Source organism: Terrapene carolina, unplaced genomic scaffold, assembly GCF_002925995.2.
Source record: "Terrapene carolina triunguis isolate 2854851 unplaced genomic scaffold, T_m_triunguis-2.0 Scaffold141, whole genome shotgun sequence".
Classification (NCBI taxonomy): domain Eukaryota; kingdom Metazoa; phylum Chordata; order Testudines; family Emydidae; genus Terrapene; species Terrapene triunguis.
In genome coordinates this window covers 1549474-1675055 of record NW_020664492.1, presented here as the reverse complement: position 1 = coordinate 1675055, position 125582 = coordinate 1549474, and the positions used below count along the sequence as shown (strand labels likewise).

The 125582-nt window shown below is 42.6% G+C and overlaps 1 protein-coding gene across 1 annotated transcript; it reads left to right on the top strand.

Moving 5' to 3' along the window:
- The first annotated feature begins 20031 nt into the window (after positions 1-20031).
- On the top strand, positions 20032-124944 carry LOC112112901 (sacsin). The gene is made up of 9 exons (XM_026653536.2): positions 20032-20457; positions 44415-44565; positions 56097-56184; positions 71102-71187; positions 75952-76063; positions 84383-84529; positions 85884-87366; positions 95317-95408; positions 111802-124944. The coding sequence occupies exons 1-9, from the start codon at positions 20435-20437 to the stop codon at positions 123360-123362; spliced, it is 13743 nt and encodes a 4580-aa protein (XP_026509321.1). The 5' UTR covers positions 20032-20434; the 3' UTR covers positions 123363-124944.
- Positions 124945-125582: the final 638 nt, after the last annotated feature.

Sequence of the window (125582 nt, the reverse complement as noted above, 5' to 3'; positions counted from 1 at the left end):
TCCCGATATTTCATCCCTGTGATCTCGTCACCCTACACAGCGCACTGAGGCACCGGGGGATGGGGGAAGGCAAAGGCAGAGGCGGGGTGGAGCCTCCAACATTCTCATGGGGGATCCTGCGGGGCCTGGGGCAAATTGCCCCACTTGCCCCCCCCCCCGGGCGGCCCTGCGTGTGTGTGTGTGTGTTGCACCTGCCCTGCCCCGACTGCTGCCCCCTTCCCTGGTCCAGGGACCTTACCCCTCCCTGGACCCTATCACATTGCTCCCCACCCCCCTGGACTCCCTGCGGCCCCTGTGTGTGTGTGTTGGACAGTCACATCCAATCCCTTCACACTGCTCCCCTTTCCTCTCCCTGGCTTAGTTCATAGCCCCAGAAAATCCCTTCAAACTGTGCCCATTTTCCCCTCCCCTTATTTCATGGGGGGATGACGAACTGAGAGGGTGGGTGGGCAGGTAGTGGCGGCGAGGCTTTATACTTGGGGGGAGGTGAGGAGGCGAGCGGCGAGTCGGTGGCTGGAAGGAGGCATCCATTTTCAGTATTTTAATTTTTGGTACTGCTGTGTGCAGTAATATAGTGACCCCTGAGGATTAAAGAGGGATGTAATGGTGGGGCTGAGCAGGGAGGGGGCGGGTCCTATTCTACTGCTGTGATCTGGTTACCCTATGCGCGCCGTTTCTTTCCCCCTCTACAGGCTTCCACACACTGTCAGTGCCTTGCTAGTGTGCCACACGCCGTGAGAGATCTCTTCTCTTTGTGTGTGACTGAGTGTTTTCCTTGTGTGTGAATTTATTCAACAAAATCTTGAGCTTCATAATGGCTACCATGAGTGAAAAGAAAAAGAGAAAAATAGAATCAGAGCACAGAGTTTTCAACACTGAATGGACAAATAAATACTTATGTACTGTTTCCAAAGACAAAATACTGTGCCTTGTGTGTCGCGAAACGTTAGCCGTTCCGAAAGAATACAACCTTCGGCGGCACTTTGAAACTAAACATCCCAATCTCGCCAAATTGAACCCAAATGAAAAAATAATTAAAGCAGCCAGTTTAGTGAAAAACCTTAGTGGAAAACAGCAAATTTTCAAGAAAGTGAGCACTGAGAATGATACAGTTACTAAAGTAAGCTTTCAAATTTCTAAGGAAATTGCTGCTGCTGGGAAATGCTTCACAGAAGGCAAGTTTTTAAAAAAGTGTATGTTGATTGCTGTATCTGAGTTATGTCCAGAAAAGAGGGGAATATTTGAGAATGTCAGTCTATCACGCATGACTGTACAGAGAAGAATAGCTGACATTTCTACTAATCTAAGTGATCAGTTAAAGCAGAGAGTCAGTGAATTCTGCTTTTACTCCCTAGCTATGGATGAAAGCACCGATTTAAAAGACACCGCCCAACTTCTTATTTTTATTAGAGGTATTGATAAAAACTTTGAAATTACTGAAGAACTTGTTGGCATGTGCTCCATGATGGGTCGCACAACTGGAAAAGATATCTCCAGTGAAGTGATAAAGTGCATGAATGATAAGTTGGGAGTAGATTTCACAAACTTGGTGGCCATTTGTACTGATGGTGCTCCAGCTATGTGTGGAAAAAATGTTGGAGCAGTTACTCTTCTTGAAGAATTTATCGGGAGACAAATAACCAAACATCACTGCATTATACATCAGCAGGTTTTGTGTAGCAAAGTCTTAAAATTTGAGCATGTAATGTCAGTGGTAGTTTCCATTGTAAACCTCATCCGTTCTAGAGGACTAAAACATAGGACATTTCGAGCCTTTCTTGAAGGGGAAGACGCCGAGTGCAGCGACTTAATCTACCATACGGAAGTGAGGTGGTTGAGTCGAGGAAGAGTGCTCCAGCGTTTCGTTGCTTTGAAAGAGGAGATAGCACAATTCCTAGAAAATGGGCCAATAAAATTCCCGGAGCTTGAAAATGAGTCCTGGAATCAAGATCTCTTTTTCTTTTGTGACATTACAGCACACCTGAATGATCTCAACATTCAACTTCAGGGAAAAAATCAACTTATATTTCAAATGTGTGCAGCAGTGAAAGCTTTCAAAATGAAATTGAAACTTTTCAGAAGTCAGCTGTCAAAAGGTGAAATGTGTCACTTTCCCACTTGTGCACAGAATATCCCTCAGAACAAACACGCCGAGTTAGGAGAAAAATACGCAAAGCACATCAATCTTTTGATTGAAGAATTTGACAGAAGACTTACTTTGTCTAAAGATGATGACATCCAGTTGAAGCTGATTGAAGATCCCTTTTCTGTGGATCCAGAGGAAGTGACACAAGATTTGCAGTTGGAGGTTATTGAACTTCAATGTTCGGCAGTTTACCGAAATAAGCACAGAGAAAGCAGCCTGTGGGACTTCTACAAAAGTCTGGACGATGAAAAATACAAGAATCTTATTGAAGTTGCACTGAAAACGTTCAGCATTTTTGGAAGCACTTACATATGTGAACAAACATTTTCCATCATGAACATGAATAAAAACAAGCAACGTTCTTCTCTGACTGACGACCATTTGGAAGACATTATGAAAATATCCACTTCAAATATGACCCCCGAATATGACAAGCTTGTTGCCGAAAAGAGATGTAATATCTCTCATTAAATTTGCAAGATAATTATGAAAAGTACAAATGTTTTCTTTCAATGGAACAGGTGTTTTTCATTTTTCCATGATTCATAAAAAAAATTAAAATAATTTAAAAAATTGTTTGCTTTAATTGAAAAATTCTTAATAAAGTATCACACCCTCTCCCCCCCCCCCCCAAAAAAAACCCCTTCCTTTTCGGCCCACAGCTGTTTCGGCGGGGCGGCACGGGGAAGGAGGGTTTGTTTCCGCAGTGCGGGCAGCGCTGGGGTGGGGGATGTGTTTCGGGGGGTGTAGCAGGGTGGTTACCCCGCTCCTGCCCTGAAGGGCTTAAAACAGCCTTGGGGGAGGGCTGTGGCAGGGGAAAAGCTGAGCTGATTGGGGAAGCCGCTTCAGCTGGGCCATGCCACAATCAGGCCCCAGCTGGCCTGTATAAAAAGGCTGTGAGCCAGAGGCCCAGAGGAAGTCTCTCACTGCTTGTAGAGAGAGAAGGGTCTGGCTGCTAGGGAGTTGAGCAGGGTACTGGGAGTGGAGCAGGGCTGGGGAAGGCTAGAGGAGCTGGGGAACTCCAGCCTGGAAAACCCCCAAGCTGCGGACCTAGCTAAGGGCCTAAGACCAGTACCAGGGCTGCAGAGGGACAGCCCAGCTATAGAGGGAGGCAGCAGGTCCAAACCCAACCTTGCCTGTGATGAGTGGCTGATATACCCCAGGGCGCGGGGGCTAGTTAGTGACTGGCAGTAGCCTTATACTGAGGTGAGGTGGGGATTAGAGGATTGGGGGTTCCCCAGTGAGAGGAGACCAAGAGCCAGAGTGTGGGGGTATTGCCAGGGGGCAGCACCCCAGATCAAAGGGCACCAGGGTCCAGGAGGGACACATAGCCAGCGGCAGTGGGACACCGGCCTGCAGAGGTCGCTCCAACGGCTGGATGAGCTAATTCCCGAGAAGACCAGCAGGAGGCGCCGCCGGGGTGAGTCCTGCTTGCTTACACGGGGGCTGGGCGGCGCTGGGGGGGGGATGGGGTTCGGCGGGGCTGGGTGGCGCTGGGGGGGGGGCGTGTTTCAGTACGGCCGGGGGGTTTCGGCCCTCGGCTATTTTCTTTGGAGTAATATGGCCCTCGCCGCTTTACGAGTTGTGCAGGCCTGCTCTAGAGCACCCATCCTTACCCCATTCCTAAGGCTCAGGATGTCACCTTCAGGGGGCTTATGGGACCTATTACCAGTGAAAGAGCCTTAAACAGTAATATCCTTTACCTCTATTTATTAACAGTTACCAAACCAGAATGCACACGCTAAGCATACAATGCTCACCACTCCCAATAAGGCAGACAAACTTTTTCTGGCATTGACCACTGTCGGAAGACAGGATACTGGGCTAGATGGACCTTTGGTCTGACCCAGTATGGTTGTTCTTATGTTCTTGTGGCCATTCAGGATCAGGTCATCCAGGGACTCCAGCTTCTGCTCAATATAGTTGGCAGCGTGTTGAGGTCTGGCAGCTCTGATTGGGCTGTGTCCTGGAGTTGGTTGCCAGTTTATATCGTGAAACTTGTCGTGCTTAACTATACCTTAATCAATCACTTTACTAAAGTATTACAAAATAATTCTTTGACCAATCCTAACATTGTAAAACAATTCTTTAACCAATCATACCCCACCTTAGCTGATTTAAATCTTGCAAAATTAGTTATGCAACAGACAGAAACAATCAAAGAAACAGACAGAAACCATACAGATAAACAATAGAGATGTAGAGACCATAAGGGTAAAACAATAAAGAAGTATAGATTTCACAATCACAAAGTGAATAAAGTGATAAGTGATTCCTTGCCAGACAGAATGCTATCAAACAAAGTTTTCTTGAAACTTCTTAAGATTTCTTTATCTGGTGATGGTGGGTACTATTAGGACAGGAGCAACTTCTTAACAGCCCTATATTATATTAATTTGATTAATTTAGAGGGAATGTGAGGATGTGACATTCTGCTTCTTGGCATATAGTTGCTTGGCTGCTGTCCTAATGTGGCTGCAGAAAAAGGCCTCGGACCTTACAAAGTTGCCTTACCAAACAGCCTAATAATCTTTATTTATGTATTTATTTTTAAAAGGCAAGCAGCTCTAGCCACTGTCATTGGAGAGAGGACAAGTGTCAAGAGATGCCTTCTTGACCACAGGTCTGATTATCAGCACCTCTTAAAGGAGTGAGAACTTCCCCTCTGTAAAGGAAGCATTGGTGATGTCTTATGCTAACACATCTGGTTTCCTTATTAGTCTCCTTACCAGTTGACAATTCTAGATTGTAGGTTGTAGCCTAAAGTTCTCAGAGCATATCCATAAACTTAGTGAGTGGCCAAAACTCAAATATAGAAGAAATTGTATTTGTTTCTTTCAGACATCAGTTTAGCTACCAATATAGTCTGCATCCAAGTTATCATGTAGGCAAAGCAGTTGGGAAAACTCCATGCTATGAGAAACACTCAACTTAGTATCTGAGAAAAGACCATGTGGAAAAGTTCTGTTGTTTGGGACTTTACAGATGCTGAGGTGGAGGGAAAAACCTCTTTGATGCTATCATAGCCACAGCCTAATAATTTTTTAAAAATGAGCTGTCTTTATGACACACACAGCTTAATTTAGAGCACAATTTCTGCCAGCAGCACCTTAATCTCCCTCCTTCTGCGGACCTGTGAGAGATAACATCTGTGTACTGAGGTGATCTATGAGGAAGATGCAATGGCAGGAGTATTTCAGGGTCACCATTTTGATAGTGGAGCGTATAAAGTGTTAGAGAATTGTATTGTCATTCTTTCTCAGATACCTGGAACCCATCCTCTTTCACTAATCCATCAGGTGGACCATTAAAATTGCTCCTGTACTCTAACAGGAGCAAAGGTGAGCCTTGATTCAAAAAGAAGGAAATAATGGCCTCTCCATGACACATGAGAACTTCATTCCCTCTGCTCCTTCTAATCCCAATCCAAAAAAAGATCCACAGTGTGAACAGGTACATACATTGAACCAGAAACCTTCCTGAGGAGGTCCGTACAGAAGAAGGCACACTGAAGAACAGTTAAAACAAAACAAAAAATTAAAATAAAATTTTGAAGGGAAATTCAAGGGTTTTTTCGAACTGGGGAGAGGGACTAAAATGGATATTAAAGGGGAACAAGTTCTACACTGTGGGGCCCACCAGTGCATATTAATGAATACTAATACTGATGACTATAATGTTAATCACTGTAATCTAATCTCATGCTTCAGGACTTCAGCTGGTCACCTGCAGAGGTCAGGAAGGAATTCTCCCTCCCCCTCTCCCCCCGATGCACAATTGTAATCTATTTATTTATTTCCCTTTCTTACTCTGAAGCATCAGAGATCTTCCACAGCTGGAGATAGGATACCAGCTATGGTGGGCTGGTGTTCTGAGGTGTTACAGAAAATTCTCTATCTTAGATGCCTGGCTGGTGTGTCTTTCTCACATGCTCGGGGTCTAACTGATCACCAGATTTGGGGTTGGGAAGGAATTTCTCCCCAGGTCAGATTGGCAGGGATGTTGGGGGTTTTTGCCCTCTTCTGCTGTGTGGAGCCTGCATCACCTGCTGGGATCACCTGGGCATATTTTACCTAATAATTTCCAGCCACCACAGGGGCCTTTGGCATTGCTGAAACCTCAGTCTCTCCTGTCCTCTACCTTTTGGCACAAAAAAAGTTTCCTGAGAACTAAAATGCTTTAATTCAACTAGAGCAGCGGCTCTCAACCTTTCCAGACTACTGTACCCCTTTCAGGAGTCTGATTTGTCTTGTATACTCTCAAGTTTCACCTCACTTAAAAACTTATAAATTCATACATAAAAATTCAAACATGTCACAGCACACTATTACTGAAAAATTGCTTACTTTCTCATTTTTACCATATAATTATAAAATAAATCAATTGGAATATAAATACTGTACTTACATTTCAGTGTATACTATACAGAGCAGTATAAATAAATCATTGTCTATGAAATGTTAGTTTGTACTGACTTTGCTAGTGCTTTTTATGTAGCCTGTTATAAAACTAGGCAAATATCTAGATGAGTTGATGTACCCCCTGGAAGACCTCTGAGTACCCCCAGGGGTACACATACCCCTAGTTGAGAACCACTAAACTAGAGTAATCAGGCTCAGTATATGAGTATTTGGATTAAATTTATGGTCTGTGATATGCAGGAGGTCAGACTACAGAATCTAATGGTCCCTTCTATCCTTAAACTCTATGAAACTATATTATTACTTTATCCCCCATTTTAAAGATGAGGAAACAAAGTCACAGAGATATTAAGTGATTTGCATAAGGTGACAGTGCAAGTCTGTGTCAAAGTAGGAAAAGAACCAAGATATTCCAACAGCACAACATTACCGTGCCTCATTTCTTTTAAGGAAGTCAGTTCTTGAAGGACTTGAAAGGCATATGAGTTCACATATTCTACCAGGATGTGGCTAAGTAGGAGGTCTTGACTATAGCTAGGGCCTGCGCTTGAAATGGAAAAACTAAATAATTGTAAAAGTATTGTCTGCAATAACAATAGAATAAACATAAAGGATGCCTTTATTATTATTTATTTATTATTTTATATATTATTATTGGGAAATGGATCACCTTGATAGGTAAGCAATTTCCCTAATAGAAGTATCTTTTCTACTTTAGGAAATATGTCTGCATACTCATCTGGACCATGTCACCATTGTATCTGAGAGCCTGAAACAAGTAACAAAATGTTTTGTAAATTTGTTCTGACTGTCGTGGGGTAGGTACCCCTGTCAGAGGGGTGCTGGGTTGTGGGGAAATTAAAATAGGGGTTTGGCGGCCCAAGTGGCCTAATCTCCAGCGTCACCATAGCGGCCCTGGCTCCTTGGGCAGCATGGCCAGTGGCCGCCCCAGCCTACAGAGTGTGGATAACCTCTGCTGAACCAGTGTGGGGTAGGTACACCCCAGCACACAGACAATTTTACTTCAGTATATTCAGGACTAAATTCTTTGTTAGTATGTTACAAACTGTAGGAGGTAAAACAGGACTCTAAAGTCAGGTACCATTAAGGATCATTTCTTCAGATTTTATAGTAGCATAGTAGACCAAGGTAAGAAAATATACATTTTAAATGATATATTTAAAATAAATTGTATCTTAAATTTTACGGTAATTTTCTGCTCAATGCAACTCAGGCACTTTTTTAGATGAAATGGCTTTACATAAAAAGATTTTGGTTTCACACATATGGAATTAATTCTGGATATTACCATTTATATGTGTTCTTTTGTATAATACCTTGAAAAGTTCCATTATGTAAAATATTCTTATTGGAACTTCAACCAAAGGTAATATATGAAACAACCCATGTCTGAGGTTTCTGGTTTACCTTTTTAGAAAAGTTCTCACGGGAGTCAATTTTGATAGTTAAAAGTACTAATTTCTTTTTAATCTAATTAAACAAAATCTAATTAAAACAAAACAAAACCCCAAACAAAACAAAACAAAAAAAGACCAAGATGGCATTTATAAAAGCATTCATTTACTCATTCATCTTGGGAAGTCAGGTTTTGATAGCACTTGATCAGTAACGCTTTTCCCACCAGCCTCGCTTCATTTCGAGGTTATTAATAAAACCTGATGGTGGTGCTGTTGTGCAGAATTTTTTCTGTCAAACCATTTCTGGCTCCATTCTCCCTTCCATTCTAAAGCTAGGATATAGGTTCTTAGTGCAGTCTATTTAACACCACATTCAAATAGTTGCATGTAGCAACATTCTCCTTTCCCTTTCCTTAGCTTTCTGGCAATTTGCAGAAGAGCTAAGGGAAAAACTTGGCAAGAAAAAAGACAGGCTAGCTAGATGATAGTACAGTGGTAAACCTCAAGCAAAGAAAGCACAGCTCTGTCCAGAAAAGATTGAATGTTTATTACAATATATTATAACAAAAGAATGATGTACTAGCCTGAGCATGCTGTGCTCTACTTTTGGCAAGCTCAGGCTGCCTTTCACCTGTTCCCAACTCTCAGAAAGATTGAACTTCAATGTCTTTCCCCTACAAGCTAACTGCTTTCTAACTGCATGGTTATCAATTAAAGCCTTTCTTTGGGTTTTCCCTTTAAATGAGCCTTTTCCAGCACACCTTCCTGGTAGTTGGCCTGGCTCCAGCAACAGCCGGAGCTCCAGTGTTGTTCTTTTACCTCCGACGGTAGCAGGTTGTTAATATCTTCCTTTTCACTAGTAAGTATTTTGGCCCAGATCCACAAAGATATTTAGGCTCTTAACTGTTAGGAGCTTAAATATATTTGTGGATCTGGGCCTATGTTCCTTTTTCTATTGTCTGCCTTGGGGTGGCTTCTGCAGTAATGTTTTCTCTCATATCCTGGAAAGTGATACATGCTTATATATTATCAAGTGGATGATCTCGGATAATGACAGAGCAAACAAAAATAGAAAACTCATTCACTCAGAAATCTAGGTGCTCTTTATTCCCTTTTTCTTCTTCTCTCTTGCCACGCCCCTATTTGGCGTCGGCGACTTTTATAGCCTTCTTCCAAAACTCATGATTGTATGCCTGACTGTTGTGCAAATTGGTCTCTCTAAGGTCCACTGATATCCTATCCAGGTACCAAGTCTTTGGTCTCCTCCTGTAGTCGTCTTCCATCCAAGATCATGGGAAGGGGCATCTTATAAATATAACTCTTGGGTCTCTGCTGGACATGTCCATATCAATGTAGCCTAGCCTCCCTCAATTTAGCTTCAATTGGGGCAATTTGCATTAGGCTCCTCACAATTTCATGTTGTTTCCTATCATGGAGCGTCCAACCATTTGACCATCTCAGCAGCTACATCTCCGTGGTGGAGAACATTCTGATTTATTTTCTTGTGGTTGGCTAAGTCTCTGTTCCATACATTAAGATGAGTCAAATTACAGTTTTATACAACGTGCTTTTTAACTTTTATTGGCCTCTTTTTGTCATAGAAAACTGAAGTCAGCTCCTGTCGTTTGCACCAAGAAGCTTTAATACAATGCTGGACATCACACAGGAGGGCACCATTATCCTCAACAATTGATCCTAGGTATGTAAATTCTTACACTCTACTTAGCTCTTTGCTGGTAATATCCTTTATGGTGGGTCCCCCCCCTCTGTTATCATAGCCTCAGTTTTACCAATGTTCACTCTAAGTCTCACCTGCTCAAAACTGTGTTGCCACTGTTCAAGGTTGGTTTGCAGGGTCTCACAATCTTATTCACATATCACTAAGTAATCGGCGGACAGCATATTCCAAGGCGGTTCCCTTTGTATATTTTCACTTATGTGTATGATGGAATTGCTGATTTTATGAGCATAAATTTGATCTAGTTGGGATTACTGAAACTTGGTGGGATGATTCACATTAGTGGAATGTTAAAATCAATCATTATAACCTATTTAGGAAGGATCAAGTGGGAAAAAGGGGTGGGAGGTGGCACTCTATGTCAAAAGTGGCATTACCTGTTTCTGAGTCACTGATAACTTGGAAGAAAGATGCTTATAGATCAATATCCTAACACAGAAATCACAAGATGCAGCACTAGCTGGTTTCTGCTACATGCCACCAAATCATACTAGGAAACCGGATGACCAACTCATTATGCACCTATCTATAATATGTAGGATAAAAAGCTGTGTGATCATGAGGAATTTCTATTTGAGTTACATGCTGGAGGTCTCATGCTGCCAGCACTAAAACATCCTTGGAATTTCTAAACATTATCACTGACAATTTTCTAACTCAAAAAGTATTGCAGCTAACACAGGGGAATTGTTTTTTAGACCTTATCCTAACCGATAAAGAGGAACTGATCACAGAACTAAAAATTAATGGTAGCTTAGGTACAAGTGATCATGACTTGATTACATTTACAATGAGCAAGCAGAATAAAGTCCAGACCAGTTATATATATATATATATATATATATATATATATAATATACACACACACACACACTCTCTTTGTGCTTTAATAGGGCAATTTCACAAAGCTGAAAATAATTATGAGCCAAATCAGCTGGGAGGCAGAATTTAATCAGAAAAATGTGAATGATAATTGGGAATAATTTAGGAACACTTTACTAGATGCCCAAAAAACCACAATCCCACTATTGAAGAAGAAGAATGTACTGGTTAAAAAACTGACCTGGTTTGAGGGGAAGCAAAGAAAGCTGTAAAAAATAAAATATATAACAAATGGAAGAGAGAGGAAGTTGATAGTAAAGAAGTTAGGAATTGTAAAAAATTAATATGGGAAGCCAAGAAACATACAGAGAAATCTATGACCAGCAGAGTTAAGGACAATAAGGAGTTTTAAAAATATCTTTGGAACAAAATGAATTCTGACAATAGCATTGGTCCATTACTAAATGGAAATGGTAGAATTATCAATAATAATGCATAAAATGCAGAAGTGTTCAATAAATATTTCTGTTCTATATTTGGGAAAAAAACAGATGATATGGTCTCATTGTATGCTGATAACATTCTTTCCATTCCACTAGTACCTGTGGAGAATATTAAATAGAAGCTACTAAAGTTAGACATTTTAAAATCAGCAGGTCCAGATAAGTTGCATCCTAGAGTTTTAAAGAGCTGGCTGAGGAGCTTGCTAGACAGTTCATGTAGCTTTTCAATAAGTCTTGGGGCACTAGGGAATTTCCAGAAGACTGAAAGAAAGCTAATGTTGTGCCAATTTTTAAAAAGGGTAAGCGGGATGACTCGGGTAATTATAGGCCTTTCAGCATGACATTCATCCCAGGCAAAATAATGGAGTAGCTGATATGGGACTTAGTTAATAAAGAATTAAATTCATGCAAATCGACATGTGTTTTTGGAAAGTAGGTTCCATCAAACTAACTTGATTTTTTTTAACGAGAATACAAGTTTGATTGATAAAGGTAATAGTGTTGACATAATATACTTAGACTTCTGTAAAGCATTTGACTTGGTACCACATAACATTTTGATTAAAAACAATAGAATGATATAAAATTAACATGGCACACAGTAAATGCATTAAAGGTTGTCTAACTGATAGGTCTCAAAATATAACTGTAACTAGGGAATCATCACTGAGTGTGTGTGTTTGCAGCTGGATCCTGTAGGGATTGGTTCTTGGCCGTATGCTATTAAAAAATTTATCAATGACCTGAAAAATAACATAAAATCAACACTGACAAATTTGCAGATGACACAAAAATTGGGGGAATGTTAAATAATGAAGAAAACAGGTAACTGATTTCAGAGCAATCTGTATTGCTTGGTAAGCTGAGTACAAGCAAACAATATCCATTTTAATACAGGTAAACGCATACATATACGAATAAAGAATGTAGGTCAGACTTACAGATTGGGAACTTTATGCTGGGAAGAAGTGCTTCTGAAAAAGATGTGGGGTTTCTGGTGAATATGAGCTCCCAGTGTGATGCTGTGTGTCCTGGGATGCATAAACAGGGGAATCTGAAGTAAGAGAAGAGAGGTTATTTTACCTCTGTATTTGACTAATGTGACCACTGCTGGTATACTGTGACCAGTTCTGTTGCCCACAATTTGAAGAAGGATGTTGATAAATTGGAGGGGGGTTCAGAGAAGAGCCACAAGAATGATTAAAGGATTAGAAAACATGCCTTATAATGATCAAATAAAGGAGCTCAAACTATTTAGTTTAACAAAGAGAAGATTAAGGGGTGACTTGGTTACAGTCTATAAGTATTGGCACAGGGAACAAATATTTAATAATGGACTCTTCAGTCTAGCAGAGAAAGGTATAACTTGATCCAATGGCTGGAAGATGAAGCTAGACAAATTCAAACTGGAAATAAGGCATGCATTTTTAACAGTGAGTGTAATTAACTATTGGAACAATTTACCAAAGTTCATGGTGGAGTCTCCATGACTGATAGTTTTAAAATGAAGCTTGGATGTTTTTCTAAAAGATATGCTCTAGGAATTATTTTGGGGAAGTTCTATGGTGTTAAGACAGACATGTCCTTCTGGCACGCCTCTCCGTCGCAAGCTCCAGAAAACCAATTCTCTTGTTATACAATTGTACACCTTCTCCAAGTCCACAAAGACCATGTAATTCTGTCTCTTTTCTCTTAACTTCTCCATGAGGATTTGTAGAGCAGTTTTCCTCCTTCCCATCATAAACCCATATTGACTCCTCTAAATTTCAGCTGTGCCACTTAGATGCCTTTCAGTCATCTTCTTCCATGCTTTCATAGCATGTGATGTCAGCTTAACTGGGTGATAATTAGTGCACAGTTTAATATCTCCTTTATGTGCCTTCACTCCCTATAAATTGTAAATTAGCAACCTCTTTAGGAAGTGGTTTCAGAGTAGCCACATCCTTGAGCATGATCACACCCTCTTAAGAAATACTTCCCTTTTTCTCCCTAACTGAAATATTGCAAATCCCTCGTGTCAGAATCATCTACTCCTCTTCAAGGTTTGCACTCTCATAAACTCTCTGGAAATATAAAATAAAATTGATAAGGAAACTTTTGCTTGACTTAACCCAAACCTACATTTCCTAAGAGTAAATACCGTACTCTGTTCTTGATCCAAACATCTTCTGTTAGAGGAGTAGTTTTGATCTGGTGTTTGGTCTCAGAAACATTTCTGTGAAGTACAGACTTAGAGCAGGTTTGAAATTAAAGTCCTGCAGTGTTAGTGTGCAATACATTTCTGTTCATCATATTCTGTTTATATAGAACTGTGGGGTTATTCTTAGCTTCTTCTATCAGGAATACAGATTGTCCCAATGGCTGAGGTTTAGCCCCCTTCTCCTTCTGGTCCTGGTCTTCTCAATGTGGCTCCTATTTAGTCATGTTTATTTATTTTAGTTGTATTCTTCCATGGAGCAATGATAGGACAACAAATTCCACAACATTTCCACAGCCTCTGTAACCTTTGATGATAACATTATTCTTTCCTGATTGCTACTGGGGCTTGCCATCTTTGTTGCAGTAATAATGAAAAGTATTTCACTGGGAATAATTAGAGTAATCCTGAAGTCAGTTAATTTAACACCTTTGAGGGAGAGGAAAGAGCAGGACTTTCACTTGTGGTATCCTCTGGTGGTGAAGCATAAAAAGGAATACAGAAAAGTCTGGAAAAAAGTTACCCAAGATGAAAACATTGTTTCCTTGTGCTCACCTGCCTGTATTCACTCGTCTCGTCTTATACTTACATTATAAAATTTTTGGCACAGGAACTGTCTTTTTGTTAGCACAATGGGGTCCTAGTCTGTGACTGGGGTTGCTAGGTGCTACGCCAATACAAATAATAAAATCCACTAGTAAAACTTTGCCTACAGCCTCAGTGTTCTCCCTAAAATTTATTTTGGACCTGATCCTGCACTCTTTACTCAGGAGAAGAAAGTCAATGGGGCAAATTTTCTCACTCCACAATGGGTGCAGAAGTCCTGGGAAGCAGCGGTATTGGGAGTGAGAGCTCCAAACCTTGTTTTTCCTGAGAATATGCTTCCATCCTCACTAGCTGAGGGGAGGTTTGATGAATTTGTGACTATATGGCCCAATGGCTGAACTTCCATGGAAATCACAGAGGTTGTTGCAGCCCTGAGACTGTAGTTGTCATATAATAATTTTACTGCTGTTTTGTGACCTAAGAGAAATTAATTCCAGTCTTACTCCCATACCAATCCTGCTTGCTTACAAAAGATCAGCATTGGGGACAATAGGACTATAAGATCAGACCTTTACCTTGTCAGAAATTTCTGTGATAAATACTGGCATTTTTGCCTGCATTTTTCATATTTCATCAAAAGGCAGCAACTCCCGCTACACTGAATGCACTAAACAAAGTTTTTGCACTCTGGAAAAAAATGCTAATTTGGGGTAGAAAAATGTTCAACTGGTCTCAGATGGGAAAATGAACAAGACTATAGTTTGGCTATAATTTTTTTTTAATTCTTGGGTAATTTATTATTTAAATATTATAATTTTTGAAATTATCATGACAGATTGTGAAATAATATTTTCTTTATGAATAGCTATACAATATACAGTCATGTCCTCAACTAGCAACACTGATTTGCAGCAGCTGAGGATCTGGCCCACAAATTTCATTTGATTTTGCTGCCCTAAATTTCCCCGACAATAAGCATATTAAGACTGTGACAATTCCCATTCCAGCACATTTTGCTTACTGGCATCTTATTGTATTACACCCTGTCAGACCTGTTTCAAGTTTCTGCCTGTGATTTATAGGACAATTATCTATGAAAAGCAAAATTCTGTACATTTGTACAATAGCTGCAGTAACCTTGACTGTGAATTCTCTTTGAAGCTAGCTGGCATGCTTTTTACAGTAAATCTTTAAATTGTACATCTTTCTACAAGTACTTTGATACCTGGGTATTCCATTTTGTAGTTAAATTTCTTTGTTTCTAATACAAAAGATTCACAGGTTGTATTTTTATAGTGTCATTCTTTATCCCATTTGTTTTGAAGAAGGATGTACATTTTAAAGTTAAATATGTTTTGGTATATAGCTAGTATTCGGATATCGGCCAGAGTCAGACACTTTGTAGGCAGTTACTATGCAAGCTTCTACACCCTGTTGTGCCTGAAACACAGTTGCTGTTTCTGTAACTGAGCTGAAGATTCTCAGTCTTTCTTTCTTTCTTTCTTTCTTTCTTTCTTTCTTTCATGAAGGCAATGGAGCTTCTCCATATTTATACTGGAGTAAATGAGATAACATGGCCCAGACAGTTTAAATAAGTTGCCAAAGGCCACACAAATTGATGTCAGAATAGAGACTAAAACTCTCTTGGCTTCTAGTCCTATGCTCTATCTGCTAGACCATGCTGCTTCTGTCATCTCATTGTTCAGTACTTATGTTTGCTAATCTTTACCTGTATTTTCTCTTTCAAAGATCTATTTCCCCCACACTCTCAGGCTCAATATCATGGTTAAGTACATGTTTTTAGCATGTGTCACAGTGGACACCATTTTTGCAGGTAAAACCTTCACACCACAATATGAAATCACTCTGGCTCAAATATGAGTTGCACAGTATCATTCAATGTACAATTTGCTGTTCAACCCTTTTTTGCTTTTGGGGAAATGTTATTAAATAAAACAATTGTGCTTTTCTCCCCTCCATACTGTGGTCCAGATCCTTCCCCATTGGTGCTGCATGGAGATGTAGCTGGTCCTGGGTTATTGACCATGCCATAACTTGGAGTTTCCACTTTTTTTGATGACAGATGCAGTTGCAGCCAAGGTTCCACATGAACTTACCTAATGGAGGCTGCTCAGTGGATGCTCTGAATATGCACATCCATCCGCCACCCTAGTCAAGCGGCTGACCTGGCTAGCACAACTCATCCTTTTAGCTGTACTGCCCCTTATTGCTATTCTATTTGAGGACACACCACTGTGGACTTTTTCCACTGGGATCCTCATGGCCTAGTTCATACCAGAAGAAGTCAACATAAATCAGTCGTGATTCTGTGATCAGTTGTACTTATAAACTGTATAAATCATACATTGTATTAGTACCATGTTCCCTTTGTTCACAAATTCCCACCTCCTCTAGACTTTGGACTGTGTTCAGCAATTTTATGGGCTCTGCTATGTATGCTCCCCAGGCTCCAAGTTGAGGTTTTAAAGATTTTGATTTAGCTATTTTAAGAGTTACTTTGAAGTGAATTACAACATCTAGCACGTATTGGGGGTAGCTGTGTTAGTCTGTATCCACAAAAACAACAAGGAGTCCGGTGGCAGCTTAAAGACTAACAGATTTATTTGGGCATAAGCTTTCATGGGTAAAAAACCTCACTTCTTCAGATGCATCTAGCATGTATATTACATATAGTGATTCCAATTTTTAGAGGCATGAAGGGGGCGGCGGGAGGTTATCAAATGAGCCTCCAGTATCGGGCATAGTGAATTGTGGGCACAACTACTAAAATTTCAATGTCTACGCAGGCAAAATTAAGTAATTTAACATCTAAACATTAGCATCTATGCCTGTAACTTCACATCCACAATTAATTGCAGGCATCTGCAAAATTGAAGACTTTTTAAAAGTAAAGCCCTAAATTTTGGGGATTATCTTTTCTTTAATTAAATTTGTGTGATGCACTGGAAGGAGGTTTAGGGCCTATCTGTATCAGTTAAACAACTTACATGGCAGAGACTGGGGTGTAGACAGCAATCCTTCCATGACTATTTTGTCCAGGCCAGCACTTAGGAAGACCTTATATGGTCATATTAAGCAGTCAGAGAGCTAGAGAACCAGGGAACGCTACAGGATCTGTCTGTGTCTAGTAGCTGACAACCAAGTTCTGTCTCTCTTCTCTATTATGGGAAACACTACTAGAATCATATCGTTATGTTCATCAGGGTTGTAATTTGATCCAGTAACATGGTTACACCACCACTTGATCCCATCTACACAAGCAAAACCAAATGGATTTGGGATTATCATGTAAATTTGACTGTGTAGATCTGCCTTTACTGGCCAGGGTTTAACTTCCTCTTTAGCTAAATTGGCTTCTGAGTGAATCAATTATATCTAAACAGCATTTAGGCACATTGTAGTGTCTCATTTCCTTGATTAGCTACAGTTGTCAAGAATACTAGTCCGTACTTTTGTTTTCCATGGGAACTTCAACACTAATAGGAGTAACACATGAATTCCCTGGCACATCTGGCTTTTCATTTATCCTAGGGGGTATAGATTGCTCACAGCTATTAATACATTATCAGGACAATGGGGTTTAGTTTGAGTATTGTAAAGCATACCTCTTTTTCAGCATTCAGGTCATGTACAGTGTTGGGCACAAAATCAAAAATGAAGTCAAACAATTTCCCCAGTTCAACATAATAAAGGAAAACCCATGTTAAACTGAGCATAGGAATGGAGAATAGCTTCTGGGAAAGTGTGTTACCCATTAATTATGGAGAGATGGTCTTTCAATAGTTAAGGTTGTGATTAGCTTTCTATTCTAAGCCTGTTTTTTGACATTCCCACTAGCCAAGATGGTCAAAACTAAATTAATCATCCTGAAATTTCTCATAAATTATTTTCTTCTGCAGATTTTTTGGGGAAAGTATATACCTTGGCCCTGCCCTTCCGCTGGCTCTCCCTTGTCTTGACTTCCAAGTGCTCCTGCACCACAGTGCACAGGGAACCCCTGAATTGTTGAGCTTTCCACTGCAAAGAAGGTGCACAACCTCTGTGTGACCTCCCTAGACCCTGTCTCCCTCTGCAGTAGAATTGCACCAGTTTCACATTCTGTGGAGTTCTCCACATCCATGAAGGTTGGGGCAAGATTTTCCTTGATTTGCATAAATGGTTGTAACTAATTAAGTAGCACCTAAGATTGTGTTACTTTTCTGTTGGACTCTATGCTATACAAATATTGAAACATTTGTACAGACAGAAAAACAAGCTGAATCCACTTATTGAAAGGCCTGGAAAAGTATATGTGCCAGATTTTATTTGCAAAGACATTACACTGGGAATGCCATTTCCAAAATCACCAGAGGTGCAAGCAGAATTAGTTTCTTACCGGTACACTGCATTCATGGGAGGGACACAAAGGGGGGCATGTGACCTCCGTATGTGACCTCCCACATGACTCCTCACCGCCCCCAGCCCAGGGCCCCCATGCTCTCCCGTCCCCTCCCCATGATCCATCCCACATTACCTGTGGGGGCTCTGTCCTCCTCCCTCTGCGCTGGAGACTTCTGAACCACAGGACTCTCCAGAACTGCAGCAGCAAAAGGAGCAGAACATGGGGCTGCTGGGTGGCCCCACACCAGCAGCTCCTCTGGCATGGCTGTACTGCCCCAGCCCTATCCTCTGGCGGGGATGCTGTACAGACCCCAGACAGGAGACACAGCTGCATGGAAGGGCTGGAGAGGCAGGGCTGGAGGCGGTACAGCCACACTGGAGGAGCTGCTGGTGTGGGGCCGCCCGGTGGCCCCACGTTCTGCCCCTCCTGTGTCTTTCCAATACAGCATACCGGCTACAAATATCTTACTGGTACGGCATACTGGACCGGACCGCCCTACTCGCACCACTGAAAATTCCTCTCAGTTTTACATTCCCTTGTTTTTCATGTACAAATTAACTGAATAGATTCCTAAATAATGCAAAACCTCAAGCCAAAACAAAAAAACCCAGATTATTTGTATTTTAATCTGATAATTTCACAATGCTCATATTTATATATTACAGCACAGCCTCGATTATTTTCTGGTTAGATTTGTGACTAATGGGTCCCCAAGATGCTAGCTGGAGACAAACATGTTTGACTATACATTTAAGAAAAGACCTAGTAGCTGAGAGCCCAGTCAGAGACACAGAAAAGAATTTACATTTGCACAGAGACAGAACAGTGAAATGCTGTCAATAGTTTAAGAAGGAGTTTCTACAAACATTGTCCACTTGGCTTATGATGAACCCCACTTATCAGGGATGTGTGTGTTTGCAATGGGGGAGTCGGTAGAGTGAAAGATTGGGGAATCTATTCACTTATTCTCCCCCTTAAACCAAAATGCATTTTTACAAACCAAGAGGGAGAAAAAAAATCACTGGGCAAACAAATGTAGGAAGCTGGAAAGGGCTAAAAATGGCTTTATACTGCATAATTCATTTATATATGCATAGTGAATGAATCAGTTAAGCAATTTGGCAGTAGATGTGTTGCATCAAGTAGGCACTATTCAGGTTGCTAATGGCAGTAAATTCTGTGTATCAGTTTGAAGGAATGTGTACATTGTTCCTGAAAACTATACTGAGTGTTTGGACAGCATAACCTAGAGGAAGACCTATATAAGTGGAAGTGGGGATTGGAGGTGAAGACTTTGTATCCTCCCCTGTAAACCTAGCTGCAGTCTAGCTAATCGCCTCCTCTGTCTGCAGTCTAGTTTATTCCAAGGGCAAAACAACTCTTCAAAAGTATTCTGCCCAAAATCCTTCATGGGGCTCTTAGGTTCTCCAAGAGCCTTTTCCAGCACATAATGAGGCAGAGGGAGAAAGTGAAAACCTGTCTCTTAGTCAGTATACTTACAGTAGTGTGTGTGGGGAGAAAAAGGCATAGCTCTGTTTCTGCCCTCCACGTGCTTGCAAGTACTGTAATGCACAGGGTCATTTATAATTAGAAACATGACTCACTAGGAACTGCAGCTATGTCCTCAGAGGAAACGACTTTTTCATGCCCTTCAGTTTAATTCCTCTCCATATTAATGTCACTCTCCTCTCTCATTTCTTTTTCTTCTTTCAGGACTCGAGAGCTGATGTTAAGAGGTGGCTGCTAGCAGACCAGAGAGCTAAGACAGGGCAGACTTTGGTTCCAACATTGTCTCGGCTTCCTGTAAAAAGAAGGAAAACGAAAACGGAAACAACATCTTTCACATTCTCACTCTCTCTCCACAAAATGGACAAAAATCAGTTACAGAAGAAAATGGTGTGAATTCGGTTAAAGTTGCAGAAAGAAACCAAGATCTCTGTGCTTGCCAAGTACCATTGTTGCTGAAAATGAGACAAGCAAGCATGCTGAACAACTGAGAGCAGGAGGTTTGACAAGGAATCTGGATAAAGAGCAGTCAGTCAGAAGCACAGCCACATTTCGGAGATAAGGGATGGAGTGAACAGTGAGTGGGGTTTCATAAGATTGGGCTTTCTGGAGTGCATTTAAAGAGAAAGAGACGACGACACTCAAGCAGAGAAGATAAAAAAATAATTTGTTTAATTTATAAATTCAATGTCTGCTTCATGTTCTTAGCAGGAAAAGATCACATGAAAAAAGAGGATGGAGACCAAGGATAAGATCAGGTAAATGAGTTAACCATTGTGAAATACTTTGATTAGAATAAGGTGGCTATCAAAGCTCCTGATGTTGCTCATATTCTCATTGGCTTCAAGTGCGAGCAAGATTGCCTGAAATGGACTTGGAGTTTGTCAAAAAGTGCAGTTCATAAAGGTAAAATGAAGTGCTTAAAAATTACACAATAATGTTGAAGGGTCATATTGTGATCCCTTTATTCATGTTAGTTAGTAGTTACTCATGTGAGTACTTCCACTGAAATCAATGGCATACCTTATGTGAGTAGCTGCTCACCACTATGAGTAATAGAATCACAATCTGACCTTAAGTTCTCAAGTTACTTACAGAATCCACATTTAGCTTAAGCATTTAGACAAATATATTTGAAAATAAAGAAGATGAAAATAATTTTGCTGCGTCACTTACTGCACCTAGCAAGGCCTGAATTCAATGTTCTGTTTTCCTGGCTACCAGCTAAAGCAGGGGTGGGCAAACTTTTTGGCCCGAGGGCCACATCTAGGAATAGAAATTGTATGGCTGGCCATGAATGCTCAGAAAATTGGGGTTGGGGTGCGGAAGGGGGTCAGGGCTCTGGTTGGGGGTGTGGGCTCCAGGGTGGGGCCAGAAATGAGGAGTTCAGGGTGCGGGAGGGGGCTCTGGGCTGGGGCAAGGGAGTAGGGTGCGGAGAGGGGGTGAGGGCTCCGGCTGGGGGTGCGGGCTCTGGGGTGGGGCTGGGGATGAGGGGTTGGGGTGCAGGAGGGTGCTCCAGGCTGGGATTGAGGGGTTTGGAGGGTGGGAGGGGGATCAGGGCTGAGGCAGGGGGGTTGGGGCGTGGGGAGAGGCTCAGGGGTTCAGGCTCCAGGTGGGGCTTACCTCAAGCGGTTCCTGGAAGCAGCAGCCATGTCCCCACTCTGGCTCCTACGTGGAGCCGCAGCTAGGCGGCTCTGCGCGCTGCCCCGTCCGCAGGCGCCACCCCTGCAGCTCCCATTGGCTGCAGTTCCCAGCCAATGGGAGCTGCGGGGGCGGTGCTTTGGGCGGGGGCAGCGTGCAGAGCGGAACCCCCTGGCTGCCCATACACATATGAGCTGGAGCGGGGCCATGGCTGCTGCTTCCGGGAGCAACGTGGAATGGCCCCCGACCCTGCTCCCCGGCTGGAGCGGCAGAGTGGGGCTATGCCGCTGCTTTTGGGAGATGCGTGGAGCGGTCCCCGACCCTGCTACCCAGCTGGAGCGCCAGAGCGGGACAAGCCCCAGACCCCGCTCCCCAGCGGGAGCTTGAGGGCCAGCTGAAAATGGCTGATGGGCCGGATCCAGCCCGCAGGCCATAGTTTGCCCACCCCTGAGCTAAAGAGTAACTTCCATATGGATAGAGCATCTAAATGAGGCCTTTGAGACCACAGCAGTTAATTTAATATTTACTTGCCCTGTGAGATGTTATTTGAAATGTTCTTGTTGTCCGTGGGTGGAATTCACCCCTTGATGGTAGGCCCATGCAAGGCCTTTCTTCCCTCTGCTCTGTGGAATCCCCTTGATCTACCTGTGCAGTGCGATTCAGGCAGATGGATGTGCAGGATCTACAGAGCAGCCACTGCACATTCTGTCCACTTGAGTGGTGAACTCTGCACTGACAAGGAATATGCCATTGCAGAGGAAAAGTGAAAGTTGGTCAGGGTCCCCTGCATGGGAGTGTAGATGAGGCTGGGTCATTATTTGAGTCCACAGGCTGAAATGGTGGCCCTGGAGGGGCTGAGCTGAAGCCTTGTAGCCTACCCTGGGGTTGTGTGGGTTGATGTCCTCTCCAAACTCCACACAGGCAGACCACACAGACTTGATTATGTTGGCTTTATGCATGACTTGAGAATTCTACCCTAAAAACAAGTTATTTGATTTCTCAATTAATGGTGGATCAGAAAGGAGTGAGAAATGTTTCTTATTAATGTTGTGGTTAGTCTGATTTTACTTTGTTCCTAGTTTTATATTTTGGTTTTAATTTTTTTATACTTTATTTTTTGTTTGGGTATTTATTTTTTCACAGTTAATTATGATTATTTGTTGTTTCCTTTTGAACTCTGTAAAACTTTAGTGGAAATGATATATTCTTCAGTATTAAGTGATTAAGTCAAAATCAAAAACTGTCTATCCCTCATTAATCTGATCCGCAAGAAATAGAGAACAAAGCCTTTCAAATACAAAGCTTGTACAGCTAGAAATATCCCCAGCCTTCTAAACTGACACCAAGGACTGAAACAGAGCCACATCTCCCAGGCCCTACAATTCCCTGTCCTGAACAGCATCCCTAGGGCAGGAGTTTATCCCTCCATATGACCTTAAGAGAGGGAGAGATATACAAGTTTTGGCCATCCGTAGGTAGTTTTAAAAATCAGATAAGAGGTGCTTTCTCCATCCTAGATCCTAGAAAGCATGGTGGTGTGGGGACCTTTTTTCCTTGGTTGCTGCAGTGTGGTGAAGCTCTCTAAACTTTCTCCTCCCTCCAGTTACTGTTATATGTAGAGTCTCAGGTAAAATGAAGGAAAGAAAATGGATATCAGTGTTCAAACATTTGTGAATCCAAAAAAAAAAAAAAAAAAAAAAAAAGAAAGAGGAAAGTTATCTTTTATCTTTGACATTTAAGACTAAAAAATTGATGTCAGAGGTCACTGGGTTGTCTGAACAATGTTGCGAATTCTGTGGTTTGGCTGTGGAGCAGGGGTTACTTTTGCACATGCAGGCTGGTTACGCAGAGAAAAGGATATCTGAGACAGTACAGCAGGGGTGGGCAAACTACGGCCCACGGGCCGGATCTGGCCCACCAGCCATTTAAACCGGCTCTCGAGCTCCCGCTGGGGAGCTGGGTCTGGGGCTTGCCCCGCTCCGGCGCTCCAGCTGGGAAGCAGGGTCGGGGATCGCTCCATGCATCTCCCAGAAGCAGCGGCATGGCCCCGCTCCAGCCAGGGAGCAGGGTTGGGGGCTGCTCCACACTGCTTCTGGAAGCAGTGACATGGTCTTGCTCCGGCTCCTACGTGCAGAGGCAGCCAGGGGTCTCCACTCTGCATGCTGTCCCCGCCCCAAGCGCCGCCCCCGCAGTACCGATTGGCCGGGAACTGTGGCCAATGGGAGCTGCATGGGCGGCATCTGCGGACAGGGCAGCGCGCAGAGCCGCCTGGCCTCAGCTCCGCGTAGGAGCCGGAGCGAGGCCATGTCATTGCTTCCAGAAGCAGCGTGGAGCAGCCCCCAACCCTGTTCCCCGGCTGGAGTGGGGCCATGCCGCTTCAGGTAAGAGCTGCCTGGAGCCTGCATCCCTGAGCCTCTCCCCGCCCACCAACCCTCTGCCCCAGTACTGATCCCCCTCCCGCCCTCCCAACCCCTTGGTCCCAGCCCAGAGCACCCTCCTACACCCCAAACTCCTCATCCCCAGCCCCACCCTAGATCCCTCACCCCCCACCCCCGCACTCTACTCCCCCGCCCCAGCTTGGAGCACCCTCCCACACCCTGAACTCCTCATTTCTGGCCTTACCCTGGAGCCTGCACCCCCAGCCAGAGCCCTCACCATCTCCCGCACCCCGACCCCAATTTGCTGAGCATTCATGGCCCGCCCCTGCACTACAGACATTCTGGGCCACAGCATAAGCACTTATTTTGATTCAGTGTCAAAAGGTATTGATTTTAGTCTCCTTTCTCTAGTTCACGGTGGTTAATTGGCTTGGTGCCTCTACAGTGAAAAGAGGTCACCTCTTCATTTTTCAGAGAGGATTTAATTTCCCTTGGATAAGTCTTTTTTACATGATGAGTGTGTGACCTAGCTGCAGTGTCTCCCAGGTTTCCTTTGGCTTGAGGAGTAGGTTTCATACTCATTAGTGCTTGTTTTTCAGTCTGAAAGATTACTTTTTTCATGCTAAAGACAGGGCACGTGCTTCACTTTTGCATGCAGAGTAAATGACTCAATCTGTATTGCTTGAGAGCAGATTTTTGCATCACATATTATCATGTTGTCAATAATTTTTAATTCTGTACCTCAGCCTGAAGTACACAATGGACACTAATAAATTATTAAATTGGGGACCTTGTACCACTGAGATGATAAATAACCAGTAATATCAATTATATAATGAATGCCATTCTTCCTGCTCCTTGCAGGTTCTGTGCAGTTTATGCTTTTATGTACATTTATGTTTAAAAGAGCTTCCATTAGACTATTTTTGCATTTTTCAGGATTCCCACTGGAGTCTCTTTCCTTTTTTTATTCTACTTTTAAGCAATTTTAATTGCTGCAAAAAATAAAAAAAGTCAATCTTAAAGATTTTGGTACAGTATTTTACCAGATCTTCCACTTTGATAAAGTATGGATTTATCAGGCAGCAACTGAAACAATATCTATATGTTCATAATTACAATTATGTGTCAGCTATTCAAACCTGTGTATTTAAAGTTAGGCATATAATGTCCCAATCCTGCACTGCTCAGGACAGATATACACCCCCCCCCATCCCCGCACCCACATGGAACCCCTCTGATGACCTTGGGACTTTGCATGGACATAGGGATTTTCCAGTGTGGAACACTTTGAAGGATCAAATATATATCTATATTTAAATGTCTGAACCAGCACTTAGGCACCTACAAGTTTTAGATGTACTTGGTGGAAAGAAGGGATGGTTTCATGGTTAAGGCACTGGAGTGGGACTCAGGAAAATTGGGTTAAATTTCTGGCTCTGTTACAGACTTCCTGTGTGCCTTCCCAATCTTGTCCTATCTTGAATGTAATCGCTTTAGGGCTTGGCCTATCTTTGACTCTGTATTTGTACAGTGCCTAAAACAATGAAGCTCTAGTGTCAATTGGGGTCTCTAGGACAGAGGTGGGCAAACTACGGCCCGTGGGACCGTCCTGCCAGGCCCCCGAGCTCCTGGCCCGGGGGCCCCTCCCCCGCTGTCCCTCCTCCCCCTTCCCCGCAGCCTCAGCTCACTTGATCCGCCGCTGGTGCAATGCTCTGGGTGGCGGGGCCGTGAGCTCCTGGGGCAGTGCAGCTGCAGAGCCCGGCCTGACCTGGTGCTCTGAGCTGCATGGTGGCGGCGGCGGCGTGGCCTGGCTCCAGCTGGGTGGCGCGGCTGTAGCGCCGCCAGCCACCGGTGCTCCAGGCAGTGCGGTAAGGGGGCAGGGAGGATTGGATAGAGGGCAGAGGAGTTCAGGATGGTGGTCAGGGGGCGGGGGTGTGGATATGGGGCGGGGCGGTCGGAGGGGAACAGGGGGTTGAATGGGGGCAGGGGTCCCGGGGGAGGCAGTCAGGAAGGAGGGGGGGTTGGATGGGGCGGCAGGGGGCAGTCAGGGGCAGGGGTTCCGGGGGCAGTCAGAGGACAGGGAGAAGGGGTGGTTGGATGGGGCAGGGGTCCCCAGGGGGCCGTCAGGAATTAGAGGAGGGGATGGATGGGGCGGCGGGGGTCCGGGGTCAGTCAGGGGACAGGGAGCGGGGGTGTGTGGCTGGGGCAGGGGTCCCGGGGGGGCCGTCAGGGAAGAGGGGGGGTTGGATGAGGCAGGATTCCCGGGGTGGACAGATAGGAGGTGGGGGCCGGGCCATGACCCCCTCCCCTAACCAGCCCTCCATACAATTTACGAAACCCGATGTGGCCCTCAGGCCAAAAAGTTTGCCCGCCCCTGCTCTAGGAGATACTGCGATACATATAATAATAATAAGTAGAGATTTCAAGACTAATTTTAGGCTTTCAACTCTTAAAGCTGTCCCTACATTGTATATATTTGGTACTATCAAGTTATATTTAGTGTGGTGGGGTCCCAGTTCCAAACGCCCCTTCACAAACCATCAGAGGCTCCTCTACTTAAATAAAAGAATCAAATAAAAGAAACTTCCTTCTCAGAAAGGCCTCATTTATTAGTCTTAGGGCTTGTCTTTACTGCAGTGTTAGCTTGAGGTATAGTTCAAGCATTGCCTCTAACCTGACTCCCATCCGCATACAAAAATCTCTAGCTCGAGTTATGTGGTGCCTAAACTCGAGCTAGCTGGCCTATAAGGGGTGTGGTTTGAAGCTTGAGTGCTGCTGTCACTCGAGCTAGTAATACAGTGAGGATGCTGCTACAGGATACGTAAAACTCTTCAGAAGTCTTATCTTCACTGCTAAAAAAGGTGTATTTTTTACATTGGGGTAATTGACACACATGAGCTGTCCTGAGGTAAAAACTTAATAAAGGCCAGGGCCTTTAGTTTTACCATGAGGTAAACAGCTCTTTGCTCCTGGTGTTGACCTTGGTGAGTCTGAGGGGCCACACTGGAGAGCTGCACATACCCCATACTCAATAAACTAGTGCTGCAGGCACATGTGTTTAGCACTAGGATTTCTGGAGCTATATCCCAGGGTTCTTTGCACCTCACCAACTGGAGATGCTCTACGTATTGGTGTGTGGTGTGTTATGGGAGAACTTGTCTGTCCTTGCTGGATAGCAAGTGATTTTAGCCCACCACATTTAGCGGAGGCTTTTCTGGCTCTGCACATTCCTCACAGCCCATTCCAGCTAGGGAACAAGCCATGGATTTGTTGGATGAGCTGATCCATGGGTGAACTTTTTATGCAATGGAATAGATGTTCAGTGAGACTCTGGGTGGCATTTCAGGAGGAGTTTCTGAAACGCAGAAGGTGGCGGAACTTGTAGGGCGATTCATTCATGGCAGACTGGACAGACATGGTACTTGCTGCAGTTGCCATACATTCTGCTTCTGGTGCAGGAGAAGATCGAACTCGCACAGTGTGGTGGGAACCACATTGTCATAGAGATATGGGATGACCAGCAGTGGCTCTAGAACTTCCACATGAGGAAGGAGACCTTCAGGGAGTTGTGTGAGGAGCTTGCCCTGACTCTCTAATGCCACAACGCTCAACTTAGGGAGGCCTTACTAGTACAGAAGCAAGTTACAATTGCCCTCTGGAGGCCGTTGCAAACCAATTTATTGTTGGGAAGTTAACTATCAGGCTTGTGGTAGTGGAGGTCTGTGAGGTGATTAATCCTGTGAAATAATAGCTGGCTTTAAAAGAATGGGGTTCCCCTACTGAGCTGAGGCTATTTTGATGGCACAGGTGCCCATAATTTTCCCACCAGAAGGAGCAAGCAAATATGTGTATAGCAAAGGGTTTGAATCCCTGCTTCTTCAGGCCTGGGTTGACCGCTGAAGCAAATTCATGAACACCAAGGCCTGATCTACACTAGGAGGTTATGTCGAATTTAGCAGCGTTAAATCGAATTAACCCTGCACCCGTCCACACAACAAAGCTATTTAGTTCAACATAGAGGTCTCTTAAATTCGATTTCTGTACTCCTCCCTGACGAGGGGAGTAGCGCTAAATTTGACATGGCCATGTCGAATTAGGGTAGGTGTGGATGGAAATCGACGCTAATAGCTCCGGGAGCTATCCCACAGTGCACCACTCTGTTGACGCTCTGGACAGCAGTCCGAGCTCGGATGCTCTGACCAGCCACACAGGAAAAGCCCCGGGAAAATTTGAATTCCTTTTCCTGTCTGGGCAGTTTGAATCTCATTTCCTGTTTGGACATCGTGGCGAGCTCAGCAGCACTGGCAACGATGCAGAGCTCTCCAGCAGAGGTGACCATGCAATCTCAGAATAGAAAGAGGTCCCCAGCATGGACTGATCGGGAAGTCTTGGATCTGATTGCTGTGTGGGGCGATGAGTCCGTGCTTTCGTGCGATTGAAAAGACGGAATGCAAAGATCTACGAGAAGATCTCAAAAGCCATGACAGAGAGAGGATACAGCTGGGATGCAACGCAGTGCCGCGTGAAAATCAAGGAGCTGAGACAAGGGTACCAGAAGACCAAAGAGTCAAACGGACGCTCCGGATCCCAGCCTCAGACATGCTGTTTCTATGAGGCACTGCATTCCATTCTAGGTGTGGCCGCCACCACTACCCCACCACTGACCGTGGACTCTGAGGATGGGATATTGTCGACGGCCGCTTCCTCGGAGATGTTAGAGGACAGGGAAGATGAGGAAGGAGATGAGGAGGACGAGGCAGTCAACAGCGCTTACAACGCTGATTTCCCCGACAGCCAGGATCTCTTCATCACCCTCACAGAGATCCCCTACCAACCGTCCCCAGGCGTTAACACGGACCCTGAATCAGGGGAAGGATCAGTCGGTAAGTGTTTTAAACATGTAAACATTTATTTTGAACAGAACAGGAATATTAACAATGGGTTTTTCATGATTAGTTTGCCCTAGGCGCTTAAGGTTTAAGTCCTTGGCAGTGCAACTACTGCAAAAGAATCTAACAATGTCCTGTTTATCATGATTAGTTTGCCCTAGGTGCTCTACTTTTTAGTCCTTGCCAGTGCAGCTACTGGAAAATAAGGTCTATATGTCCAGGGATAGAGCTGAAATCCTCATGGGACATCTCCACGAAGCTCTCCTGGAGGTAATTGGAAAGCCTTTGCATGAGGTTCCTGGGGAGAGCGGCCTTATTGTGTCCTCCGTGGTAGGAAACTTTTCTATGCCAGGCTATCATCAAGTACTCTGGGATCATTGCCTTGCAGAGCATGGCGGCATACGGCTCTGTTTTTTGCTGGCTTTCATGCAGCATGCATTCTTTCTCTGTCTCAGAAATCCTCAGCAGAGTGATGTCGCTCATGGTGACCTGCTTAGAATTAGGGGAATGTTACTATTGGGACTGCTTGCCTGATCCTTTACAGAACTGTAACTGGCGGTTTACAGCCACGCGGTGGAGGCTGGAGAGGGGCAGCATACAGGGATCTTTCCCGGGGACAGCCGCGAGGGGGTGGGACAGGGGCAGAGTTCATGCTTGCCGGATTGCCGGCAGCAGGAACTGGCCAACGCTAGGAGCATTGCTTTGAACGTGAAAGGAGGGCACTGCTATAATTTAAGTTTTAAGCAGCCAAAAATCTACGGCTTACCATGTCAGCCTGCTACCCGAATTCTGCTGTCCTGCCCTGCTTGTCTGATCTGCACTGCAAGACCCCAGGCACTGAATGCGAAGGCCGAAAATTCGACCTTGTCCTGAGTGCGCATGTGATAGGTGCTGTGCATGGTCTTGTTCACAGAGAAAGACTATGTTCATTGTTCACAAAAAATTATCTTTTTGAGGAATTCACTCCCTTTTTCCCATCCCACAGCTGCGACTGTCTCCCGACTTACCCTGGCATCCCCCTCCCAGAGGCTGGCGCAGATTAGGCGGAGAAAGAAAAGGACACGGGACGACATGTTCTCAGAACTTATGGGCTGCTCCCGAGCCGAGGCGGCCCAGCAGACCCAGTGGAGGGAGAACATGTCGCAATACCATCGATCACACATTGAACGGGAGGAGAGGTGGCGGCAGGAAGACCAGCAGGCGACTCAAACGCTGCTTGGACTAATGAGGGAGCAAACGGACACGCTCCGGTGCCTTGTGGATGTTCTGCAGGACCGGAGGCAGGAGGACAGAGCCCCGCTGCAGTCTATCTCTAACCGCCCTCCCCCGCCACAAAGTCCCATACCCCCCTCACCCAAAGTCCCAAGAAGGAGGGGCGGCAGGGGCCGTGAAAACTGTCACTCCACCCCTGCAGACTGCTCAAGTACCAGAAGGCTCTCATTCCCAAAAATTTGATAAGTCCTTTCCTTCCCGCCTCACCCAAGCCCCTGTCCCAGTTTCATCCCCTAACTGTGTAGTTGCTAATAAAAATTACGTTTCTGTTAATTACTGTTTCCATCATGTTCTTTTAGAGGAGAGTGTGTTTGAAGGGTGGAAGGGGGTTGGTAATTGGAGAGGACAGTCACCTTTACCAGGGTACAGACTCGGGGGCAGGTTCAGCAGCAGGTCACACACACATTGCAGTCACTAGGCACCCTGGTCAGTCTGGGAGGTGGTTTTCATGTTCTGTGTGTGTGTGTGTGGGGGGGGCTATGTGACTTTGTGGCGGGGGAGGGCGGTTAGAGATCTTATGCAGCGGTCCTTATCCTGGATCACAGAGCCACGCAGCAGGGGATCTGTAACCGTCCTCCCCCGCCACAAAGTCACATAGCCCACACACACAGAGTCCCGAAAAGGAGGGGTAGCAGGCTCCGTTGAAACAACCAGTCCACCACTGCGGACCGCTCTAGGAGCAGGAGCCTGTCATTCCTCGAGTTTAGAAGCGTCCTTTCCATCACTACGCCCGCTCCCCACCACAGTCTGCGTCCCAGTTTCAACACTTTACCGCGAAACCCGTAATAAAGAAAACGGGGTTCATTAACAAAGTTCCATTTATTTTATTTTTAAATGTGTGTTGGAAGGGGGTGACGGGGTGAACGGGGTATGTAGCTGGAGAGGATAGTCAACATTAACCGGGTAAAGAAACGGGGGCAGGTTCAGCTTCTCTTTAAACAAACTTAATAGTCACAGGTTACCCTGCTCACTGAGGAACCTAGCTTTCAAAGCCTCCCGGATGCACAGCACGTCCCGCTGGGCTCTTCTAATCGCACGGCTGGCTGGCTGGGCGTAATCAGCAGCCAGGCTATTTGCCTCAACCTCCCACCCCGCCATAAAGGTCTCCCCCTTGCTCTCACAGAGATTGTGGAGCACACAGCAAGCTGCAATAACAATGGGGATATTGGTTTTGCTGAGATCAGAGCGAGTCAGTAAGCTTCTCCATCTCCCCTTGAGACATCCAAAAGCACACTCCACCACCATTCTGCTCTTGCTCAGACAGTAGTTGAAGAGTTCTTTTTCAGTGTCCAGGGCGCCTGTATAGGGCTTCATGAGCCAGGGCATTAGCGGGTAGGCTGGGTCCCCGAGGATCACTATAGGCATCTCCACATCCCCAAGAGTTATTTTGTGGTCCGGGAAGTAAATACCTTCCTGCAGCCATCTAAACAGACCAGAGTTCCTGAAAACACGAGCGTCATGAACCTTGCCCGGCCATCCGACGTTGATGTTTGTAAAACGTCCCCTATGGTCCACCAGTGCTTGCAGCACCATTGAAAAGTAGCCCTTTCGGTTAATGTACTGGCTGGCCTGGAGGTCCGGTCCCAGGATAGGGATGTGAGTTCCATCTATAGCCCCACCGCAGTTTGGGAATCCCGTCGCGGCGAAGCCATCTATGATGACCTGCACGTTTCCAAGGGTCACTACCTTTGACAGCAGTAGCTCAACGATTGCGTTGGCTACTTGCATCACAGCAACCCCCACGGTAGATTTGCCCACGCCAAAGTGGTTCGCGACTGACCGGTAGCTGTCTGATGTTGCAAGCTTCCAGAGGGCTATGGCCACTCGCTTCTGGACAGTCAGGGCTGCTCGCATCCGGGTGTCCTTGCACTTCAGGGCAGGGGACAGCAACTCACAAAGTTCCAGGAAAGTTCCCTTCCGCATCCGAAAGTTTTGCAGCCACTGTGATTCATCCCAGACCTGCAGCACTATGCGGTCCCACCAGTCCGTGCTTGTTTCCCGGGCCCAGAATCACCGTTCCACAGCATCAACATGACCCATTGCCACCATGATGTTCACGGCGCGGGGTCCCGTGCTTTGTGAGAGGTCTGTGCCACTCTCAGACTTCATGTCCTCACCACGCTGCCGTAGCCTCCTCGCCCGATTTCTCAGCATCTGCCTCTGGAAAAGGTGGACGATAAGGTGCGAGGTGTTGACAACGGCCATAACTGCAGCGATGGTTGCAGCGGGCTCCATGCTCGCAGTGCTGTGGCGTCCACGCTGTCACTCACCAGAAAAGTGCGCGAACTGATTGCCCCCCTGCGCTTTCAGGGAGGGAGGGCGGGAGTGACGGTTGGATGACGACAGTTACTCAAAACCACCCTCGACACATTTTTTTCCCCAGCAGGCATTGGGGGCTCGACCCAGAATTCCAATGGGCAGCGGGGACTGCGGGAACTGTGGGATAGCTGCCCACAGTGCACCGCTTCCAATGTCGACGCTTGCCCCGTTAGTGTGGACTCTCAAAGTCAAATTACTGTCCTTAGTGTGGATACACACGTTCGACTTTGTAATATCGATTCCACATATTCGATTTAAGTAAAATCGAAATACTCTCGTAGTGTAGACATACCCCAATACGGGAAGTATGAAAAAGTGCATGATGCCAGGTGATGAGGAGATCTGACATTTACATGCTGGGAGAAAGAGGGACCTTATTCCTTCTTAATGTTGTTATCAAGAGGGTATTGGTGCCCATTACTTATTTTGGGAGACCCCTCCTACACACTTCTGCCATGGCTCATGAAACCATACCCTGACATCAGAGGACCTGCCACAGGAAGTTTCATTGTGGGATCGTAGTGGATTGCACATTTCACAAGCTGAAGGCAAGATGGCACTTGCCTACAAAACCATTTGGATTTCAGTGTGGCTGACTGCGGCCATATGATTGTGGCCTGTTGCACTCTGCAAGGCTAAAGGCGAGTACATTTGCATGGTGTTGATTCAAGACACTAATGGTTTGCAGACCCAGTATCGGCAACCAGAAAGTGCACTGATCACTTGGGCTGGGTCCAGGCAGGCAAGGGAAATAAGTGATGCCTTGTGTGCCTGCATCCTTGCACCACAAGTTGGTGTGAATGAGCTATGATGCTGTAATGGGGGCCTGTAATGAGGTGATAATTGGAACAGTTTTGATCAACCTGTAATCAATTTGTATTGCTGTATTATACAACTGTCAACTTGTTACAGGTTTTATGCAACTATAGGTTTTGTGGGTTTTATGTGATGTGTGAGATTTTGCAACTTAATTAAAAATTTATGAAACAACTTCCTAGGTCCACCTTCCTTTACAAGAACCCACACAGCAACCTGTTGTACAACCAAACCAATTTATTAACCAAACAACTGAATAAAAAAAAAGTTAAACCATTACAGGCGTAACAGCTTCCTCTTCACAAGTAGGAAGTAACAAGTGTGCAGTGTGAAGAGAAGTGTACGTGTGTCTGTGCAAAACATTCAAAATCAGAGTAAAACAATGAAATTGTATGAACCCCAAACTCCAAGCCTCACAAGTCAGTCTCACTGGTAGTGGAAGCAGCTGTCTGTAGATCTCCTCCTATTCTCCTTCCCTCTGGCAAAATGTGTTGCCTGGTTTGCATGTGGCTGCAAAGGATTGTATGGGGCTGTAGGTTGCATGGGGATGGAGAGCACAGGTACATTTGTCCACTCCAGTTCATAGAGTTGTCAATGACTCAGCCAACCCTAGAGTTTTCCAGTGCCTGCACTGGCTGCAGGATGTGATACCATGGAGGAGATTCTATGGGCATTGGTGAAGCTGTCAAAGGGCGCAGCTGTGGAGCTGGTACTGGAGCTGGCAGCTGCACCCTGTTGGTCACCAAGTTGATCAGCCTTTCCATGAGCAGATGGTCCTGTCCTCTATTCCTCTGCTCTTCCTTGAGGAGTTTGTTGAGCAGTCTCTCCTCCCTTTGCATGTCCTGTTCCTCTTTCACATTCTGGAGCTCCAGGTACTCTTCACTTGTGCAGACCACACCGCCAAACATCTCATCCTTGGCCCTCTTGTGTTTCCCCTGCTTCTGGACAATCCTGTCCTCCAGAGTTCTGGCTCAGAAGGTTGGTCCACCTAAGGTGAAAATGCTTGCCAAGACAATGAAGGAGCATATTTTTTTCTTTGTCATTGTGGTACGGGGAGGAAGGAGAGGAAAGAATCCCCCCACTTTACATTCTGCATCAACATAAAGCCAGATTGCAACTTTTTATTATTTTGGAGTGCTTCTCTTACTTCTTTATGCATTGTCTTGTTCATAACCTCCTGCTAACATAGGCAGTCCATGGACTCACTGTGGTAAGAATTATATATTAATTTATTTTTTTAAATTTGTGTTTGGCTGAGGGAGGATGGGGTGAAATTGTAAAAAGGGCACTGTTACCAGAATTGGTTCTGACAATGTTTCAGGCCGGGGAAACCCTAGGAGACATAAATATTTCAGAAGTACCAAAATGGAAAAAGGAAGTTGTCCAGGCTAGTGGTGGGATCCCATCTGTTTATGAAAAGGAGATTTTTTAGTATGTGGTACTGAGCAGCATATCAACAGGGGGAAAGGTTTAGTAAATTACCATGGTTGCCCTAGCAAGTTTGCCGGAATCTGACTGACTAACTAGAGTTCCACCTTCTTGAAAATTTTTCAAGCATCATCTGTCAGGAGTGGAGGGAAATTAGAGTGAACATTAACAGGATGCTACACTAAGATGCAGAGGCTTGGTATCAGCAGTGTGGATTCTCCCGTGCTGTCCCCCACCATAGACCGGGACCCAGGTAGTGTCCTGCAAATGGAAAGAATTAAAAGGACAAGGACTGAGGTCCTAAAGGGACTTTACCACTTTGTACAAGTCCAAGGGACTTATAATCCATGATGTCTGGGAAAGTGCTCTGCTAATCAAGGTATAACTCTACATCATTAGTGTGACCGAGTTACAGAAGAGCAGTAGTTGCAAAGCTATGCACTCATTTCTGCTAGGTTTGTAACCCTTTAATTGTTTTGCATTTTTTTTAAATTGCAAAGATAGTCTGAAAGACTCGCTAGTTATGTGTTTTAATTTTTTTCCCTTCACTCGGCATTCTTCTTGGATCGCACATGCTGATGGGAAGGAACAAGAAGAAAGTAGGTTATGGAAATGTTATGGCTTCATTGTGACAGGATCCCCGAGGTACAACTGTGGGACTGTGGGACACTGTGCCCCCTTAACTCACTGTTCCGGGTTGTCTCTAACAATGCCTTACTGGTGACAAGCAGCAAACCCCTCCAGGTGCTGTTACCACTTGGTACAACCGCATTTGGAACCCCACACCCAGCTAGATTGCATGAACGATCCCAGAGCCACTCACGAATCACATAGAGAAAGGCACCAGCCAAATCCCCCCGAGCACCCAGCCTTGTACCTCAGGAATATACCATCTTGCACTGCTCAAGACCCTTTCTTGAGCAATGCAATTTTATGTATTGGTTCACCAGTTCATCAATGGAAAGGGGACATACACCACCCTTTGTAACCTGAGCAGATTTACCAAGCACTTCAGTCAAACTAACTGGTAAGGATAAACATTAAAATAAGTTTATTGATTACAAACTGATAGTTTTTAAGTGATTATCAGTGATAGGCAAAAAGTCAGAGTAGTTACCAAAAGAAAATAAAAGATAAACACGCAGTCTAAATTCTCAACCTTATTAGACTAAGCAATATCTGGACTAAGCAGTTTTTCTCACACCACTAGATACTGCAGGTTGGGTACAGTCTTTCATACACAGGCTCTCCCTGTTAGCCTTGGGACCACTCTCCTCAGCTCCAGTGTTCTCGTTGCCTTCAGCGTAGGTGGGGGAAGAGACAGGACAAATCATGGAGCCTCTGTCCTCTATTTTACATCCTCATTCCATGTGCTTGGAGAAAACAAGTCCAGGTATGTCTGGTGGGCATTGCTGAGTCACCAGGCAAGGTTGAGCAATTCCCCTGGTATGGCCTTATGCAAGTGAGTCATTGAATTGTAACTCTCTTGCTGGACAATGGCTGCTGATGGTTGTTCGACACCTGTCCGGGCATTGGTTAGCTCCCTTGTTTTTTCTGAGGAGCTAATATCTGGACGGTTTCCTAACTCACAGCATATTTTAGTGAAAACCAACAACACAATCTTATAACAACAACACAATCGTGGGGGGGGGGGGGAATAGCTCAGTGGTTTGCACATTGGCCTGCTAAACCCAGGGTTGTGAGTTTAATCCTTGAGGGGGCCACGTAGGGATCTGGGGCAAAATCAGTACTTGGTCCTGCTAATGAAGGCAGGGTGCTGGGCTCAATGACCTTTCAGGGTCCCTTCCAGTTCTAGGAGATAGGATATCTCCATATATTACAATTATAACTTCATATGCACTAATAATATACATATTTAGATAGAACAATGTCTTTTAATAGATCATAGCCTTTCCCATAATACCTTACATGGCATGCTTTATATGAAATATCACAATTATATACAAATGATGAATATGGGGGTTACAGAGTGTTCCCCTGAGGTATAGTGTGTCACATCCACCCTCAGTCGAAGCAAAACACACTCTATTGCATGCACCATCCTCCATAATGATAGTTTTGTTGAGCATAACCTGTAAATCTCTCTCTCTTAAAAGCACATTTTTCATCATGACAATAACAAATATGGCAGGTAACACTTACCAGGCTTCAGTTCAGATACTGACCCTGTGCTGCATACTCTCCAGGCTGTTCCCTAGGTCCAGCTGCAAAAATAGACCCTCAATGTCCACAAGCCCAACTGGCTGAACTCTGCTGTCTGTTCCTGGGACTGAGCCTCTGCCATGGTCTCATCTGCTGCTACCCCCCATACCCCTCTTCCACCAGGCTGAAAACAAGGCCATCCAAGTTCAGGAGCATGTCAGAGGTGATGGTGGGTTCTGTGCTTGGGGCAGTGGCAACCCTGATCAAGCTCCTCATAGCAGCAGTGAACACTAACGTTGCCAAACCTGCCATGTCCATTCTTGGCCTTGTGGGATAGCTGCTTCATCTGCTCCCTGTACTACCCACCAGTCTGGTGGATGCCCACATCTCCCAGTATCTTTGAGATGGTCTCATAGAGATGTATATTTTTGGAGCTCCTTTTATGATCATGGTCTGGAGGCTTCTTGCACCTGAGGTTAATTCGAACTCCCATGTGCTCCTCCAGTCAGCTAACAGCATGCTAGCATCTTCTATGGAAGATGGAGCTGGACTGAATTGTTCAGAAACTAGAGCAGGATGTGGAAAATGAAATAAATTCCAAGCAAGGGTATGTGAACTGGCAGGTAGCAGTGCATAGAGGGTGACTCTGAAGCGAGTAGGCAGAAGGGCCAGAAGATACAGATACAGGAAATTGTGGGAATGGCATGGCTTTGAGTGGGGATGATACAGTAGTTTGGACAAAAATGCACAGCACAATATGTGGCAAGCCTGCAGTGTAGACCTACTTTTGAAGCATTAACAGAAAGGGTCATTTCGCGGCTGTTATTATCATAGAAAATGGGCCTGAACAATACTTTGTATTATAGACAGGAAATGTATGCTAGCTACACTACTTGCAGCACTACAATCTCTCCCAAAACAATATTCCAAAGAGCAATTTATGAAATTATTTTTATCCTCCATTCTGGTGGTTTGATCTTTTGCATAATTTGGAACATCAAGTCTTTTTTACTAGGTGTTTGTTGTTGTTTGAGCTTATTTGAATAAATAAACCTCGTGATTTTCAGCAATTTAATATTTGTTATGGAGATAAATTAACTGCTCCATAGTTAGGGATGCACATAGTTCCTCCCCTGTGGGCCTTAAAAAACTTTCAGAGAGCTTTTTGTCTGTCAATGTATGTTAGGGTCAGAGCTGAAAGTAAGTTTTTGCTCACTAACTCACTAGAAGGTTTTTATTTTTTTATACTGATTTGTGCCCCGTTGCTCTGCTTTTTATTTTGTATGCAGGTAGTAAAGTAAAACAAGATTTATGATCTCTTAAACACTCTCCACTGGTATGTGTAATCTGCCATCAAGGAGGTAGCTTATGTTAAAATATAAATAGTTATTGCTCCCGTGTCAGTTATATGTAACTGAGACAGCAAAAAACCATGTAGTGGAAAGGAAAAACTACTGCTAGCCATTGCCCTTAAATCTTTTTATTATTATTATTATTTGTAGTAGTAGTACTTCTAATGCATCCATACTTTTAGTATTTGGGCATGGATACATGCATTTAGAAGTGCATCAGCTCCCTAAAGGAAGAGCAACAAAGCTTCCACCTTCATTATATATTTTATCAGTGCCACAACCACTTAGAGGTGACTCAGCATCTGAATGTAATGGAACCATATGATGACATGATGAGTGTATGCAGACTAGGAATATTGATTACACATAAAATGGAGTAACCCATAATAAATGTTTTCAGCAAAAAGATTTAAATTATGTAACAAACCAGGTAAAAGCCAGAAACCTTATTTAAGTCAGACATTTTCACAACCCAGACTCTGTCCTTTATTATTAAAAGTAAATATACCACAAATATAATCTTTATGATTTTCCTTTCTTTTTTTTTCTTTAAGAAAATGAGCTTTCTCGTTTGTTTGCTGTTATTGAAGCAGTTCAAGTAAGGCATAACTTAGATCCAAATTCTGCCTTCATGCATCTTCTCTTCCACCTTAACTGCAGTCAGTGGGGATCCACAGGGAACAAATAAGGGCAGAATTTAGCCTATAAATGATCTGGCTTTGTATAATCCAAATGGTTTGATTACAACTTTTTCCAGTTTTTTCCCCAAAAAGAGTGTGCATGTGTCATCAGAGAGTGGTAGATTTATTCTCAGGCTTCTTGAAATTAGATTAGTAAATATGGTACTATAGTTTGCTGTTCAGTAAAGCATAAGTCAGACAAAGATTTCACTGATTAGTACAGTCAGTCATCTCTACTTAATTTGAAATGTTTAAACATTCTAATTTTTAAAAAAATGCTGTCATAAATACTTAAGGAATTGGCTTAGAAATTAGGTATAAAACAAATGTGCAATGCTTACTGCATTTTAAAAGGTTTTAATTTTGTTAGTAGTGCATTGTCTTAAATCTAAAAGTGGTTGTTGAGTCATTGTTACTTGCCTGCTAGCACTGCAGAATCTTAGCAGCTGCAGTTGCATATCTTTTACTGCAGTACGCTTCCTGTTGAATTAGTAACCCAATAATATTTGACAAAGAGTCCTGTGGCACCTTATAGACTAACAGAAGTATTGGAGCATAAGCTTTTGTGGGTGAATACCCACTTTGTCAGACGACTGACAAAGTGGGTATTCACCCACGAAAGCTTATGCTCCAATACTTCTGTTAGTCTATAAGGTGCCACAGGACTCTTTGTCGCTTTTTACAGATCCAGACTAACACGGCTACCCCTCTGATACTTGACACCAATAATATTTGTTTCTATGGCCCCATTTACTCTTCCTTTCCTCAGACTCCTTCCCATCTGTTTCTGCACAGTAATATCCCTTCTTGCTTATGGAAGGGACTCACATCGTCCAATGCAGCAAACCTTGCCAGTGTTCACAGTTATTCCAGATGAGTATGATATGCTTAGTCATTTTGAAATCTACAGTTTTCTATTTTCAAGGAAATGGCCATTCTGAGGATTGCTTTCATTTCATTTTATAGCAATATGACAACATTGCAGAGGGCTCTATACATTTTGCATTCATACTCTACGACTTTGTTTCCACATATCTTGATTGTGTTTAACGTCTCCCAATTTCTATAGCACTGGCCAAGCAGAACTCCTTTTTCATAGCCACCCAGTCTTAAAGGAAATGTTCTCTTACATATTTATTTTGAAAATAATAATTTGAAAAGTGCTGTTCTACTTTGAAAAGTGATTGTAAAAATGCCATTCTGGGATGTTTGTGTTTTATCATCTCAATAATTTCCAAGTCAACTGTACTCAGTTTAGAAGTAAAAAGATGTTTCTTTTAAATGCCGCTCCTGCAGAATTCACTCTGGGTTGTGAGAGTCAAATGGGTTCTTTCCTTCTCATATAATATATGATCATCAGTAATAAAGGTTCTGCAAGCCAAATTTTACTTATGTGACCCATTATCTTCAATGGGTTTGCACAGTGCAATGATTTAGTAAACGATTTTGTTGATGGTACACAAGGAGTAGAATTCCATTCCCGCTTCCAAAGCTGTGTTGTCTCTGCAGTGCTAACAGGAGTAAAAACCAGTAAAAAATTATTTTTGTCACTAAAATCAGAAGATAGTATTGAGTACATACCAGGAGTACTTCTGAGTCAGAAGGTACAGTTTTTATACAGTCACTTTTCAGGGATGATTCACTATTTAAAGATGTCTACCCATTGTTACATTTCAGGGAAAAAGAGTTAATCAATCATTATTGCCAACACGCAAAAAGATAAGGAGCTTGGTTACAGATAATTGAATTAGCAAAAAGAGCTAATTAACTAATTTGTATCTCCCTAACACCAGATGAACTGTACCAATTCATGGATGAAGACTTGTCATTTCTGAAGCAAACTTCAAATCCAAGCTGTTTCCTGAGAACACTAACCAACTGTATTCCTCATAAGCAAATGCATTAATGTTGCTAGATCTTGACATGTTTTTTCATAGCTCTTTCTCTTCGTGTATTTTTGCCCTTCAAGAGCCAGGATAACTCCAGGCTGATGCTGCCTATACATCTTTCTTCTGGGTGAGGACTCATGGTCTGTTGATGGGGACCACAGAGGATGTCTAGTAACCTTTGGCTGCCTAAAATAATGAGGCTAGATGGTTAATGAGTGTTTGAAGGAAATGGAGAGAGGTGGAGAAAAGGGAACATTTGAGGGAAAATGGAGTATGAGGAGAAGAGGTGAATTTTTTGGTACTATGGAGTGATAGAGGGAAAATGAGAGGCAATGGAGAATGGGAATAGAAACTGGAAGGTTATTGTCCATAAACATTCAGGGGCAGTGAAGTGAGACAAAAGCTGGAAAATGAGGCCCCACATTGTGATTTTTGTTGCACAAGTGAGTGTCCCTTATTGTCCTTCATTTTGGGAATGTGTGCTCCACACCATGGAGCTGGCATGCTGAGAAGTGTATAAGAACTCAAAACCACTGTGAAATAAGTCAGTGTCATTTCATTTTACAGATGGGTAAACTGAGGGACAGGGAGGTTTAAGTGACCTTTTTCAAGATCTATGCCAGTGTCAGAGCTAGGAACAGAATTTAGAAGTTCTGCAGTGCCCTGCTCCAATCATGAGATAACACTGTCATTCCAATACTAAAAGTCTACAATGGGAAAGTATATCTATCATAAAGAGATTATTTTATGTATATTGCACTATAAGTATCAGCTTGTGTCAATGAAAGCATTATAAAATTGGCCATGCTTCGCTAGCAATTTTGTCTGTCCTGTTTGTTGCTTTGCTTCTCTTATTTAAAAAAATGCATAAAAACAACTAGCTGATGACACCAATATTCTTACAAAGCAGTAGAATTGTTGCAGATTTTGTACAAGACTTAAAATTGAGATTCTGAGTACTTGTGATCAGTCCATATCCCATGGCAATTTACATGAGTAGGTGTCTTTGTTAACTAAAGTGTCCTGGACAAATTCCACCTCAGGAAATTACATTCCACATACGTAAGTTACATCTACTTACAGACTGTCCACACCGTGCTATGTCGGCGGGAGATCCTCTCCCACTGACACAGTTTCCGCCTCTCACGGAGGTGGAGTAATTATGCCGACGGGAGAGTGCTCACCCATCCGCATGCCACCTCTTCACCAGATGTGCTACAGCAGAGCAGCTACATCAGTGCAGCCTAAAGGGGCCTAAATTTGCTGGATATGGCCACCAAAGATTCTCTCTTTTCCAAGGGGCTTTCCTGAGTGGTGTAGAGCCAGCGTAGCAGCTCTATGCCATTCATTTATAAATAAAGCTATGATTTTATCATGGAGATCGCGGAAGTCATGGAATCTGTGACTTCCAAAGACCTCCATGACTTCTGCCCCGGTGGCTGGGAGTTGCAGGGTCCCGCCGCCTCCTGCAGCGGCAAAGAGCTGTGAGGTACTCCTGCTGCCTGAGGCAGCGGGCCTCCAAGCTCCCAGTCACCGCAGACAGGGAGGGTACCCCGTAGCTCTTGTCTGCTGCAGCAGCAGGGGGACCCCCGCAGCTCCCTTCGCTGCAGCAGGGCCATGGGACCCCTGCAGCCCCTGGCCGCCATGGGGTAACAGGGGGACTCCCGCAGCTCCCCACTGCGGTGGTGGCAGGGGGATTCCCGCAACTCCCTTTTGCTGGAGAGGGGGGGGGACCCTGGAGCTCTGAGCCCCCACGGGTGGTGGGGACCCCAGAGCTCCCAGCCACCCCGCAGCTGCCTAGTCCCTTCCCATTTTATCATGGATATTTTTAGTAAAAGTCAGGGGCAGGTCATGGGCTTCCATGAATTTTTCTTTATTGCCTGTGACCTGTCTGTGACTTTTACTAAAAATATCCATGACAAAAATCATAGCCTTACTTATAAGCCTTTCACTGTAGGGGTCTTGACTAGAGTATTGTTGCACTCTGCCTTTTCTTGATTGCTGGAACAGCCTCTTGAGGCTGATCTAACATATGCTTCAGGCTGGCCAAGGATATGAGATAAAGTGACCTTTGCCACCCCTCCTCACCTCTCTCCGCTTCATATACTGAGTTTATCTTTGTCAGAACTGATAATCAGATATGCTTCTACAGATACAGATGAAGAGTACTGTATTTAACTTGTGTATACATTGTAGATTCTTTTGAGGAGGAGGATTTTAAAATGTTGCAGGCTCTCTCACTCTGGGAATTGTAAAACTTGTTGCAGCATGTATTACAGTCTGTGGGGATAAGTAGGATTTTGCCCTGTATCACGTTGTGTTGGGATGGAATGGGTTGGGGGAATTTTGCTCTCTGTGTTTGCAGCGTTGCAGCGTGTTGGGATGGGAAGGAGTTGGTTTTGCTGGATGGGTTGCAGTCTGTTGGGTAGGGAATTTTGGTGTACATGTGCTAGTCGTCTGTAGGAATAAAGAGGATTTTGCTGCATGTGTGTGTCAGACTGCGGGGACAAGTGGGGCATTTTGCTGTGTTGTGTCTGTGTGTGGAACGGGAAAGATTTTGCTGTGTGTGTCACAATCTCTGGCGGCAGGGGATTTTGCCGTGTGTGTCACAATCTGTGGGGATGGAACGGGGAGGATTTTGCTGTGTGTGTCACAATCTGTGGGGATGGAACGGGGAGGATTTTGCTGTGAGTTGTAGTCTGTGGGGATGCAGGGACTTGATGGTGAGTTTCAAAGTTTGTGGGAATGGGCGAAGACGCTGCTGCGAGTGTTGCTGTCTATAGGGATGGAGGAGAATTTTGTGGTGTGTGTCACAGTCTGTGGGAATGGGGAGGATTTTGCTGTGGGGGTGTGTGAGTCTGTGGGGATGGGGAGGGGGTCTGGTGTAGTGTGTGTGTGTGTGGAAGGGGCAGGATCCTGTTGTGTGAAGTGTGTGTGTCACTGTCAGCCCGGGGAGAGGAGCCGTTTGTCTCCCGCGAGGGCAGTTCCCTGTCCCCGGTAGCCTGGTTTCCCTTCACAGCGGGAGGAGGTTGGTGTGACAGCCGCCTCCCCTGCAGAGATCTGTGTTGGCCCGTCCCCGCTGGGGGCCGCCCGTGCTCAGTCCCGCCCCCTGGCCATGTGTGGAGCCGCGGCGCCGCGTGGGGGACAGGGCCCGGCGGGTGCCGCAGCTAACGGTTCTTTGTGTCCGGGGCCGCTGGGCGCGAGCGTGGCGGGTTCGAACTGTCATTGAGCGGCGGACGCGCCCGGCCGCTTCCTGGCTGAGTGACCGCGGCCGTGGGGGGATGTGAGTGCGGGGCAGGGCGGTGGGTCTGCGGCACCGGGCGGGAGTGGGAGGCGGCTCCCGGAGCGGGGCCCTCCGGCCGGGTTCCGCTTCGGCGGCTCCTCCCCGCCCGAGCGCGGCGGCGGCTGTCGCAGCCTCACAGCGGGCAGGGAGCGCTCGGGATCCCCGGAGCCTTCGCCATGCCCGTCACCCCGCCCGTGCCTCCAAGGCCAGCGGGTCCTGTCCCGGTCAGAGCTTCATCCTCTCTCCCGAGAAGCGGCGTCTTTGCCTGCAAGGGCCCCGCCTGTTGGTGCCTCCCTGCGGCTCAGCGCTTGTGGGGGAAGCCCAGGCTGATGCTGCCTGGCTGAAGAGCTGGAGGATGTAGGGTGGCTAGGTAGCAAGTGTGAAAAATCAGGACACTTTCTGGGGGGCGGGGGTATTGTTGAGTATACAAGACAAAGCCCCTAATATCGAGACGGTCCTGATAATCGCGGGATGTCTGGTCACCCTAGGGGCGAGGTGGGACCTCTCCCTCGCTCCCCCAGCTGGGCACGGGTGAGCTAGTGACAGCGGGAGCTCTCTCCTGTCACCTCCCACCCTGAGCTCCTCTGCCTTGTGTTCCGCAGGTTGGCCAGGGTGACCGTGCTCCATGACTGCCTGGGCTGCAAGACATTCGAGGTGCCTCCTTCTGCGGCTGTCGGACACCTAAAGGCATTAATTAATTCAGAAACCGGGTTTCCTGTCGCTGAGCAGCAGTTGTGGCACCTTGGGAGAGAGGTGAGTGTCCTTCTGTGACCTGTGACTGGCTGCCAGACTGATATACCATTTACACGTTGCCTTGGAAGCATCCCTGCTTTCCCTGATGAAGACAATGCAGAGTTGAAATGTTTAAAGCATTAAATATAATACACCTATACCTCGATATAATGCGACCTGATATAACACGAATTCGGATATAACGGGGTAAAGCAGCGCTCGGGGGGGGGGAGGGCAGGGCTGCGCATTTCGGCGGATCAAAGCAAGTTCGATATAACGCGGTTTCACCTATAACACGGTAAGATTTTTTGGCTCCTGAGCACAGCGTTATATCGGGGTAGAGGTGTATGTGCATGCATGAAGTAGCCTATTGCAAGGAAAGCATTGAGATAGTTGGTTGATGATTATTTATATTAGAGGAGCATCTGGAGCAGGGTGGATTTGATTTAAACCAAATTGATTTAAATCATGATTTAAATCACTAGTCAGAAAGACTCGATTTAATCATGGTTTTCTACATAAAAGTGCATTCTTGTTGGTTGTTATAACCTTAATACATATTCTTCACAACTCAGAGATAGATGTAGGTTTCATTTTTAGAAGGTACACACTATACATTTTTTAACAATGATTTATTTTGAAAACTTTTCAGATTAGTTTTACAGCTATATCAGAAAATGAATGATTGTTTGATTATTTCATTTACCAAAGGTAATTGAAGCAGATATTTATGAAGTCATTGGGAGGTGAACTATCTCCAATTCAACAGGCTAATCATTAATATTTGGAGGATTTTCTTGCCATGCTGTATTAGGAGGAGAACATCACCAGACACAGACATTTAATTTTTTTTATTTAACTAAAACAACAACGTTAAGTATTCTGGATTTTTTTCTTCAACAGCAAACTGTCTGGTGATGTTCTAAAAATAAAACCTATATCTATCTCTGAGTTGTGAAGAATATGTATTAAGGTTATAACAACCAACAAGAATGCACTTTATGTAGAAAACCATGATTAAATCGAGTCTTTCTGACTAGTGATTTAAATCAAATCCACACTGGTCACAGGTTTCTTGATTTTACTCTCCTCAGCCCTCCGTTTCCATTTTGTGGTACCGGAAAGAGGTGTTAGCACATCACCCTCTGAAATGTAACAGGAAGCCGAGAGTCTGAGCAACACTTTTTTTGGTTGGCATTACTACTGAACTATGTCTTTTGGTTGGAAACATTTAGTCACTAAAGAGTCTTGAATAGTTAGTCTGATATTTTTGGTTTTATAATTAAGACTATAAATAGAGGTTTTTTCTTCTCTATCATGGCAATTATAAAAGTTATTTTCAACCTTTTCAACTCTAGTTGCTTAGGGCCAGGTTCTCCCACTGTCGTATACACTGAGTAGGTAGAATGATCTGCTGTAAAACTTTTTCCCCTTTAAAAATAAAGTGAAGTTTGCTTTATTTCTAGATGACAGATCTAGTCAGTTAAAATAATCTTGAGTGTAAGTTGTCATGGTGACAGGGCTAATTGCATCTGTGACCCCTTTTCTGGCCTCTCTGAGTGCATCCCCCCTTCTGTATGAGGCCTTGTGCTTCTGTCTCCCTGTAGTAGAATCATGCAATTCTCCCACTTTTAGACTAGATCCCAGGCTGTGTATCAACTGTATTACCACAATAGCTCTGACTGGGTTTGAGTATCTACTGTTCTTCTCTTCAGGAGCTTGTGGCCAGCAGTGACCCCAAACAGACATCTTAAAATGAAGTATTGTTTAAACTTAACAGTAGGAATAAAGCATAACATAAGAGAAGATGTTATTAAAACAATAAAAGATCTACACTTGTCTATCTTATTTATAGTCGTAGGTAGGCCTGTCTTACCCCAGGCACCTCAAACTCTGGAGTCTGGGTTCACCTTAGCTCAACCTTATCTGTCCCCTTAAGGAAGTGTGTTCCTTTAAATCTAGTCTTTGTTTTCTCTTCCCACAGGTGGTTTTTTTTAAAGCCCAGTTTGATTAGAGCCAGAGCATCAAATGCTTTTGTATTGGCCTAAAAGTGTTTGCAAGGAAGTGTGTATCAGGATCCACCCCTTCCCCGTTCTGAGTGCATTTCCTGGCAAATCTGCTATTGAATTAACTCAGTATATGGATACAGTAAACAACACAAAAGCCCAGTCAAGAAACAGTATTCCTAATTTATTACAGTCAGCTTCCAATCAATCATAGCTTTCATCCCAAAAATAAGTCAGATCATCTAAACCAGGCCTGCACAACTCATAAAGCGGTGAGGGCCATATTACTCCAAAGAAAACAGCTGAGGGCCGAAACCCCCCGAGCGCTGCCAACCCTCCCCCCACAGCGCCACCCAGCCCCCCCAAAACACAACACCCCTCCCGGGCCACCCGCCCCACGGAAACAACCCCACCAGCGCTGCCGAAACACCCCTCCCTCCACCCCCACCCCCAGCGCCACCTGTCCCGCGGAAACAAACCCTCCTTCCCCAGCGCCACCCCACCGAAACAGCAGTATTGAACCTCAGTAATTTGTTATAGCGGGCCCCTTAAGGTAGTATAATTAAGGTAAAAGAAAAATGTCTTTTTGCTAAAAGTAGAATAAGATCTTCCCCCCCACTTTGTAATCAATTGCCCTGTTGAATGAATGAGGTGTGAATGAGGAAGGCGTGGAAGGCAAGCACCTCCAGACAGCTGCAACCCTTGGAGAGGGCAGGGCCAGCTCTAGGATTTTTGCTGCCCCAAGCAAAAAAATTTTTGGCCGCTCCCCCTTTTTTTTCGTGCCCTTCTGCCCCCGCCCCGCCCCCACCCCCCCCCCTCCGGACCCCCTTCCCCAAATCCCCAGCCCTCACTGTTTACCCTTTTTTTCCAGATGATTCATGAATATATTGAACAGCACTGGTCCCAGTACAGATCCCTAGGGGATACCACTATTTACCTGTCTCCATTCTGAAATCTGGGCATTTATTCCTACCCTTTGTTTCCTGTCTTTTAACCGGTTACTGATCCATGAAAGGACCTTCCCTCTTATAACATGACTGTTTGCTTACGAACCTTTGGTGAGGAACCTTGTTGATAGTTTTCTGAAAGTTCAAGTACTCTATCTCCACTGGTTTACCCTTGTTCACATCTTTGTTGAGTCCCCCAGAGAATTCTAATATATGGTTGAGGCATGATTTCCCTTTACAAATCCGTGTTGACTCTTCCCCAACACATTGTGTTCATCTACATGTCTGATAATTCTGTCCTTTACTCTAGTTTCTACCAATTTGCCTGATACTGAAGTTAGCCTTACCATCATGTAATTGCCAGGGTTGCCTCTGGAGCTTTTGAAAAAAAATTGGCTTCACATTAGCTATCCTCCAGTCATCTGGTACAGAAGTTAATTTAAGTGATAGGTTACATACAGTTAGTATTTCTGCAATTTTATATTTGAATGACTTCAGAACTCTTGGATGAATACCATCTGGTCCTGGTGATTTATTACTGTTTAATGTATCAGTTTGTTCCAAAACTTTCTCTATTGACCCTTCAATCTGGGACAGTTCCTAAGATTTGTCACCTAAAAAGAAAGGCTCAGGTGTGGGAATTTTCCTCACATCCTCTGCAGTGAAGACCAATGCAAAGAATTCATTTAGTTTCTCCGCATTGGCCTTGTCTTCCTTGAGCGCTCATTTAGCCCCTTCATCATCCAGTGGCGCCACTGATTATTTGGCAGGCTTCCTGCTTCTGATATACTTAAAACAATTTTTGCTGTGAGTGTATGAATCTTTTGCTAGTTGCTCTTCAAATCCCTTTTGACCTGCCTAATTATTTTTGACTTGCCAGAGTTTATGCTCTTTTCTATTTTCTTCAGTAGGATTTGACTTCCACTTTTTAAAGGATGCCTTTTTGCCTTTCTCACTCTGTAGTTTAGCCATGGGGACATTTTTTAGTCCTCTTACTGTTGTTTTTAATTTGGGGTATACATTTAATTTGAGCCTCTATTATGGTATTTTTAAAAAGTTTCCATGCAGCTTGCAGACATTTCACTCTTGTGACTGTTCCTTTTAATTTCCATTTAACTACCGTATATACTCGTTCATTAGCCGAATATTTTTGGTAAAAAAGTGAAGCATCAAAGAGCAGGGGTCGGCTTATCAATGGGTCTACACCAAAATTTGATGATTTTAAGCTCTATGGAATTATTGAATTGAATATCTAATACATTGTCATTTTGTTTACATGGAGCGTCCGCAGGCATGGATCCCCTCAGCTCCCAGTGGCCGCGGTTCACCGTTCCCAGCTAATGGGAGCTGCGGGAAGTGGCGCGGGCTGAGGGATGTTCTGGCCACCACTTCCTGCAGCTCCCATTGGCTGGAAACGGCAAACCGCGGCCACTGGGAGCTGAGGGGCTCCGTGCCTGCGAACGCTCCAGGTAAACAAAACGTTCAGGCCCGCTAGTGGCTTACCCTGACGGGCCAGGAGCCAAAGTTTGCCAACCCCTGAAATATACGGTCGGCTTATGAAAGGGTCATACAGTTTTTGCTATTTTTTCCTATCCATCTTGGGGGGTCGGCTTATAAACAAACAAGCTAATGAACAAGTATATATGGTAGCTTCTGCATTTTGGTGTCCTTACCCTTTCTGAAGTTAAGTGCTATAGTGGTGGGCTTCTTTGGTAATTTTCCCTCACACAGAGATGTTAAATTTAATTATATTATGGTTGCTATTACCAAGTGTTTCAGCTCTATTCACCTCTTGGACCAGATCCTGTGCTCCACTTAGGACTAAATCAAGAATTGTCTCTCTCCTTGTGGGTTCCAGGACTAGCTGCTGCAAGAAGCAGTCATTAATGGAGTCTAGAAACTTTATTTCTGCATTCTGTCCTGAGGTGACATGTACCCAGTCAATATGGGGATAGTTGCAATCCCCCATTATTGGGTTTTTATGTTTTTGTAGCCTCTCCAATCTCCCTGAGCATCTCACAATGACCATCATCATCTTGGTCAGGTGGTCGGTAATATATTATTATTGCTGTCCTCTTATTATTCCAGCATGGAATTTCTGTCCACAGAGATTCTACGGTACAGTTGGATTCATTTAAGATTTTTATTTTATTTGGCTCTATGTTTTCTTTCACAGATAGTGCCACTCCCTCACCAGCATGACCTATTCTGTCATTCCTATTGTAACCCTTCTGCCCATCTAAGTTGGCAGCAACAAGGGCCGGGTTCTGTATCTAGGGGTTCCGTTTCAATAACACAATGCAAAACCGGCTCGAGCCCCCACCCAGTGACCTGGGACAATTACATACCACCCGCTGGGTGCCTCTAAGAGGCAATACTTCCCCTCTCGCAAGCACGGAGTCTGAGTGTAGCAGAAAATGTTTAATAACGTGAGGTAAACGACATCAGCATAAAATTGGAAAAACACCACAAACAGGATTCATAACACAAAGCATGAGCAAAACCCACCCCAGCAAATTGGGCTGTGTCCTTTCCCTTTGGATCTTGAATCCAGCAACCCAAAAAATCACCCAGAGTCCCCAAAGTCCAACACCCCCAAAGTCTCTTGGGTCCAGCAACCACCCAATGTCCCAAAAGTCCAACAACCCCCAAAGTCTCTGTCCCTGGTCAGTGCCACCCCAGAGTAAAAAACAGGGGGGGGCATGCAGGGTGTTAAGGGGCACCTTACGTGATCCGAGGCTGGCCAGCCGTCTGTTTCTCCATGGGGGTTCCGCCGCAGCCTTCACCACGAGCCAGTCCACTTTCCTGCCATCCCACGAACTGCTCCGCTCTACAAGCTGCTCCGCTCTGCTCACCGACCTGTGAGCCGTTCCAGCCGTCCCCGCAAACAGCTCCGCTCGCGCCGTTCCTTGGGCCACTCCAACCGGCCCCACAAGGCTCCACGCCGCTCGCTGCTCCTCCAGTCGTCCCCACAAATTGCTCCGCCAGCTGCTGAGCAATATAGCTTCAGGCTCCCCCACTAGTTAACACAGCACTCAGTGCTCTCAGCTCTTAATAACTTTTGCTCTTTTGTGATTTCAGCTCTTAGCAATTTCAGCTCATATATAGTAGGAGAGCCCCAGTGCTGGTGCACCATTGGCCCAAAGTGAATTCAGCTCAGCAGCCTGTAACTAGACTCCTAATAGAGTCAAAGTTAGCTCTGACATTCAACAGTGGAGAGAGGAGATGGTGCAATTGGTGTTTCAAACCCTCAGCAGGGGCCCATACCATCAGGTACAAATACCTGTCCCCATCCTCTCTCAATTCACTGGGTTTTGTAACCCATGCTCCTTGTCAAGCAAGTGCTACTTAGGTAATGGTGAAGGACTCACTCAGTCCTTCTGTCATACAACAGTTCCACTGGCCTTGATTCACAGAATCAGGGTAACAAAACTTTATTCTTCCTGCCCCAATAATAGAGAAACTGGGGATCCCACACCAGCCAAAGTAACCACTTTCAGTTGCTGTTGTTTCATGCCAGGCGAGTGGGTCTGCCTATGCAAACAAGATCAGCCCCTGGAGTTCTTTTCCACACTCGCCATAATTCACCACCAGATGTCAGGGTAGAGCTCATCCTGACTCTGCTTACACTATATATTTTGTACCTTGGTATTACAAAAACAATGAGGAGTCCTTGTGGCACCTTAGAGACTAACAAATTTATTTGGGCATAAATAAATTTGTTAGTCTCTAAGGTGCCACAAGGACTCCTCGTTGTTTTTGCTGATACAGACTAACACGGCTACCACTCTGAAACTTGGTATTACAGTATACCATTGATTGTCATTATTCTACCAAGTCATGATGCTTATTATGTCAATATCCTCATTTAATACCAGGCACTCAAGTTCACCCATCTTAGTATTTAGACTTCTAGCATTTGTATACAAGCACTTATAAAATTTGTCCTTGTTTAGTTGTCTGCCTTCATGTGATGTAATTGAATGGGACTCTCTTTCATTTGACTGTGTCTCTTCAATTTCTACCTGTACTTTATCAACTTCTATCCTCTTCTCTTTACTAGGATATAGAGAATCCTAGTTAATAGATCCTCCCCTATGGGATGTCTCTGTCCGAACTGTGTGTCCCTCTGCTCCTGTCAGTTTTCCCTCAGCCCTTAGTTTAAAAGCGCCTCCTTAAAGAGGGTCCTTATTTTGCCATAGCCCTTAGTTTAAAAACTTCTCCTAAAAGAGGCTGCACCTGGGCCTATTAAAGCTTGCTAACGGGCAGTTGGGGGATAGAACTGAGACAGGCTGCTCTCTGGGGAGGGAAGCCACTTTGAAGTGGAGCTAGCTCCTATGGTGGGTCCCTGGAGCAAGGGGCCGGGGGCTAAGAGAAGCCATCCTAGGGCTGCAGGAAGGGAGCTGAGTTGACTTAAATTGGGAAGCTGCCAGGAGAAGGAGTACCAGAGACCTCTGGGAGGGGTGGCCCTGAAGCCTGCCAGAGGTGACGTGTTGGTGGGGGCATGTGGGGTCAAGTGCCCCCCCCCAGATTGGCCTGCCAAGGCAGGGAGGGAGAGGGGCTCTGTCCTCCTGTTGCACCTGCCCCCCAGCATGCTTGGTCCCTGTCCCTGGCAGCTGGGCACTGTCCCCAGGCCCATCTGCTGGCGACAAGAGCTGAGAGACCTGGAGCCCCCTCTCTCCCCCCAGCACAGACAGTTGCCCCTGTCTTTGGCAGCTGGACTCAGGTGGGGGCACTGCCAGGCTCTCTCAGGCAGCTGCTGTGATGCACAGAGCAGTAACCCTGAGTGACTGGCTTGAGCCATGTGAGAAGCAGCTCCGTCCCACCCCCTGCCCAGGCCCAGCTGCCAGGGAGAGCGGCTGAAAATGCCACGGAGGGTGGGGTGGGGGTGGGGGGATGGGGTGCAGTGGGAGAAGAAGAGAGCCTCCCCTCCCCTTCCTCATCCCCACAGGTAACACGGGGTGGGGAGAGAATGGCAGACCCCGGCTGGGTGCAGGGCAGGGGGGTTGTTGGGATGAAGAAACATGTGGGGCAGTTATGTGTCCTCCCCTTTAGATTGTGCCCCTCCAGTATGAGAAGGCATGAGTCGTCTATGCCTCAGGCTAAGGAAGGGGTTAAAAGACTTTTTCTGTTTGCTAAAATCTGTAAAGAAAATAAAACTTGCAAAAAACTGGGAGTGGCAGTGCATGCTTTGGAGCTGGGAGAAGGCTGCTGCTGACAATAAGTGTTTGAAAGATTCCGGGCATAAACTTTAACTATTGTAAAGGCACACTTTACAAAGATAGCATCAACTTAAGTATAACACTTCTGCCATTGATTTTTTTTATCTGCTATTGTTACAAGTAGCACTTAAAATTGCTGTGATTGAAAAGGATTAAAAAAAAGTTTATTTTTTTGTTTGCTTTGTGCATTTGACAATACTTTGTGTATAGTCATCTTCACTATAAAAGCTTAACTATAGTCAGTTTCCCCTGATTATGGGTTTTTCACAGCACAAACAAGGAGAGAAAAAACATTTATAATGAGGAAAATATGATTTTGAAATTACAAACATTGGCATAGAGAGTCAGGGGCAAATAGACTTATATTCATCGAGTTTAAGGTCAGAAGGGACTACTATATTTTCTAGTCTGACCTATAACATAGGCCATTAAATTTCCTCCAGCTACCGCTATGTCGAGCCCAATATCTTGTGTATAGATACAGCATATCTTCCAGAAATTTATCCACTCTTGATTTTGAAGAGTGGCCCCCCATTAGCATTCTTCCAGTCTTCTAGAATTTCCCCAGCATTCCAAGATTTATTTAAAAATTAACATCAGTGGGCCAGAGATCTCCTCAGCCAACTCTTTCTGGACTTTTTAGGTGTAAGTTTTCTGGACCTGCTAATTTTAAAAATGTTTATCCAAAGCAGATGTTGTCATCCTTCTTAGTTACGAAAGGACTAGAAAGTCTTTTACTATCCTTGTGTGGGGAGTAAATGATTCAGCTTCTTTTCAAATAAAGAACAGAAGTATTAATTTAACACTTCTGCCTTTAACAATTTTACCATCTCATCTTTAATAATGGGCCTATTGGATTGCTTGAATTTCTTTTGTTTCTAATATACTTTAACTCTTTATTATTCTTAGCACTGGCAGCCGTGGATTTTTCCCTAATGGCTTTAGCTTGCCTTATCAATTTTCTGCACTTCATATCTTCTAATTCATATTGATTGCTATATTTCTCTCTTTTTCCCTTGTTAAATATTGCTTTATTTTAATTGCTGCCATCACTTCAGCACTGAACCAGGATGGACTTTTAGCCAAAGTTGTCATCTTTCTTGATTGTGGAATTGTGGCTTTTTGGCCCTCTAATAAACTCTCCTTAAAACACTCCTAATTTTCATTCACATTTTTCTGTCTAATTTTTAACTCCAAATCGGTTTAGCTCATTTTTCTCATTTTTGGGAGGTTAGCCCTTTTGAATCACCAGGAATATATATCAGAGGGTGGGACACTCCTTTGCCAATACCAAATGTAATCAAGTAATGATCACAGGTCACTAGGCAATCACTTATATCCAGCCAAGTGATTAATTCATTTTTATCTATTGCAATAAGATCGAAAGTAGTTACGTTATGAACTTCACTATAAACTGAAGCTAATTCTAGCTAATTATTTGAAATTGACTAGATTTCAAGTTGGCAGTGGCTATTTAAAATTCTCTCTGTTAAATCATCTTGATTATTTCAGGCTCACTGAAGATATCTTAGAATGTAACATCACAAATAACAGATGTCTCACTGTAACCTATAATTTTATTTGTGGTATCTATACTATGAGTACTGGTATCTTCTCAGAGTATAATCTATTGCAGGGGTAGGCAACCTATGGCACACGTGCCGAAGGCGGCATGTGAGCTTATTTTCAGTGGCACTCACACTGTCCGGGTCCTGGCCACCGGTCCGGGGGGCTCTGCATTTTAATTTAAATAGACTTATAGAAAGAGACCTTCTAAAAATGTTAAGATGTATTACTGGCACGCGAAACCTTAAATTAGAGTGACTAAATAAAGACTCGGCACACCACTTCTGAAAGGTTGCCGACCCCTGATCTATTGTATGGATGCATAATGAGGAATTCTGTCATTTTTGAGTCAATCCCTGCCAAATGCAATCACAATCTAGCAGAAATATAGCTATTAAAGGATTTGATAGACAACTAGGCCCTGATCTGATATGAGTGCAGAGGTCTGCATGGGCAGAAGAGGGCCGAAATGATCAAATTTTTCAGTTGTTTTATTGCAATATAGTTTTGCTGCTGTATATCCTCTTACAGAGTACTATAGTTTCATTCATTGTTCCATTGTGATATTGCTAGTTTTAGATCCAAGTTGAGATTACATCACCCATATATATTTAGGCTTAGCCGATTTTTTTTCTTTTTTTAAAATAATTTTTACAGATAACATTGATGTTTATTTTTAAGCATTTTTGCTTTATATCTATTTCAATTTTCACAGTTGCACCAAATTATGACTTTTAAGCATTTTTTTTATTCGTATCAATTTAAATTTTCACAGTTGGAGGACATTTTGGGGCAGGGTTTCAAACAATAATTATTTAATGACAGTAGATATTGAGATTCAAACAGTTAGAACTTCATAACTGTTAAAATACAAGATATCAACATCAATATCCCTAACTAAATATCCCTAGATCATACTTTTTAAGTTTTCAAACAGAATTTTCTTACTTTACCTATTTGTAAATCTCCATTTTTATTGATGGAAATACTTTTCCATCAGTTCATGTGTGTATGGTGAAATCAACAATTATCAACACTTACCAATAAAAATCTAATCCTTCCAAGCCTATAAATACTCCTTTGCGGGTATATATGCTGTGTGCATCTAATATATGCATATGGTATATGTATACAGGTCTTTTTTGACCTGTTCCTTAAAATGATTTATTGTCTTGTTATTTTTTGTGTCCAGTAGTGGCCCCAATGTGCCACTTTCCAAACAAAAGAAGGCACATTTGCAATCAGAATGATTTATTAAGCATCTGGGGCTATAAAGCACTTTACAGAAGCTTTTTGCATTTCCTAGAATTACATGTTCATAGTCATTTACTATTCTAGCTACTGACATCATGAATTCATCTGTGGAATGCTGGTTAGACCACCAGGTAAAAGACATAATCTAAGATTTATATTCTTTGCATTCTGAAAGTTAGACCTATTGCAAATTATTAAGACAAATGGAAAGAATCAAAACAGGAGAACAAAAAACATTTGGAATCTAATTCTGCCCCTAGATAAATGGGTATAGCTCCCATTGCAGTCAAATGAAGTTGCATTCATGTAACTGAGGGCAGAATTTTGTCCTGTATGTAACCGAAAAAAATTGCACTCTCATGTCATGCACAATTGAAGACACCAGAATGATGTATTTAGAGACTAAATATTGAAGCAATGTGTTGAGACTTGGTCTCTAAATTTTAATATCTAAAAAGGACTTAACAGTCTCAAAATGTCTGGAGAAAAGCCATTGCAAAGTATTGATATTGGAGAATGTACAACATCAAGATCTTCCGTTTTTTTTTCTATTTCAGTTATCTGATTGTACTAAGGTTGGGGACTGTCTGAATTCTGAAAATCTTATTTTCTTAAACCTTCAGTCAAAAGGTTTGAAAGGAGGAGGTAAGATAAACAGTTGTCTGTTTACTTATATGTTTGGAGTTTGTGAAATGTTTTGATTAATTCTTTGGCACAGTTCTGAGTAACGCTTTTCCTTAAATGAGTAGTGGTGCTTTCTCTTTACTTGTACATCACAGCAGTCTACTCTTACTTTCTCACTACTGGGATTGTACCTAAGGAGAACCTGCAATTCAGTAGAGTGGATCATTTGGAATAAAAGAGAGGAGAGTGTCTCTTTTCAGAGAAACCATCACGTCCACATGCATTGCAACTGTACCAGGAGTGGGAATTTACCTTCATTTGGGAGGGTTTGTTTTGTTTTTCCTTTTCTTTTTCTCCTATACTGGTGATTCCTGGCTGTTTCAGTCAGTATTTCCATTCCTGTGACAGGAGAATGGGGATAGGATTTGTCTCTCTCTGGGGCGAGACTCGTGGAGAGGTGCTGGGGTCTTTTAAGTGTGGAAGTGAATGGCTTCTGAAGGTAAGAGTTCCTTGGTGAAGGATGTGATTTGTTATTGAAAAGGAGGAGAGGCCGGTGTGGTGTTGTGGAGTTTATTTGTTTATTGGTGGTTCCATCCCTGTGGCAGAAGGATGAGGGTTGACTTGATGTCCTGATGAGGGTGAGGATAGTAAAAAATTGCCTGTTGGTTTTGGTGAGGTTTTTCCCCATCTACCTCTACTTACTTGTGTCCCAGTGCTCCCAGAAGGCATGTGGAAATTGCTCATTTCTTCCCTCCTGTTGTGTGTGTGTATATGAGGTCATCAGGAGATTTTGTGAGGATGTGTGGCCTGTGATGCTTTCAGTATGCTAATGACACTCTGTTCCATTCTTTCTGTCAACAACTTTGACAGTGCTATTGATTGTCTGACCTAGTGTTTTAGGGAGCTATGGGGCATGGATGAGAGCTAGCTGGCAGAAACTTAATCCAGATAAAACTGATGCTGGAAGGAGTAGCCAGAAAGTATGATAAGAATAATTTCTCTGTCCTTGACTGAAGATATGTGCAATCTGGCGGTAGTGTTGGATCTTCAGCTATTGTTAGATGATCATATAGCAGCAGTGTCAAGAAATAATTTTTATCATCTGCATGTGGCCATAAAATGGCCACATGCTACTGTGATCCATACCTTTATCATCTCAAGAGTGGATTGCTGTATTGTTCAGTAAATGGAGCTACATTTTCAGTCAATCTAGAAATTTAAGGTGTTGCAGAATGCAGTGACCTGCCTGGCGCTTCTTAGTGATAACGCTGTTACATAAGATATACTGGCTGCCTTTGGCTTTCTGCATTGAATTTAAGGGGAATTTAACTTGACTTCAGTGTACTGGGACCTTTCTACTAGGGAGATGCCCTCTTTCTTTCTGTCTTCCTGCAACAGTGCTGCAGTTGCAATCAGCAGAGGTGCTTGAGCTGGATCCTCTCAATTTAAGAGAGAGGGGGCTGGTGGTACAGAGTTCTCTATGAAAGGCCCCCAGCTTTGGAATGAACTCCACCCCTTGATTTGAAATAGCCCTGGTAGATTGATCCTCAGATCATGCTGCAAGGTGCATCTGATGACACAGGCTGATGTGGAGGGTGGGTTTTTAATGGGGTTAGCCGAGCAAGGAGATGGGGAGTTTGTTTTTTGTAATCTTTGGCAAAGATGCCTACCTAGAACCTCGGATAGGCTCCCCTTCTTTCTGACATATGAATCAAAATAATATTATGCACAAACCGTTAAAAGAACATTATTAAGGTTGCAGTGTCAAACACACAAAAATTAGGAAATGTCAGAATTAAAGTTGTCTATGTAACCTTAATTTGCTCCTTATGCATATATATTATGATACAGTCTTTAATTACGTGATCATGCCCTTTTTTCATCAGGACCTCTGCCTTACTCAGAGCACAGGATAGATGGTGCTCATTGAAAGAGTAGATATTCAATATTTTTTTTTCCTCGTTGTCGATAAATGTCTGTCCCCATGGCTTATTTACTGCACACTATCCAGACCCTGCTCTGAAGACAGAATTATTAATTTCTTCATGGGCTTTTCTGTGGTGCTTGTCACTATAATATTTGAGAGCATCACAAATATTAAGGAATTTATTTTTACAATATCCCTTGAGGTGTGGTGGTAATTTTATCCCCATTTTACAGATGGGAACTGAGGCACAGAGAGATTAAGGTAAAAATATCCACTAATTTTGAGTTCCCAGTTTGAGACACATAGGACCTGATTTTTCTTCTTCGAGTGATGGTCTCTATTGTACTCCACTGAGGGGTTACACATAGATTCATAGATTCATAGATTCTAGGACTGGAAGGGACCTCGAGAGGTCATCGAGTCCAGTCCCCTGCCCGCATGGCAGGACCAAATACTGTCTAGACCATCCCTGATAGACATTTATCTAACCTACTCTTAAATATCTCCAGAGATGGAGATTCCACAACCTCCCTAGGCAATTTATTCCAGTGTTTAACCACCCTGACAGTTAGGAACTTTTTCCTAATGTCCAACCTAGACCTCCCTTGCTGCAGTTTAAGCCCATTGCTTCTTGTTCTATCATTAGAGGCTAAGGTGAACAAGTTTTCTCCCTCCTCCTTATGACACCCTTTTAGATACCTGAAAACTGCTATCATGTCCCCTCTCAGTCTTCTCTTTTCCAAACTAAACAAACCCAATTCTTTCAGCCTTCCTTCATAGGTCATGTTCTCAAGACCTTTAATCATTCTTGTTGCTCTTCTCTGGACCCTTTCCAATTTCTTCACATCTTTCTTGAAATGCGGTGCCCAGAACTGGACACAATACTCCAGCTGAGGCCTAACCAGAGCAGAGTAGAGCGGAAGAATGACTTCTCGTGTCTTGCTCACAACACACCTGTTAATACATCCCAGAATCATGTTTGCTTTTTTTGCAACAGCATCACACTGTTGACTTATATTTAGCTTGTGGTCCACTATAACCCCTAGATCCCTTTCTGCCATACTCCTTCCTAGACAGTCTCTTCCCATTCTGTATGTGTGAAACTGATTTTTCCTTCCTAAGTGGAGCACTTTGCATTTGTCTTTGCCTGTTTAACTCAGACCATTTCTCCAATTTGTCCAGATCATTTTGAATTATGACCCTGTCCTCCAAAGCAGTTGCAATCCCTCCCAGTTTGGTATCATCCACAAACTTAATAAGCGTACTTTCTATGCCAATATCTAAGTCGTTAATGAAGATATTGAACAGAGCCGGTCCCAAAACAGACCCCTGCGGAACCCCACTTGTTATGCCTTTCCAGCAGGATTGGGAAGTACCATGCGCACAGACTCAGAGAAATTGAAAGTAGCATCCCTTGGTCTGCGCATGCACCCTGGCCTGCTTTGTGCTTCCGTCCATTGTGATAAAGGGCGGGGAGGACAGACCACATCTTCAGTTCCTTCTATCCACTGCATGGTCTGGATCCGAACTCGTTATCCTCATCTCTGATGCACTTCTAAAAAAAGATAGTTGTACATAGTTTTTATGAGTTTTATAGTAATTTATTAGTTTTATTTTTCTTTCTTAGTTTTAATAGTTAATAATTTCAACTTGTTTTTAGATAGATTTGTGGTTTTCACTGTTCACGCCCCGCTCCCCGTACCCAGGTGTGGGTACCGGGCTGTGCCCAGGGCGCTGGGTTTCAAACTCTGTGTCTCCTACCCACGATTCTTCTCGGTCCGTGATGACCACCAGTGCTGCCTCTGCTGCCTGGGAGAAGCTCACATTGCGACAACGTGTAGTATTTGCCAATCCTTCCCCAGCCGCACCCGAGAAGGCTGGGCACTTCGCCTCCAGAAGCATCTCATGGAGCTCGCCATGAGACCACACTCGGACCCAGGCTGGGGTACCCCCCTCTACATTTGCCTGATTCAGCGAGGATCATGCCTCCCACTACTACATCTGACTCTAGTCCAGTGGAACCACCCCCACAAACACCATGGGGGCGGACTAGTTGGGAGGTAAAGAAGCACTACTATAAGTCTTCCTCCAATTCAAAGAAGATGGATGCTCCTTGTAGCAGCTCAGCCCAAGGGGACAGAGTATGTTCTATGTCCCACAGGCATGAAAAAAAGACCCATAAACAATGGGATCCTGTGGTTCTGTCAGTACTGCCATCTCTGGTACCCCACAAGACACAAGACTCTCCTGCACAGGGAAAGATCCCAGCGGTGGTACCAATGACTGGGAAAGAAAAGAATGCCTCTCACACCAGGGAGATCTGGAACCACACTCCAGGAGGTCTTTGCCTTTCCAGACCTGGAGTCACCCCCTCCATCAGGTCTCATCACTTCTAGAGAGATTATATCTCAACCAAAGGGTCCCTCATCCTTTGCACCAATGCTCTACACTCTTCCACTGGCTCCAACGGTACCGTCATTAGAATCAGAATCCTCCCCCTCTTCTCATGAGTCAGAACTGGGAGAAGAACCACCCTTATCATACCACTCTTATGCACCATCGCGGAGGCCACCACGTTCATAGCAGCACCTACTGCCTCAGCCAGCACAGAGCTACTGGTATCCCATGCTGTGGGGACCCCCACAATCTCTGTTGTATCCAGCCTACTGGCCATATTGGGGACCCTGGACATAATACTCCACTCAGAACCTGCCTGATCTGCAAGGGAACCGTCACATTCCTTCCCCCTTGAGGGATCCTTCCAGCAGGCATACGGATCTGATGGTGGAGGAAAAACTTTTTAGTCTGGTCCTAGCAATTCCACTGGAACTAGCAAGGTTTCCTTCCTCTTTTCCAGACAAGGCAGTGGCTACATCATCCCCTTCCCCACCGGATGACTTCAAGCAATTCCAGGAGCTGTTAAGGAGAGTCATGGGGGAACTCCAGATTCCTTTAGAGAAGATCCAAGCCTTCCAGCACAAGCTTCTGGATAGCCTTCACATCTTGGGACCGGCAAGAATAGCATTGCCGATTAATGAAGCCATACTGGAGCCTGCCACGGCTGTATGGCACACCCCTGCCACATGCACGGCTACCCCAAAGGAGCGGGGAAGTGCTATTATGTTCTGACCAAAGGCTCTGAATTTCTCTTCTCCCACCCACCTCCAAATTCCCTTGTAGTCCAGGCTGTTGCAGAAAGGTTCAAATAACAACACCCTTGAGCTACATCAGCCGATAAGAAGGGAAGTGTCTATATCTTCTAGGACGTAAAGTATTCTCATCTTCTAGCCTGCAATCCAGGATCACAAATTATCAGGCATTGCTAGCCAACTGTGATATGGCCTGAATTACAGTACATTTGAGGAGTTTGCTGATAACCTTCCACAACAAGATCATGCTTGTTTACAAGCATTTGTTGATGAAGGGAAGCTCATGGCCAGAACTACCCTCCAGTCTGCAGTAGATGCAGTGGATACCTCCTCCAGTGCCATGGCTACAGTGATAGTCATGCATACAGAGTCTTGGCTCCATTCTTTTTGTTTTCCTAGGGAGGTCCAGAAAACCGTTGAGAGGGAGCTCCTTTTCAACAAATCCCATCTTTTTAACCAGAAAACAGATGTATCACTACACACACTAAAGGACTCCAGGACTACTCTTCGCTCATTGGGCATCTGCACTCTGCCCCGAAACAAAAATTCCACCGCCACTCATCCACCCGACGCTACAGGTCTCTTCAGTTCTATCCTAGGAGACTTTATGAGCCCTCAAGGAAACATCAAAAGAAGCACAGGTCTCGCCTTCCAGTGGAGATCAATTCCCAGTCTTTGGCACCTCAGTCGTTTTGTCCACAAACTTAAGTTTTGTCTGGTCACGCTGGAAGCGATAATTCCATCTTTAGAGAAGGGCATGTGCTTTACGGCTCTCAATATGAAGGACACTCACTTTCACATCAATATTCATCCTGTCCACAGACATTTCCTGAGATTTACAGTGATCACCCACTATTTTCAATACAGAGTGCTCACCTTTGCGATAGCTGCCACTCCCAGAATCTTCACCGAAGTATTTTTTGAAGTAGCAGCACATCAGTTGTTATGGCTTCCTCATGTTTCCATATCTCAATGATTGACACCTAGCCGCCAGATCCAGGCAAGTTTGCGGACGATGCCAAGCTGGGAGGGGTTGCAAGTGCTTTGGAGGATAGGATTAAAATACAAAATGATCTGGACAAACTGGAGAAATGGTCTAAAGTAAATAGGATGAAATTCAATAAGGAGAAATGCAAAGTACTCCATTTAGGAAAGAAAAATCAGTTGCACACATACAAAATGGGAAATGATTGCCTGGGAAGGAGTATTGCGGAAAGGGATCTGGGGGTCATAGTGGACCACAAGCTAAATACCTTATGAGTCAACAGTGTAACACTGTTGCTAAAAAAGCAAACATCATTCTGGGATGTATTAGCAGGAGTGTTGTAAGCAAGACACGAAAAGTAATTCTTCTGCTCTACTCAACTGGAATATTGTGTCCAGTTCTGGGCACCACATTTCAGGAGGGATGTGGACAAGTTGGAGAGAGTCCAGAGAAGAGCAACAGAAATGATTAAAGGTCTAGAAAACATGACCTCTGAGGGAAGATTGAAAAAAATTGGTTAGTCTGGAAAAGAGAAGACTGAGAGGGGACATAACAGTTTTCAAGTACGTAAAAGGTTTTTACAAGGAGGAGGGAGAATTTTTTTTTCTTAACCTCTGAGGATAGGACAAGAAATAATGGGCTTAAATTGCAGTAAGGGCAGTTAGGAAAAACTTCCTAACTGTCAGGGTGGTTAAGTACTGGAATAAATTGCCTAGGGATGTTGTGGAATCTCCATCATTGGAGATTTTTAAGAGCAGGTTAGACAAACATCTGTCAGGAATGGTCTAGATAATACTTAGTCCTGCCATGAATGCAGGGGACTGGACTAGATGACCTCTCAAGGTCCCTTCCAGTCCTATGATTCTAAGAAGCCCACACATCAACCTCTTTGTTACTCAGCCTCCTTTCTTCCCCCGGAGTCAGTGTCAATGTTGAGAAATCAATCCTTGACCCCACGCAAGCAATGGACTTCATTGGAGCTACCATGAACTAGGTCTCAGCACAAGCTTACTTGCCTATGGACGGATTCCAGACACTCAACGGCATCGTAACTCACATTGTGAGCAATCCTTATGTACTGGCCAGGACTTGCTTGTCCCTCCTTGGTCATGTGGCTTTGTGTACCTATGCGACCCCCTTTGTGTGATTCCACCTCTGCTGCCTTCGACATGGCTCCAGTCTGTTTACTCACAAAACCATCACTCCATGGACTTCATGCTGACAGTCTCCGCCAAGGTACTGTCATTCCTCCAGTGGTGGACAGACCCATGTCATATATGCACGGGGGCCTTTCTTCCGTCCTCCCCGGACAAGATGATCATCAACGACGCATCCATGGTAGGCTGGGAAGCCCACATGGACGACCACATGAAAAAGGGAATATGGACTTCTCAAGAATCCAGGATGCACATAAATATCCTGGAACTCCGAGCTGTAAAAAAGGCATGCCAATCTTTTCTTCTGTTCATTCGCTCCCCATCTTGTTCACATCATGTCAGACAACACCGCCACTGTTTTCTATATCAACAAACGGGGGAAACGAGATAGGCCACTCTATGTGGAGAAGCGGTAAATCTCTGGAATTGGTGCATCAATCACCAGATCCTCTTGTCTGCAGCCTATATTCCTGGAACAAAGAATGTACTTGTGGACTCACTTAATGATTGACCACGAGTGTGAACTTCACGATTCAGTAGTACATGACATCTTCACCTGATTAGAGTCCCTGACCAGATGCCTATTCGCTTCACAGATGAACAGCAAATGCACTGTATTCTGCTTCAGGGGAGCCCTTGGCCACTGCTCCCAGAGCAACGGTCTCCTACTCTCCTGGTCAGTCAAACTCACCTACGTCTTCTCTCCACTACTGCTGCTCAGGGGTGGTGAGTTGTATGGGCCTGTTGTGCCAGCGCTCCAGCAAATTCAGGGCCTGGGGGGCCTGGCTCCAGCAACGTTTGGGGCTGGGTCTCTGCCCCGGCCCTGCCTGCTGCCCCCGCACCTCCCCCGAGCGTTCCCTGGCCACGCCTGCCACCCCCATGTACCCCCTTCCCCAAGCGTCTCCCGGCTCTGCCTGCTGCCCCCACAGTCCCCTGGAGCATCCCTGCCTGCCCTGGGCAGCGGGCAGCTGCCCCCTGCAGCTCTGCGCTGCGCTCCCTCACCAGCTACAAGGGAGCGGTGCCGGGGGCAGGCTGAGGTGGCTGCTGCACCGGAGGACGGGAGGAGGTGCATGGTAGTCCCCGCCCCCGGCAGGTAACTCCGGGTTGACTCTGGGGGGCTTATCCTGGCTGGACCTCCTAAGCAGCAGCCTGGGGGTCCTTGGGGAGTGGAGGGCCGGGGAGGGCCCCCCGCCCCCCACCCCCAGAGCTTGCTTCTGCCAGCATGGATAGGGCTTGGGGGAGTCATCCTCTCTGGCCTTCCGCCCCAGCCCCGGGGCAGCCTGCCTGCTGCACCCCAAACTCCTGATCCCCGGCCCAGCCCCACGCCTCGCACCCCCTCCCGCAGCCCAACCCTCTGTCCCAGCCCTGAGCCCGCACCCAGCACCCAAACCCCCTCCTGCACCCTTACCCGCTGTCCCAGCCCAGAGCCTGCACCCCAAACTCCCTCCCGCACCCCAACCCCCGTCCCAGAGCCTGCACCCAGCACCCAAACTCCCTCCAAGAGCCCACACCCCGCCTGCACTCAAACTCCCTCCCAGAGCCCGCACCCAGCCCAGAGCCAGCACTCAAACTCTCTTCCAGAGCTTGCACCCCTCCTATACCCAAACCTCTCCCAGAGCCTGCACCTCAAACCCCCTTCTGCACCCCAACCCCCTGTCCCAGCCCAGAGCCAGCACCCAAACTCCCTCCCAGAGCCTTAGGCAGGGGGTGGGGTTGGGACTTGGACCTGTTCTGGGCACCACCAAAAATTATACAAACCTGCTGCCCCTGCTGCTACTGCCTCGAGTGCAGCACAAGATCCAATGAGGCAAAGTGACCGTCATTCTAATTGCCCCTTGCTGGCCTAGACAATTCCAATTTCCCAGTCTCGTCCGCATGTCATCCTGCCCATCAATTCCCATCCTCAACTTCCTCTATCTGTTGACCCAGTACAACGGCGAGATCAGGCATCCCAATCCACATGCGCTCCACTTCAGGGCGTGGTATTCAGAGGGGCATCTGCTTTAGAACGGACATACTCTTCGGCTGTGCAAGACATTCTCTCCAGCAGCAGAAAGAACTCCACTAGGCAATGTTACTGAGCCAAGTAGAGATGTTTCTCATCTTGGGTTTGGCAACAAGGAGTTTTACCAGAATTGATGGGGATCCCCCTCATCCTGGATTACGTTCTGTCATTAAAATCATCAGGTCTCGCCCTCATTTCTTGGAGAGTTAATCTGGCAGCAATTAGTGTGTTCCACATTACTCCTGTGGGCATTCTGCACCAAAATATTAAAAATTCTGTGCCAAAAAATTAAAAATTATGCACACAATATTTTAAAATTCTGCATAATTCTGCACATTTTATTTGTCAAATAAATGTGGAGGCTCCAGCATGGCATTGGGGAGCACAGGCCACTGGCTGCACAGAGGTGGGAGATCACTGTGAAGCTCCCCCCCGGGGATATGGACTCAGTGGTGAGGCAGCACCCAACCCTGACACAGCGCAAGGACCGGGCCTGCCCCAGAAACACCCCAGGGCCCTTCCTCTCTGTGCCAGGTGCACCAGGTGTGGGCAGGCAGGCTCAGCAAGGCAGGATCCAAGTATGGAGGGGCTTAGTGTGGGGGGATTCAGGTGTGGGTTGAGAGGGTTCTGTGTGGAGCAATCTGGGTGCAGGTGGCTCAGTGGGAGATGCAGGTGCGGGGGATCTGGATGCTCAAGGGCTTGTGTGTGTGGGGGGGTTCTGGTGCAGCGATAATGGGACTCTACAGGAGGGTCCAGGTGAAAGTGAGGGTGAAGCTTGGCGGGAGGGTCTGGGTATGAGGGGATCTGGATGCACAGGTGGATGGGAGAGCAGCTCCCTGTGTAGGGATCCCCCCCTGCAGCTGAGGAGCAATGGGTGCAGGAAGGGGTGGGTGGGTGAGTTTGCAGAGCTTCCTGCAGCTGGGGGAGAAATCTGGGGGTGGGTGATTTACCTCTCTGCCAGCTGCCCTGGGCACCCGAAACATACTGCTGGGGAGGGTTGCTTGACCACGCTTGTGGCTTCCATTTTGCTTCTCCATCAGAAAGTCATTTTTCTGCAGGGTAGCAAAGATATCTGCGGGGGACATAAATTCTGCGCATGTGCAGTGGCGCAGAATTGCTCCAGGAGTACCACATGGAAGATTACTCTATCTTTATGCACCTGCTAACCACTAGGTTTTGGAAAAGCCTCATCAGAACCTTCTCACCCATACAAATGGTCGCACCCCAATGGGACCTGTATCTAGTTCTCTCCATGCTAATGAAGCCACCCTTTGAGCCGTTAGTATTGTGCTCCATGTCCTTCTTTTCCTGGAAAATCGCCTTCCTTATTGCTATTGTTTCCATGAGAAGGGTCGGTGAACTTGGAGCTATGATGGCAGACCCACCTTTCACGGTTTTCCACAAGGATAAAATCTCCCATGTCTACACCTCAAATTTTTACCATGGGGAAATTAGGTTTTAGTTTTTTAGTTTTTGTAGTGACTTTAATTGAATTTAATTGAAATCTACAAAAACTGAAAACTAATTTCCCCATGCTAATTTTCCCCTACTATTACTCATACCTTCTTGTCAACTGTTTGAAATGGGCCACCCTGATTAGCACTACAAAAATGATTTTTCCTCCTGTTGATAATAGCCCAGTTGAATCGAATTGTCTCGTTAGAACTGACCCCCCAGTTGGTAAGGCAACTCCCATCTTTTCATGAACGGTGTATATATATCTTCCTACTGTATTTTCCACTCCATGCATCTGATGAAGTGGTTTTTAGCCCGTGAAAGCTTATGCCCAAATAAATTTGTTAGTTTCTAAGTAGCCACAAGCACTCCTCATTGTTTTTGCTGATACTGACTAACATGGCTACCACTCTGAAACCTATTCAGTAGGGGTTTCTCTCCTCTTCCTTATTTGTATTTCCTCACCCTACTAATGTTGGGGTGACCTTCTCCTAGAAGTTACTATATTCATTATCTCAACTTATTATCATATACATCAGTTCGTTGCTATGGCACTCTTGTGGGTCAGACATCTGCAGATGTTCCCATCCTAAAATATCCAAAAGCTGGTGTTGGCTCATGTTACTGTGGCCGGCTGGTGTCATTATGAACAAACTTCCCCCTTAAACACTATTCCCAGTTCCCCAAAACTTAGGGGTGACTGTTAGGCCATTTATCTGTGTCAAAGTTAATAGGCCTCAAGCCTTGTGCTAACAGCTGTCTTACAGGATCCAGTCTTGTGGGTTCCTTGCATTATTGCTGAATAAAATAAATGCTAAAGCTAGCTCTATGGGCTACAACATGGAGGGCTGACTTAATGTTGCACAGGGATTAATTCTGGCATTTCCTAACTTCTGAGTGCTTGACCTTGCAACCAGAATGTTTTTTTAATGTAGTGTTTTGTGTGTAATTTCCTAGGTTTTTGAAAAAGCAAACTAAAAAAACCCATATTTCCACCATGTGGAATTATATTGATGCCCACATGGTTCATCAGCAGGGTTGGAACCTTTTCATCCACAGTACAGATCTCTGTCACTTGAGCTAATGGAGTAACTGATAGCAATGGTAGGCTGCCATCCTCTATGTGAACCAGCACTAGAGGGGAATGAGACAAACACTTTGCCAGTGGATTTCACGGCTATTTGCTGACAGCGAAGGAATAGTGAGACTCGAGTATCTTGGTTTCCATTTCAGGTTCTGGAGGGATGTCACAATGAATGGTCAGGTCCTAGATAAAGCACCTTAAAAACAATCCTGGCCTCCTCAGACACTACTTGTAAGTCTGATGCACAGTCAGTCCAAAAGTGTTTGAAGGCTTTGGCCACAAATAATCAAGAGTTCAATCTTGCGTCTTTTGATTCTGTGATGCAGCCTGAACACAGGTCAAATTTTCAGACAATACAGAATTACTCAAGGTAGTTAAGTCCAAAGCTGACTGTGAAGAGTTACAAAGGGATCTCGCACAGCTGGGTGACTGGGCAACAAAATGGCAAATGAAATTAAATGCTGATAAGTGCAAAGTAATGCACATTGGAAAAAATAATCCATACCATGAATACAAAATGATGGAGTATAAATTATCTCTTATCGCTCAAGTAAGAAATCTTGGAGTTATCTTGGGTAGTTCTCTGCTTAACCATCTGCTCAATGTGCAGCATCAGTCAAAAAAGCTAACCAAATGTTAGGCACCATTAGGAAATTGATAGGTAATAGGACATTAAATATCATAATGCCACTATATAAATCCATCGTATGTCCACACCTGGAATACTGTATGCAGTTCTGGTAGCTCCATCTAAAAAAGGATAATTTAGAATTGGAAAAAGTACGGAGAAGGGCAACAAAAATGATTAGAGGTCTTCCATATGAGGAGAGATTAGAAAGACTGGGACTGTTCATCTTGGAAAAGAGACGACTAAAGGGGGATATGACAGAGGTCTTAAAAATCATGAATGGTGTGGAGAAAGTAAATACGGAAGTGTTATTTACTCATTCACATAACACAAGAACCAGGGGTCGCCTAATGAAATTAATAGGCAGCAGGTTTAAAACTACCATAAGGAAGTACTTCTTCACACAACACACAGTCAACCTGTGGAACTCTTGCCATGGGATATTGTGAAATCCAAACGTATAATTTGGTTAAAAAAAAGAATTAGATAAATTCATAGAGGCTAGGTCCACCAATGGGGTAATTTAGCCATGATGCTCAGGGATGCAGCCTATGCTCTGGGTGTTTCTAAACCCTCAACTGCCAGAAGCTGGAACTGGACAACTGGAGATGGATCATTCAAAATTGCCCTGTTCTATTAATTCCCTCTGAATCATCGGTCACTGTCCACTGTTAAAAGACAAGATACTGGGCTAGATGGACCATTAGTGTGACTCAGTATGGCTTCTTTAGTAAGGAAGGCCCTGAAGCTGTCACTTGCCAACCCCAACAGGGTCAGTAAAACCCATTGTGTTGGTTACTGGAGTACGTTGAAGATTTGCCCCTACTTCCTCAACACTGTAATTCAGTGGTGAATTCTGCCAGTGTCCTGTCAAATAAGGCGTAGTTTCTCTGAATCATGGAGCCACATTTGTGTCAAGTGTAACCTGATTGACATCTCAAGCACTGCAAACTGTACTCTTGAATGAGTCATATTCTCAAGACAGTCTAATATTCGTTGACATTGATAGATTAGGTCTTTGACCTGAGAAGTTAGCAAGAAATGTTAATCAGCCTAACGTTTTCCGTCAGCTATATCACTTAGGTTGCTTCAGTTGATTTTGTGGTGCCCTCAGTGAAGTAAGCAGTGTCCCAGTATATGATAGGAAGCATCTGAACTGATTCTGTCCAGAAGATTTGCAGAGCAGCTATGTGGAATTCTTTAAACACATTCTTTAAGCATTATTGCTAAGATGCAGCCTCTAGGCAAGAATCCACACTTGCTTACAAAACCTCTTCTCAGGATAGAAGCCCTCAAACTCACCTGCCCCCTAGTCAATTTACTTCATCTTGGAGCTGTCAGTATTGTTTTATGGATATCTTATACTTCTGTATAAAACAAAAAAGTCTCTGTCTACATCAGCTGGCTGTTGCAGCTTCTTGTTCTTAAATTTTGTTTTATAGAGATATTCCTGAAGCTTTCAAGGTCCTTAAATGGTGATCTATTATAAAAGGTATCTTTAGAAAAGAGATTTTTTCTATACTGTTCTATAAAGATAGACATCATTATAGATCAACCTCTTCCCCACATACTTGAGAAATCTGTAATTGTTGCCTATTATTCTATTCCTTTTTATATACTTATGCACATTATTTCACAAACTGCTTGTAAAAGGAATAGTAGTTAGAACACCAACGAGTGCCTACTTTCCATTGTGAGGACTGGTGCATGTTCCTTGCTGGAAGCAACAGCTTTAGAATTTTGAGTTTCAAAAGTGCAGCTTTGGTCACAGGCCAGAATCTGAATCCAAGAATGTTGATACTTTCTGATGTACATCTTCAGAGAACAACTATTACACATACACCTCTACCCTGATATAACACTGTCCTCGGGAGCCAAAAAATCTTACCACGTTATAGGTGAAACCGCGTTATATCGAACTTGCTTTGATCCGCCGGAGTGCGCAGCACCCCTCCCCCCCAGCACTGCTTTACCGCATTATATTCGAATTCATGTTATATCGGGTCGCCTTATATCAGGGTAGAGGTGTAATTAATTCACTTTTATCTGCAGGCTGGACTAGCTTTTAATGTGAGTTAATACATTGACACTGCTTGTCAAAGACCTATATGGTTTAGGTCTCTAGGTTCATGACAGTCTACTTTTCTCCACCTTGTACTATCATAATAGTAAAAAACAAGTAGGATCCTCTTGCTTATATTACCTCGATTTGAACATCAGAGGGTGGAAGTAGAGTGTACTTGGGGTAAGACCTTGGTCCTGGAATTTTCTTACCCTACAGATCTGAAGCAGGCAAGGTGTGTTGACTTTTGGAGCAAGATATAAGAGCCTTCTGTTTTCACATACTTTTGTCTAAGAGGGTTAATTGTGCCATATACATATGGTTTATTTGTGTGGTGGGAGCTTTTTATGGCATTGGCACCTGGCATTGAGTGAATTTTAAAAAATAATTTTGTGCAACCCAGTAATCACATGATGAGTACAGTATAAATCTAAAATTAAATCCAGTAACAGAATGACCAATTGCTTTTTCTTTTTATATTTTTAGGCCGTTTTGGCCAAACAACTCCACCACTTGTTGATTTTCTTAAAGACATTTTAAGAAGATATCCAGAAGGAGGACAGATTCTTAAGGTATAAAATAAATTGTACTTATTATTGTTAAGTAAATATACCCCACAGATTAATGTTGTTTTAAACATTGTTAAATATGTTGTAGATTGTTTTACTTCATGAGATGTTTATTCTGATATAAGTACATATATCTTTCCATAATTTTCCATTTTGGGGGCAGTGTCAGGTGAGTTGTTGTTTTTTAGTTTATGGCCTATTCTTTTTGCTCATCACAAAAGAACTATGTATTTTGTAAAAAACATGAACAGAAACAATTGATTTTTATTGGATACTTCACTTCATAATTATTTCATGTTGATTACTGAAACAAAAAGCATCACAATGCATCTTATGTGAGGAGGCCAACTGAACCTTTAAAATTTGCTTGTTACAAAATATTCTTTACCATCGCATGTTGCAACAAATAAAATAGTAATATGAATAGAACTTATTTTAAGTTAAATTGCTTTTCTTGAATACTGTATCTGAGTAATTCCAAAAATTGCTTGTCTCACCTCTCCATAGTGTTGATATAATTTGGAAGATTATTATATTAATTTTTATTCTGAAATCTGTGATATTCTCCGATTACCTAAACCATCTCCTCCTGTTTAACCATCTGTCTCTCTCTTTAATGTATCATGACAGTACTATAAAGTAACATAGTTTAGATTAGAAGCACTTTTAAGGACTTCAGAGCAGCGATTTTGTCTGTATTTTTATTTTTCTGTAAAACAGCTAGCACAGTTTTGGAGAAATACAAATAATAATGAGTCCATCAATTCCATAGGAGCAGAAAAATATTTCTAGTAAAGAATTGAGTTGCAATAACAAGATACATGAATAGTTGTCCCTGGATGTTTAAAAATGAAAATAGTGCTAATTAAAGGTGTTGTCATATTGCCAGCTCTGGAGACTGCAGACCTATATCTCTCCAAGGGTTAGAGTATAAAGCAGGGGTCTCAAACTCCCGGCCCGCGGGCCATCTGCAGCCAGTGAGCCTCCCCAATGTGGCCTGTGGGGCTCCAGCAGTTTTGGGGCCGGGACTCTCCCTTGGCCCCACCTGCCACCCCGGGCACTCCACCCTAAGGGGCCCCGGCAGTGCAGCAGAGCTGAGCGGCGTCTGCCTGCTCGCTTCAGTGGCTGCTGGCCCCTCACTGTGGCCCAGGGGCGGGACGGGGCTGTGCCTCCGCACGCTGCCCCCGCCCCGAGCGCCCCTGCGGCCAATGGGACGCTACAGGGGCGGTAATTGGGGGCAGAAGCATGCGGAGGCCTCCCAGCCCACCCCGCCTTGGAGCCCCAGGTAAGCGTTGCACCCGCGACCCCATCCCAGAGCCTGCATCCCCACCCCATCTCCACATACCCCCTCCCGCCCCCAAACTCCCTCCCAGAGCCTGCACCCCCTCCCCACACACTCCCCAGCCTCCAAACTTCATCCCAGAGCCTGCATCCCAGACCCTCCCCCACCCAAACTCCCTCCGAGAGCCCAAGCTCTCACCCCTTCTACACCCAAACTGTCTCCCAGAACCTGCACCCCAATCCCCTACCCCAGACCTCCTCCCCCACCCAAACTCCATCCCAGAGCCTTAGGCAGGTGGGGGGCAGAGTTTTTTGGGGGAGGCGGGTTCTGGGCGGCATGAGTGACATTGGCCTGCTGGGAGGATTTGAGGACTGGCACTGGCCCTAAGGTAAAATGAGTTGGAGACCCCTGGTATAAAGGAAAAAAAACCTGTAGTACTTAGCCTACATTACCAGACTTTTTGGATATGTCAGATAAAATGATTAGCAGTGGAACAACCAACAGTTTTATTACTTATATTGTCATCACTAGGTTTCAGATTTCCCACCTTGTTAAGAAGAATGGGGCAATTAGAGCTTTTTTCCCCTCTGCAGACTTCATAAGACATCACCACATTGAAAAGTTTTCTTTGCAACCATAAAGGCTAGAAACATTTTTATTTATTTACTTACTTTTTTATTTCTGTTAAGTGAAATCTTAAATTGTGAAAGAACTTGATCAGAGCAATCGATAAGATGTATAGGTGTTCCATTTCTGTAGCACACAGTGTCCCAGTAGTGCTTCTAGGAGGAGGCCCTGACAAACCAGTCACTGGCATTTTTTTTTTTTTTTGTGGTAGGGGTTAAATTCCAGTATCAGAGTCCCAGCTGTAAATACTCTAAACTGAAGCTCTCAGGTGCCTGTGATCTGAGTTAGGTTCGGAAAGTTTTTGTCTATTCTTACAATGGGAGGAGAGAGGCAAGGTTTGCTGCCCAGAAGCCAGGGCAGGAAGTTCTAGAGCTGCCCTGTGTGTGCTGATTTGTTTGCAGAATGTTAAGGAAGTATTGACAGAAACTTTGCTGCTTTTATTTTGATTTAAGGGTTGGGAATTCTTTAAATACATAGTATTGAAATGAAACAAGCCAAAAAATGTAGTGGTTTCATAGAAAGGGCGTCGGAAGGAATGGTGGACTGCAACTATTCAAATTGATAGTAGTAATGTGTGTAGGGGTTTGATGATCTCTCTGTATCTTCCTGCACCATTGTTGATGATGATTATTATGGGCGCAACTAAGCAACACGCAGCAATTCTGTTGATACATTACTATTTGATGAACTGTGACTATTTCTCTTTCTTCTCCATCTCTCTGACCAGCTTTTAGCATGCACTTGTTGTAGTGTTGACATTAGCAAGAAGTAGTCTATGCTGTTTTTATTTAAGTTTGCCATTTGCACATATGTGGAACAGATGGGTTGTTAGAATGAAAAGTAGAGAGATTGTCTAACATCTAACTTCTTTCAAGACTATGGCAAACATGGTTTCTTCTTCTAGTGCTTGTTCATGTCAATTCCAATCAGGTGTGTGCATGCACACGTGCACGGCAGCCATAAGATTTTCCCCCAGCAATATCCGTCGGGTCGGCCTGCGTGCCCACTGGAGTCGCGTCTTCATGGCGCTTGATATAGGGCCCTGCCAACCCACCACCCCCTCATTTCCTTCTTAGTGCCAGTGATGGTTAGCTGGAACATCCCTTGCTCTTGTCTTGACAAGTGCTTTGGCAGTGTCTGTGTATATAGTCCTTACAAATAGTTAGCTTCGTGTTAGTTTAGATTAATTAGAGTTAGTTCTTACGTTTTCTTTGGGGGGTTCCCCCTCATCGCTCTCCCGGCATCGGGGCATGCTGCGGTCTCCAGGTTTCAAAACCTGCGAGGTCTGCTGCAAGTGTATGCCTAGAAATGATCCACACACTTTGTTTGAAGTGTTTAGAGGAGAGCCACCAAAAAGATTGTTGTAGGATCTGTAAGGGGTTTCACCCCAGGACGTTGAAGGACAGGGATCAACGCCTGAAAAGCCTTCTGATGGAGGCTGTGCTCCATCCCCAGTCTGACCCTGGGTCAGCAGATCCCACGCCGAGCATCTCCTCCTCAATGCGGAGCACCCCGGCGCTGTCGGCATGGGAATCGGTGCCGGGGAAAGACTCTTCTTCAAGTTTCTCTTTTAGGCCATGGCGGTGCCGGGAGTCTTTAGAAAAGATCTTTTGGTGCCTAGAAATGTATTTGGTGGTCCAATAAAAATAATGCAGTATCTAAGGACCTGCAAACACTTACACATGTGCTAAACCAGGGGTTCTCAAACTGGGGGTCAGGACCCTTCAGGGGGTCATGAGGTTATTACATGGGGGGGGGTTGCGAGCTGTCAGTCTCCACCCCAAACCTCGCTTTGCATCCAGCATTTATAATGGTGTTAAATATATAAAAAAGTGTTTTTAATTTATAAGGGGGGTCGCACTCAGAGGCTTGCTATGTGAAAGGGGTCACCACTAAAAAAGTTTGAGAACTACAGTGCTAAACTTTACTACTATGAGTAGTCCCTCCAAATGTAAGCATGTACATGAGTGTTTTCAGGATTAGGTCCTAATATACTGATACTCACACTGTTAGAATTTTTCTGTCAATTTCTGTTAGTAATGCTCTTTTGACTATATTGTCCTTTATAATAAGCCTTCTGCTCTGAGTAATTTAACAGTGCTGCAGCTAATTGTCACTTCCATATTATCCTGGATTGTATGAAAAATCAAGTATGTAAATAGAAACATAGTCCTAATCACATATTGTAGAAAACCAAATATAGAAAAATAAAAATTACATTATTCATGTTTGGGTGGTGGTGCAGGTCTAGGGAAAGGAGGTGCCTCACACTCCTAGGGATCACCCCCTTTTTATATTCTTCCTTACCTCCTTCATCCCTCAATTATTATGACTGCTCATCTGTTCAAAAGTGAGCTGGATGCTGCTCTCTTCAAAGACAGTAGTTACCGCTCTCAACAGAGCTGGAGAGAGGGGCTGCTGCAGAATAATACATGGGACTCCATACCTCCGATATCCCCCAACCCAGAGCTCAACACAGTGCCCCTGCATTGCTTCTTGCTTGATTCCAGTGTGAAAGTTACAGTGTGATCTTATCCCCTTCTTCATATGTTGCGTTACTGCTAGACTGCTGTGTTAATCCAGTTTGCGATAGTTTAATAAGGTAAAAATTTATAATTTGACATTTTTTAAATTGTGTTTGAGTATGATAGTTGCCCTCTAAAATAAAATTCAGAAATGCCTATTTTAATTTAAGCGAATTGGAGAAAATCACACTTGTTGAAAATATATTGAAACATTGTTTAGACAATGACCTATAATTATTTTCTTCATTCAAGTTTGGAAGCTATAAGTATAATATTAAAGTTAGGATGAAGCATAAAATTATTGTAATCACTTAGAGGTTATTTTGCTCTCAGGAACTGATCCAGAATGCAGAAGATGCTGGTGCCACAGAGGTTAGGTTTTTGTATGATGAGACTCAATATGGAACAGAATCTCTCTGGTCGAAGGACATGGCACAATACCAGGGTAAATATATAATTTTTAGCTCATGTTCTCTAATATGTGTGTGTGAGTCCCAATGGTTCAGTAGTCTGCCATTTATGCCCAGTAGGGCACTCATTGAATCCATGCATTCAAGGGCAGAATTTGACCCTTATGAACAACTATTCAAATTTGGGTACAGCAGATACTTTGCACAAATCCAGTAGTTAAGTGGGCCAGTAACCAATCTGCATACACAAATTAAGCCTACTAGTAATATACAATCTTAGTGCTTTAGGCTTAGGTACCTCAGGAATAGTTAGTGATAAGTATTTGGGTGGGAGTCATTCAGGGGAAATCCCAAGGTGTTGAAAGAAGTGATAGTGTTGGTAAATCATTAGTTTTACTTTCCCAGTACCCCGGCATGATAGTAGGAGGCACTAGGTTGAAAATGACAACACTCTTAATGAAATCCAGGAAATGCTAGTAGTTACCTTAAAAAAAAAGGGGAGGGGGAGGACAGCATTTCAGAGATTTTTTAGTTAAATATAAAAGCTACCTCTACTGAAACTGCAACAAGTGTGATTCTTTGCAGTTCCTCAGATAAATACTTAACTACAATGTGAAATTCTTTTGTACTCATGTCTCAAGTTAGTGGTAATATAATTCTGACAGTTGGTGTTTCTTTTTTTTTTTTTAACCCTTCAACCAAAATGAGGCCCTGTGTTTTTCTGTGGGCTAGTAGAGTGGGAGGAGGGCACTTGAGGTTTAAAAAAAAAAAGAGAGATCTGTGAAGGAGTTTGACTCGTAGGTGAACAACAGGTAGGACTAGAGAAGCAGTGTTATATGAATGACAGGTTGGGGGAATTGTACTGTAACTTTTGCCATATTGCATATTTGTTTGTATATATCTGTTTTTCTCGCCTTTTAGACTGTACACAGTTTAGGGCATGGCCTTCTATTTTTGGACAGTTCCTAATACCATGGGGCCCCAACCAATGTCTTTAAGTGCTCCTAGAATACAAATAATAATAAGACAATAGTGCTTCGTAGATTTCAAGTTGGAATCTGAGAATAACTTGCAGGTTGGGTCTAAGAAGTCTCACTGAGATCTGACAAAATGGCTGAGGTAGAATACTCTGAACTAGCATTTGTATAGTCTTGTTTTTGGGATCACATCACATTACTGGCATCACAGAGCTGAGAACTTTCTGAGGAGCTGTTTGTGTTTGGGGCACATGCATACCCTCTCATGACTGAACAATTGGAGCTCAAGGTTATAAAAGAGCTGCCCAAACTGCCTAAGTTCCCTAAGGTCATTAATCTCTTAGTATTCTACCTGAAGTCTCATTCTTACCTGGGGGAAGCTAGACTCCATACCTTAGAAGTCAAAAGTGCTTTTTGTTTTTATTTAGATAGCGCTAGTTCACTTAGGAAATTACCTAGACTTTTTAAGCTTTGGGGATTGATTTAAAGGGCATGCACTTTCCATACAATGGCTCTTTAAGTGGATTAGTCTGAGCATTGGGATGGTATACATTAGCTAGGTTAAAAATACTTGAGAGTGGTCTTATTTTGGAATATTGTGAAGGTTGCATATTAGAATCATAGAAATATCAGGGTTGGAAGGGACCTCAGGAGGTCATCTAGTCCAACCCTCTGGGAGAAGAAATACTTTGGCACCAACATTGGCATCAGTGATAATATTGGCATCAGGTGGTCTTGAAGGCAAAGGTCCTTAGTATGAGCCTGGCTCTAAAGGGACAGTTGGGAGGAGGCGTCTCTCAGAAGAGATGGAACAGTCTCCCATTGAAGAATATACTGATAGTACATTCCCTGAAGACCGAATTGGGTCTTCTTTAGTCTCTCGCCCAATGAAAAAAAAATTCCAGGAGCACATTGGGAGAATGGCTAATATCCTGCAGTTTATAAATTCATAGATTCTAGGACTGGAAGGGACCTCGAGAGGTCATCAAGTCCAATCCCCTGCCCTCATGGCAGGACCAAATACTGTCTAGACCATCCCTGATAGACATTTATCTAACCTACTCTTAAATATTTCCAGAGATGGAGATTCCACAACCTCCCTAGGCAATGTATTCCAGTGTTTAACCACCGTGACAGTTAGGAACTTTTTCCTAATGTCCAACCTAAACCTCCCTTGCTGCAGTTTAAGCCCATTGCTTCTTGTTCTATCCTTAGAGGCTAAGGTGAACAAGTTTTCTCCCTCCTCTTTATGACACCCTTTTAGATACCTGAAAATTGCTATCATGTCCCCTCTCAGTCTTCTCTTTTCCAAACTAAACAAACCCAATTCTTTCAGCCTTCCTTCATAGGTCATGTTCTCTAGACCTTTAATCATTCTTGTTGCTCTTCTTTGGACCCTCTCCAATTTCTCCACCTCTTTCTTGAAATGCGGTGCCCAGAACTGGACACAATACTCCAGTTGAGGCCTAACCAGCACAGAGTAGAGCAGAAGAATGACTTCTCGTATCTTGCTCACAACACACCTGTTAATGCATCCAGAATCATGTTTGCTTTTTTTGCAACAGCATCACACTGTTGACTTATATTTAGCTTGTGGTCCACTATAACCCCTAGATCCCTTTCTGCCGTACTCCTTCCTAGACAGTCTCTTCCCATTCTGTATGTGTGAAACTGATTTTTCCTTCCTAAGTGGAGCACTTTGCATTTGTCTTTATTAAACTTCATCCTGTTTACCTCAGACCATTTCTCCAATTTGTCCAGATCATTTTGAATTATGACCCTATCTTCCAAAGCAGTTGCAATCCCTCTCAGTTTGGTATCATCTGCAAACTTAATAAGCGTACTTTCTATGCCAATATCTAAGTCGTTGATGAAGATATTGAACAGAGCCAGTCCCAAAACAGACCCCTGCGGAACCCCACTTGTTAATACCTTTCCAGCAGGATTGGAAATCATTAATAACTACTCTCTGAGTATGGTTATCCAGCCAGTTATGCACCCACCTTATAGTAGCCCCATCAAAGTTGTATTTGCCTAATTTATTGATACGAATATCATGGGATACCGTATCAAATGCCTTACTAAAGTCTAGGTATACCACATCCACCGCTTCTCCCTTATCCACAAGACTTGTTATCCTATCAAAGAAAGCTATCAGATTGGTTTGACATGATTTGTTCTTTACAAATCCATGCTGGCTATTCCCTATCACCTTACCACCTTCCAAGTGTTTGCAGATGATTTCCTTAATTACTTGCTCCATTATCTTCCCTGGCACAGAAGTTAAACTAACTGGTCTGTAGATTCCTGGGTTGTTTTTTATTTCCCTTTTTATAGATGGGCACTATATTTGCCCTTTTCCAGTCTTCTGGAATCTCTCCTGTCTCCCATGATTTTCCAAAGATAATAGCTAGAGGCTCAGATACCTCCTCTGTTAGCTCCTTGAGTATTCTAGGATGCATTTCATCAGGCCCTGGTGACTTGCAGGCATCTAACTTTTCTAAGTGATTTTTAACTTGTTCTTTTTTTTATTTTATCTTCTAACCCTACCCCCTTCCCATTAGCATTCACTATGTTAGGCATTTCTTCAGACTTCTCGGTGAAGACTGAAACAAAGAAGTCATTAAGCATCTCTGCCATTTCCAAGTTTCCTGTTACTGTTTCTCCCTCCTCACTGAGCAGTGGGCCTACCCTGTCCTTGGTCTTCCTCTTGCTTCCAATGTATTGATAAAAAGTCTTCTTGTTTCCCTTTATTCCCGTAGCTAGTTTGAGCTCATTTTGTGCCTTTGCCTTTCTAATCTTGCCCCTGCATTCCTGTGTTGTTTGCCTATATTCATCCTTTGTAATTTGTCCTAGTTTCCATTTTTTATATGACTCCTTTTTATTTTTTAGATCATGCAAGATCTCGTGGTTAAGCCAAGGTGGTCTTTTGCCACATTTTCTATCTTTCCTACCCAGCGGAATAGCTTGCTTTTGGGCCCTTAATAGTGTCCCTTTGAAAAACTGCCAACTCTCCTTAGTTGTTTTTCCCCTCAGTCTTGATTCCCATGGGACCTTACCTATCAGCTCTCTGAGCTTACCAAAATCCGCCTTCCTGAAATCCATTGTTACTGACTGGGGTTTTAGCACCAGAAACACCCTGTGTCCTTTTTGACATTATGGAATGGCAGACAAAGGGCAAGGTTGTTTTCCTTTATTCCCAGGTTTACTCAGTCAAACAGAAGATATTTGACTCTTTCCAGTGTTGTCCCCACCAGTATCAGAGAGAACCAGTTGTATGTATCTCGTGTCCTTGGACGGTTATCACTTTTTATTGTAGTACCCCTCTGCTAATTCCATACTAGTCTGTGAAGCCTAGAAACTCTCCAACAGTAGGAGGGTGTCCATGACTGTTCTCTTGGGAGAGAGAGAATGGCATAAAGTGGATGCTATTGGGAGAAAAACATATTCCTCTCCTTCTTTGGCTTCTGAATGGCAAATTATCTCACTGTTATGGACTGTTATGTCCAGATATAGCTGTGCTTTTAATCCTATTCTTGACTCTTTACTGGATGACGGGAAGCAGCTAAGAGCTTTGTTGTTGAGGGTAGAACATTAGTCAGACATGCATTAAGAGTATTTTGGCACCTCAGACTCTACTGACAGAGCCATGGCCACTAGTGTAGCTCTAAGGTTATATTCATGGCTCAGATCATCAAGGCTGGCACTAAAATCACAAACATTAATAGAGGATCTCTCCTTGGAGGGTTCAGTTCTTTACAGTGATAAGACAGATGGGACTCTAGAAAGAATCAAGATCAGAAGGGCTAAGCCTGATCCGTAGGGTTTTCCCAGGCATCTTCTACTTCAAAAATGAGACTTTTTCTACTTCCCTCCCAGCAGTAACAGAGAACACAGTCTCAGAGGAGATGCTAGCCTTTTGCCACTGTTGGGTCTGCTCCTGCTAAAAGACCACAATACAGAAGCAGGATCCCTCCCTGCATATTCTCTGAGAAACAGCAATTTTATTGGAATGCTATAGAGCTATGAGTCTCTCTCTGGAATTAAAACCATGTCTCTCATTGTTTGACAATGCTTGGTGTGAGATTACCTTGGATCATTGGGTGGTAGATTCCATTGGAGATGGTTACTCAATCCAATTTCACACCAGGCCACCTCACTTTCCAGTTCTCTCTCTCTGGGGACCCCTCTGATGAGAGACTACTCTGGGAGGAAATAATCTCTCTTCTATAAAAGGGGGCTATAGAGGATGTTTCCCTCCAGCACCAAAGGAAGCGATTATATTCTAAATATTTTCTAATACTCAAGAGGGAATATTGTCTGAGACTCATTCTGGATCCAAACAGTACTGTTACAGTCCAGAAGGAATTTTACCTTGAAGCATCACAAACTAAAATGGACAAGGCTTTTGTGTTGGGTGAAGGATAAAGGCTTAGCCCCGTATGGGCCAGAAGCCCCTGCAATTTTAGCATTTCTCTTTCATTTAAAATCACAGAGTTTAGCAGCACCTTCCCTAAAAGTTCATCTAGCAGCTATATCTACCTATCACATGTTGATTAAAGACAAGCCTCTATTCTCTCACTTCAAAGTCTCCAGGTTTCTCAAGGGAATGACTAATGTGTTTCCCATTGCTAGAGGTCCTTTTTCAGACAGCAACTTGAAGCTGCTTTTAACAGTGTTAATGGGCCTACCCTCTGAGTTCCTGTCTTGAGCTTCCTTAGAACAGCATTTGTAATGTCAATTACCTCTGCTTGAGAGGGTTAGTGAGCTCATTGCCTTCATGACCTCTCCACCTATTCCAGCTTTATGCCTAAGAATTTTATCTGTCACAGTAGGTCTTCCTCCCTGTTTTCTTCCCCAGACCTTATGCCCGTCCACAAGAGATCTGTTTACACTCTTTTGCCTGGACAGGTCTAAGCCCTTTAGAAAATCTAATAGACTGTTGCCTACAGGGAAAGGTGTAAGGTCCAGTCTAGAGGTAAACAGACTCTTTCATAATGGATTAGGAAGTATATTGAACATTGTTGTTCATTAGCCAGAAAACCATTACCTCTGGGTTATAGACGCATTCCACTACACCTACAGCTACCTCTGTATCTTGTTTGAGATAGGCCTCCATTGCAGAGATTTGCAGAGCAGTAACATGGAGTTCTTTTCCTAAGTACTATTCATGGGACTTGAAATCTGATCCGATGCTCAGTTTGGCAGAGTAGAGCTAGAGTTTTAGCCTAGAACTCCTCACCCACTGTCCTCTAATGGGGCACACTACTTGCTTATCTCCCATAAGTGGGAATGCACAGAGGCCCTCAGAGAAAGAGGGATTACTTACTAGTAATTGTTGTTCTTCGAGAGTTGTCTCTGTGCATTGACATTACCCACCTGCCTTCCCTCTGCCTTGGAATTCTTTGTATTTCAGGACTGTGTCGGTTTGGGAGGAGGAACTGGGGTGGGCTAGGGGGCATGTTCTCTTATATTAAAAGGAAATTAGTCATTAGAACAGTTTACCTAGAGTTGTGGTGGATTCTCCATCACTATCAATTTTTAAAATCAAGACTGGATGTTTTTTCTAAAAGATGTGCTCTAGTTCAACTAGGAATTAATTCAGGAAAGTTCTGTAGCCTGTGATATACAGGTGGTTAACTAACTGATCACAGTGGTCTCTTCTGGCCTTGGAATCTATGTAGAAGGGGCTGATGAGATCATAGTGTGAGAATGTTATTGCACTCCAGCAACTGACACAGCTTTTCTATACAGTTCCACAGTTTGGCTAGAGATGCCAAATCCTGTAAGTGTGAATGGATAGAGGCAACTTTACTAGCGATGGTTGCTTACCACTAAATATAATTTTTGAGAGCGTTGCTTCTGTGTATTTCAGACTGTCTGTCCATTTTCTCTTCTTCCTTGGGGGTCATAGATTTTAAGGCTAAGAAGGGACCATTAGATCCTCTAGTCTGATCTCCTTTATAACACAGGCTATAGAATTTCATCCAGTTACTCTTGCATTGAGCCCAGTAACTTGTTTGACTAAAGCATATTTTCCAGAAAGGAATCCAGTCTTGATTTGAAGAATTCAAGTGGTAGAGAATCCACCACTTCCGTTGATAGCTTGTTCCAGTGGTTAATCACCCTCACTGATAAAAAATTGTGTCTAATTTGAATTTGGCTGGCTTTAACTTCCAGCCAGTAGGCTCTTGTTCTGGCTTTCTCTGATAGATTAAAGAATCCTTTAGTACCCAATCACCTCCCTGTGAAGGTACTTACACACTATAATCAAGTCATCTCTCAAATTTCTTTTGATAAGCTAAACAGATTGAACTCTTTTAGCAATTTTCCAGCCCTCCAATTCTTTTTCTTGCTCTTTTCTACACCTTCTTCAGTTTTTCAACGTTGCTTTTAAAATGTGGACTCCAGAACTCCATGTGCTATTCCAGTATTGATCTCACCAGTGCCATATACAGAAGTAAATTCACCTCCCTACTCTTGGTCACTACTTCACTTTTGTACATCCAAGAATTGCATTAGCTCTTTTTGCCACAGTATCATACTGGGATCTCATGTTGAGTTGTTTGTCCACTCTGATTGTTAAATCCTTTTCAGAGTCTCTGATTTCCAGGATACAGTCCTCCATTCTGTACATATGGTCTGCATTCTTTGTTCCTAGATGTATGCTCTTGTGTTTGGCTATATTAAAATATATTTTGTTCACATGGTCTCATCTTATCAAATGATCCAGATCGCTTAATATGACTGTCCTTTCCTCATCATTATTTACCACTCTGCCAATCTTTGTGTCATTTGCAAATTTTATCAGCACCGATTTTGTATTTTGTTCTACTCCAATAGGATTCTCAGAATTATTGAAGGAACTGAAGTGGTTGGGGCCGCACAGCTCTTTTATTATCTAGGTTCAGGACATTCAGTGTTATAAGAGGATTCTTGTATGACCCCCATGGTCACTGCTTTCCTGAAGTTTCCTGAAGCTCTTTCTCAGCGTGACCTTCATTTATCTTGTATGACAGAAAATGGTAGGTAGTAAACCAAAATTATATGGTGTGTGTTAAAATTTTCATGGAATCTAAAATAATCCAACAAATCAGTTGACGGACTTGTGTCTCTGAAGAGAAAGAGAAGAAAATGTGTTGTTTAGGGTTTTTATTTTGCAGAAGTTCCTCTTCATCTTTTTGGACATTCCCAATAGATTTTAGTTTCATTTCTCCAATACCAGTTTGAGTTACAGCTTCCTCATTAAATTTGCACATCTATAGTTACATTCAAAAATGCTTTCTTGATTTAGTAAGTTTACTTCCTGGAAACTAAACAGGTGGACCCAAGTGTGCTATTTTTGAATTGCCTTACGTGTGCCTATTTATTTTTTAGGGCCAGCACTTTATGTATACAACAATGCAGTTTTTACCCTTGAGGACTGGCATGGCATACAGGAAATAGCAAGAAGCAAGAAAAAGGATGATCCCCTGAAAGTTGGAAGATTTGGAATTGGGTTCAATTCAGTATATCATATAACAGGTACTATGTGTAGCTCCTTTAAAAATAAAAATATTAACATTAAGATTTGTTTAATCTCATACACATCAAACATAAGGATGCTGGCAGGGTTTTCTCTGGGTGAAGTCCTTGACATTGGAATGCACTTCCATCCACCCATGGTCTATCAGAGCCCATCTTTTTTTAATCTTCTGGGCATGCTATAAAGTCCATATTTTTTCCAGGCTTTTAGAGGGAGGCTGAGAATTGGAGGGGTTTATTTTATTATTGACTCTATATTTTGCTGGTGATATTAATGTGGGGTGAACAATCGTCTATGTTGTATTATTTGAATTATGCATTTTTAGTTTATATAACTGATGCCCAGAGCATAGGATGGATGTTTAACAGACGTCTATAAATTTAAATAAGATACAATAAGCAAAGACTAAAGCTTTGTGCAGTTTGATTTTTGTCCTGTATGTATTTAAGGGAAATGTGAAATAGAGATCAATAAACAATGCTAATTTTGTCTCCTACCAAAAAAAGTACTTTTCCATCGTATAACCATCACATGCAATTTACTATTTAACAGGAGGATGTTCACATTGATTGTATAAAGCAAAAAATAGCCTAGTATACTGCTAATGAGTCATAATGTGCTCCTCTTCCGCAAGGTGGTAGCACTTAAGTATGGGCATCTTTTTTTCATTTAGATCTTTTATTACTGCAGAGTGCTTCCTAAATTCTGTAGGATTGTTTTACCATTTCATTTGATAGTCCTTTCTTTCATTCATATATGTGCATTGAATTAGTACACTCTACGTAGAAACCTGGATACAGATTTCTGCCTTCTTCTCTTAAAAATTCGTACATTTTTTGACTTGCACCTCTAAAAATGTTGCATTCAATACATTTATTTGTATTCTGTTGTGGTTATGCCACATGGAAAGATTAGTAGTTATTCATTCTTTTGGATTACATATCAATATAATACTGGATTATTATAATATGAAGCTGGCATGGCAAAAGAAAGGCAAGTATAGACAACTGGTGTTCGATATCTAGATAGTATTTCGTTTCTGAGGCGAGCGTGTCAAATCTTTGATCAAATAAAGTTTTGCCCTATGTCATTTATCTCTGTTATGCCTTCCATAAACGGATTCTGTCATCGTAAGATATTTTTATATAATATTGTCTCTACTAGAGTATGAATAGTCGTCCATTAATAGAATTGGGTTTTTGATAAATAACGGCAATTTATAATTTTAAAATGACAATTTAATTGATTGTAATGGCTAAAGCTGTTTTAAGGTATGGATAATGTAGAATATTTTTGGGTTATTCAGATTTGCTGTTTGGGGTTATTCATATTTGTTGGATTTCACTTGTGCAGATGTCCCTAGTATCTTCAGTGGTGACCAGATTGGAATGTTGGATCCCCATCAAACACTTTTTGGACCCCATGAATCAGGCCAGTGTTGGAATCTAAAAGATGACAGCAAAGAAATTACTGAATTTACAGACCAGTTTGCACCATTCATTGGTGTATTTGGTAGCACTAAGGAAACCTTCAAGAATGGAAACTTTCCTGGTACATTTTTTCGTTTCCCTCTTCGCCTACAGCCTTCCCAACTGAGTAGCAATCTGTACAACAAACAAAAAGTTCTGGAACTGTTTGAATCTTTTCGAGCAGATGCAGATACAGTGCTGCTGTTCCTGAAAAGTGTGCAAGATGTTTCCGTACATGTTAGGGAGGCTGATGGAATTGAGAGACTGGTTTTTAGAGTAACTGCTAGTGAGAATAAGGGCTTGAAACATGAACGACCCAATTCCATCAAGATTCTAGGAACTGCAATAAGTCAGTATTGTAAAGGGGTTCCAAGCAACAGCGTAACATGTGTGACATATCACGTAAATATAGTCTTAGAAGATGAGAGTGTGAAGGATGCACAAAAAACATCTTGGTTAGTATGTAACAGTGTGGGAGGTCGAGGAATATGCAATGAACTAGATTGTTTGGCTGATGACTTGAAGTTTGTCCCTACTATTGGAATAGCTATGTCTTTATCAAGTAATGAGGAAGAGAACGGAGCTGTGGCAGAGTTTTCAGGAAGAGCATTTTGTTTTCTTCCTTTACCTCCTGGTGAGGAAAGCAAGACTGGTCTTCCAGTTCATGTTAGTGGTTTCTTTGGCCTGACTGACAATAGGAGGAGTATCAAATGGCGAGAGTTGGATCAGTGGCGAGATCCAGCAGCTTTATGGAATGACCTCCTTGTAGTGAATGTTGTCCCAAAAGCATATGCCACTCTCATTTTAGAGGCTATCAAGCGAATGGAGACTGAGAAAAACTCAGATTTTCCTTTGTCAGCTGAAAGAATTTATAGACTATGGCCTGAAAAGAAGAAAATCAGGGTACATTGGAAACCAATCATAGAACCTCTGTTTAAAGAGTTGTTCCAGAATGCAGTTATTTATTCTGCTAGTAGTGACTGGATAAAAGTGGAGCAAGTGTGCTTCTCAGACATGGATGACTGCTTGGAGTACACACAAACTGTCCTCAACTACCTCCAGAGCTCAGGGAACCAGATTGCTACGGTACCAGCAAATATTGCTAGTGCAGTTCATCTTACTGTATCTAGCTCTAAAACTGTGAAAAAAGTGACTCCTGCTGTAGTGCGGCAGGTGTTGAGGAAATCTGGACATACTGGCCCTGCTGATGAAAAGCTTCATCTCTTGGAATTTGTACTTGCTGATGGAGTCTACAGCGAACTTATTGGATTGGAGCTTCTGCCATTACAAAACGGAAAATTTATTCCATTTTCCTCATCTGTGTCAGATCAAGATGTAGTTTACATAACCTCAGAAGATTACCCAAGGTATATTTAACATTTTACATGTTATATTTTGTTGAAACACAGTTTAAATATTTTTAAGTACTACAAACTGTCACCTGCTTATGAGTAGTGCATTTAGAATAAGCATATCACAGTTTTTAACATAATAAAATAATGCATAAAAGGAACCCAAGATTAAATTTTATATACTTCTGTATTTGAAAGATTTGAAGATAGTTGCTGTCAGAATTTATAACGAATTATCAAATCTCGTTATAAAATATACACCAAGTAGCTTTTCTCAAACTAGCTTTCTTCTGGGAAACAGAAATAAGAGAAGGCTGAAAACATGCATTCTAGAGGAGCAGTTCAAGGGATCTGTTAATGGCCTGGCTAAGGCTTTATTAAAATGAAAGCTTTAGATGACACTAGTCTTTTCCTACCTCCCTTAGCTATTACTGTGAGATAGTTTTAAATTAAATACAGGAATGGTTAGTTTTACAAAAAATACAAGCTTTTTTAAAAAATGTATTGCACAGTCAGTTTAGTGGCTCCATATACTGAAGGCAGTGACTAGCTGTGATGGGTACTGCACTTAAGATCATAAAATACTGCCTTATTTTTCAATTAGATCCTTGTGTTACCACTTCTCTGAATACAGTTTAACCCACTTAACTAAATTGTTTTTGGCACCTTATGAAAAACTTTTAAAGCTTTCTATATTGACATCTTTCTGCTCTATATAACTTTTGAAATTCTCTTCCTTTGTTTGCATTTGTACAATTGTATGGAAATAAGATATTTGTCTTCAAGAACTTCTGTTTTGTCTAATTATTTTCTCCTTAAAACAATTATTTCCTGTGTTTAGTGTTCCTATCTATTCCGCTGCTATTAACTGTGAAATCACATTGAAAATTATTCTCCAAGTAGAGGAAAAGAGCAGCAACATTAAAGGAACATCTATAACATTTTGGGGTTCAACCTACACCAGTAAGGGATTGTCTCACCACCTGCCCTGCAACTCTGGGTGCCTTAAATGGTATGCAGCTGTGGCTCACAGCTTAGACACTGATAGCCAGCATACAAGCATGTATGTGACACCCTGGCTTTCACCGCCCAGTTACTGTATGCAGCATGACACCAACACATCCCAGTCCCAAATTTCTCCAAAACTGCCTCCCTGCAGTGTTCATCCTTCTCCTGTAACATTCTCAGAAGTCATTGAGTTCATTGCTACTTTAAAGAGACAACACACTGCAACGCATTAATTTAACTGAGGTTTAACACTCTTATTTCAATCATAGCCCTGTGTTGGTTTATGTTGAAAGTAAAATAAGTTTATTAAACAATAAGTCATAGATTTAAGTGATACCAAATATAAGGAATAAAGATAGAAAGGGCTACAAGCAAACAAAAGTAAAAATACACTTTTAAGATTAAAATATGATTTAAATCTGTTGTTCAAATAAGTGTTTCTCACCAAGCCTCTTTTCCAGCCTGGTTGATCAGATTCTTAGTCAAAGGTGCTGGTTTTCGTTGTCTCCTCATGTGAAGGATAACTTCTCTGACCCTCTGTTTGTAGACCAGAAGAGCTTTGAAAAAGTATCTCTCTCAAAGTTCATTGACCCTACTTCAAAAGACAGGGAGGCTTCTTGGGGGTACAGCCTCCATCCCTTGGTTGAGATTAAGTGATCACTTTTCCCCCACTTGCTGTCTTGATGCTTTGTTTGCCTGGCATGCAAATATGCTTTTCTTTGTTTTTGATCACACTGTGCTCAGTTTACATGGGAGACATTTAAGCGGGGGGAACCACATTCCTTTGTCTGGAAAAATACTGTTTATCAACTCTCCTTGATGTGCCTTGTTTAAACACATTTTAGTTATAACTTCAGCATGTCTGAATAATCCTTTGTGGATTGACTGTACATACATCCCACAAAAATATTAATGATCAGTGAGTGATTCGTTTTTCAAACACCTATTACATGCAGGACCGCCTCCAGGGTTTTTGCCGCCCCAAGCGGCGGGGAAAAAAAAAAAAAGCCGTGATCGCAATTGCGATCGGCGGCACTCTGGCAGCAGCTCCATTGCACCACTTTCTTCTTCGGCGGTAATTCGGTGGCAGGTGCTTCCCTCCGAGAGGGACCCGCCTCCGAATTGCCGCCGAACAGCCCGATGTGCCGCCGCTTCCCCTTGGCCGCCCCAAGCACCTGCTTGCTGGGCTGGTGCCTGGAGACGGCCCTGATTACATGATACCTTTTAGATACAGATTATAACAATAGTGAGTAGGGGTACACTGAGTATGTCAGATCTGACAAGAGTTGCTAATGCAGAGTACTGAAATCACCATGGGCGTGTGTGTCACACCTTCCCCGGACATTGACTCCACAAGTGTCAGTTCAAAGTTCCCCTGAACCCATAGACTAAGGGGCATCTTTCCTCTTTTGAACATTCGTGCTTCACATCCATGCAGGTCACCTTGGCCAGTCAAGGGTTCTGTTACCTCTGAAGGTGTGAAACCAGACCTCCTATCACCCAAGTCTGCCCTGCTTCCAGCAGAGTTCTGACCTTACCACTACCCTCAGCTGTGCCAGTGTCTTACTGCACCCAGCAATTTTGGGGGCTACAACCATTTCTAGCTCTGCTTCAGTTTCCCTGCCCTCAATGCAGTATTGCCCCACAGCTTTCATAGCTGAGCCAGAGTCTCACCACTCAGCAGTTTTCACAGCTTTCAGCAGGGTGCTGGCCCACAGCTTTTACCTAGCTGTGCCAGGGTCCCCCCAGTCCTAGCAGATCCTGGTCCACCATATCTTTTTAGATGTGCCAAAGACACATTCAACACTGATTCAGTTTCACTGGTGAGGATTTACCCCCTGGCTATGGTGAGCTTGTGCCTGAGCCCTCGGGCTCAACTCTGTTACATCATTACAGAAAACAACACATCAAGCAAAAAACACTTCCCACATTCCCACAGTCAGAATCCCAGAATAACCTTTAGCATCATAATGACTCAGGCTACAGGCAGAGTGATGGCGACCATCATACTCACATCTGGTTGTCTGCTGGAACCTGATAAGACACACCATTATGTCCTTACTCCTGGGTCCCATGGGTGTGACATACTCTTCCTTTTCTGTTCAAGTTGCCTGTGTTTGTCCAGGTCAGCAAGCTTCTGTTATCTCAGTCTGGTTCACCTGAGCAACTGCAACTCCCTGTCTCTTGAGAGGGAGCTCTTCTGTATTCCTGGGCTGGGACTCTTTTGGGCCAAACGACATGTGTACAGAACAGGGCAGTTTGGAAGTGATCCACTCCTGGCTTCTTGCAATCAGTGATTTAGGGTTGCTCTGAGCATGGGGTTGCATCCGTGACCATCTTGGCTAATAGCCATTGAGGGAGGTATTTTCCATGAACTTATCTAATTGTTTTTTGGACCCATTTTTGGCCATCACAACATCCATAGCAATGAGTTCCACAGATTAATTGTGCATTATGTGAAAAAGTACTTCCTCTTGTTTGTATTAAACCTGCTGCCTATTAATTTCATTGAGAGACCCCTGGTTCTTGCCTTATGTGAAGGGGTAAATCACACTTCCTTATTCACTTTCTCCATGAATTTATAGACCTCTGTCATATCCCCCCTTAGTTGTTTCTTTTCTAAGATGAACAGTCCCAGTCTTTTAATCTTTCCTCATATGGAAGCCACCCCTAATCATTTTTGTTGTCCTTCTCTGTACTTTTTCCAGTTCCACTAGATTCTTTCTGACATGGGTGTGACGGGTTCGGTCACAGAGACCCGCTTGGGACTGTCACCTGATGTGCTGAAACTACCTCTGAGCCCATTTTCCCTGCCAGCTTGGGACATCAGAACCCTGTCTTGTTGAGCCAGACACGTAAGTCTGTGCAACACAGACCCAGGGTCTGAACCACACCCCCAAAGCTGCAGACTTCAACCAAAAACTGCTCAGCAGGTCACCTATTTCCAGCACCCAGACACCCAGTTCCCAATGAGATCCAAACCCCAAATAAATACATTTTACTCTGTATAAAGTTTATACAGGATAAACTCATAAATGGTTCACCCTCTATAACACTGATAGAGAGATATGCACGGCTGTTTGCTTCCCCAGGTATTAATCACTTACTGTGGGTCAATTAATAAACAAAAGTGATTTTATTAAGCATTAAAAGTAGGATTTAAGTGGTTTCAAGTAATAACAGACAGAAAAAAGTAAGTTACCAAGCAAAATAAAACAAAACACGCAAGTCTAAGCCTAATACATTAAGAAACTGAATACAGGTAAATCTCACTCTCAGAGATGTTCCAATAAGCTTCTTTCACAGACTAGACTCCTTCCTAGTCTGGGCCCAATCCGTTCCCCTGGTACAATCCTTGTTAGTTCCAGCTCAGGTGGTAATTAGGGGATTTCTCATGACTGCAGCCCCCTTTGTTCTGTTCCACCCCCTTTTATATCTTTGGCACAAAGCGGGAATCCTTTGTCTCTCTCTGGGTTCCCACCCTTCCTTCTAAATGGAAAAGCACCAGGTTTAAAATGGATTCCAGTATCATGTGACATGGTCACATGTCCTGTGAGACCCCAGCCTTCATTCTTCCAGCGCTGGCATGCACGTACCCAGGAAGTTTTGCAAGTAAACAGAGCCATTCAAAACCAATTGTCCTAGTTAATGGGAGCCATCAAGATTCCAAGCAATGCCCCTCTGCCATGTACATTGGCCATACCGGACGGTCTCTACGCAAAAGAATAGATGGACACAAATCAGACATCAAGAACTGTAACATTCAAAAACCAGTAGGAGAGCACTTCAGTCTCCCTGGACACTCAATAGCAGACTTAGAAGTGGCAATTCTTCAACAAAAAAACTTCAAAAACAGACTTCAATGAGAAACTGCAGAACTGGAATTAATTTGCAAATTGGACACCATCAAATTAGGCCTGAATAAAGACTGGGAGTGGATGGGTCACTACAAAAAGTAATTTTCCCCTCTGCTGATACTCACACCTTCTTGTCAACAGTTGGAATGGCCGACGTCCACCTTGATTGCATTGGCCTCATTAACACTACAAAAGTAATTTTCCCTCTCTTGATATTCAACCCTTCTTGTCAACTGTTGTGAATAGGCCACTTCCACCTTAATTGAATTGACCTCGTTAGCACTGACCCCCCACTTGGTAAGGCAACTCCCATCTTTTCATGTACTGTGTATATATATATCTTCCTACTGTATTTTCCACTCCATGCATCTGATGAAGTGGGTTTTAGCCCACGAAAGCTTATGCCCAAATAAATGTGTTAGTCTCTAAGGTGCCACAAGTACTCCTCGTTGTTTATACCAGTGGTCTCCAAACTTTTTTGATCGCACACCCCATCAGTAAAAAATTTTTGAGCACACCCCCCCCTGCTCCCGGCCGAACTGTCGAAACAAAAAAAAAAAAAAGCTGCTCGGCCTCCCGGCCGAACTGCCGAAGGAAAAAAAAAAGCGGCACTGCTCTGGCAGCGCTCCTTCTGCTGCGCACCCCGAAGGATCCTCTTGCGCACCCCACTTTGGAGACCACTGGTTTATACTATAGTTAGTAGTTCTGCAATTTCATATTCCTTCAGAACTCTTGGTGAATACCATCTGGTGACTTATTACTGTTACATTTATCAGTGTGTCCTAAAACTTCTTCTATTGACATGTTAGGGTGGGACAGTACTTTGGATTTGTTGCCCCCCCAAATTAGCTGTGACGTGAGTATCTCCTCCAGATCCTCTCCAGTGGAGACTGATGCAAAGAATTCATTTAGCTTCTCTGCAGAAGCCTTGTCTTCCTTGAGTTCTCTTTTAATACCTTTGTCATCTAGTGGTGCCACTGCCTGATTGGCTTGCTTCCTGCTTCTGATGTACTTAAAAACTGTTGTTTTTTGTATCTTTAGCAAGTTGCTTTTCAAATTCTTTCTTGGCTGCGTTGTTATACTGTTACACAATTAACCTTCCAGAGTTTGTGCTCTTTTTTTTATCCTTACTAGCAGACAAATTTTAAAGGATGCCTTTTTGCCTTGAATGGGCCTTTTAGCTATGGTGGCATTCTTTTGGTCCTCTTATTTTCTTTTCTGATTTGGCATATGCATTTAGTCTGAGCATCTATTTTGGTGGTTTTTATATAGTCCCTGAGCTGCTTAACCCTTGTGACAGACCCTTTTAATTTTTGTCTAACAAGCATCCTCATTTTTGTGTAGCTGCCCTTTTTAAAGTTAAATGTTACTTTGGTGGGTTTTTTTGTATTATCTTCCCTACAAAGACATTAAATTTAATTACATTCTGGTCACTATTATCAAACAGTTCAGTTATAGTTACCTCTTGAACAGATCCTGTGCTCCACTAAGGACTAAATCAAGAATTAGCTCTCTCTTTGTGGGTTCCAGAACTAACTGCTTGAAGAAGCACTCATATATGGTGTCTAGAAATGTTATCTCTGCATCACGCCTTGAAGTGACATTTACCTAGTCAATATGAGGCTAGTTGAAGTCACTCATGATTATTGTGCTTTCTGCTTTTGTAGCCTCTCTGACCTCCCTTTGCATTTTACAATCACTGTCATCTGGTCAGGTGGTCAGTAGTATATTCCTATTGCTTTACTCCTTTTATTCAAGCATGGAATTTCTATTTATAGAGATTCTATGATAGTTTGTTTCATTCCAGATTTTTACCTTATTTGACTCTATAGTTTCTCTAAAATATAATGCCAGACCCTCAACAGCACAAGCTATTCTGTCATTCCTATAGATTTTATATCCTGGTATTATGTCCCACTGATTATCCACCAAGTTTCTATGATGCCTGTTATAGCAATGTCCTCAATTTAATGCTAGGCACTTTTGTTCACCCATTTTAGTATTTAGACTTCTAGCATTTGTATATAAGTACTTGTAAATTTTGTCAATATTCAGTTGCTTGCTTTCCCATGTTATATTTAAATAGGACTCTGTTACATTTTACTGTTCCTCACTGCCTCCTATCTGCACTTTACCAACTTCTTTCCTATCCTCTTTACTAGTATACAGAGTTCCTCCTTTAATAAATTCATCCCTGAGGGGTGTATATGCCTGAACCATGTATTCCTCCACACCTATTGTCTTTTCTCCAGCCCGTAATTTAAAAATTCCTCTACAAGTTTTAAAATTGTACATGCCAGTAGTCTGGTTCCATTTTGGTTAAGGTGGTGCCCATCCCTCCTGTATAGGCCACTGCTTCCCCTAAAAGGTTCCCCAGTTCCTAATAAACCTAAATCCCTCCTCCCTTCATCATTATTTCACCCACATACTGGCCCCTTGTGTGGAACTGGAAGCCTTTCAGAGAATGCTACCATGGAGGTCATGGACTTTAATCAATTACCTACCAACCTAAATTTGGCCTCCAAAACTTCTTGAACTTGAAGTGTTGTGGCTTGTGACATGAAAATTTACTGTCTGAAGCATAAAATCTATTTATCCAACCTTTACCATGGTTATTTGTGGTTTACAATTATTTGTTGCTGGTGATTTCAGAGCCAGGAAGAGCACAGCCTGATTTTCAGGTCCCAGGTAATATTTTCCGTGCTAGCAATTACATACCCTACATCTTTATACTCTGATGTCAGTTCACTGAGCGACATAGAACCCTAGAAAGCTATTTTAAAAGTCTCTTTCTAGAGTATAACTACATTAAAATCAGTCTTAATGTCTTCAAGTTGTAAACCTGGTATCTTTAACAAGAATGCTCTTAAACCACTTGTCAAAAGTACAGAATAGTTAGAGGTTAATTTTCTTAGGATTCTCTGTTGCTATACATATTTTGTTTTTTTAAGAAAATACTGCAAAAAGAAAACTTTTCCAAATATATAGGCAAGTACATATATAATTTGTTTCACACTATTTGAAACTATAGAACAACAACATAAATTACTTGGTTAAGGATACTAAGATCAATACTTCTTTGTTTTCAATGGCATGCTAGGTCCCTCTTCCCAGGCCTTGAAGGAAGATTACTTTCTGATGACCTGAAGCCTCAAGTTCTAACTGCTTTGAAGGAAGCTGCCAAAAGCCGAGGTAATATTCAGTTTTTTTGGTGTTCTCATCCTTACAAAGAAAACAGATTGATAATAATAAGATTAAGAAGAAATTGTGTGGTTTGCTTTGCATAAGAGCCATTGTTTTCTTAATCTAATTTGTAATTAGGATAGTTCAGGGAGGCCGATTAAAACCCACATTTAAAAGAACTAGGGCTGTTAAGCGATTAAAAAATTAATTGCGATTAATCACACTGTTAAACAATAATAGAATACCATTGATTTAAATATTTTGGATGTTTTCTACATTTTCAAATATATTGATTTCAATTACAACACAGAATACAAAATATACAGTGCTCACTTTATATTTATTTTTGATTATGAGTATTTGCACTGTAGAAAAACAAAAGAAATAGTATTTTTCAATTCACCTAATACAAGTACTGTAATGCAATCTCTTTATCATGAAAGTTGAACTTACAAATGTAGAATTATGTACAAAAAAACCTGCATTCAAAAATAAACCAATGTAAAATTTTAGAGCCTGCAAGTCCACTCAGTCCTACTTCTTGTTCAGCCAATCGCTCAGACAAACAAGTTTGTTTACATTTGCAGGAGATAATTCTGCTCGCTTCTTGTTTACAGTGTCACCTGAAAATGAGAACAGGCGTTCTCGTGGCACTGTTGTAGCCAGCGTCGCAAGATATTGACGTGTCAGATGTGCTAAAGATTCACATGTCCCTTCATGCTTCAACCACCATTCCAGAAGACATGCCTCCGTGCTGATGACAGGGTCTGCTCGATAACAATCCAAAGCATTGCAGACCGACGCATATTCATTTTCATCATATGAGTCAGATGCCACCAGCAGAAGGTTGATTTTATTTTTTGGTGGTTCAAGTTCTGTAGTGTCTGCATCAGAGTGTTGCTCTTTTAAGACTTCTGAAAACAAGCTCCACAACTCGTCCCTCTCAGATTTTGGAAGGCACTTCAGATCCTTAAACCTTGGGTCGAGTGCTGTAGAAATTTTTAGAAATCTTTAGAAATCTCACATTGGTACCTTCTTTGCATTTTGTGAAATCTGCAGTGAAAGTGTTCTTACAGTGAACAACATGTGCTGGGTCATCATCCGAGACTGCTATAACAGGAAATATATAGCAGAATGCGGGTAAAACAGAGCAGGAGACATACAATTCTGCCCCAAGGAGTTCAGTCAGAAATTTAATTAACGTTTATTTTTGTAATGAGTGTCATCAGCATGGAAGCATATCCTCTGGAATGGGGGCCGAAGCATGAAGGGGTGTACGAATGTTTAGCATATCTGGCACGTAAATACCTTGCAATGCCAGCTACAAAAGTGCCATGCAAATGCCTGTTCTCACTTTCTGGTGACATTGTAAATAAAAAGGGGGCAGCACTATCTCCTTTAAATGAAAACAACCTTTTTGTCTTAGCGATTGGCTGAACAAGAAGTAGGAATGAGTAGATTTGTAGGCCCTGAAGTTTTATATTGTTTTGTTTTTGAGTGCAGTCATATAACAAAACAAAAAAATCTACATTTGTAAGTTGCACTTTCATGACAAAGAGATTGCATTACAATACTTGTAAGAGGTGAATTGAAAAATACTGTTTCTTTTGTTTATCATTGTTACAGTGCAAATATTTGTAAGCAAAAAGAATATATACTTATTTCAATTACAACACAGAATACAATATATATGAAAATGTAGAAAAACATCCAAAATATTTAATAAATTTCAATTGGTATTCTATTATTTAAAAGTGCAATTAAAATTGCAATTAATCGCGATTACATTTTAAAATCATGATTACTTTTTTTGAGTTAATCACGTGAGTTAATTGCGATTAATCGACAGCCCTAAAAAGAACATTATTTTTAAGGCTAAACTGAGCATGCAAAATCTGCTAAGCTTCTCATACAAAAATAGATACAGTTTACAATCTGAATGCAAAATAACACAGGTGATACTCAAAAACGGGCAAAAAGGAAGGGGAAGAGAAGAAGGATGAAGAATTACGATCAGGTAGCACATGGTTACTCAGTAAAGCGCACGCACATCCTGAAGTGTCTATAATCATTTTAAATATCCCCTCCCCCCCAAGGACATTATAGCCATTGACTATCATGTTCTTCTTCGAGTGATTGCTCATGTCAGTTCCAAGTAGGTGTGTGCGTGCTGCGTGCACAATCGTCGGAAGGTTTTTCCCCTAGGGGTACCCATCAGGTCGGCTGTGGAGCCCCCTGGAGTGGCGCTCTTATGGCGCTGTATATAGGTCCCTGCCAAACCACTGCCTCTTCAGTTCCTCCTTACTGCCAGTGACTGTCGTTGGAGCTACTTCGTTCTCTTGTTTTGGGCAAGCGCTTCTCCTAGCGAACGTTTATTCTTGTATTGTGTATAGTTCTGCGTAGTATAGGTTTTCTAGTGTTCTAGTTAGTTAGTTCATAGACTAAGTTTCTGTTGGGGGTTGTCCCCCTCCCCTTTTTTCCCACTCCTCTCCAGGGACCAGGGGCACGCCTTGGTCTCAAGGCTTCAAACCTTGTGGGTCCTGCAAGAAGCTTATGCCCAGGGGATATCCTCACGACGTCTTCTTAAAGTGCTTGCGGGAAGTCCACCACACCGACAAGTGCAAGATCTGCAGGAGCTTCTGCCAAGGATTAAGAAGAAGAGAGACCTAAGACTTAAGCTTCTCCTTATGGAGTTGGCTTTCGGTCCCTAGCCCGGCTCAGACTGTGTTGGGGTCCAAGCCCAGCACTTCAGTGCACAGTGCACCGGCCCCAGTGAGGGAAGCTGTGGCACCGGCAAAGGACTCAGGGTCCAGAGACACACGCACCGCCACTCTCTGGCACCAAAGACAAGTTTGGTGACTTCTCAGCACCGATCTCACTTGCCGGTGCCACATAAGAAGCAGAGAAGAGCCGAAAGGGGGCACTTGCTGACAGTCCGAGCAGTGGAGCGCAGTGGTGCCCATGGAGTGCGTCCCATGTTGGAACACTCAGCTCCTGCTCAGGAACAGCTGGTGCTGTCCAGTCTGGCTGCCCAGGTAGAACCGTTGAGTCTGGTTCTGTTGGACTTCCCAGGACGGGAGAGCAAAATGGTGGAGTTGGACATGTTGTCCACTCTTGACATGTTCAAGGCTGCCAAAGACCCCAGAGAGATGGCAACCCAGCACCAGTACTGCACAGGGGGACTGGACTTTCCAAGGGCAAACTGGCCATGTTGCGGCACCAGTCGCACTCTCCTCGGCACTGATTGCCGGCACCGTCCCACACAGCACCGCCGTGGAGTCCGAGATCAGACTCGTCCTCGGAGTCGGAGCTGGAATCATACGTGTCCAGACGTAACCGGCACCGGTCTGGTCGCTCCAGGAAAAATGAGACACGACAACTCCTGATGATGCCGTGACCACCGCATTGGCAGGCGCCTGCTCAGTGGCTGTTCTGGACCCCATGGGCGTATCATCAAGCCCAGGGGCCAAGCTCTAGGTTCCTTTTGGTTGCCTCGGACAGACAGGGGCCTCCATCTGCCTCCATGGTGAAGGAACCTCCAAGGGGTTCGGAGCCCAGCACCAAGGCCAGCACTGAGGTCGGCACTGACGCTGGTGCTGAGGCTGGCACTGACCCTGGCACTGAGTTTGCGTCCGGCACCACATCTACCACTGTACAGGAAGTACCAGCACTGGATGACCTCCGTGAGTTGGAGGGTCAGGAGGGCCCCGTGCCCATGATGGCTTCTTCATCCTCCTCCCCAGATGAGTCAGTAGCAGGCTCTGCCTCTTTACCAGCTTTGAGCAATAGAGCCCATCAGGAGCTGCTCAGAAGAGTAGACCAAAATCTGGGCTTGCAAGCAGAGGAGGCATCAGAAGAAATGGACCATGTGGTGGACATTCTGATGCCAGAAGGTCTTTCCAGGATGGCCTTGCCATTGATCAAGACCATCCACAATACTACCAAGACTCTCTGGCAGACTCCTACTTCCATTCCCCCCACGGCTAAAGGGGTGGAAAGGAAGTACTTTGTACTCTCCAAGGGGTACGAGTACCTTTTCAACCACCCTCAGTCAGGCACGCTGGTTGTGGATGTGGCCAATGCCAAGGAAAGGCACTGTCACCAGGGCCCCACACCAAAGTCTAAAGAGGCAAAGAAGCTGGACCTCTTCGGCTGTAAGATCTATTTAACCAGGGGGCCCCAGCTTCGAATTGCCAATCAGCAGGCGGTCCTTAGCCACTATAGTTTTAACTCTTGGAACTCCCTGTCCCAAGTTTAAGGAGCTACACCCATCTGACTCCTGGTCTGACTTTGGGGCTGCCCTAGAGGAAGGCAGGACCATTGCAAGGACTTCCTTGCAAGCTGCATTAGAGTCAGCGGACTCGGTCACCGCACAACGTCCACAGCCATTGTTCTATGGCGCAGCTCGTGGCTGCAAGTCTCGGGCCTCCCTCCAGAGGTCCAACAGACTATCCAGGACTTGCCATTTGATGGCTCGGGTCTCTTCACAGAACAGACAGACTTTAGGCTGCATAGTCTCAAGTACTCTAGAGCGACCTTAAAGTCCTTGAGGCTTCATATGCCATCCCTGTAAAGGAAACATTTTAAGCCTCAGCCCCCGCCTCACTTCTACCCCTCTCAGCCGAGGCAAGACTACAATAGGAGATGGAGTAGAAGTAATAGGGGAAGGAGGCCTCTGCAATCCTCCTCCACCCAGGGCCAAGGCTCGGTGAGACAGTCGCCAGCTCCCAAGAAAAACTTTTGAAGGTGCGCCCGGGGGCAATGCACCAGTCCATATCCCGGATCCTTACCCTCATTTTGTGAGCCATCTATCCCATTTCTACTGTGCTTGGGATCAAATATCCTCAGACTGATGGGTCTTGAGCATGGTAGAATTGGGATATTCTCTCCAATTTTGTACCCTCCCACCCACCTTTCCCGTCCCTCTTCAGGGACCCTTCTCACGAGCAGCTTCTAGTGCAGGAGGTGCAAACGCTCCTACAACTCAGGACGCTAGAAGAGATACCTATGGAGTTCAGGGGGCAGGGGATTCTATTCCCATTACTTCCTAATCCCTAAGGCCCAGTGTGGGCTCCGGCCTATTTTAGACCTGCGAAACCTCAACAGATTCATGAAGAAGCTGAAGTTTCACATGGTCTCCTTGGCCTCCATTATTCCCTCTCTGGATCCGGAGGACTGGTACGCCACCCTCGACTTGAACGAAACCTTCCACTCGCACTAATTATCTGGCAAAATGGAAGAGATTTTCTGTTTCGTCCCTCCAGAAAAGTAGTCCTCCATTGCAGTCCTCGATTCCCTTTTCCTGGACTACTTACTTCACTTGAAACAAAAGGGGCTGGCAGTCTCGTCAATAAAAATGCATCTGGCGGCAATTTCGGCTTTCCAGCCTGGCTCAACAGGCCGCTCAGTGTTTGCTAACCCTATGGTTGTCATTTCCACAAGGGGTTGGACAGACTGTTCCCCAAGTAAAGCAGCCGATCCCTCCATGGGATCTTAACCTGGTGCTCTCAAGGCTCATGGGCCCTCCCTTTGAGCCCCTAGCAATGTGCTCGGTGTGCTACCTTTCTTGGAAAGTGGCTATAACATCAGTTCCTATTGGCTATAACATCAGCCAGGAGGATGTCTAAGCTCAAGGCTCTGATGTCCGAGCCCCCTTATACTGTGTTTTATAAGGACAAGGTACAATTGCAGCCACACCCAGCTTTCCTCCCGAAGGTAGTTTTGCAATTTCACACGAATCAGGATATCTTTCTGCCAGTATTCTACCCTAAGCTGCACACCAACGACAGGGAACACATGCTCCATTCCCTGGATGTCAGAAGGGCATTAGCCTTTTACATCAAGCGAACAAAGCCGTTCAGGAAGTCAACGCAGCTCTTCATTTCTATTGCTGAAAGAATGATGGGTCTCCCTGTTTCGTCCCAGAGAGTCTCTTCTTGGATCATGGCATTTATCAGAACATGCTATGACCTAGCAAAGATTCTGGCCCCAGCATTGACAGAGCACTCCACAAAAATGCATGCTTCATCTGCAGCCTTCCTGTCGCAGGTCCCCATTCAGGGCATCTTCAGGGCTGCGACGTTGTTGTCCATCCACACCTTTACCTTGCACTACGCCATCACACAGCAGACTAGAGACGATGCCACATTTGGTAGAGCTGTGCCACAGTCTGCAACTTGATGAACTCCAACCCCTACTCTGGGGGACTGCTTGGGAGTCACCTACTAGGAATTGACATGAGCAATCACTCGAAGAAGAAAAACTGTTACCTACCTTGTTCTTCAAGATATGTTGTTCATGTCCATTCCAAGACCCACCCACCTCCCCTCTGTCAGAGTACCTGACAAGAAGGAACTGAAGAGGCGGGGGGTCAGCAGGGACCTATATACCTCCATAAGGGTGCTACTCCAGGCGGCTCCACAGCCAACCCAATGGATACCGCTAGGGAAAAAAACCTTCCGATGATCATGAACGAGGCACACACACACCTACTTGGAAAGGACACGAGCAACACATCTCAAAGAACAACAGTTACAAAAGGTAGGTAACCGTTTTTTCCCCACTCCAGTTAATGTGTTTGAAGGTGTGTGCAAGTGCATATGTGAACAATCAATAACAGTACCAGCCTTTTGGTTATAGTGGACATGCCCAGACCTCACATTCTGTGAGAGATTAGATTAATAGATTTTAAGTCCAGAAGAGACCATTATGATTAGCTATTCTGATATCCTGCATAACAGAGGCCAATAATTTTCACCATGTGATTCCTATGTCGAGTTCATAAGTTATGGTTAAGCTACAGTGTATCTTTTAGAAAGATGTCCAATCTTGATTTAAAGACTTCAAGTGACAGAGAATCCACCACGTCCCTAGATAAATTGTTCCAGTCCTTAATTAACCTTACTGTTAAAATTTTGTGCCTTATTTCTAGTCTGATTTCGTGTGGCTTTAGGTTTCAGCTATTGGATCTTGTTATGCCCTTATCTGCTAAATTAAAGAGCCCTCTACCATCAGAAATCTTCTCCCCATGTAGGAACTTATAGGTTGATCAAGTCAGCTCTTAACCTTCTCTTTGTGGGAGAAAAACGAGTCCTCACTCTGAGGTTGGTTGCAACATGTCAGAGGCAGTTTATTTTCAAGCAATATTGCAAGGGGGAGAGTGCACAACAGTAGGTCTCCCAAAAGATAAACAATTAGGGCAAGCATTTATAACTTTTGTTACATACAGTAATGATCAACAACTGCATTTTGTTTATACATATTCCTTCCTGCTATCTTATTTTTCTCAGCAGTTCTTGCTGTAGTCTGTGTTCCAGTCTTATCTAACACAAGGTCAAAACAACCTCTCTTACAGTTCTTTTCCACTCGCCCAGGCCCTGCCTGGAAGTCTTGGTTATTAGCTGTTAGAGTTAGCTTGACTCTTGCTCTTCCTAGAAGAGTAAGATGTCTGCGCTTTTTCCCAACTTTCACACCTTGGATAAATTAACTAGATCGAGCTTCTTTAATCTCTTATTGTAAGGCAGGTTTCTCAGACCTTGAATCATTCTTGTAGCTCTTTTCTGTAGAGCTAGGTAAATAACTGAGTTTTTTGATTTGCTGGCAGTTCTGAAAAATTGTAAAAAAAAAAAAATAAAAAAAAATGGGTTGGGTTGAACCCAAACTGAAAATTCCAAAAATTTTGCTAATCAAAATGGTCTACAATTTTTTTTTCAGTCAAACAAAGTGTTTTTTTGGACCTGGGTTAGATTAACAAAATGGTGCGGAAGTGGTGGTACCTCCCTTTAGAACTATAGCCCAGTGGTTAGTTCATTCACCCAGGATATGGAAAACCTGGATTTTAATTCCCTCTCTACTTGATGTGGAGAAGGGATTTGAACTTGAGTCTCCTTCCTCTCAGGAAAATACCCTAACCACTAGGCTATGAGAGATTCTGGGGTGGGTCTCTCTCAAGCTCTTCTGTTGAAGCTGTTCCACTGTGTGTAAATAATCAGTCACTGGAGCAGGAAGACTGGAATTTAGGTTTCACACATCCAAGATAACTAAGTGTCCAACAATTCTAATTCTCTCTCTGGATGAGTATTTAATTACTTATACATGGTGGAACACCTTCAACAGGAGAGACTGAGAGAGACCTGCCCAGCAGGTCCTGCCTCAGTGGGAGAAGCAAGTTCAAATCCCTTGTTCACAGCAGGAAGAGAGAGGAACTTAACCTAGGTCTCCCACATCCTGGCTGAGTGCCGTAGCTGTTGGGCTAAAGATTATAAGGGAAGCTGAATTTTTTTTTCTGGATGACTATTCAGAGAATTCATATAAAATTCATTAATTGTTTCAAGTCAACTCAAACTGTATTTTTCAGTGAATAAGCTATTTGTGAAAAAATTTCATCTGGCTCTACTTTTCTGAACCCTTTCCAATTAATCAATTTTTTTTTAAGGTGTGGACACCAGAATTGGACCTAGTATTCAAGTAATGGTCACAGCAGTTTGCTGTCTTTGATATTCTTCATCTGTCTCTTCTCCTTGACATCCTGGATTCATTTAGCTTCCTTGACTCTGGGACTCTCTTGTTTTTTCTCTAATTTCTTTGGTCGACTTTTCACCATTTCCTTTGGTAGCTCTTCCTTCTCCTCTCTCCCCCTGAGTTGAAGTCCTCCAGGATTCCATCCTTGAGTGACCTGCACCACTTGCATGGGTTTAATGATCACATCTCTGTTAATATTTTCAAATATAGCAGAAATAGAAGAGATTTATAGACAGGTGACAAAATGATTAACAGCTTGGCAAAATTTCCATATGAGGAGAGACTGGAAAGGTTGGGACTGTTTAGTTCACAGAGGAAATAAGTATGAGAGAATTATTAATAAGATACACATTACTTTGTATAACTATGTTACAGAGAAGGTAAATCAAGTGCTCTTATTTACTCTTTCTCATAATACAAGAGCCAAAGGACAGCCAATGATAATGAAAGCCTGGAAATTTAAGATTGATATAAGGAAATATTTCTTTATACAACACATATTTAGCTTGTGGAACCTGTTGCTACTAGATTTCATTAAAACCAAGAGTTTGGTGGGAGGTAGGCAGATGTGACTACTACTTATTCTGCTAAGACATGCTTGTTTTACTTTTGCCTCATCCTCTAACTTTACCAACAAATTCTGATTCAACTATTTGTTGTGTTCTATTGTAATCCTGATTGTAAATTCTTTGGAGCCGTGACTATTTTTAAATAAGTATTTGTACTGTGCCCCTGTCTTGATTGGTATTCTAAGGTGCTACACTAATATAAATAATAATTGGTGAGATTTGAGAAGAATTAAACATTTTATATGGATGAGAACATCTACAGTTACGTCAGACGGTTAAAAAAATTAGAAGTAGAGAAAAGGGGAGGTGGCCACGGGAGGCCCCCAGTTCCAAGACTCCCCAGAAGTCTGGGGGAAGGACCCAGGGTAGGACCCCCACAATCATGGTTACCTCCATGGGACTTGGGGATGAAGAGCTGAAGTGATGGTCAAAGGGAAACAGCCTTCATTCTGTTCCCCAAGACTTTCCACAAGGCTGTTAAGAAAAGCTGGAATAGCACCCAGAGGAGCCTCCCCCTCTCCTCTACCCCACGATTCAACCACAATACTCCAAATTTAGTATCTCCTTTAATTTCCCCTTGATCTCCAAATTTCAAGCTGAAGAACCCCCATCCCTCAATACAGTCCCATTACTGGCAGATGCACATTTGAGGGTTTTTTAAAGCAAATTTGCTAGGACTGAAAAGGAGATGATACATTTTAGATAAGTAAACATCTAAATGAGGATCAGTGGCAATATTTTAACGTATGCTTACTGCTACAAGTATAATCACAGATTTACAGGTGCAGAGACAAAAATCCATGGGCTGCATGAGGACACTTCGAATAATGGTTCACCTAATTTTGTAATGCTGTATATCAAATCTATATATCTCCAGATGTTTTGTCCTGATTATTGAATTTACAGTTTTTTGCAATATGGAAATTATTTGCATCATTGTAGTTTTCTGACTCTTTCTGTGATGCATTTATAGAAGTACATATACCATCATCTTTTACACCTTTCGTTCTTATATTCAACCAGGCCACCAGATATTTAGCATTTCTCCTTTCTAGTGTTTCATCCTACTAGTATTGCTTCAGAGAAAACACATGAACATTCTTGTACATGAATATGATGGGTAGACTTCTTCTGTAGAACCTTAAATCCCTTAGATCATTCTTCTGAACTCTAGAATGGCCCACTTTGCTCTTCATGACTCTTTTGCCATAAATTACTTTTCTTTCTAAGGCATTTACAAGGTCATAATGTACACATGATACTGTAAGACCTGTTCATTTCTCTTTTGGCTGGTTCTAAAATCCCAACTGCCAAGAATTTCCCTCCACGTGACTATACAAATATACAAGAAACATGCTCTTATATTTTCTTTCAAAAGATGGGGTGGGTTCCACCACTGGTGTTGCACAAAAAGATCCAAATCCATTTTCACTCCATAAAGCATATTCTTTTATTGTAAGAGGCTGATTGTTACTTTTATATTTAGCATGATCATGTGTAAATCACTAGCATTTTGAATGTTTTCTGAAAAATGGATTTGATTATATTCTAGCCCAACAGCTTCTCTGGGGATTTTCAGGTAGGATTACTGATTGAATATTTTGTTGGATTGAAGTGTGGCATTTGTGTGGCTTTGATGATTAATTGTTCTCTCTGCCTCAGCTTCCATATAAACAGACACTGGATAACTTACATAATTAAACACAATTGGCAAAAAAAAGAACAAAAAAGCCTAATAATTCAGAAGATGATAGTGTTGGGACTCATCGTATAGAAGAAATAACATTTTAATGAATTTATATTCATTGATTGATGCCAAATTGTTTAAATAAACCAGTGTATCCCGTGAGGATTTTCAGAATTTCTAAATGGTATCAAACTTTTATTTTATAAAATTGGCAAAATAATTTGAAATGTCAATATCTGAGCTACATTTTAAGGTGTGAGGACTGTACATTCTAGGAGCTGCATGCAATTAAAGAATTAATTGAAAGTAGCTATCAGCTAGCATACTTTAATCATTAATCAACAGCATGAACATTTGTTTTTTATATTAACATTTTATGTTCAATAAATATTTAAGAGCTTGCACTAAAATAATAGGATTTTAGTTTCGATTTTAGGAGTATTTCCCCCTCCCTGCCCATCTGCCTTAAATTTCTGTCCCTTCTGCTAGCGCTGCTGCCTCTCTCAATACTGCAACACCAAGGAAGGGGGAGTAGCTTTTGACAGCCTGAAGAAGGGAAAACTTACTGCTTCCAAAAATGTTTTGTTAGCCACTTCCAAACTAAGAGGCAAGTAGTTTCTTTCCCTCTCACCCTCCATGTTGAGACTTTGAAAGGAGGTGGAAAGAAGTGAGATTTTAAGCTTTTGCTGATCACGTTGATAGCCCCACCCTGCAGAGTCAGATTCTCCTCTGAGATTATGGGAGATGGCGGAAAAGTAGGCAGTCTTGCAATGGCACACAGAATTTAAAGACCCGTATTATCATACATGTATGTACAATTTATATTCTCATCAATATTCAATTCTGCATAACTGTTGTAACAGCTTCATGCTTATCAACAAAGACAATTATATGGCAACATACTTGATTTACCTGTACCTATGGGCATTTCAAAGATAGACAAAGGGATTCTGCTAGCCCTTATACTATTATGCATGACTGTATGTATTCGTCATGTGGTAATCAGTAACACGTCTACATGTCTACACTACGAAATTAGGTCAAATTTATAGAAGTCAATTTTTAGGAAGCAATTTTATACAGTTGATTGCGTGTGTCCCCACTAAGCGCATTAAGTTGTCAGAGTGCATCCACAGTACCGTGGCTAGCATCAACTTTCAGAGCGTTGCACTGTGGGTAGCTATCCCACAGTTCCCGCAGTCTCCACTGCCCAATGGAATTCTGAGTTGAGCTCCCAATGCATGATGGGGCAAAAACATTGTCGCAGGTGGTTTTGGGTACGTGTCGTCAGTTGCTCCTCCCTCCGTGAAAGCAACGGCAGACAATCGTTCCGCGCCTTTTTTCTGTGCAGACGCCATACCATGGCAAGCGTGCAACCCGCTCAGCTCAGCTCACCAACACCGCTGCTGTTGTGTCCTGGGTGCTGCTGTCAGCAGATGGTGTAGTAGGACTGCTAACCGTCGTCATACACCGCTTCTTCTGCAACTCTGCTCTGCTGCTCTTGTCTCAATAGCGAATTTCTCCATGTTGTCTGTCATGTGCTCCTGGGAGCATGTGTTCTTCCTTGGGAAATGTGCGCGGTGCTAACAGTCGTCCTCCACCGCTTCCGCTGCAACTCTGCTCTCCTGCTCTCCTGGTGCCATGAATCCACCTTGCAGGTCCTCTCATCATTCTGTATAAATATCTATTCTCATGGCATCCGTCGTCATCCACCGCTTCCTGCTCTCCTGCAGACGCCATATCACGGCAAGCATGGAGCCCGCTCAGCTCACCGCTGCTGTTGTGAGCATTGTAAACACCTCACACATTATCCTGCAGTATGTGCAGAACCTGCAAAAGCAGGCGAGGAGGCGACAACAGTGCGATCATGATAGTGATGAGGACATGGACACAGATTTCTCTCAAAGCACGGGCCCTGGCAATTTGGACATCATGGTGGTAATGGGTCAGGTTCCTGCCATGGAACGCCGATTCTGGGCCCGGGAAACAAGCACAGACTGGTGGGAACGCATAGTGTTGCAGGTCTGGGATCATTCCCAGTGGCTGCTAAACTTTCGCATGCATAAGGGCACTTTCATGTAACTTTGTGACTTGCCTAGACGCTGTGATACAATCCACCATTAGTGTCCAAACACTGGTAACCAGAGCTTAGCATTTTTGCATTGCTCTTTAACCACAAATCACAGATTCAGGATGCAACCAGCTCCCACAGTGGTAGCTGCACTTTCTGGCTGAAGGTACCGATCCAGCATTCCCTCGCTATCATAGATCTATTCAGGGAGAAATGGCTCACCTCTGGCCTCTAGGTTGTGAAGAGCAAAGCAAGCCATAGTAATGCAGACAGCATTAATTATACTGGCATCTAAATGGGTTTGCAAACACCTCCAACATGATTTTAATCTGCCAAAAGCACATTCAATAACCATTCTACAGCTGCGTTGAGTGTAATTAAACCTTTATTTGCTAGGGCCTCGGAAATCAGGATATGGTTTCATAAGCCAAGTTAAAAGAGGGTATGTGGGGGTCCCACAGAATAACAGTGTGGACAGTAACATCATTTATGTCAGTGTCATTTAGTAGGAATAGTGTCCCAGCCTGTCCAAGAATGTAGACTGCCGAGCGCTGAAAAATTCCGGCATTGTGAACTTTTCCTGTACAGCCCACGTTGACATTCATAAATCTGTGGTCCACTAGTTCCTGCATAAAAATGTAGTAATACCCTTTGTGGTTTATATATTCATGTGCTCCTTGAGAAGAGCATACTATGGGCACGAGTCCCATCACTAGCAGTGTCACAGTTACGAAACCCCACTCTCTCAAAGCCATCAGTTACCTCTAGAATATCTTTAATGTCTGCCACCTTGGGGTAAACCTCATGCCTGATTGTGTCAGTTACCTTTGCCACCACTTTACCCATAGTCAGCTTTCCAACCCCAAACCGGTTGGCAATAGACCTGCAGCAGTCTGGGGTAGCTAGCTTCCACACAGTTATAACAGTCTGCTTCTGGACTGGCCAGGGTGACTTTGTGTATCTCTTTATGCTCGAGGGTGTGTCCGGGGAAGGGGGAGTTAAGAAGCTCACAAAGCTCCAGAAATGTTGCTTTCCTTATGCAAAAGTTCTGGATCTGCTGCTGGTCATCCCAGCTCTGCATGACTATCTGGTCCCACCAGTCGGTGCTTGTGGCCATACACTGGAAGCAGTGCTCTACGTAGGGGCCATCAGTGGCTATGCCAATTATACCGAGCAGCATCTGCCATTGCGAGTCTGTGATGCCAGGGTACTCCTCCTGCAGCTCCATCAGGAAATCAGTGAGGTACCTTTGGTGGGACCGAAAACATTGCCAAAATGTCCACCAGCACCTTATGGATGTTCTGCCAGCTTCCTGACACATGCATGAAAATGCAAACAAGAGGAGTTCATCCAAAGATGCCTCTTCCTTGTTGCTGGCTCTGGTAGCTGGGAGTACACAGAACAAAAAGATTGCTCGGCAGGATTTGTTGGCAGACAGTTCAAATTTCCTGTAATGTGCAGGGTGAGCAGCAGAGTTTTCCCACAGTGCGACACATTCCTAGGGCTAGAATCAGCATTGTGGGGGGCAGTGTGCTAGGAGCTCTGGGATATGGTTACCTTGACTCGGATCTGTACTTTGACTCAGAGTGTGGATGCCAGAGCCCTAGGTTCGAGCATCAGTCAGAAAATTCTTAACCTAGGGTTACAATGCAATGTAGACGCTCAAGCCCAGGGTTCCCTAACACAGGTCAGCTGACTTGAGTCTCGCTATGCATACATTGCTTTGTAGAGCCTGTGTAAACTTGAAAGCTTGTCTTTCTCACAACAGAAATTGGTCTAATAAAAAACATTACCTCACCCACTTTGTACTTTCTGTAGTTATAAGTAACACATAAGATTGATGAAATGGAAAGAAGTGAACAAATTTTTTTCTTATGTTTGTGCAGATAGTTTCTCCCTTTCCGAGAAAACCCCTATAAACATCAACATTCAAAAGATCTAAATAAGAAACTTTTGAAGGATTTAAAAAATATCTGGATTTACTATGTAAAGGCTGATTTCTATCTGAAACAGAGTTTAAAAAAAGTTTTAAAAATTGTTACTAAACGGCACATTATTTTAAGAAAAATACATGTTATAGTTATTCACCCTAATCTCCTTTTATTTCATGATCACCATCTGCTTAGTCTGCTACAATAATACTTTGTACTTACATAGCACCTTTCATCCAAAGGTCTTAAAGTGCTTTGCAAAGCTAGGAACAGAGAGGCTAGGTGACTAGCCCATGGATACAGAGCAAGTTAGTGGCAGAGCCAGAACTGGAATAAGTGTTGACAGTCTCCTGCTTTAACCATATAAACAAACTGCTAATAGTAATAACAATTAAAATTGCCTATAGGTGAAATTTTCCATGTAACTTGCCACTTCATGTTTCCTTTTTTATGTTCTTTTTCCTTATTTTGGACATATAATGGATATAAAATGACTTTTTGATAAAACCAATATCGATTACTGCATATGAATGTATATTATGTTGGAGAAATACATGATGCATTATGTTTGTATGTAATTATTACAAAATTGTCACACATTTCAGATTTGGTTTTAGAGTATAAGGATTAATGCAGTTTATTATATATATGTGGTAGAAAAGTAAAATGCTTTCATGATAATCTGTTACTGGAGCTTGGTGTTCTATTTTTTGTGCTGTCAAAGCCATGTCCCCACAGCTGTTTTGCTATAATTGGACTACTGCTTTTAGGGAAACAGTTTTGTTAAGTGATTAGAATAGGGGTCTGAAATTCAACATTGGTGGGTTCTCCTATTGGATCTGCCACTGTCTTGCAGTGCCATCATGGGAAATATATTAATTTCCCTGTGCTTCAGTTTACCCATTTGTCCATCTCACAGAAGTGTTGTAGGGTTTAACTATGATCTATTTATTTAGAATACCAATGGATAGTTCAAAATATATTCTTTTCAATAAAGACTGATTCATAGTAGACATTTTTACTCTCTCTGTCTCTCTCATATATTGTTTTAACCCCGGATTCAGCATTTGCTATATAGTAGTTTTGTTGCTACCAAGTTTTTTTTTATTGACTGAAGGTTGACTGAAGCTTAGGCTAGTACCTAGGATGGTCCTGCTGTTTGTTCTAACCACTAGGCTACACTTCACGTTGTTTCTAAACATAAGTAACTATTAATTGAATGGGTAATGCAAAAAAAAAAAACCCCAAAAAATCATTTATCTGAGCCTTTCTGTTTGAGTTTAAGCAAGCAAAAGGGCAATCCCTACATGCGCTGCCGTATTTTATATATTGAAAATGAACTCTACAGCTGTTTTTGAGTGCCCAAAGACTTTGTGCAAAACTAACATACTGATCAGTTGCAATCTGGTAATTGTTTCTTGTACTAATATGTAATGGACTTGATTACAGCTAAGTCAGATGAGACCTTTGAGTTCAGGTCTGAAATCATCTTTGTGAACAAGCATAGAAATTGGGAAGTTTCCTGTCCTGCTTTTTCTGTTTCCTTTATGAAAAAAGTACAGAAAAAAGTATTTCTCCTGTATTGTTTGATTTTCATGGAGTTATTGTTTTATTTTGATTTCAGGAAGACCATGCACTCAACTGCAGCTTCTGAACCCTGAACGATTTGCCCGGCTTATCAAAGAAGTTCTGAATACTGTGTGGCCTGGCAGAGATATGGTGGTACAATGGTATCCAGTTTCAGAAGATAAAAATCACCCATCTATTTCATGGCTTAAGATGGTCTGGAAGAATCTATATATACACTTTTCTGAAGACTTGACTATGTTTGATGACATGCCACTTATCCCGAAGATGCCGCTAGAGGAAGACCAGGTATTAGTGGAACTTATTAGACTTAGGACTCCACCTGCAATTATTTTAGAAGATGAATCTGAGACACAGCTTCCGGGATTTTTAGCTGACATCATTCAAAAACTTGGTGGTGTTGTACTTAAGAAGCTAGATGCCTCTATACAACATCCATTTTTAAAAAAATATGTGCATCCACCATTACCAGGTGCTGTTTTGCAGATAATGGAGAAACTGTCATTGCAAAAACTGTCCAGTCAAGTTTCATCATTACCTCCAACACATAAAGATGCTCTTAGGGGATTCTTAGCTAGTTTAACTGATGCCAGTGAAAAAGAGAGAAGAATTATTCAGGAGCTACTGATATTTAAAAGAATTGAACAATCATCTGATGAAGGGGTCACTGCTTTTACTGGATTAAAAGGTTGTAAAGTGTTGCATCACACTGCCAAACTTCCACCTAGTCTGAGATTTTCTATTCCAATAATTGACAGCAGTGATGAAGCTACCATTCGTTTAGCTAACTTATTAAAAGTAGAACAGTTAAAGAGCACAGATTGTCTAAAGTTTATTATACAGGATATTCAAAATGACTTTTATTCTTATGATGAAACAATACAGATTATGCTCTGGGTTCTTGAAAATCTCACTTTCCTCAAAAATGAGAATACAGATGTGCTAGATTGGCTGACATCACTAAAATTTATTCAGATTTCACAAGGAAAGATAGTGTCGGCCAATGAACTTTTTGATCCTGAGGTAGAAGTACTGCAAAATCTGTTTTATGCTGAGGAGGAAATCTGCTTCCCACCCAGTATTTTTACAGCGTCTTCAGATATTCTTCATTCTCTGAGACAAATAGGTTTAAAAAATGAAAATGGTCTTGAAGAAAAAGATATTATGCGAGTAGCAAATAAAATTGAAAGTTTGCAAGGTGATTCTCGCACAAGCCATGATATACTACTAAGAAAAGCTAGAACTCTGTTAATGATTTTGAACAAAAATCATATGTTGCTGCAGTCAGCTGAAGCAAAATCAATGCTGAAAAAATTAAAATGGATTCCAGCATGTAAGGAAAGACCTCCAAACTATCCAGGATCACTGGTTTGGAAAGGAGACCTTTGTAATTTTTGTTCACCACCAGAAATGTGTAATATAGGTCATGCAATTTTAGTTGGTTCATCAGTTCCCTTTGTGGAAAGTGTCCATTTAAATATAGAAAAAGCACTTGGTATCTCCACCAAACCTGGCATAAAAGCAGTCTTAAAACACTTTAAAGTGGTGGTTGATTGGCACAGTTCTAAAACCTTTAGTGATGAAGACTATTACCAATTTCAGCATATCTTGCTTGAAATTTATGGATTTATGCATGATCACTTAGAAGAAGGTAAAGATGCTTTTAAAGCCTTGAAATTTCCCTGGGTCTGGACTGGTAAAACATTTTGTTCCCTTACCCAGGCAGTAATAAAGTCAGTACCTGATCTTGATCTCCAGCCTTATCTGCATAGTGTGCCAAAAACTATGGCTAAATTCCACCAGTTGTTTAAAAGCTGTGGTTCAATTGAGCAGTTGACACCAGACCATGTTTCCATGGTCATTCAGAAAATATATCTAAAGAGCGAGCAATCTCTCAGTGAAGAGGAGAGTAAACAAAATCTTCACATTATGCTGAATATTATAAGATGGCTATACAGCAGTCAGATTCCAGCAAGTCTGAATACACCTGTGCCTATATATTGTATCAAATGTCCTTTTAAGCTTGTAATGAAACCAATTCATGAATGTTGTTATTGTGATATCAAAATTGATGACTTAAATGATTTGCTTGAAGATTCTGTGGAACCAATAATTCTGGTGCATGAAGACATACCCATGAAAACTGCAGAGTGGTTAAATGTGCCATGCCTCAGTACAAGATTGATTAATCCAGAAAATATGGGATTTGAGCAATCTGGGCAAAGAGAACCTCTCACTGTAAGAATTAAAAACATTTTGGAGGAATACCCTTCTGTTTCAGATATCTTTAAAGAGCTGCTTCAAAATGCCGATGATGCCAATGCAACAGAATGTAATTTCATGATTGACATGAGAAGAAATATGAATATAAGAGAGAATCTTTTGGATCCAGGAATGGCAGCATGTCATGGACCAGCTTTGTGGTCATTCAACAATTCTGAATTTTCTGACTCAGATTTTCTAAATATAACTCGATTAGGTGAGTCTCTAAAAAGAGAAGAAGTTGATAAAGTCGGGAAATTTGGACTAGGGTTCAACTCTGTTTATCACATCACTGATATTCCTATCATTCTGAGCCGAGAATTCATGATAATGTTTGATCCAAACATTAACCATCTCAGTAAACATATTAGAGATAAATCTAATCCTGGGATCAAGATTAACTGGAGTAAGCAACAGAAAAGACTGCGAAAATTTCCTAATCAGTTCAAACCATTTATAGGTGTGTTTGGTTGTCAGCTACCGTTGACTGTGGAGTCTCCTTACAGTTATAAAGGAACACTTTTCAGACTTTCCTTTAGAACTCAGCAGGAGGCTAAAGTGAGTGAAGTCAGCAGTACTTGCTACAATACAGCAGACATTTACTCTCTTGTGGATGAGTTTAGCATTTGTGGTCATAGACTGATAATATTCACTCAGAGTGTAAATTCAATGGTTCTGAAATATTTGAAAGTTGAGGAAGCTGACCCTGGTGTAGCACAAGATACAGTGACTATTAAAAAAAGTCTGTGTTCCTCCAAAGCATTGACTGCACCTGTTGTAAGTGTTTTAAAGGAAGCAGCTAAACTGATGAAGACTTGCAGCAACAGTAATAGAAAGCTTCCCACTGAAACACCAAAATCTTCATGCATCCTACAGATAATAGTAGAAGAATTTCATCATGTATTTAGACGGATCGCTGATTTACAGTCTCCACTTTTCAGAGGTCCAGAAGATGATCCATCTTCTCTCTTCGAAATGGCTAAATCTGGACAGATGAAAAGGCCAGCTGAAGAACTGCCACAAAAAACAGTAGATTCTTCCACTTGGCTCATATGTTCTTGCATGGATACTGGTGATGCTTTAAAATTTTCATTACATGAAAGTGGACAAAGACTAGGTCTTGTCCCCTGTGGTGGAGTAGGAGTACTGCTATCTGAAACTCAGGACCAAAAGTGGATTGTGAAACCTAATTGCAACAGCATTGGGGAAGTATTCTGCTATTTACCTCTACGAATAAAAACAGGTTTACCTGTTCACATCAATGGCTGTTTTGCTGTTACTTCAAATCGAAAAGAGATCTGGAAAACAGACACAAAAGGAAGATGGAACACATTATTCATGAGGCATGTTATTGTAAAAGCCTATTTAGAAGCACTTTGTGTTTTACGTGACATGACAGTCAATGGCGAGCTAGCTGACTACAGTTACTATGCAGTGTGGCCAGATCCTGACTCAGTGCATGATGATTTTTCTGTCATATGTCAAGGAATTTATGAAGATATAGCTCATGCAAAAGGGAAAGAAGGGATCAAAGTGTTCTCTGATGGTTCATCTTGGGTTTCCATGAAGAATGTGAGGTTTTTAGATGATTCAATACTGAAACGTTCAGACATTGGACCTGCAGCCTTTAAGATCTTCCTCAAATACCTTAGAAAAACTGGATCAAAAAATCTTTGTGCTGTGGAGCTTCCGTCTTGGGTAAAGGCAGGGTTTGAAGAAGCAGGATGTAAATATATACTACTAGAGAACACTTTCTCTGAGAGACAGTTCTTTTCGGAAGTCTTTTTTCCTAACATTCAGGAGATTGATGCAGAGCTGCGTGATCCTTTGATGCGTTATGTTCTGAATGAAAAGGTTGAGGAGTTCTCAGGAATTCTTCGTGTTACTCCCTGTATTCCTTGTTCTTTGGATAGACATTCTTTGGTTATACCTTCAAGATTGATCCACCCTGAAGGAAGAGTTGCAAAGCTGTATGATGCTAAAGATGGAAGGTTTCCTTATGGCAGCAGTCAGGATTACCTTAATCCAGTTATCTTGGTTAAACTTGTTCAGTTAGGTATGGCTAAAGATGATGTTTCATGGGAAGACCTAATAGAACGTGCAGAATCAGTAGCCGCAATTAATAGGAATGATCATGTTGCAGCCTGTCTCAGAAGCAGCATTTTATTAAGTCTAATTGATGAAAAACTAAAATGTAGAGATCCTAGAGCTAAAGAATTTGCTGCAAAATGTCAGACAATTCCTTTCCTCCCATTCCTCACAAAACCAGCCGGCTTCTCATTACACTGGAAGGGTAGTGACTTTCAGCCTGAAACAATGTTTTCAGCAACTGACCTTTTCACTGCTGATCATCAAGATATTGTTTGTCTTTTACAACCAGTTCTTAATGAAAATTCCCATTCCTTTAAAGGTTGTGGGGCCATATCATTAGCTGTCAAAGATTTCTTGGGTTTGCTTAAGAAACCAACTGTTAATATGGTCATAAATCAGTTGCAAGAAGTTGCAAAGTCATTTGATGGAATTACATTGTATCAGGAGAATATCACCAATGCTTGTTACAAATACCTCCATGAAGCAATGCTACAAAATGAAACAACAAAAGCAGTGATCATTGAAAAGTTGAAAAATTTTAGTTTCATTCTTGTTGAGAGTGTATATGTTGACCCAACAAAAGTGTGTTTTCATTTGAACTTTGAAGCAACACCATATCTTCATCAATTGCCTAATAAATATAAAAATAGTTTCCGTGAACTATTTGAAAGTGTAGGTGTAAGACATGCTTTTACAGTTGATGATTTTGCCCTAGTTCTTGAGTCTCTAAATCATGAGAGGGGAAGCAAGCAGCTAACTGAAGAGAATTTTCAGCTTTGTAGGAGAATCATTAGTGAAGGAATATGGAGTCTCATTAGAGAGAAGAAGCAAGAATTATGTGAGAAAAAATATGGTGAGATTTTGTTACCAGATACTCATCTAGCACTTTTACCTGCTAAATCTTTGTGTTACAATGACTGTCCTTGGATAAAAGTTAAAGATACAACGGTAAAATACTGTCATGCTGATATCCCTAGAGAAGTTGCAGTAAAGCTTGGTGCAGTACCCAAGCGACATAAAGCTTTAGAAAGATATGCCTCTAATATCTGTTTTACTACTCTTGGGACTGAGTTTGGACAAAAAGAAAAATTGACAAGTAGAATTAAAAGCATTCTTAATGCCTATCCCTCTGAAAAAGAAATGCTGAAAGAGCTCCTTCAGAATGCAGATGATGCAAAAGCTACAGAAATCTGTTTTGTGTTTGATTCTAGACAACATCCAATTGATAGAATATTTGATGAGAAATGGGCACCACTTCAAGGACCAGCACTATGTGTTTACAACAATCAGCCTTTTACAGAGGATGATATAAGAGGAATTCAGAATCTTGGAAAAGGTACTAAAGAAGGAAATCCATGTAAAACTGGACAATATGGTATAGGATTCAATTCTGTGTATCACATTACTGACTGCCCTTCTTTCATATCTGGTAACGATATACTCTGTATCTTTGATCCCCATGCTAGATATGCACCCGGTGCAACTTCAGTGAGTCCTGGACGCATGTTTAGAGATTTAGATGCAGATTTCAGAACGCAATTCTCAGATGTACTCGACCTTTATTTAGGAAATCATTTTAAAATGGATAATTGCACAATGTTTAGGTTTCCACTTCGAAATGCAGAAATGGCAAAAGTGTCAGAAATTTCCCCAGTTCCATGTTCAGATAGAATGGTCCAAAACCTCCTGGATAAGCTGCGCACAGATGGAGCAGAACTTCTAATGTTTTTGAATCACATGGAAAAAATTTCCATTTGTGAAATAGAAAAAACAACTGGAGCACTGAATGTGTTATATTCTGTAAAGGGCAAAATCACTGATGGAGACAGATTAAAACGGAAGCAATTCCATGCATCTGTAATTGACAGCGTAACTAAAAAAAAGCAGTTAAGTGAAATACCTGTGCAACAAATTACTTACACTATGGATACCGAAGACTCTGAAGGGAACCTTACATCTTGGTTAATTTGCAACAGGTCAGGTTTTTCAGCTATGGAAAAGGTATCTAAGAGTGTTATATCAGCTCACAAGAATGAAGACATCACCCTTTTTCCACGTGGAGGAGTAGCTGCTTGCATTACTCACAACTACAAAAAACCACATAGGGCATTTTGTTTCTTACCCTTATCATTAGAAACCGGGTTACCTTTTCATGTGAATGGACATTTTGCTCTAGATTCTGCCAGAAGAAATCTGTGGCGGGATGATAATGGAGTTGGAGTAAGAAGTGACTGGAATAATAGCCTAATGACAGCACTAATAGCACCAGCCTATGTTGAACTACTGATTCAACTGAAAAAACGTTACTTTCCAGGCACTGATCCTACAGTATCAGTATTGCAAAACACGCCTGTTCATGTTGTGAAAGACACTTTGAAAAAGTTTTTGTCTTTCTTCCCAGTTAACAGACTTGATCTACAGCCAGATTGGTATTGCTTAGTGAAAGCAGTTTACAGCTGCATTCATGAAGATTTGAAACGCCTTTTACCTGTTGTGCGGGCTCCAAATATTGATGGCTCTGATTTACATTCTGCAGTTATCATTACTTGGGTTAACATGTCTACCTCGAACAAAGGTAGGCCATTCTTTGACAATTTGCTACAAGATGAGTTGCACCACCTCAAAAATGTAGAGTACATCACAACACGCAAGACAGTGGCAGAAAATGTTTATAGACTCAAACACCTACTTCTAGAAATTGGATTCAATTTGGTATATAACTGTGATGAAACTGCAAATCTTTACCATTGTCTTGTAGATGCAGATATTCCTGTCAGCTATGTGACTCCTGCTGATGTCCGCTTTTTTTTGATGACCTTTTCTTCTCCAGACTCTAATTGCCACATTGGAAAGTTGCCTTGTCGTCTTCAACAGACAAATCTGAAACTCTTTCACAGTCTAAAACTTCTGGTTGACTATTGCTTTAAGGATGCTGAAGAAAATGAAGTCCAAATTGAGGGATTGCCACTACTTATTACACTTGACAATGTCTTGCAAGTTTTTGATTCAAAGCGACCGAGGTTCTTAACAACATATCATGAACTGATTCCATCTCGCAAGGATCTGTTTATGAACACTCTGTATTTGAGATACAGTAATATTTTACTTACCTGTGATGTAGCAAAAGCTTTCAATATCACAAGTTTTGCTGATTTGTTATCATCCGTGTTGCCTAGAGAATATAAAACCAGAAGTTGTGTGCGATGGAAAGAAAATTTTGCAAGTGAATCTTGGCTTAAAAATGCATGGCATTTTATCAGTGAATCTGTAAATGTTAAGGAAGACCAAGAAGATATGAAACCAAAATTTGATGATATTGTTGATACTTTGAAGGATTGGGCTTTGCTTCCAGGTACAAAGTTTACTGTCTCAGTCAATCAGCTTGTAGTGCCAGAGTGTGATGTCTTGCTGCCCCTCAGCTTAATGCATATAGCTGTTTTCCCAAATGCTCAGAGTGATAAAGTTTTCCATGCTTTAATGAAAACTGGTTGTATTCAGCTTGCATTGAACAAAATATGCTCCAAAGATAATGTTTTAGTGTCTCTGTTGTCAGGATATACAGCAAATATAGATAATCCGTCAAGCATTCTGAAAGCCATACATTATATGGTCCAGACCTCGACATTTAAGACTGAAAAATTAGCAGAAAGTGATTTTGAGGCCCTCCTAATGTACTTCAGTTGCAATTTAAGTAATTTGATGTTACAGGATGACATCAAAATTTTAAAGTCTCTCCCATGCTATAAATCCATTAGTGGTCGATACATCAGTATTTCAAAATGTGGAACATGTTACATACTCACAAAAAGTATTCCTTCAGTTGAAGTGGATAGGTGGACACAGTCAACTTCATCTGCCTTTCTTGAAGAAAAAATTAACTTGAAAGACTTGTATACTGTGCTTGGTTGTGTCCCTGTAGATGATCTTGAAGTGTATTTGAAGCATCTTTTACCAAAGATTGAAAGTCTGTCTTATGATGCAAAGGTAGAGCACCTGATCTACTTAAAGAACAGACTCTCTGGCATTGAGGAAGCTTCAGAAATAAAGGAACAGCTGTTTGAAAAGCTGGAAAGCTTTTTGATAATTCATGATGCAAGCAATAGACTAAAACCTGCAAAACATTTTTATGACAGAACTGTAAAAGTCTTTGAAGTTATGCTTCCTGAAAAATTGTTCATACCTCAAGATTTTTTTAAGAGACTGGAACAACTCACAAAACCGAAGAATCAAGGGGCATTCCTTACATCATGGGTAACATTCCTGCGGAATATAGGACTAAAATACATTATTTCCCAGCAACAGTTACTACAGTTTGCTAAGGAGATCAGTATGAGAGCTAACACAGAAAGCTGGTCTAAGGAAACACTGCAAAGTACAGTTGATGTCCTCCTTCATCACATATTCCAGGAAAGAACTGATTTATTATTGGGAAACTTCCTAAAAGAATTATCTTTAATTCCTTTTTTGTGTCCCGAGCGTGCTCCTGCTGAAATTGTCAGATTTCATCCTCAGTATCAAGAGATTAATGGAACACTCCCTCTTATAAGATTCAATGGAGCACAAGTAAACCCTAAATTCAAACAGATGGATGTGTTACAATTGCTATGGACTTCGTGTCCTATTCTTCCTGAAAAAGCAACACCTTTAAGTATCAAGGAACAGGAAGGAAGCAGTCTTGGTCCACAAGAACAGCTTGAGCAGGTTTTAACTACGCTTAATGTTAACTTGGATCCTCCTCTGGACAAAGTTATCAATAACTGCAGAAATATATGCAATATAACAACTTTAGATGAGGACATGGTGAAAACCAGAGCTAAAGTACTAAGGAGTATCTATGAATTTCTCAGTACAGAGAAAAGGGAATTCCGCTTTCAGCTTCGAGGGGTTGCTTTTGTGATGGTGGAAGAAGGTTGGAAGCTCCTGAAGCCTGAGGAGGTAGTAATAAATCTTGAGTATGAATCTGATTTTAAACCTTACCTTTACAAACTTCCTTTAGAACTTGGCACCTTCCACCAGTTATTTAAACACTTAGGTACTGAAGATGTTATTTCAACAAAGCAGTATGTTGAGGTTCTAAGTCGCATATTCAAGAACTCTGAAGGAAAACAATTGGATCCTAATGAAATGCGCACAGTTAAAAGAGTTGTTTCTGGTCTGTTTAAAAGTCTGCAAAATGATTCTGTTAAGGTTAGAAATGACCTTGAGAATGTGAGAGATCTGGCCCTTTACCTTCCCAGTCAAGATGGTAGATTGGTAAAATCAAGTATCTTAGTTTTTGATGATGCTCCACATTACAAAAGTAGAATACAGGGTAACATTGGTGTGCAGATGCTTGTTGATCTTAGCCAGTGTTATTTAGGAAAAGACCATGGTTTTCACACTAAGCTGGTAATGCTGTTTCCTCAGAAACTGAGACCTCGCCTACTTAGCAGTATTCTTGAAGAACTGTTAGATGAAGAGTCTCCCAAAACATGTCAGTTTGGAGCATTATGTTCTCTACAGGGAAGATTGCAATTACTATTATCTTCTGAACAGTTTATCACAGGACTCATTAGAATTATGAAGCATGAAAATGACAATGCTTTCCTAGCCAATGAAGAAAAGGCCATAAGACTGTGCAAAGCCTTGCGAGAAGGCTTGAAAGTTTCCTGTTTTGAGAAGTTGCAAACAACATTAAGGGTTAAAGGTTTTACTCCTATTCCCCACAGTAAAAGTGAAACATTTGCTTTTTTAAAGAGATTTGGGAATGCAGTAATACTGCTTTATATACAGCACTCTGACAGCAAAGACATAAATTTCCTCTTAGCATTAGCAATGACCCTGAAATCTGCAACTGACAATCTAATTTCTGATACCTCATATTTAATTGCCATGTTGGGTTGCAATGATATTTACAGAATTAGCGAGAAGCTTGATAGTTTAGGAGTGAAGTATGACTCCTCAGAACCATCAAAACTTGAATTACCTATGCCTGGAACTCCTATACCAGCTGAAATTCATTACACTCTCCTTATGGATCCAATGAATGTTTTTTATCCAGGTGAATATGTTGGTTACCTTGTTGATGCTGAAGGTGGTGATATATATGGATCATACCAACCAACATATACATATGCAATCATTGTACAAGAAGTAGAAAGGGAAGATGATGAAAATTCCAGTTTTCTAGGCAAGATTTATCAGATCGATATTGGATATAGTGAGTATAAAATAGTGAGCTCTCTTGATTTATACAAGTTTTCAAGACCCGATGAAAGTTCTCAGAGTAGGGACAGTGCGCCATCTACCCCAACTAGTCCTACAGAATTTCCAGCACATGGACCTAGGACAGTTCCTCCTCTTTTCTCTGGTAGAGAGAGCCACAAAACAACGTCTTCAAAACATCACTCTCCCAAAAAGATTAAGCTGAATTCTTTGCCAGAAATATTAAGAGAAGTGACATCAGTGCTTGAACAGGCTTGGAAACTTCCAGAATCTGAAAGGAAAAAGATTATTAGAAGGCTATATCTTAAGTGGCATCCAGATAAAAATTCAGAGAATCTTGATATAGCCAATGAAGTTTTCAAACATTTACAGAATGAGATTAACAGACTAGAAAAACAGGCCTTTATAGATCAAAATACAGACAGAGCATCAAGACGAACATTTTCATCCTCAGCTTCTCGATTTCAGTCAGACAAATTTTCATTTCAAAGATTTTATACTTCATGGAATCAAGAAGCAACGAGCCATAAATCTGAAAGGCAACAGTATAAAGAAAAGTGTCCATCTTCCACAGGGCCATCTTACTCTGCGCGTTTCTTTGTACCACCCACATTCAAGTCTGTTGGTAATCCTGTGGAAGCACGTAGATGGCTTAGGCAAGCTCGAGCAAACTTTTCAGCTGCAAGAAACGACCTACATAAAAATGCTAATGAATGGGTGTGCTTCAAATGCTATCTCTCCACAAAGTTAGCCTTGATTGCAGCTGACTACGCAGTAAGGGGTAAATCAGATAAAGATGTAAAACCAACTGCACTTGCACAAAAAATAGAGGAATATAGTCAACAACTTGAAGGACTTACAAATGATGTTCAAACACTGGAAGCTTATGGAGTAGATAGCTTAAAAACTCGATATCCTGATTTGCTTCCCTTTCCACAGATTCCAAATGACAGGTTCACTTCTGAAGTTGCCATGAGAGTGATGGAGTGTACTGCTTGTATCATAATAAAACTTGAAAACTTTATACAACAAAAAGTGTGAGAGATTTGAAAGTTAGAAAATTGTACTCTCAAGAACTAGATATTTAATGTGATGTGATACAACTGTAATTTACATGTGCAGATTACTGTATTTCTGAGAGGTTACACGTACCAAACAATTTAGAAATACAATGCACATATTTGGATGGTACTGAAGTATTTAGAATTGAAATTAATGTAAGCAGGCCTTTTTTTTTCACTGAGTTTATTGTATAAGCAAACTGTAAAACGTGAATATTTAAAAATTTGCAGGGAGATTGTGCTGCAAAAAGTAGCTGTCTGTACAGTAAATTGGTTAAAATTGAACTGCACTTTATGTAACCAAAGCTTAGCGGTATGTTAGATAAAGCTTGTATATAAACTTAGATTTTATTTCATTTCATATTATGCTTCCAAAAACGTGGTGTCATCTTTTTAATATACTGATCAGACTGGACAAATTACTAAATGAAAATCATAAAATAACTTTGGAGAGGAGTCACTCCAGAACATTTCTTTATTCTTTTATCTTCCATGGACATCGATGTCTCTCATAGTAGTATTCTTATCAGCTGGATCTGATTATCAGTTTGCTGCAGTATTACATCCTCACGTTTAAAGGATAATACAGTACCTTTGAAATGGTACAGTATTTTAATCCTGATAAATATTACTTGACTTAACATACAACATCATGTAGTGCATTGAATGCATTTACTTAATTGTAATATAATTAGGTATTTAATTTACATTTTCTGTTTAAGAGCCTGTCATTGTTTATTTAATGAAAACTGCATGTGGATAACCTAGGATAGGTGACCATTAATGTACAGAGTTTTATGAAGGGTTTTTGAAAACCATACACCAAAACTGATTTCTCAAATGTTTAAATGCTTGAGTTTCATGTTTCTGTGTGTGTGTGTGTGTGTGTGTATATATATATATATATGTATATTTTCCACAAACAAACATTGGAAATATAGTACAACTTGGTAATCCATTATTTGGTATATAGCAGGCAATATCTTTTGTTACATGTCAGAAGGTGCTGCAATATAATGTTCCTTTTATTTTGTCTTTCACCATGCCACCAGAGATGTTTGATTTTTAGTTCACTTTCTTTTATAATTTGTAATACTTCTGGTAATGTCATGTAATGTACTCAACATTAGATATTTGTAAGGAATTATGGGAATTTGTAAATAGGATTTTTGTTTGTTTGTTTTTTGTTCCAAATCTGCCACATTAAACATAAATATTCATCGTTTCCAAATGACACAGTTGTCATAACTGTTTACTTGCTACCAACTGTTTAATTTCACTTGCAGAATGTAAAGGCAAGCAGATAATAACATGAGTTTACAAGGGTGCTGTGCGTGCAGCAGCATGGTAATCCAAAAGAGGAAATGCTGACAAAGGCTTTTTCAGTTTCATGCACATAAATAAGGGCTTGTTATGTTCAGAAATCTCACAAGTAATTATTGGTAATAGGAAGAAATTACGCTGTTTGGAAAACTGTATTGCTTCTGGTTGTGAAGCCATGTGATTATTTCTGCTGTTATATTAAGTGCCATAACTTTAATAAAGAAAAATGCAAACACATACTTCAATCTAGTGTGTCTTGGATTTATAAATTAGCCCAGTTTTAACCAACAATTTCAAGCTTACTTTTAGCTAAATATATAATCACTCCATTTTGGTTCATTCTAAACAATTGTACAGTTTCCATCAGCATATTAAAAAGAAAATTATGCAGATGAATGCTTTTTTACTTGTAAAGGCTCATATGCCACTTTCGCAGTTCATTGAAAAACATGTAATTTTTGATGATTTTGTGAAATAACTAGCAATCAGGTAAAAGGAAAAACTAGGTGTGCTCATGAAATAAAGTAGCTTATTCTTCACAGCTTTTAAACAGGTAGTATTAATGATCAGGTAATTTTTATGGTAATTATGAGATGAAAAAGTGTTCAATGTATGCAGGATGTTTAAGCGCGTCATTAAAATTACTAGCAACATGAAAAAAATGTTTAAAGTATTTTTCATTCTAAATTAATGTAAAATACCACCATATGGAATAGTAGTAAGAAAGCATCATAGGAGCAATTTGAATACTATTCAAAGACTTTCAGGGAGAAACTTTTAAATAAAGAGTTAAGAGTGAAAATATGTGCTTGCCTCATAAAAACAATGTTATAAACCCTTTAAAACAGTTAAGTATCAGGGGGTAGCCGTGTTAGTC

Coding starts and splice junctions, on each gene's coding strand:
- LOC112112901 (XM_026653536.2), top strand. CDS start 20,435: ATGGAGACCAAGGATAAGATCAG. Junction 20,458..44,414: donor GAGACCAAGGATAAGATCAG/GTAAATGAGTTA, acceptor TGTGTTCCGCAG/GTTGGCCAGGGTGACCGTGC. Junction 44,566..56,096: donor TGTGGCACCTTGGGAGAGAG/GTGAGTGTCCTT, acceptor TTTCTATTTCAG/TTATCTGATTGTACTAAGGT.